The 144,179-nt window shown below is 38.2% G+C and overlaps 2 protein-coding genes and 1 pseudogene across 3 annotated transcripts; all 3 read right to left on the bottom strand.

Moving 5' to 3' along the window:
• Positions 1-57,217: 57,217 nt before the first annotated feature.
• On the bottom strand, positions 57,218-90,417 carry LOC131961865 (enhancer of polycomb homolog 1-like). 2 transcript variants are annotated; one of them, XM_059326779.1, is made up of 15 exons: positions 90,117-90,417; positions 89,223-89,343; positions 76,274-76,433; positions 74,461-74,606; positions 73,766-73,972; positions 73,354-73,502; positions 71,860-72,013; positions 70,210-70,368; positions 69,825-69,914; positions 69,476-69,624; positions 67,510-67,931; positions 61,710-61,831; positions 61,138-61,279; positions 59,527-59,938; positions 57,218-58,882 (listed from the first exon to the last, which is right to left on the bottom strand). In XM_059326779.1, the coding sequence occupies exons 3-15, from the start codon at positions 76,371-76,373 to the stop codon at positions 58,810-58,812; spliced, it is 2,325 nt and encodes a 774-aa protein (XP_059182762.1). In that variant the 5' UTR covers positions 76,374-76,433; positions 89,223-89,343; positions 90,117-90,417; the 3' UTR covers positions 57,218-58,809. The 2 variants fall into 2 exon arrangements, with proteins under 2 accessions (XP_059182762.1, XP_059182761.1); XM_059326778.1 differs by lacking the exons at positions 89,223-89,343; positions 90,117-90,417 and adding an exon at positions 84,696-85,133.
• LOC131962424 (integrin beta-1-A-like) lies at positions 85,145-111,312 on the bottom strand (annotated as a pseudogene).
• A 2,369-nt stretch (positions 111,313-113,681) lies between these two features.
• Positions 113,682-135,430, bottom strand: LOC131962423 (serine/threonine-protein kinase H1-like). The gene is made up of 4 exons (XM_059327425.1): positions 135,156-135,430; positions 131,657-132,347; positions 117,050-117,275; positions 113,682-113,716 (listed from the first exon to the last, which is right to left on the bottom strand). Exons 1-4 carry the CDS (start codon positions 135,428-135,430, stop codon positions 113,682-113,684), a joined length of 1,227 nt encoding a protein of 408 aa, XP_059183408.1.
• Between the last annotated feature and the right edge of the window lie 8,749 nt (positions 135,431-144,179).

Genomic DNA, 144,179 nt, shown 5'->3' with positions numbered 1-144,179 from the left:
TTTAAGAAGTGCCAAAGATGTCAACAAAGATGTCACTGAAAGTTTTAATATCATTGCTTTGTTGCACAAAATCTGAGTAACTAACAAACAGGAACTCTCATTAACTCTGCTAACAATATGAAGTGTTTCCAATGAACTTTAGAGACTTTAATGGTGTGATCACACACAAGAACATTTAAAAGACGACAATATAAAAAATACAGTCAGTCAGGTCAACAGTTCACCATCTGGTGGGATGAGACTCTCAGGAATTGTGAAATTGTTCTGAGTTAAAGCCAAGACTTAATTTGCAACATGAGGGCGTCCTCCACTGATTAGGAAAAGAGAGCAAACAAATAATAATGAGAATAATTAGTTCTTTTTTGATGCTCCTCATGGTGTACACTCCCTCTGTACACCTCATTACTATAAAAGTCACAGAATCTACTTTTTCTTTCTTAGACACTCTTTCATTCAAATGCAAAATAATCCCTTTTATGTTTTGTGTTTTCAATTATTTATTTCCCTGCACGTCTTTTTTGCATGGTCATTTCTCCAGGATCAAAGGAATATTTTGAGGGATCAAAAGAATATTGTGTTTTTATACAGTATGGCTCCTTGATGAGAGAAGCTCAAATGAAAAATGCATTATTTCACTCTTGCCTCATCCAGCAAAAAAATGAAAAAAAAAAATGGTATGTGGTAGAGGTGTAACAGGACACATAACTTATGGTTCGGTTGAAGAGCCTCGGTTTCTTTTCTTTTACAGTATGCAGCTTCATACACTGCACCGTGACCCCTGTACTAGGGCGATGGGTGATTTTCAATGGAATTAACAATTGACAATGGTTTAAATCAATTGGCAGTGTCTATCTAGCTGTTGATGCTTTGACAATTTTTTTCTTGCCAGAAACATTGCCATGGTGAATTTTAAGGTGCACAAATAGGGCTAAAAATGGCAAAAATAATGATCACGATTTTGATTATCATCACGATTTTTTATATTGTTTAGTGGCAACATCTTCAGAGAGAGGTTGAAGTCCGGCATTGTTGTTGTTATTATGCTTGAAGTTGGTGCTAGGGTTTCTGGGAAAGTGGAGACATACACAGTGACAATTTAATTGATGATGCTAAGCGGGGTTTTGCACAATGACCCTACTCTACACAGTCCGCTATGAATACACAAACTATTCCAACTCTTTTTTAGTTTCTCATCTTCTTTTCTTCTTAATCTTATTCCGTCTATTGCTGTATTCAGTTTTCAAAAGATTGTAGGATTAATAGTAGCAGTATTTTATGCTGAAAAAAGTCAAACAGATCTCAATAGATTATCACAAGTATTTTTATATGTTACAAAACAGTCAAATAATTTTAAGTTTAGCATGCAAATAAAAGTTGAGAAAAAAAGGTATTGAATATTATAACATTTTTAAAGTCAGTGTATTATGCCATTATATGTCACAATGTAGGTGTGTAAATGTCATGGTATACCATAAAAGTTTAAAATACATTTTCATAAAAATTCATAGTAAACCATAAAAACACTCACATTAAAGTAAAAAAAAAAAAAAAATATCATAGGATATATATGGTGCTTACGGGATTAATAAAGAAAAAAAATCTATCTATCTATCTATCTATCTATCTATCTATCTATCTAGCATGTACTGAGATTTCCACAACATTGACGATTCTAACCTTTGGGGATAATAATAAATTAAGAATCTTCATAAATGTCTTTAAATTTGAGCCCAACATCCCTCTGAGCTCTCAAACATCACACACAGTACAATGTTAAAGAAGGTAAAGAGACTGTCAGTCACCCTGAAAGCTTCGATAAACCCCTCTTTCTTCCCCCTGTCTCTCTCTCTCTTGCATACACACACACAGACACAAATGCTGGCAAACACACACTCCCAGTCACACCGGAATGCAAGCTTTACAGGCATAATAAATTCCTGCTCATGCAATCATATGTAGGACATCACTGGTGCCAACTGTCATCTGAAAACCTTCAGCTTTTCCACATTGAAAGCATTCCTCTGGACCAAAGACAGTTAGAGCCTCCCTCTTTGCTATCAAATTGTTATAAATAAATATCATTGTGTTTACAGCTATGAGAGCTGTGTGTGTGTGTATGTGTGTGTGTGTGTTCTTGTACTTCCTACATAGTGAGGACCAGAACACGTTTTAACCAACAAAGTGAGGACATTTCAGCCGGTCCTCACTTCTTTAAAAGCTTTTTTGAGAGTTCAGACTTTGTTTTAAGGGTTAAAGGTTACATGATAATGATAATTAACTGAAACTGTATTGTGTGGTTACAAAACTCACTGAAATTATAGTGAAAATGTCCTTCGTTTTCGTCTTTGTCAACTTTTTTCATACATAGTGGAGATGGATAGGGCAAAGGAAATAAAGGCAAAATTTACTGTGACCTCTTTTAATCTCCCACCCAACAAATACCCCATTACAAAAAACTAAAACTAACACTAAAACTAATAAAAAACTAAACTAAAACTAAAGCATTTCAAAAAAATAAATACTAAACTAAAACTAGCAAACTCACTCGAAAAACTCATTAAAACTAACTGAATTTGAAAACAAAAATTCACAACAAAATTAAAACTAAAACTAATGAAAAATCCAAAACTATTATAACCTTGCACACAAAGATAGATGTACAGAAAGAGTGAGAGAAAAGAGCAAATATCCATAGATCGAAGTGGCCTGGGTCTCCTCAGTGGGGGTGTTAAGGATTTTAGGAAACTGCTACCATGAACAAACACACTCCCCACTGTCGGGAACACCAGGGACTCACACACACAGACACACAGACACACAGACACACACACACACACACACACACACACACACACACACCTTTGTGTAAGGCCAGCACTGGTAGTGGCACACAGATGTAAAGCAGACCTCAGCTGGGTGGCAGGGGGAGGGACACTCTTCCGGCAGGAGCAAACTGTGTGTGTGTGTGTGTGTGTGTGTGTGTGTGTGTGTGTGTGTGTGTGTGTACTCTGCTTTGATGTTGAATGTTAATAAGGAAAAGAAAAGAGGAAATTCGGCAGCTGGTTGAGAAAGTTCCAGGCTAATAGTTGTGTTCCCTTCTGTGCCCTGTTGTTCATATTACACTCATATTTCCATTCATCATGTCATTAAAATCTCAGAATGAAAAACATTTCATTTAACATCACAACTGAATTATACAGCAATCACATGAAGTTGACATGTGCAAAATATGTAGAATTAATTTCAGTCTTTTTCTGTCTGTGTTCTCTCTGTGTAAGTTCTACAACTTTATGGACATACAGCAATAAATTACTGGCAGACTGGTAATCTACTGATTATCTTTTCAACTAATCAATTAATTGTTTGGTTTAAAAAGATTAAGATTTCCATCATTAGTCCCACAACGGGGAAATTTCACTGTTACAGCAGCAAAGTGGATAGCAATAAACAAATAGTAAACAGCAGTATAAACTAGAAATATAAGGTATAAGCAAATAAACAAGTAAAAACTATAATAAAGTATTAACAATTTAATTAGTATTAACAAACAAGTAGAATTATAAAAAAAGTATTAGAATTAAAACAAAAATAAAAACAGTCAGCAATTATAGAAATATTGTCCAGTGTTAATAGTGCGGAATGTCAGATAGTATAAAAGAAATTCCCATCACAATTTCAAAGACCAAGCTGACTTATTTATCTTGCTACTTTTGACTGACAAACAGTTAAAATATTGCATTCACTGCCATAGAAACCGAAAGAAAACCAGCAAATATTCACATCCGAGAAGTTGAAAGCAGTGATTTGATGGGATTTTTTTCAAAAAAATTATAATTTATTCATTATCCAAATTGTTGCAGTCTTGCAGATTCATTGTCTGTTATTTTATGTGTGCTATTTTTATAAAATAATAAATCATTTTAGTATATCTGAAAGAGGTGTGAATCTACTATACGATTTTATCCTGATACTTGAGTCATTTCCACCCCCATCTCTAATATTTGAGGTGTTCTGCCACTTGTGTGTAGTTTTCACACACAAAAAGTAATTAGAAAAATGACTGTAAATCTGCATCAATAGAAGAACATGTAAGGCAAAAATGTTCCCCATGTTGAAAGTATGTGTTGCAGTGCAGCATATAATATAAATTATGCAGCAATATAACTGAGCTGTTTATTTAGTTTATCTGCACTGCCACTGAGGCAGGTGAGACCAAAAAGCTATGAAAGTCAGATTTACTTTTTCTGTTTTGGTTTAAATAAATGCAAAAAAAAGAAAGAAAGAAAGAAAAGAAAATCAGTTCCAAAGTAAATTTAAGTAGCATATTTGTGCCCAGTACCATTTTCTCCAAACATTTTCTGTGGACTTTAACAGATAAAAAGGGGAGTATAATTGGGACCAGAGCAGAGCACACTGCAGCTACCCTGTCTTCTGTCCCAGAAGAATGACAGTGAAACTAAACCACAATGTCCAGACGGAGCTGTCAAGTCCAAGAATTGAAAAGAAAAAAAACAATCAGTGGAAATAATGTGTGCCAGCTGAAGACGAATGTTTTAAGAGGGATATTGTTTTTTAAAGAAGGAGGTCTGGGATAGGTTACTAAGTAGAAAATCCTGACTCTGAAAGTCACAAAGACACTGATAATTGATTGGCAGTAATAATAATGAAAGTGTCAAAACACTGTCGCTTCTATTTGGCTCAGTGTGAAACGAATATGTCGCGTTCTGTGTGGATCAAACTGTGACACAAAGCCACAAACTGGCCTCAGGACAGTTCTGACTGGGTCAAAAGCAGTAATGTACTTGTGGGAAAACTTTGACCTGAGAAACAACCCATACTGTGATTTCTAAGCAATGGCTGTAAATTAAAGCCATGCATGTTCAGAGCAGTAAAACTGATGGTATACTCCACTCTGTGCACCTAAAATAGAAACCGTTGCAGCTGGTTTTACTTGGAATAAAAGGCTCTAAAAAAAGAGAGTAATCTGCTCTAATAGGAAACTGTTACCCTGATGACCGCCTCGTTATCTGCCTGCCTGACTCCCTGTTTTCCTGCTGGATTTTTCCAGTCCACGTCTGATAGGAAACAGGAGCGGGGAGAGCCGGCGCTGCGGCTGATAGGGAACAAGTGGGACGACACAGGTGGCCTTTCCATCTGATCGTGGGTGGAAACACAGCGTACAAAAGCACATGTAGAGTAAATGCTTTTTTTGTAATGTTGACTTAAGTCAATCCCTAACCTCTGAACTGAATCTTTGACCTAGCCTAACCTCAAAACCCTAAATTATTCATCAATTTTGGTCCACAGCCCCTTTAGGTGCCCACAAAAATATGCTGCAAAAGTGCCTTCCTTAATGCCCCCCATGCAACATGATTAAGTGCCCTCTAGGTTGCCCTTAAATGAAGAAAACACGATAAAAGTGCAATCAAGAGTGCACTCCCAATAGACAAAAACGTAATGAAGTCCCCTGAAGAGTACCTTTACATAAGGAAAGAACATGATAAAGTGCCCTAAGTGGAGAAAAACCTGATAAAGTGCTGTCTAAAGGAGACCTTAACTGCAGAAAACATAACAAAGAGCATCCAATAGAGCCCTTCTAGTAGAGAAAATATGATGAAGTCTCCTCTAAGGTGCGTTTAAATGAAGAAAAACAAGATAAATTGCCACCCATGGTTCCCAGAAATGGAGAAAACATGACAAATTGCAATCTAAAGTGCCCTTCTAGTAGAGAAAATGTTAAGAAGTCCCCTCTATGGTGCCCTTCCGGTAGAAAAAAGGTGATGAAGTCCACTCATGGGTACCTTTACATAAGGGGAAAACATGACAAAGTGCCCAAAATGGAGAAAAACCTGATAAAGTGTTGTCTAAAGGAGACCTTAACTGCAGAAAACATAACAAAGTGCAACCAATAGAGCCCTTCTAGTAGAGAAAATATGATGAAGTCTCTTCTAAGGTGCGTTTAAATGAAGAAAAACAAGATAAAGTGCCCTCCAGGGTTCCCAGAAATGGAGAAAACATGACAAATTGCAATCTAAAGTGCCCTTCGAGTAGAGAAAATCCAGTCCACCCACGAGTACCTTTGCATAAGGAGAAAGCATGATAAAGTGCCCTAAATGGAAAAAAACTCTGATAAATTGCCATCTAGGGAGACCTTAACTGGAGACAAACATAAAAAAGAGCATCCAATAGAGCCTTTCAAGTAGAGAAAACATGATGAAGTCCGCTCCAAGGCGCGTTTGAATGAAGAAAAACAAGATGAAGTGCCCTCCAGGGTTCCCAGAAAAGGAGAAAATATGACAAATTGTAATCTGGAGTGCCCTTCTAGTAGAGAAAATGTTAAGAAGTCCCCTCTATGGTGCCCTACCAGTAGAAAAAAGGTGATGAAGTGCCTTTGGGTGCCTTAAAATGAATAAAGCATAATGCAGTGCCCTGTAGGGTGGCCTTAAAATTAATAAGATGGATTCCAATTTCATTGAAGCTGATACCTTTTTATGTTTTTCGCCTCGTTCTCAGACAGCCTGAGACTGGTGCTGTTAATACTATAATATAAAATGTATTAGACTAGCAATGGCTGCTCTGGCAGGGTACAGTTGCATGGTTGTGGAACACAAAAAGCCACAAATATTCAAAAGCAAACCTCAGGATAACATTTAGACAGATTTGAAGAGAAACTATACTTAGTAAGCCAATAAACATGTCAGAAAATAGTGAAAAATCATCTCAGGTTTCGTCTTCCACTTCCTTTTATCTGACCAACAGTCAAAAGCTTAAACATATTCACTTATAATGAAATAAAACAGAGAGAATAAACAAATCCTTTCATTTGAGGTCTAACCTAGCAAATGTTTGGATTTTTTCTTAAATAAATGACTTCAGCTATTTACTATTTATCAAACAAAGTTCCAGTAGTGAAAGACAAATTATAAACATGACAAACCCATCCTCTATCTGTCTTCATAACATACAAATATTGTAAAAACAGCATTGCAAATATTTGCAGCAGGCATTCATTCACATCAAAATGCACGTTTTGTTACACAGTAAAACAAACTAGCAGATCTTCTGCACAGCAAATTGGCTGCTAACAAATGCAGAAAAAACTTGGGGAGATTTCAAATTAATTGCGTTTGTGTTGAGAGCAAACAACACACAGCTTCAGACCCAGATAAACAGTAAACAGTGTAGTAATCTCCATGATAATAACAACTGCGCAGCAAGAAAAATAAAGCCAGGAGGGTTATTTATGCAAGAAATGACACAAAAGAGACAGAAAGAGACAGGGACACAAATATGAAGACAAACTCACCATATTCAAAGACTTTCTTCTGTCCTTCATGCAAGAAAAGTGTTTAATATCCATAATGTTAAGTCATGTCACGCTTGCTAGCTTATTATTTGTACACAGGAGCTAAAACATTAGCAGGGTTATAAAACTAGCGCGCTCTTGTTTGATTTAAATGACTTTACTAACCGTTAATAATTAGTTTGTCACGAGGCCGCAGTGCGACAGGTTTTACATCAGTTTGTCCCGCTTGACGGTGTCAACATGTGATTGGCTGATAATAACATTGATAAAATGACGTCAGCTTCACCTGTGTGATCCTTCTAAATCACTTGCTAATTGACATGTAGTACCTGTTGGGAACCAGAGGGGCGCTGTTTCATCCATTTAAATTAAGGGCAAGCCAAGAAAACATAATACACTGTTACTTTTTTTTAAATTAAAATTGCGATGTTTGGTTTAATAATTGATATCATCTGTTGTATAAAAAAAGCATCTGCATTTATATATATATATATATATATATATATTACTTGGACTATTTTTATATTTTATTACATGTGGCTTCTTTTATTTACCTAATATTTAGCTTACAGTTTTTCTTTAATTAATTTTTTTAATGCGTCTTATATTTTATTGATTTATTTTGCAATGTATTAAATATTTTTGTTACTTGGTGTATATTTTTTAATTGATTTTATTTGATTATATGTGGCTTCTTTTATTTACCTAATATTTAGCCTATAGTTTTTCTTTAATTAATTGTTTTAATGCATCTTGTATTTTATTGACTTTTTTTGCAATGTAATAGAATTTTTTTTGTTACTTGGTATATTTTTTGTTTATTTTATTTTTTATATATAGCTTCTTTTGTCTACTTAATATTTAGTGTATAGTTTTTCTTTAATTAATTTTTTTAATGCATCGTATATTTTTTATTTATCTTATTTTATTTTATTTTATTTTTTATATGTGGCTTCTTTTATTTACTTAATATTTAGCCTACAGTTTTTCTTACATGGATTTTTTTTAATGCATCTTATATTTCATTATTACATTATATTTGATATATCTTTATATTTGTAATTCACTGTGTTTTTTTATTTGAATGAAAACATTTTTTTTAAGTATTTAGTTGTCTTATTTAGCGGGGGACTTACTATTTATTGTATTTTTTTAACAGCAAATCAAAGTGAAAAAAATTTGACTGATTTTATATATTTATTTTTCAAGAAAAGATGCCAACAAGCACATTTGTTGTGTAAGTATTTTTCAAGATTGTACTTGTATACCAAAACAATAAATAATAAATGACATCTTGAATCTTGAAATACAATTTAATATATAAGATAGAAAAATGTAATATGTAAAATAATAATAGTGAAAGTACAAAAAATATAATTATGAATAAAAAATAATTAAAAGCAACAACAACAACAATAATAATAATAATAATAATGAAAGTAGTTTTTGTTCTGAGCTTTTTTTTTCAGCAGCTGCAAAACTTTAGGATGCAGAGTGCAACTTCTCTCTGACATTTTTTCAAAAATTATCCTTACTATATACCAGATTCACAGTGGTATAAACGTTTCTATCTGCTTTTTACATTTATAGTTATTCACATGCACATTGGTCAGCTGGCCAAGAGGACATTCATCAACATTGCATCTGTGTTGCGTAAGGGTCCTTACATTTTATAAATATTCTCTAGAAAAGTCCGTGTGTGCAGGCTGTGTGCCTAAGAGGATATTTGAAAGCATGGAATTGATTGTTTCTGCATGCAGTAGGAAATGTGTGTGTGTGTTTGTGTGTGTGTGTGTGTGTGTGTGTGTGTGTGTGTGTGTGTGTGTCTGTGTCTGTGTCTGTTAGTGTGTCTGCCTTTCATTCATTCATTTTGTTTGTTCCTGTTTACTCTCCGAGCAGCTCCAAAGTGCGGACCATTTATGGCAGGAAGGACCGTTACAAACACTGTTACTGAACTCAGGAAAACAGATAAAACCACCATCTTCCTGTCCAAAATCAGAAAGCACTTTTCCTATTAAGAAAAATCGGGTTTCCAAAATGCATCGCAGTGCTTTGATACCTTTTAAGGAGGCAGCAGCAGCATTATGAAGCAACTCTGGTCTGAGACAAGACTTGACCAGCACTTTACTCACCCGCAGCACAACAGACTGAGGGCAGTAGAAGTTGGAAAGACAGCATTAGAAGAAGGTGTTGCTGGATATAGCGTATATGGGAGTAGCAGTGATATATGAAGTGTGATATGCACTTTGCTACTCTGGAAAAACTTAATGAGGGCTGTTTTTCATGCCAACAAATTAATTGATGTGAGATTTCGTCAACTGCTGTTTCCAAAATGAAGAATTACTATTTTTTTTCATGTTTTCTGAAAGACCAATGAAAGAAACCCTTACTGAGAGATCAAATTTGAAACATGAAGCTTGTTAGTCCACATGTAACTTCAGGGCTTTGGCAATAGTCAAAAAACAGCCATTTTATTCTGTCAAGCACAACCATCTCTAGGGTTTACAGATAATTGTCTCAGAAAAGAGAAAATGTCCAGTGAGCAGCAGTTTTCTGAGTGAAAATGCCTTGTTGATGCCAGAAGTCATAGGAGAATGGCCAGACTGGTTCAAGATGATAGAAAGGCAACAGTAACTCAAATACAACTAAGGTCTGCAGAATAGCATCTTTGAGATGGGCCAGAGCAACTGAAGACTACACTGGGAACAGGAAACTGAGGACACAGTTGGCACGGGCTGTCCAAAATTGGAAAAATGTTACCTGGTAAACAATTTGAGACTTTCTTGGCACACTTTGGGACCCTTGGAATCATTTGGGCATCTTTTAAACACCACAGCATACCTGAATATTGTTGCTGGTCATGGCCATCCCTTTATGATGATATATATATATATATATATATATATATATATGTATGTTTAGAACGAATAAACAAAGTTGCAGTAACATACTTTGGTCAGAAGATGGCAGTGTAATGTATTGCTGTGGGCTGATCCGTCAGTAAACAGTAGAAGAAGAAGAGATTGCAACAAAATAAAAAAACAACAACAACAAAAGAAGAGGTTGCTAATCGGACAACTTTGGTGAACCACGAGAGAAATTCTGGCAAGATGCCAACAGCGGAAACATCTTCTTCTTTCCGGCAGAGCGGAACCAGCTGATCAGTCATGTGAGTTAAATATTCGTTACGTCAGAATTTATTCAGAAAAAACATTAAAAACCGCCTCAAGCAAGCGTAAAAGCTTTTATTGAGAGCAAGCTTTGGTGTTTCTACCCAAAAAATGTTCATGCAAATCTTCATAATGCACATAAAAAACAATCATGTTATTATTGTATTAATGGAAACACGACTAATGAGTTCAATGCATTCAAACGGCTTCCACCAAGACCTGATGTCAATCCAATAGAGCACCTTTGGGATGCGGTGGAAGATGGAGATTTGCATCGTGGATGTGCAGCCGACAAATCTGCACTGGTCCTTTCATGTCAATAAGAACCAAAATCTCTAATGAATGTATATATGTCACAAATAATTATGGCAGTTGTGAGGCTAAAATGATACCAGGTATTACCAAAGTTTTATGCATTGGAAGAAACTTGAGCTATTCTTCTCTGCACTTTTCTAAAAGCCTGCGTGTAAAACCCCCTTCAGCCACTGGCATGCATTTAAAAAAAAAAAAAAAAGATTGCACAAGGGAGTGAAAGCAATCACAATTAAATATTCTGTGAACTCTAATGAATGGAATCAGGAAACCCATTTGTGGTTGTTTTACTCAGACAGTGACAGATCAGGAAAAAGTCCGGAAATGTCGCGTCTCGAGAGTGTTGGAACCATTTACATCCTGCTGGTCCTCATATCAGTTGACCCACTTCCTTTTGTTAACACTTAACTCTTTCAAAAAGGGCATTGGCTCAGACCATTTCCATTCATTAAACCTCTGAAGTCCAGGAGATTTTGGTTCGAATTTGTCAACTTCCTATGCAATAATTTCTGTCTCTGCTTAGCATCTTTCAGTCTGTCCTTACATCACATGCATGGCTCCTTTTTCTCTACACAAACTTGGCTATCAGTCAGATTTTTCATTTTTTTCAAATTATAGTGCAGTATAGAGCTGACAGGAATCCAAAATACAAACAAAAGACACAGGTTTCTATGGAAATTTACATTTTTTTATTAATTTTTTTTTTTACTATTTATACACACAAAAACAGCAGAAATAATAATAGATAAATAAAACTATGAAACAGTCTATTTGCATGTAAATTAAAAATAGTAATAGTTTTCATTGCAGAAAGAATTCACATTTTAAAAATGGTCTAGAAACAGGCACTTTCAACTGGCTTTCTCAGCTTGTCTGTTATATAAATAAAGTTATTACTGTAAATAAAACATGCTCAGTATATTTTCAATTAATCGATGGACTCCAGAAAGTTAAAGTAAAACTTTCCTGTAAGAAAGAGAAAGTTTTATGTTTTATGTTTTAATAAAGGATCCCCATTAGCTTGTGCCGTGGCATTTCGCTAGTCTTCCTGGGGTCCACATTCAATCAAGTAATACTAACAGTCCTACAACAACTTTAACAGTAAAAATACATTCCAAAATACATTAGAAAAGTGCAGCACAAAAGTTCATTACAAAATGCAGCACAAATTAAAAAGACAGTTTGTAGAATCAAACCATTAAATTATAGCCATTTGGATTAAATGTTTAGGAATAATTGGTCAAATGCATTTGATCAGAAAACAAATAAAATACAAAAAAAACAAAAAAACAATACAGCTTTAACCAGTATCATTGATTGTAATCCTGGACATCATGAATCCAGGCAAACATCGCTTCTATAAAGAGTAGCGTCCTTTCAACCAAAATAAACGAAAAAAAATTAAATAAACCCCCCCAAAAATATAATAAGCCCAACACCTAACATTAACCACTGACAAAGTACATCTTTAATTTCTTTTTGAAGGATATTTTGCTTTTTTCTTGACGGATATCAAGTGGTAAATCATTCCATATTTTACTCGCTCTATAAAGCTGTTGATGGCGTTTTTACTTTTTCTTTCAGACCGTCTATCTCTCTTCTTCTACGCTGATATCATGCAGCAGTGTTGTCAGTGAGTCATCTGGACAGGCTGCCCCGTTCACCTCGTCGAAACGCTTGCCAAGCTCAGAGCGCACTTACATAAGTTCCCACTTCAAATGAATCAAGTTGAAAGCGTGCAAGGAGCACAAGCCTTTAAGGCAAGGAATCCTTCACGAGAAACAGTTTCAAGAGCTGGCAGAGGGTCTAATGAAGCAGCTGGCTGTGATCCAGAGAGTTGTTAAAACTTTGGAAAGCACGAGGTAATGGTGACTCCTCGTCCTTTTCTCTTATCGTATATATCTTTATGACATTGCATACGATATTTAAGAACAAGATTTTTCCTTTTATGAACAGATTGTTTAAAACTAAAGATTTAGTAGATGTTATCGCCACTTTTAAAAATGTATTAATCAAACTGTGGATGAGCAGTTTGTTTGGCTTCTAGTATCTTTATTAAAATCTCATTTCTCATTCTGAGATGATGCACAGTTACCAGCAGACTTTACTGAAGCGCTGTGACCCGTGTGGCTGCCGGGCTCAGGTTCTGGGGGTATCGCTTACAGGTAATGAATGCCCCCCCTATCTTCCTAAACCTCCACATAAACCTCTGCCGCCTTTCCCACAGGGATTACTGTGTCTGTGTGTGTCCATGTTTGTGTGTATTTTTGCCTGTGTGTATGCTGGGGTGTGACTAGATCCATGTGTCTATCTGTTGGCAATATATGGATAAAAAGAACCACTAAGGCATCTCCAAGGTCTTCTAAAAACGATGCTAATTGGGAGGTGAATGATGTGACAGATGCAATGTTCTTTCACATTCATCTTGAGAGAAAAGACGATGTTAATCACTGGAACATCAGCAGTATGATACATGAGATATACAGTAAGTTTCAAACAAAAAACTGCTGTATCATCAGTACTCATATTTCATTTTTATGGGACAAGCTTTACACCGGAAAATCGTTTCGTGGCGGTAACCTCCCTTTTCCTTCTCAAATAATCTTTGGGAGACGACAGACACAAAGCACAGACAACAACCGAGGTTTATTTTACAGAATAAATGCTAATTAGTGTTTCCACTGAGTACTTTTTGTAAAGTGTTTGTAATGTGTAGAGTGTTTTGCCTCCGCCCACTAGTTAGTTCCCCTCGGCCTCTGTTCCCATACAGGTACATATGTAGCGGCTAACCAACAGAGTTCAAATGTGACAACAGTCCGACGCGGCAAGCAGGGTTGCAAGTTTAGTGACTTTATATTTAGCGACTATTCAGACCATTCTAGCAACTATTTTTCAAAAAAACAACTAGTGACAAATCGAGTGACTTTTTCTGGTGTTATTGGAGATTTTGGAGACTCGTTACTCTTCTTAATGAGTAGCGCTGTCCCAAAGCACTCACAAGCGGCCCAGTCCTCCTGCAGCAGTCTCTCCCAGCTGCAGTCAGAGCAGGAGATGTTAACCCCTCAGCGTCCAGTTTGCAAATGAATCACGCATGCGCGAAATTGCCGCCCCAACAGTATCCAATCAGCATCGACTAGTCAGTAGCAACATTTCCCAAACAACAACAATAGGCTTCACAAATCAAAAAAAAATATTTTGCTAACTGAATCAAAACCTTATCCAAAATGAAACTGGCTTTTATAAACTTCAATATCTAACCTTAAACTAGCAAATTCATTCAATTCAATTTGTTCGATTATCAAAATTAGGTAATTTACAAAACATGCTGTTGTGAAATGGAACTACTTGGCTAGGTTTTGAAAAAAAATCAGTGTTTGGGTTAAAATAACTTGTTAACTAACTGGTTGGTGACATAGAATGCAACATATTTACATACAGAAGATAAATTTAAAAAATCAACGTTAGCTTTTGGTTTCCCTGGGGACACAAACAGCAGTCTGCTGGGTTATTAAGATTTCCTTTATTAGTCCCACAGCGGGGAAATTTAAAGTAGTTATAGTTATAGTCATAGTTATAGTCCTATATCTGTTTGATACCTCTCGCACCCCTCATATTTAGCCTGAACGGACTTGTTCTGTCTTTACACTAAGCCTTCTCACTTCCTCCTTTTCTCGCGTTATAGTAGCTATGGCCACCAGAGGTCGCTGCCAAAGGGGCATAATGAGCTGCACCTTCTGGCTCATGTGGGTATTCTGCAAATAATGGTGCAATACTTTTTACTTTTTGTATAACTACAAACAATGAATGATAACAGCCTTAAAAATGGTAAGACAACTGATTAAACCACAACAAAACATAATTTTATTGTTCCATTTTTGTCTGGATTAAACAACCAAGATTTAAAATTGTATTTTAGTGAGCTTTGGACAGAGCCAGGCTTGCTGTTTCCCATTTGTCATCTTTATGCTAGGCTAAGCTAACTAACTGCAGGCAGAAGCTTCATATTAGGTGTACAGACACGAGAGTGGTATTGATCTTCTCATATAACTCTCGGTAAGGAAGCAAATGTCTGTTCTTTCTCTTCTCCTGTTGATCGTGCCATGGTGAAAATGTGGTTTCCCTGTGAAGTGAGATGCACTTCTAAAACGTCTATTTTGTGGAGGTGAGCAGCCACAGTCTGTCTTTGTCTCTTCTCTCACATGTGTTCTCTCCATCAGATAAACTTTGGCAACCGAGCATGCACACATACAGAGTATCGCTCTGTGAATGAGATCAACGTGGACGCACCCACACTGAGAGAGCACAACCGTCACCTCCGCTCACTGTGATCCAGAGAAAGTGAACACACAAACACTGTCATTCACATTTTAAATTCAAATCAACTGTGTCAAGAGGCCCGCGGGGGCTCACTCCCGGTTCAGATGTTCTCCAGTTACACGGCCGCGTGGGTGCTCGCACTCCATCGCACGTAAGCGGACGTCCTCTCTCCAGCGGCTGATGACATCAGCAGAGAGTCGCCCACTGGTGTCACTCTACTCAAGTTCCATCGTCTGGATTTCGATGTTTGATTGACAAAACATCCCACTGATGAGGGGGATTAAAAACCTCAAATCTGCAGAAGAAATCTGTGTTTTCTAGGCCGTGACCAACAACAAATGATGACTGTTTAACCATGCAACGTTATGCACATCATTTGTGCAAGAAATCTAAAAAATAAATTAATGAAAACGTAAAACACCTGTCCTCTAAATTAATCACTTTTCTGTTGCATTGAATTCTGAGAACAAATCTTTGCAGGAAGCCTTTGAGCTTCCAATAACTGCACAAGCAAATTGAATTTCATGGGAATGGTTGTGAGAAGCAGAATAATTGATTCAACACTTATTGCTTACAGGTATGTTTGAAGATTGTTTTGAGGATTCATTACAAACAGATGGCATGTGTGTAATTTTGCAATATGTTTGATTTTTAAGGTGGCTCAAAAAAAACAACAAGGGCTGAAAATGTTTGGCCTGCAACTGAGTGAGAAATTGAAAAAAAAAGGTTTGTGTAGGAATATACATCTTTTTTATTTGAATTCATTTATATTTTTTTAGTTAAACATAAATAAATAAATATTTTTGTCATTTTTTATTGATTTATTTAATTAATATGACTTATTATTGCTTGATGAATGTTGTTTAACTTGTTTAAATATATTTATTTGTTTAATTTTGCGGATTACATTAGTTTTGTATTTGCATATTTTGTATTTGTTGTATTTTTTATTTTAATTAATTTGTAATTTTATAGTTATACATAAAAGTTAATATTTTTTGTCAATTTTTTATTGATTATTTAATTAAAAATAATTATTAGTGTTTGATTAATGTTGTTTAACTTGTGTTTTATTTATTTATTTATTTATTTATTTCGTTTTGCGGATTACATGACTTTTGTATTTGCATGTCTGTTTCTAGTCCTTTTTTTATTGTGCAAATAAAGAACAACAAATGGTTACAGATTGCCACCCAAAACAAAAATCGTATCTATATGAATATAGAGGTGATACATAATTTAAACTGAACTCTTTCATAGCTTCTAAACGTATATTTTCTTTAGGAAAATCGCCAAAATAACACTGTTTATCATAGAAGGAAACTATAATAACAGGCATTATCAGCAAAATTTGAACTTTCAGACAGTCCTTAAATGGATCATAGTTTATAAAAGTTTCCATTAGAAAAAGTAAACAAAACAAAGCTTAAAATTTTGATATTTCTGTCAAAATCACTTTCTTCTACATTTTGTTTAAAATATTGCCAAAAATTAACCATTTTGATGAACTAGATCCTGTTAAAAACATTACGCTCTGCTCCTTAGCGACACTGTGATGCCATGATTGATTCTGCTGAGACGAACAACCACGTAACAAATATTCACTGATAATCAGACAAAACTGCAGGCTGTTTACACAGAGCAGAGAGGAGAGGTCAGGAGAAGTTTTAGAAATGCAAATAGTTATAAAATAAAATAAAAGTATAGCACGTGAAGACATAATTTTTTCCCCCCAATATTCATTTCGCTTGTGGTCAATTGGAAAAGTGTTTTATGTACTGTAACTGTAACTGTGTTATTTTGCACCAAAAATGATTTGAGTTGTTTACATTTCCAGTCACAATAGTGCTGATTCCATAGAGCTGCAGGACTTTTCAGAAGCTCATGAACCGTACCTGAGCTCTGATATGTGATGCATTGCAGTGGATGTGTGGTAGCTGCTCCCTGACAGCTGCTTCCTTGCAGAGGCCGGCTCTGCAGAAACACCAGAGAAGACAAACCTCCCATTTAAAAGAGAGAGAGAGAGAGAGAGAGAGAGAGAGAGAGAGAGAGAGAGAGAGAGAGAGAGAGAGAGAGAGGAACATCCTCCCTGCCCTCCAGGCCAATATCCTGATGTACTAGTGTTTCCTCTGAATGTTGCTCTTCGGGACCTGGGGAGGCCTCTGTAATAGCATTTGGAGCCATATGATAAAGAAACCCTGCACTAAAAAACAAATAAAAAATAACTGATGCAATTTATGGGATATTTTCATGTGGTGTGGCTCAGCAGCGAATCTGTGCAACGTAAGGAACAGTACTATAATAATATAATATGATATACACTGAGGCCCAAAAAGATGATTCAATCACTATGAAGGGGACTATTTTTGCTTTATGGTATGTCTTTTATCACTCAGGCAGTCATTTATCATAACATATACTGTATATTCTCACTTATATACTGTAAATGGGGTGGACAAAATAATGGAAACACATCTAAGTATAGCAATAAAATTCAACAACAACACAAAAATGACCATAGATATAAATCACCACCTCTCTATGACAGTTTTAACAGATGCTGATTGGTTTAAAGAGAGGGATCGTCTCACTGGTTCCTCCTACACTCACCCCTCAGCACAGTGACCTTCCTGGCAGCCGCAGCAGCCTTGAAGCTCAGCGGTTTCAAAGCCAAACGCATACCAGCCTTGAATCTTTTGCATTCCAGAGGAACAATATTGTTTAGAGATGACCATCAAACACAGGTTCAAAGTCACTTCTGCTTGTTATAGAATCTAGTTTCCTCACATAAATGCAGTTTGTTTTAATCACAGAACAGTTCATTGCTAATAAAAATGTAATGTTACATGTGATGAAGTGAAAACATGCTGTTAAAGGGTTAAAAAAGGGTTAAAGTTAAAAGACGAAAAAATACAGTGCACTGTGTTGGTGAGCTGTCAATCATAAGGTAGCCACGCCCTAAATCGTTTTATTATCATCTATTTTTTCTCTAAATGGGTCTGAAATTGACAAAATAAAGATCATGCTGTGTTGAAGAAGACTTCTACCTAACGATTGAGACCACAAACTTATCTAATGAATTTTTACCAAGGTAATACATTTATTATACTACATGCAAACTGACTTCTTTTTGCAACTGTCATTGTCGCCCTCTGCTGGCCGTTCGAAAGAATGCAGGTTTAAGCTTTTTTGCATTGGTGGCAGGTTGGACCGTATACATTACAAGTTTAAAGTTAGAGTGTGAAACGTAAACACTGTTAATGTGTGCTTATGACTGCAGTTGAGCTTGTTGCATTTACCCCAAATAGCACCTTTTTTAAAATTACTTTAATCCTTCCTCTGAACATCATGTTTCTTTATATCTGGAGCTCCCGCTTCAGAAACTTTTATAAAAGAAATACAGCTTTCCCTGGCGGCAATAGGCTCAATGAGCATTGTTTGAACTTGTTCAGAAGGCACTTGAATGTATTAGATGTTCATTTGACTGTAAAAGTTCCCCATTACAGCTTAAAATTGCATGTCGGCTATTTTGTGTGCTTCCTACTTTATTCACAAACTGTTTCAGAAATCCATCTGATTGTCAACTGCTTATGCAATTTGCCAAAATGAGGTGGTTGCTATTAAAAGGCAAACATAAAAGAACAGTCTGACATTTTGGGATTTTAAATTATTCACTTTCTTTCTGAGATATTTATAGTCAAATGTGAATTTTATTAAACAAAATGTGTGATTTAGACAATGAAAAACCAACAGATTCAGATCAGATGATGACTGATGCATGTTAATATCACCTTTTTAACAATGAATGAAGTATATTTCACTAGCCCACCAGCATGCTGCAATAACCTAAGTCTTTCTTCTAGCTGCTTAATCTCAGTGACAGACTGAGTGTGTTAAATAGAAAGTATTTTGTCGGTATTTTGTAACTGTAAATGTGTGCTGCGGTTTTATAATTGCACTCTTAGAGCAGTGGATGATGCAAACGGTGAACATCACAAGGCTGAACCGTTCCAATGTGCAGTCTGAGCTTAATTAAAGAAAGTTGCATCAAACAAGCTGCTCTGTGCTTCATCCTTCCTCTTTTCCTCTGCATGTCCTTCTCCTTCTCGCCTCTCCTTCTAGCCATCTTTTCTCCCTCCCTGCATCCTCCCTCAGGGGAAACAACCTCAACAAGCCAACTCAGATACAAAGCTTTTCATTACATATCATCCTGTGCTCCAGCATGAATTTCCAAAAGGCCTCAGGGTTGAATTTAGTTATTATCACCTCATGTGGCCTTCTGGGCAAAACTATTTTGACCGAAAATGGTATTTTCAGCCCCTGACACGGTCGTCTATGACCATATGACTTAAAAAAAAAAACCAAAAAACAGGGCATTTCCCAGCACCGGGCAGTCTTTCACATATGACTCACCCTGTTTTCACCCTCCTTGATATCATTAAGTTGTCTGGACCGTGCTGCAGGGGGGAGCTAGTGTAAGAACAATGGAATTTCAAGTTCAAGTGACACAATCCTCCCATGGACTGTACAATGAGAAGGGTGCTTCCTGTGGAGCGCTGCCATGGCAATACAAGCAACATAAACTCATGTCAGTAAGAGTAGGGGTCGGGTTGAGCAATAGCAATTATTAACTAACCCTCTGAACCCCACCACTGATTGAAACGTATGTTTTCTTTAGGAGATCGCCAAAATTACACCGTTTATCATAGATGGAAACTATAAAAACAGGCATTATCAGCAAAATTTGAACTTTTAGACAGTCCTTAGATTTCAAAAGTTATGAAAGTTTCCGTTAGAAAAAGTAAACAGCACAAAGCTTCAAATTTAGATATTTCTGTCAAGAACTTTGTTTTACATGTGTCATTTAAAATATTTCCATAAATAAACAGTTTGGACGAATTAGATCCTGTTAAAAACATTAAATTCTGCACTCATCAGTGACACTATGAAGCTGTGATTGATTCTGCATTGATTCTGAATATTCACTGAAAATCTGTTTACACAGAGCAGAGGGGAGAGGACAGGAGAAATTGCAGGTTAGAGGTTGTAAAAATGCAAATAGCTCAATAAGCATAGCATGTGGAGACACATTTTTTCTCTCAAACATTCATGACAGTTGTGGTACTTAGAAAAGTGTTTTATAAATCATTTCTATTTTATTACAATTTTTAAAAATAATTTATCAGAGAAATTTTACTTGCATTTTTTTTCATTTTTTATGATTTATGGCATTATAACTGTGTTTTTCTGCACCAAATTTTTTTTTAAATTGTTTACACTTCTAGCTGTGATTGTGTTGATTCCATAGAGCTGCAGGACTTATATAATGCATTGAAATACAAGGCCATATAGAGTAAAAAGTGAAAAGAGAAAAAAAACCGCCCAGTTCAACTACAAGAAAGTTTGTACAAAAAGCAAAAAATCATGAAAGTTTATATTCTTTAATTACTGCAAGATTCTTTCCATGCATATATATATAAAGTAAATGGATAAATTGGACTGTATATATGTGCATGTGAAAGTTTTCCAGAAACTAGCTCATAGCTGGCAGCAGGTTCGCAGCCTTATCAAAGTGTGAGGTTTTATTCTGTAGCTGTAACGCACTGAGCACGAGGCACATGGTACACTTGAAATGAACCCAAGCACTTCTTGGATTAGTCATTTAATGGCGCAGTAATATACAGTAGGTTGGCAGCCAAATCCACATTACAGAGGGTCTTAAATGTCTTATTAGTCAAAAACAAACTCCAGATAATACAGGAGAATGGAGTAGCTGCGCTGTAACACTTAAACTTTTTTTTACTAGCAATTTTATTGACTGTTTCTGTTCAAACTTATTATGTTTTAAAGATTTTTGGGACTTGCAGTCATGAAAAGGGTCATCATTCGCCCATTTTAATGAGCAACAAGCTGAAATAATTGCTTGCTGTGGTTTTGTCAGCTGGCTTGAACTGGTTGTGACTAACAGGGCAGCAGAAAGGGCAAGCTGAGGTTCAGTTTGCTTATTTTTAAGACAAAAATGGTTTCTGCAGAAGAAATTATGCAGCATCATGGATTTTGCATGAGTAATATTGTTTTTAATTGAAAGGGTGGACTTTTATTTCTCCTTAGTCCACCATCCCTGCAGGGATTTGGTATTTTCAACATTTTCCTATAATTTTCAACTTTTTTCTATTTTTGCTCGAATAATGGTTCTGCATTTCCCCCCCGCCCTGCATCCTCCTAAAAACCATTAGAAATTCCTTTTAATTGGGCTGGAAAACATTACAATTGTGGTAAATTCATAGCACAGCATAAGTATAATTGAATGTTTCTCAATAAACATAAAACACTTTGAAAAACCTTAATTTCTCTATATTTCTTTTATTTTACAGTGAATACGTTTGGCACTTTTGAACATCTATAACATTCTAACGTCAGTTTCTTTTCAGGGTGGAGCGTTAAAACATTCACTGAGCATGAAAAAACAGCCTCTCTGATGGCTAATTATGTGTCAGATAAGGTCAGTGGAAGATAACGGTCAACATGTAGCTGGAAACGTTTTTTTTTTTTATCTCACTTTCTCATACAGGTTGCCAGAGGAGACTGAAGCAGAACCCCTCACAGGAAACCTTTGGTACGGGGGGTTTCCAGTGTTGCTATGACATTAATGACCACAAATACACTTTGACCCCAGAGAAGTGACTGTGTGTGTCTGTGTGTGTGGCGGGGGAAATTACTCATTAAACATGAGTGGTGTCCAAAAGTGCTGACTGGCCAAAAAAGATCTTTGGGAATACCGAGTTTTAGCCACAGCTTGTATAATCTGTGCATGTGTGTATGTGTGTGTGTGTGTGTGTGTGTGCGTGTGTGTGTGCTGTGTTTGTCGCAGGTTTGCGTGTGCAGCTTTGTCCTCCACACCCAGCTGAATCAGTGTTTATCCCCTGACCGGGTGTGAAGTGAAGCAACAATTTGGGGGTCTGCCCGTGTGAATTTCTGATTTTTTTCCAATCCTGGTCCACAGAGAAGAAGTTAATGAGTTTTCAGGGTGACTAACCAGCACACAATCAAAACATTTTGTCCCTGCTCCAAGTCAATTAAAGATGAAAGGTTTGCTCATCTGAAACTTCATGGGAACATTTTGAAGATTTAGATACTGTACGGGCAGAGCAAAGAAAAACATCATGTACAAAAGATAAAGGGAGTTTTTCTTAGTTACACAGAGCATAAAAAGTCTTGGGAACGCTTTTTAAAGGTTTAAACACAAATAAATCCAAAGAAAACATATGATAACAAATCCACAATCACACAAAACTTTTTGCAAGTTATAATTATCTAATTGTTTCTAGTTACCGCAGTGCTTTGAGCTAAATGTTTAGCAGGTATTGTATTTACTATATTCACCATCTCAGCTTAGCGCGTTAGCAGTTTAACATGTGCAAATTAGCACTAAACACATCTTATTGGACAGTATTTTCAACCAGATGATGTGCTGGAGGAAAAGTTAAGGGATTACCAAAGTTATTACAATTCATCCTCAGGGGAACATGAGTATCTGTACAAAATGTCAAAGCCATCATTCCTATAGTTGTTGAGACATCTCACTCCAAACCATAAATGTTAGTCTCACAATGATGCAAAACGGAAAGTCAGGGTATCAAGAAAATCATATGGATACATCTTCTGGGGACCATGAATATCATATGCACAAACATTCTTGCAAATCCATTCAAGAGATGTTGCAATATTTCACAGGGTAAGGAAACATTTTGTGGAGAAACAAGAAAGCCATTGGTTCATCCTCTGGATACCATGAAAATGAATATGTACCAAATTCAATAACAGATCATTTAGTAGCTTTTGAGACGTTTAACTGAAAACCAAAACATGTCAAGTGGCTTGTGCAGCTAGTTAATAGTTTTTGAGACATCTCACTCAAAACCACAAATGTTAGTCTCACGATGGTGCAAAACAAAAAGTCAGGGGATCAAGAAAATCACAAGAATACATCTTCTAGGGACCATGAATATCATATGCACAAACGTTTCTGCAAATCCATCCAGGATGGAGATGTTGTAATATTTCAAAAGGTGAGGAAACCTTTTGTGGAGAAACAAGAAAAGCCAGGGGATCACCAAAGACGGCGGCTATGGGAAACATCAGGGGCTCTCCAAAGTTATTAGGATTTGTCCTCTGGGGACCACAAATGTATGTTTAAAACCACAAATATTAGTCTCACGATGGTGTAAAACAAAAAGCCAGGGGATCAAGAAAATCATACGGATACATCTTTTAGGGACCATGCATATCATATGTTGCAATATTTCACAGGGTAAGGAAACATTTTGTGGAGAAACAAGAAAGCCAGGTGACCAATAAAGACATTGGTTCATCCTCTGGATACCATGAATATGAATTTGTACCAAATTCAATAACAGATCATTTAGTAGCTGTTAAGACGCTTAACTTAAATCCAAAAAATATCAAGTAACTTGTGCACCTATGGGAAACATCAGGGGCTCTCCAAAGTTATTAGGACTTGTCCTCTGGGGACCACAAATGTATATACAAGTAGATACTGTTATATTTCAGCCTGGATCCAGTTGGAGGCCTGACTGACCATTACAACATTACAATGACTAGAACCAGGCTGTTATTTTGGCTAAAAAGCAAGAAAAACTGAAAAGCTACAGGACCAGAAAGTGCAAAGACAGCTTTTATCGGGACCATATGAATCCACTTATTAATCCTTATGTCATTCGGAGCCAATGACTTGTTGCACATGTTTTAGTAACTACGCAAGGGACTTTGGCTTCCAGTGGGTTCAATTGCAACCGAAGCACGCCAAGCATGACGATCATCTGCTCAGAAATATGTCGGGTGAGAAATGAGATAACAAGATAAGATGAAAATGAAATCACAGGATAAAAACATGCTCAAAATTTACTGTCACACTCGTCGAGAGACTTCTATCTCCACATCGAGGACCTCACAACATGTTGTCACGACACCGTCAGCCCTCGCCTGGATCATGTATTTGTGGAAACTGTGAGCCGCAGCAGCAGCTCGCCAAGCCACATGATAAGAGCCTCCCGCCAGAGGAGCATGTAGGGAGTCACAGCTGGCCGTGCTGCACGGTGCACAGCAAGTTCTTATTGTGCTCTGCTTTTTCCCTGCATTATTATTCAAATAATGGTTTATTAAATATGTGTTCTTCTCACTTTAGTGCCTCTGCTGCTGTTGCATCCTGTCATTCAAAACGTTTAACCAGGACAAAAAAAGTTTCTGCCTCAGATTTTCTGTTTTTTAAAATCTGAGCAGCGGGTCTTTTTTTTTTGTTCCTGGTGCTATCTCTGTTCACGCTGCTCTACATGAGCTGCTGCGTGTGCTGTTTGAAATGTAAAGTGCGATATTTCCTGTGCACAAGAAGATTTTTCTTCCCTGAAAAAAACAACCTATCCAGCATTGAGTGTTTACAACAGCACGTTCAAGAGCTTTCCAGGAAACTGGTTTGGGTTGCATCTTTATTCTGTTAAATCTCTGGCACAGAGATGCCAATCATACATCACATTTCTTCTTGGACATTAAGTAACTGAGCCATAAAACAGTTCATTATCTTACTCTTTAGTGTAATTGTGGACAAGTGTCTTTCCAAAAGTCCACATTTTTTGTCACATAAAGTTCAACATGAGCTGGCAGTTTAAATGAAACCAGGCAAAGAGTTTGCTGGCAGAGTGGAAGGGGGTTTTCTATAGTCTTGGGTGGCATTCAATGCTCTGTGAACACTTAGAGATAAACTGAATACAGTGACAGTCTGCAGACAACATATTAAGCCAAAACCCTTCCAAATGGAGCGGCTAGGAGAGAGAAAGAGAGAGAGCTGTAAACAGAAACTGGTTAGATTAAAATAGAAACGAAGACAATAAGCAGAAATATAACACCGATTGTGCCATCTCCATTTCTTCCATTCTAGCATGATCCAAAAGTCAAATTCAGGAAATCAAACACCACTTAATGGTTGCAGTTAACATGGAGCTATAATTGCATTTTCTTGTTGAAAGTGCTTTGCTGCCTGAGAGACTTAACTTAGGGCTAAAACATTTCAAAAACATTACTATATCAGCCACCATATCAGTTATTGGTGAATTTCCTCACTAAAATTAGTATTGGCATTGGTCTCAAATATCCCATATCGGTCAGGCTCTAGTGCTTTTACTTAAATAAAAGGATGTAGATATTTCATCCCCTGTGTCATATTATAATTTAATTCATGTTAGAATTATTACACCACGGCAAAATCTATTGTTCAAATGCATTGTTTGGCACCGCTGCAGGACATATAAAATGTACCCTCACATCCATAGAGCCTCAACATCCTGTAGATCAGATGGAGTAGTGTCCCTTTGGCACCACCAGAGGGAGCCACATTCCAGGATAAAGGCTCCTAAATTGGTAGTTTTAACCCATAACAACCCACAGTGACACAGTTGTAACACACACTTTAAATCTTCTGTCATCTCCTATATTCAGCTTTATGCTTCACATTAACTCATTAAATCCCTAATCGACACATACTCAACACCCTGGAGTGGTGGTCATGTGACTGTGACAAGAAGTGACTTCTCCAAAATATGGCTGTGACTGGAAACAGAAATGTGAAAAAGTAGCTAATTACAAAAAGTTATTTTTTGTTACTAGGCTAAGTTTAAACTCATTTAACAATTCTAATCTGTTAATAGGTTTTCCTTTATTGCATTTAACCCTATTAGAGTTTGTTATTTGTTTTTATTTATTATTGATGTATTATTATTTTGTTACTTAAAAACAAATCTGAAAAATAATTTGTTGTTCAACAGCACTATTAATGTCACAATTGTAATATGTGTTGTGGAGAAGCAAAGAAAAAGGCAAATTTGTGTTTCAGAAAATGTGTCGAGTTTATTTATATTAAAATAAGAAATATCATAATATCTATGTCATATCTATATGACACATCACAGATCTTTGACATTTAGGGGTAGTATTTTGAAAAAAACATCATAAATGTGTTCTATGTGGTCCACTAAATGGGTCTGGGTTCTTATGGGTTAAAGTTCTGTTTTAAAGAAAGATGCACTTTTATGATTTAATGCCAGAAGCAGCATTGAGGGTTCAAATAAAACACACACACAGAGTATATCTTGCATCCCAAATAGATATATTTAGTTCATTTGCACCAGCTTGCAGTGATGTTCAATCTGAAATGGCTTATGTTTTTAAATTTTACAGTGTACTGGCTCTTAATCCTTAACCATCTGTACATGTTGTGATTTTCTGGTCACTTCTGTTCACATGGCAGCGAGATGACTCATCTGGATGATCTGCACAATATCAGCTATTCCCATGTCCTGCACATGTGCTAATAAATCCCCCCCCCTCCCCTCCCGAACACTACTGCTGCTGCACGACGAGGGAAAATAACACAGGAGATTTGAGGATGAGTCACAGGCTGGACACAATGAAGGGAAGATGAGGAGGGGAGAGGAAAAGCTTCAGTAGCATTTGGAAGAGGTATAACAAACAAGGAGAGGGATAAAAGGAGGAAAAAGTGGGGGGGAGATGGAGGAGGAGAGATGGAGCTGATGGAGAGCACTTGCGTCGATGAGTCAGATTCATTATCTGATGGAAAAGGGAGGAAGGGAGGAGGGGAGGGGAGAGGAAGATGAGTCTGAGAGTAGGGGGGAAAGAAACGAGGATGATGAGTCAGACGACCAGAGGGAAAGAAAGGGTGGAAAGGAAGGGATCGAACGAGGTCAAGAGGTGATTTTATAAAAGGAATATGACTAAAAACAAGACTTTGCTTCAAAAAAACCTCCTTCTTTTTCTTTCAAACTTGAGAAAAGTGAGATAAAAAGACATTATTAGCGAGTCAGATCATGCAAATAAAAAACCTGGAAGTTATTGAAGAAAAAGAAAGAATGTTTGAGCAGGAAAGGAGAGCAATAAAAGCATGAGACAGAGCAGTGATGATGAGTTAAAGGACTTTAAATTACAGCAACATGTCCAAATGCATGATTTAAATAGCACAGGAAAGTAGTGCATGTCAGTAAGGGCGACTATAGATCATCTATATTAGCTTCTCTAACTTGCAGCAATGTGAGAATCTCATCTAAAATTAAAATGTCTTGCAGAGAAGGCTGAATGTTAAACAGCGAGCCTCGTGGACGGAACGGAGAGGATGAAAACAGGGAAACATCTGTCCTGTCGCAGATGTTTGGGTTCACAGGAGATGACCTGTATGTTCATTTATCCTTTATACTGAGAAGAGAATCCTAATTTATCATGTAAATATATACAAGAATTAATGTAAACTGTATCTGCACTTTAAGAACAATGGTGGGAAATAAAAGAATTCCTTTAAACAAGTTGTTTGGGTATTTAAATGTGAAACAGCATCCCCCTCTACTGGCTGTAAACACACCTTCTCCTGCCCTCTCTGACTGTGTGAGATACCGTTATACCAACAGGAATATGTAGAGTAAACATGAGATTCATAAAAGTTGAGTCAAGTCAGCATAAAATCTAGTAAAAATGCACAAAAAGAAAAAGTGGAAATACAAGTTAGCCTAAAAATAGCTTAACAAAACAAACTGAAAATGACAACAAAGACATGTAAAATTACCAAAAAATGCACAGTATAACTACAGAGAGACAGAAAATAACCACAAGGATGCACAACGCAACTACGAAAAGATAGAAAATGATTACAAGGAGACCCAAAATGACTACAAAGAGACACAAACCACTCACACAAAAAACACAACTTGACTACTAAATGACAAAAAAATGACCACAAGGAGACACTAAATCACCATAAGGAGAGACAAAATGACTAAAAAGAGACAGAGAATGACTACAAGAGACACAAAATGACAACAGATGCACACAAAATTACCCCAGGAGACACAACAGGACTACGAAGAGACAGAAAATTATTACAAGGAGACACAAAATGACTACAAAGAGACAAATAATGACTACAAGAGACACAACATGACAACAAAGAGGCACAAAACGGCTACAAAGAGACACAAAATAACAAAAACGACACAACATCACCCTAAGAGACACTAAATCACCACAAGGAGACACAAAATGACTAAAAAGAGACAGAATGATTACAAGAGACACAAAACAACTACAAGGAGACAGAAAATGAAAGAGAGACAAAGAGACAAAAATGGCTACAAGGAGATACAACACAGCTACAAAGAGACACAAAATGACAACAAAGACACATAAAATGACCCCAGGAGACACAACATGACTACGAAGAGACAGAAAATTATTACTAGGAGACCCAAAATAACCACAAAGAGACACAAACTGACCACACAAAAGCCACATCTTGACTACTAAATGACAAAAAATGACGCAAAAGACCCAAAATTACTAAAAAAAGAGACACAGAATGACTAAAAAGAGACAGAGAATTACTACAAGAGACACAAAAAAACACAACAAAGAGGCACAAAACAACTATAAGGAGATACAACACAGCTGACGCACACAAAATTACCCAAGGAGACACAAAAGGACTACGAAGAGACAGAAAATTATTACAAGGAGACACAAAGTGACCACAAAGAGACAGAAAATGACACAAAAAGAGTCACAAATTTAACTAAAAAGACATAAAAAACAACTTCAAGGCAACACAAAGTTAACACAAGGAGACGGCAAACCATGAAAAGGTGCAAGAGACACAAACTAACAACACAAAAAGAGATTTAAATGCCACAAAATGTGTGTTTCGCTCATATGTGGGAGAGTTGGTGTGGTCTTTTATATGTCTCTATCCAGGGACTGATTGTCTCATAAATCAACAGTGCCAACAAACCGAGAAAAAGTGCATGGGCACAAAATGTACATGATTTTCTTTTAAATAACATGTTTATTTTCAAGCCTTGTCCCGTGTATGATCATGTTGATGATAAGGTTTTAATACGCTCAAACACATGAACAGGAAACTCAGTAAAAGCCATAATAAATGGGTTATTCATCTCCATGCAAACGCTGTCAGTGTCAGTTAAACAGCAACTTCTGTGGAACTGTGCCGGCAGCAGTGTTGCTACTAGCAACAGCACACCCAACTGAAACCACCAGACACACACACACACACACACACACACACACACACACACACACACACACACACACACACACACACACACACACACACACACACACTTCGAACTTCTGCACAGTACGTCTACAGAAGTACAGAAGTAATTTATGTGTTAAAGGGTGCAGCATTTATATATATATATATATATATATATATATATATATATATATATATAGCATAATACAGCATTTAATACAGCATATACAGCATTTATATATATATATATATAGTTTATTTGACATTTCAGTGCATAAAATCTGACTAATTATACAAAGATACAGCTAAAAGCTCATTTTCATCCCTCTTTTTGTGATGTCCCTGAACACAACCCTTAAAAATGATATTTCAAAGTGAGTTTAATTTGATTATCCGATTTAGACACTTAATTATATTAGTAGTTTAAACTACTTTTGTTGACTGACTGTGGGACTATTTGATTCTGTGCAGTAAGGCAGATGCTGTTTTTTTTTTTTTATTTGGAAAACATGTCAAAAGAGCTAAACACAGTTCAACAGAATGAATATTGTGAAATATGAAAATGTATGTGACTTACAGTATTCTGTCTTTTCACATTTAAGTTGTAATACCAGCTCTTTCCACGTGGTGGAGCTACAAATCTATAATATCATCAGCCGATACATGGTGAATGAAAATGAACACCAGGGCAAGGGAATATATGAAAAATACCCAAATCCCAGAGTTGCCAATAATTTTGGATTCGTCTCCAAAACTGAATTAAAAACATATTTATTAATGGATTCAAATCTGTTCTATTAATGTGTAGCCTTAAATTTGTTTTAAAGGACAATTATGAAAAGACCTATATCTGGAGAAGATTTTCCCTATCTCAATAATATATATCAAGGTAAAGCAGGTTATCTGCTAATTATATAAATAAAAAGTGTATAAGAAATAACCATATGGTCAAGCATATTTTTTATATATTTTATATACTAAAAGTAATGGAAAAAGAATAATCAGATTAAGACAAACTACACTGAGGTGTGTATCCATAAGCAAAATTGTTGGGTGTAGGCATGCAGGAGTTGAACAAAAAAGCTGAATGAATGGATGAATGGATGAATGAATGAATGAATGAATGAAAGAAAAAGAAATCCGGCTGTTGGAACACTACTCATAATTTACTTCAACCAACATTTTGGTTCCAAGCGGATCTTTACACACTATTTTAAAAGGACTAAATTCAAGTAAAAGGTGTAAATTCTTGTTATTCTATTAGCTCAGAAGGGACATGACAGTTCTGTGTGTGTGTGTGTGTGTGTGTGTGTGTATGTGTGTGTGTGTGTGTGTGTGTGTGTGTGTGTGTGTCAGCCCTCTCATCATGTTGTGTCAACCCCTGGCCCGTAATGACGCCCAGTAAAGCATTTATTGGGTAACCCTGGTGCAATATTAACAGGTCACCAGAGTTCATTCTCAATCTGTGTGCTGCGCTGCCATTGGTCAGTCCGGCCTGCCGTTTGTGCCAGCAAACGATTAACCTTTAGGCTGGGTCTGTCTTAGTGCGGTGGGCATAAGGTGGCCCAAGATTAGTGTTAAGTAGTTTGTTCAGATTGGAACAGATTGGAGTTTAACATATCTAAGAGGCAGAGCTGCTGCCTCTGCAGAATCAATCCCATTGGCTGATTTAAACTACAGGGGGCGGGGCTAAATTAACCTGAGGCCTAATGATAAATGCAAGGGCTAAAAGGTGCCCTATGGAGTTTTTTTTTTTTTTTTTTAAATAACCCAAATAAATAGTGTGCATCCTTAACGAAGTACAGTCCTTCCTTGGAAAACTTTTTTTTTTTTCAAAAAATATTATTTCAAATTATGCATTAACATCCTTGACTTTGTTTCTGCAGTCACTCCTGCAAACTGTGGGTCAGCTAAGTAGCATTAAAACTTTAACGTTAATGCTTATCTCCTAAATCTTTGTAAAATCAGAGTGGCTACTACTGATAAAAGAAAAATTAACACAGTTTTGCTTTGTGTTCGTAATTCCGAATAGTATATGGAGTATGCCCCCTAGTGGTCAATGCATCTTTTTATGGATGGATGCAATTGTAATATTTATCTTTGATTTAAGTGGTGTAGCCAATGCTTACCTGTACACTTTACTCAAACCAACAATGTGGTTTTAGATTATAGAATCACACATTTGACGGTCAACAAAGTTAAGCAACTAAACTGCCTTGGTTTGCCTGAAATCTGCCTCAAAAGTTCAAATATTTCAGCGTACAGATGGGGCGATTTCCGGACTGGGACAAAAAAAATCTCTTATTGGAAAGGTTAATGAGCCTCTTTTTACCTCTTATTCTTAGGATTTCATTCAACTTATTTTTAAACAAAAACAAGGAATATCTTGGATAGATAATGATGAGAATAATTATGAAACATTTTAATCTAAACTAAAAAGAACTCAGGTTTGAATTGAGATCAAACACAAAGCTTGTTTACAATATATATAGTGAATGCTGAACTATGGATGACCTATAAAAACTATTCTTGTGGAAAGAGCTTAGTGACTTCATCAACAACACCACGAAGTATTCAAAACTTTAAACTTTAAATATGACTTTAAAATGAACTGAAGAACAATATCTTCCAAACTCAATACCAGATTCACTGACTAAGCCTGACACTTTTTTTTTTTTTTTTTTGCAGTACAGGAAATGTGTTCAGCTGTATTGCATGTCACACTGACTGTGAGGCTCAAACTATTGAGACGTAGAACAAAGATGAGGAGACTCCACTGGAGAGGCTCTACAGCAGTGAATAGGAAGTTGGATGAATAGGATTTGGAGGGGTGACAAATCGAACGGGGGGATTAGGTGTGTGTGTGTGCGTGTGTGTGCGTGTTTGTGAGCTACACCAGCTGGCTGAGTCCTCCTTCCCATTAACTGAGGAGGCGTGTGTGTGTGTGTGTGTGTGTGTAATGTATGTGTTTGCGAGGCTTGCGCTTCATCCATTTATACTGAGACACGTAACCATGTATAAACCCACTTTTGATGATCCCTGAAATCATGTTTGAGGAGGTAGTCTTTAGTAGCATTGCAGCCTGCTAAAAAAACAGCATAGTAAAGTATCTGCATATTTAAAACAACAGTTATATTTTTAGTTATAGGTGTACACTGTAAAAAAAAAATGAGCTGTTGTTTTTACAGTAAAAAACAGCAGCTGTGGTTGCCAGAACTTTACCGTAATACGGTGCAACTTTTTCTAATATTACGGTAAAAGGATATTAGCACTGTTTATTTCACATTTAAGATTGCCATTTTATTCCATATTTTACCGTAAAAAAAATAAAATGTTTTTCTGCCATATAATTGAAAAGAAAATACTTTATAAATGCCGCATAAATTAAAGATTTTACCTTTAAATATTACAGTATATTTTTGTTAGAGATATGGTGTTTAGTACATTTAACAGTGAGAAAAAACATTTTAACAAAAAATAAATGCAAAAATTACAGTGATGGCTTGTATATGTAAAGCCCTGTAAAAGCCCTGTGAGGCAAATCTGTGATTTGTGATTTTGGGCTATATAAATAAAGTTGACTTGACTATATATATTTGAGTATATTTTTGTTAAGTGTAAAAAAATTTTTTTTACTGAAACTGAATTAAACCATTTATCATTTTACAGTCTTTTACTGTCATGGTTTAGCAGTTTTTCATCCTTAAAATCTACAGACATTTTTTTTACAGTGTAATAAAGCCTTTGATATTTTATATATTCTACTCATATCAGCCACTCTTATAACTTGCAAAATGTGGCTTTTATTGTTTGATTATCTCACATTACCTACAACATTACAAATGTAAATTATTTATGCAACGAAGACTAATAAAAAGCAGTAAACTGCACCATTTCATAAGTTTATTATACATATAATGATTTCACACATTATTCTTGAGTATAACTTTTATTATTAGTGTATGAAAAGGTGTTGAAGAAACTGCCAGTGGTGGCTATTTCCGAATGAATGTCTAAAATAAACAGAGTGGGAGCTGTCATGGTTGCAGGCTATATAACATGCATGTTGTTTAGGCTCCAGTGCCAATGATGTGGGCGCAAGTGAGCAAAGAGAACTTTATGTATCCACAAATAGATTTATGCCCTTTAAAAATCATGCATTTTCACATTTTTTTTAATTGAACTGTGTCTTGTCAATCCACATTTATCAGAACTTTTCCCAGCAAACATATTGATGTTACTGGAGAAAAGGCACAGATGTAATTATTAACAATAATAAATGTTGTTGTTCCGTGCTTCTGCAGGCTAATTTTAGTGTCAAACTATGGAACAGAGCTGTGATTAATATTATTAGGTCCACCTAGGAAAAAAATACTTCAAATTAGTTTGTAATAATGGGGAATTTGAAAACTTGAAGCATTCTAGGGCAGCTTCTGTCAAAAGTCTAATCATCTGTCAGCCATTCATCATCAGAAATGGATAAATAAGATAAAGATTTGATACTCATATTACAAAATTTAAGGTAGTTAATAATATTGATCCTTACGAATTAAGGACATAAATTGCTCAAAGGCCTTTGCCACCTTTTAACAAATGTAAAAATTAACATTTAAAATGTGTCCCTGGTTATCTCCTGTTACAGTTAAGGAATTTCAAAAAGTTTTTAGCTGCCTCGGTTGCGGTGTATGTGAATGACATCAACTAACAGGAAATGAACTTGGACCCAAGCTTTTTTGCTAGCTAGTCAGTTAAACAGTGTTCTACTTCCATTTAAAGTTAGTTTCTTCACTTTTCACTTTTGGCTGTGTATATATTGTTCACAATATTTATTAGTTTGAACCATAGACTGTATATAAATAATGGACGTAGTGACCGTGACATCACCCATTGGTTTGTGGACTGCCTGTTGGAAGCATCGAGTTCAGCGTTGCAATCATCGCCATCTTGTTTCCGATACGGGGAGCAGACCATATTTGGACTGTGGAGGAGTGAGAGGGATCTGACGACACTGACTACACGCCGCTACACCGGCAACCCGACTGAGCGAATCCGCTGCTAATTCATGTTAGCATTAACTGGGATGTTAATTTTGGCTAGCAAAAACACAAAACAAAATGTATGTTACTTACCTCAGAAAACTGAACAGCGACTCCTTGGAGGGTCTATTAGTCCAACCAAACGCTGAACAAGACATTTGCCAGATTTTACAGCTTAGCTAACGTTAGGTCGCTCTTTCTCTGCAAAATGAAACAAAATGAGAGAAAGCTCATGGAGGAGATATTAAAAACTAACTGATGAAAAGCAAAGAGGGACTGAGCTAAACTCCTTAGAGCTAAACACACTCCTCTTAAACCTGACGGTGCTTTTTCTTCGGTTTAATAGCCGGCTAGGCTAGCTGACTGGCTAACATATTTTAAGACACAGACGTGGCTACAATGATCAAAAATGCTTAAACAAGACAGAATGTTACTACTAAACAAACAAATACTAAAGCTTTGAAAAGTGAAGTAACTAACTTAAGGATAAAAAGCTGTAATTTGATCACGATAGGCTAAGATAACCATTAGCAAGATTGGCTAGTCACTCAGTGCAGCACCATCGTTAGCCTGATTTCAGAGCTTAGCTAACGTTAGGTTGCTCTGGCTCAGCAGCAGCTGGAAAAGAGTGAGAGCTAACAAATGAAAAGCAAGTAGAGTCCGAGCTAAAAACAATCACACAATCCTCTTAAACTTGATGGTGCTTTTCATCCATTTGTTAAGACACAGGTGGCTATAAAATGATCAAAAAATTCTAAAACCAAACCATTATACTAAACAAACAAGAAATACTATAGCTGTGAAAAGTGAAGTAAGTAATTATAAAAAGTTGTAATTTGGTCACTAGAGGCTAAGATAACATTACTGTATACTGGACAGGAAGTAAAGTGACGTGCAGTTCACATAACGGATATAGTATAAGTTAACTATGCACTGGTTGAAAATGCAGGCTGGATTTTTAATGTTTTATATGCACTTCTGCCATGACATTTTTCTTTTTCTGTCTTTCTGGTCACTTTACAATGTCACCAATGTAACCCAGGGCTGTGTTCAGTCTGAATCCATGCTAAAGCACATTCAAGGGCAAAAGTCAGCCTCTTCACCATCTGATAATCCATGAAGACTGGATAGAAATAAGCCTCAGAAGACCTATGCAGTAACATACATATGATAGGGGGAAATGTGAGAGCACACAAGTTACAAAGGTTAAAAAGTTATCCTTCTATTGTTGTTATTTTGCCTTGTCTCCAACTTCTCAGTGCCATTTTTTGACTCTGACTGGAATTCAACCAAAACTGAGAAATGTGTTCTCAGATTATATGAAATCAATTTTGTCTTGTTTTTCCTGCTGGGCTTTAATGAACCACTGCTCATGCTGAGATACAACAAAGTCTGGCCTGAACCTTCTGCTGCAAAAGGCTGCAGTCAAGATGAAAATACAGAGAATGTCACTTCTGTATTCTTGGTGCAGTTGTTTTCACTAATGCATCCGAATCAACAAGCCAATTATCTCTGCTATAATTATCTTCAACAGGCACCATGTAGAGACTTGACTCGTCATTGATTGACCATTGACTGGCACGATTCGCCCTTGTGGCAAATTGCTTTTCAAAAAATTTGTCTTCAGCCTCCTTGCATTGATTTTCAAGGGACAATGGGGAAGTCAATAACAAATCTAAGGTTTTACTAGCACTGATTTAAAGTGGGGCTGAGGCTCATAAAGACGTGTTTCGTTCAAGTGTTTCTTGCTTAAATCCTGCAAGGTCAGTTTTTGTTACAGAATATTAGTCTGCAGAACATCTGCTGAGAATCGATTCGGGCTGGCAGCTGAATGCCGGACCAATCAGCAGGCTGGTGGTTTGCAGAGTTGTATTTTCAAGACAATTGCTGAGCCTGATGTAGCTGAGATGAATGCTGAGTTGGGTTTAACAAACCTTATTTTGTTTAAAAAGTGCTTTTGTGTGCCCATTTTCAGTGTGTGAGAGTTGGTTAGTAATGCTGGGATTGATTGTTTGCAACAAACATCTCCCCGAAAAGAGTGACAACTGTATGACAAACTGTATACAAAACCAAAAGTAGCACATAGTTATTAGTTAAATACAGTTCATGTGTTCAGAAAGAATAATTTCATATCCATCCATCCATATCCGCTTATCCCGGGCCGGGTCGCGGGGGCAGCAGGTTAAATAGGGCATTCCAGGCGCCACTCTCCCCAGCCACAACGTCCAGCTCTTTTCTTATATTCCTACAATACTAATTCTAATTAGCTTTTATAAGCAATACAAGAATGCTGTTTCAGAAAACCTGCTTTAGTACAGCCTACTTCTATCTGAAATTAGGACACATTGTTTGCAGCACATTTGCTGTGATCGTTTACTTTTTTGTCTTAGACCGTATCTTTAAAAATGTCCGCGCTACAGCCTTGAGCTTTTATTTTGCGTTAAATATTTCAAATTCAATTTTTTTTGTGTTTATTTGCATTAATTATTTCAAATTAAATCAATTAAAAAAATATATGTTACAATAAATATGTTTTAATTTTGACCACTATTTTTTTTGCATTGATTTGCATTAAATATTTTAAAATACATTAATTTAAAATAATAAATAATGTTATTATAAAAATGTTTTTTACCAGCACTATTTTAAAAAATACTAAGATTTTTTTGCATTTGTTTGCATTAATTATTTCAAATTAAATTCATTTAAAAAAATAAAAACTTATAAAAGATTTTTTTTATTTTGAGCACTTTAAAAAAAAAACTACAATATTTTTGCATTGCATTGCATTAAATATTTTAAATTAAATTAATTAAAAAATTTTAAATGTTTTAATTTTGACAGGACTATTTAAAAAATATACTACGGTGTTTTTGCCTTCATTCGCATAAAATGTTCTAAATTAAATATATTTAAAAAAAATAAATAGCTTTAATAAAAATTGTTTTAATTTTTCCAGCACCATTTAAAAAAATACTAAGAATTTTGAGTATCATATCGCCCACTGTTATCACTGTTAACTGCACATGTACCATGTAAAAGAATGACAGGTGTAGCAACAGTATGGCTTAGAAAGGCTTAGAAAATGATTGATTTATCATAATTCATCTACACTGAAAAAAATTGGAGTGACATTTACTCAGGAAAAAAAAGCATAAAAAAGCTAGGCAAGTTTTTCCACACAGAAAGTGTTTGTAATCTTTACTCAGGCTGTTTCTAAGTAATATTTATTTAATAGAACCACTTTTTTCACTTTTTCATGAAAATAAATGAAAGTAAATTGCAGATTCACTGATGTCCCTCAATTACATTTTACTTAGAAATATCCACTAATTAAGCCAATGAACTGGTTTAGTGAATATAACTTGGAACGAATGATTCAATTTACATACAAAACTGAGGACACAAACAACAAACTTAAAGTAAAAGCACTGAATTCGTATTTCTTTGTAGAATTTATATAAATTATTGAAATATTAATTACAGGGCCAAAAAATATTTTTTTAAGTGTATGAATGTCAGGCAGATATCTGGATGGAGCCGTTTACAGATGAAACTAAGAGCTGGTATTTTGTGAATGAGGTTTTGCATGTTCACTGGAAGAAAAAGAGGAAGTACCTGGCAGAATTTGTGTATGTGGACAGTAAAAGACATCATTGTGATGTAACAAACACACACTTATATGGATGCACACACACACACACACACACACACCCTCTTTTGAATTCACCGTGCACCGGCCCCGAGAGGAGTCCTGTTGCCGGCTAAGAGGAGGGAGGCGGCGAGGCAGGTGCTGCTGCCGGGGAACAGTGGGCCACTTGTAGCTCTTTTGAGTGTCTCTCCACACTCGTCCATCTCTCTGCTCCCCCCCTCCCCCCCCCTCCTCCCTCCTCATTCACTTCATCTCACACGGTTTCTCCCCCACCGTCATCACAAACAGGTGTGAGTGTGATTCCCTGCCCCCTGCCTGTCAATTCTCCCACTCCACCTCGTCATTTTGCTTCTTTTTTTAACCCACAGAGTCTATCTACGGCCGAACATATCCGAATGTAATTAGTTTAATTTACATATGACGCTGCATGAGTATCCAAAGAACACACCGAGGTTTGAATTTATCCAGGTGGTCATATTTCATGTCTGCTGCAGTTTTTCTTGAAAGACGAGGAAAAGAAAGCCAAAAACTGCTAGTATAACATTTTTAATCAACATACTGATAGCTTTTTTTCATTCTTAATTAAAAAACTGGGAACAAGATAAAATTTAAGTACTGTTTTTGTTTTGTTTGACCTTAAATAACCCAACAACTTCCATCACATCTAGTTTTAAACATTGCAGAAAAGCTGATTGGTCCACAGCGATATATGACATCACCTTTTTCTAATTGAGACCCTCAACAAATAAAATTGCTAATAGAATACATTTTTTTTATTATTACTTTTTTTTTAAATTATTTTTAGATTTAATCTTATGTCTTTTGCCCTGGGTAACTAGTTTATTTTTCATTAATTCATTAAATATTATTTGTATTCATAATGATAATAATAAATATTCCTTCCTATTTGTTTATTATGTATTTATTTATGCTTGTGCGCCTTATTTGTATCTGTTACATTTTTTTCATATACTATATGTGTCAGTAAGTGTTTGTGTATATATATAAAACATGAATAAAGCTTTGTTAAAAAAAAAAGTTATTTTCTCGTTTTGTTTTTCTCATTTGAGTACTATTTCTGTACTTTTACAATATCCTCCTGCACCTTATTTGTATCTCTTCTTCTGTATACATATATATATATATATATATATATATATATATATATATATATTAAGAGAGAGAGAGAGTATATTTCAAGATATTGAGTATGAAATTGAACTTTTTTTTATGATGCATAAATTGTTGTGTTTATGTAATGTCTTTAAACTGGATTTAAGTTAAGTTTTTATCCCTAAAGGAACACCCTGATTCAGTCCAGACTATCAGATCATTCAGCATTACACAGACTCCAAACAAGACTCTTTCACAGACATTAATATTCTATTTTTTACCCTGCGTCAATGTGAACAACACCTGCTCTGCAGATGAGCCTCTCACCGCCATGACAATTCTCTCAAGGGTAATGGGCTCTGAAAAAAAGGCAATGAACTATTAAGAAGTGATCAAACTCCCATTTAGACCATCAGCACAGCTCATTTTTCTGCGCTTTGTCTCACCGCAGACGGCCCGCTCTGCCATGCAAAGCTCACATTTCAACCAGTGCATGAAGTCTGATTTTTTTCCTCTCAAAGGTGCTGTTTGACATTCACCGAATCAATATCCATTTTGCGCAGGACCGTGTGCACGGTGTGTTTATTTGAATATCATTTATATTTAATTGCCGACCTTCATACTATAATTGTAAACACACAAGGCCCAATAACAATGACTTATCCACCAATTAAACTGTATTTGCTTTTGCATAAATAATGCAAAGTTAAAGGAGTAGTTTGACATTTCCCCAAAATGTCACACTACTCCTTTAAACAATAGAGTTATATTATTTTATCTTGTATATTTACCCTCGGTGTGTATCTTTTTACCTGAGCAGTGAACTGTACAGCGTGTTAAAAGTAATTAGCTGTATCTGCTGTGTGTACCTGGTTCTCTCAAAACAACTGAATATCTTTATTTCTTTATCAGAAAACACATTTCATGGGTTGATGGTGGTTTGTGTATTTAAATGACATCAGAATCTGTGCTGACAATATCAACGAGGTGAGCCAGGAAACCTGCAGAGCAGCCTTTATATATTTATCAAGATAAAAAAAAATATTTTACCACCCACTGCTGTGCCTGTAAATATAAATATAGTATTTACTGCTAATACTATAAAACGTTTAACGACATACTGATAGCTTCTTTCATTCATAATTAAACAACTGGGAACAAGATAGAATGAAGGTACTGATTTAGTTTTGTTTGAACTTAAATAACCAAACAAATTCCATTGTATCTAGTTTTAAACATTGCAAAAAGCTGATTGGTCCACAGAGATATGTGACATCACCTTTTTTTAGCGGAGACCCTAAAACTGCACATAAATGTATACATATAGTATATACGCTATAATATTATTTTTATTTTATAATTATAAACTAAAGTTTATTTTCCTTAATTAATTATTAATATTTATTAAATGTATTTTAAATATTTATTTCTCTTTGGTTATTATTATTATAAATCTATATTCCTGCACTATTACATTATATATATATTTGTTTATACGTATACTGTATGTGCATATGCTTTTGTGAAAACATGGTTAAATAAAGCTTTATTTAAAAAAACAAGTTATTTTCTTGTTTTGTATATATATATGTATATATATATATATATATATATATGTATATCATGTATGTACACACAGTATATTTCAAGATATTGAGTAAGAAATTTAACTTTTTTAAGATGCATGAATTGTTGTGTTTATGTATAATGTCACTCTTCTTTTGTGAAAACATGTGTAAAGCTTTATTTCCATAAAATGTATTTAAAAAAATATATAAAAAAAACAACAAATATTGCTTAAACTTAAATAAACGGATGCTATGTATGATGTAAAATCATCTTACTCACATGAAAAAGATAATATATTATTGGTTGTAGGGTCTTTTTATGTCTGGAAAAAGGAAAATAAGAACCACACCTTGACTTTATCATTATTGTCCAATTCTTTACATTAAGGCCACAGCACACTCTATAGTGTTCCATCAGCCATCCAGGATGTTCAATTAAGGCTCTTCCTCTCTCCAGCCAATTCAGAGTTGTCTTGATTGTGTTTTTTTCACATGGCCGCCACTTGAGATGACTCACACTGAAGTAATTTGAAGGTCGTTTGCCATTGAGGGGATGTAACAATTACCGGCGTGACATACAGAAAGAGCACGCCCGTGACAATGCTCCCAACAGTCTCCAACCTGGAGCTCAAAGAGCGGCCTTGAATCAAATGCCCTCTCGTCTCCAGCGAAATCTTTTTCTCATTCTCTTCTCATTGTTGACACACTGTCATTGCGGGGCCCTTGCTGCCTAGCAACAAAAATCCGTGCAGACGTTTTTCCAATCTTCTGTCGGGGGGGGATGCTCCGCCCCCTCGCCGTCCCTGGAGGAATGATTGAAAGGTCACTTCACTCCTCGCCTTGTCTGACAGCACACAGATTGTCTTTTCTGAAAACACTGAAGAGGATGTGTGTATGTTGTAAGGAGGAGGAGGAGGAGGAGGGGGAGGAGGGGGAGGGGGAGGGGGGCACTTCACTGTGGGTACAAAACACGCAGTGATGAGTAGGCAGCGATGGCTCCACACAAACCTGGAAGAAGGAGGCGGTAAAGAGGGGAGGGGGCTGCTTCCAGATCGATGATGCCACACTTCACTCATCACGGTCTGGACGTGACCCCCATCTGATTCCTCCATTGTTGTTCTCCGAGAGGTCAGAGGCCCTCAGGAGTGGTATTAAAGGAGAAGTGTGTTTCTTATCGCTTTTTTTTTTTGGGCTACAAACTGGGTCATAGTATTGTATTTTTGTCTGTCTTTCATATCAGCTATGGGAGCGGTTTACTCATCACCGTCATGCTGAGAAGTGGGAACAGGCTGACTGTTGAAACTGCTTTCCAGTGGAAAACCCACATTAGAGATCAGACAGGTTTCGAGGGCAGATATAGAATCTTACGCACGGTTTTATGCTCTCAAAATAACTACCATTGTTTTTACTGGTTCTGTGTGCCATGGATAAATGGCATAATCTGTGTGTGTCTTTTTTGTTTGTAGCCATGAAAAAAAAAAAGTTTTTTCAATACAAGTTGAACCTTTAACATGATATAAGATATTTGATCACAGTGAACAAAATCTGTATGTTTCAATAATAATTAACGAAACAAAGAACATGCATGAGTTCTATCTACTGATCATTTGACCACATAATAGTGTCCCAAAAAACACATTAAGAGCATTTATGGAAACAGTACAATCATGGTAAGAAGTGGGGGGAAAAACAAGTTGAATTATCTGGTCAATTGTTTTTGAAAATTTGGAATAAAATGGAATTTATATATGCAATACTTTTCCAAGTGCCCACAGGTGTCATTAATATTGAACTATTTGCATTTTTTGCAAATTCTTGCAACCTCTCCTCTGTCCTCTCCTCTCAGCTCTGTGTAAACAGATTATCAGTGAATATTTGTTACGTGACCGTTCATCTCAGCAAAATCAATCATGGCTTCACAGTGTTGCTGAGGAGCAGAAATGTAAATGGAGAATAAAGTGACTTTGACTGAAATATCACAATTTTAAGCTTTGTTTTGGTTAATTTTTCCAATGAAAACTTTTGCAACCCATGATCCATTCAAGCACTGTCAGGAAGTTCAAATTGAGACAAAAATGCCTGTTGTTACAGTTTCTTTCTACCATAAACGGTGCATCTCTGGCAATCCATTAAAGAAAACATACTTTGGGGTTCAGAGGGTTAAAAAAGGAACGGATCGAAGATGGAAAGTAAATAACGATGCTTACCTGCAACATGACGGTGACATGTACTTCCTGATCGAGCGTAAAAGCAACATGTGTCCACTTTATGAAACCACAGGCTGCAACAAAAGGCAACCACTCGTTCATTTTCAGAACACAATGCCTGCAGCTGAAGATTTCAGCTCAGTCAGACTTTAAACCAATTATTTCAAAGACAACATGAAGGGGAATCTAAATGTTACACATGAAAGTAAAAGAGCTGCACTGGGCATAAAGCAAGAGCTGCTTTCAGCCATCAGAACTTCATGAATGAACACAATTTAAAGCAACAGCTGAACAGTTAGGGGGCTAACAATCAAGTGATTAGTCACCTGTGTTCAACATGTACTGCCCCGCCCATGTTTTCTCTCCATCCCTCTCTCTGTTCTTATGCTGGAACATTTTCTCAGCATGCATTTCGGCTTGAAAGGAAAAAGCACAGATGGAATAACTTATATTAACAATGGTTCAGTCCCGATACACTGCCTATAAAAAGTATTACCCCCTCTTGAATGTTTCACCCTTTTGTTGCTTTTATATATGGAATCATGGTCAATATAATTTGGCTTTTTTGGCAAGAATTTGCAAAAAAAAACCTTTAATATCAAAGTGAAAACAGATTTTTACAAAATAATGTATATGTTTAAAACATATAAGTTGAAGTAAATGATTGCATGAATATTCACCCTGTTTAAAGTAACTGATCAAATTCAACAGAGTTTCATCTAGTTCATGCCAGCAGTGTCATAGTTAGTGATATCAAATCAAATCAAACTTTATTTATATAGCGCTTTTCACACATAAAAATGCAACACAAAGTGCTTTACAAAAAATAAGAATAAAAACAGACAAGAAAAATGACAAAACCCACTCCTCCCTCCCCCACATACACATCTGCATGTATACATACACAAACATGCACACACACGCATTTAGTCATGCACGCACACAAACACACACTCAGACTCACACATAGCACATATTATCAATATATTGATTGATTGATTGATTGTATGAGTATGAGTGCAGTTGATGTGTGTCAAGTCATTATCAGCAAGAAGCTTCTGTGTGTGTGTGTTTGTGTGTGTGTGTGTGTGTGTGTGTGTAAGGTGTGCATCGATTTTGAAGATTTTTGAATTAATTTTTCAAAATATCATTATTTACGTAGGATGTGTTGCAGCATTGCACTGTTTCTGATCGGACGCCTTTCAGGGAAGCTCCGCCCCATTGTGTGATAGGCCTACACCTGGTCAGTAACACAATTCACTCTGGATTTCCACCCTGACTCATCTCATCTGTAAGTCTATTTAGCCTACCTATCTTTCAGAGTTTTAAAGTGCGCTACAAGGTTCAATTTTCCAATCATATTCAAATAGTTTCCAGTGAATATCAATGTTCAATGTGTATGTGCTGGATGGTGTGGTACCTTATGAAAAGTAAGTGTTTTATGGAGTTGCAGACGTTGTTGTAGCGTGATTAGCATGCTATGCTAAGTGGAGATTTAGCTTTATTAACTTCTTATGTTGCATTACTATGTAATTCAGGGATGACATTAATGTTGCTTAGTGTAATGCCCATAATAATTTGATATGAGACACTTACATGCAATATAGTATATCAGCTAATTAGGTTCATGTTAATGTACTTTTATTGCAGCATACTGCGTAATGTGCTATCTCACAATTAGCATGCTAAGCGGAGATTTAAGCCATTTTCTTCCGCATCAGTTTGATCCATTGAAAACAGTAAAAAAAAACTTTATTAACTGATAGCTGAGCATAATACGGACGGAAAGATAGTGTTTCTTTGCTATTTAAGGTTACACTAGCAAGAGGCATTACCATTACCTACAAAATACAATCTCGCACTATACCAATACATACTTCCTACGGGCACTGCACTTATATAAGTTAAAGTAAATGATTGCATAAATATTCACCTTTAAAGTAACTGATCAGTTTCATCTAGTTGATGTCATCAGCTAGTGAAATGGAGATCACCTGAGTGCAGTTCATGTGTGTCAAGTGATTATAGTATAATATAAAAAAAAACATTGCAAAGAAGCTGATTGGTCCACAGAGATATGTGACATCACCTTTTTTGTTAGCGGAGACCTTAAAACTGCACATAAATATATACATATAGTATGTACACTATACTGGAATAATTATTTTTATTTTATGATTATAATTATAGGGTTTATTTTTCCTTAATTAATTATTAATATTTATTAAATGTATTTAAAATATTTATCTTTATTATTCATTTGTGCTCCTGCACTATTACATTTTATATATATATATATGTGCATATGCTATTGTGAAAACATGGTTAAATAAAGCATTATTATTTTATAAAAACAAGTTATTTTCTTGTTTTGTTTTTATTTGTGTATATTTTTCACAACAGGCTCTTGCAATTTAGTTGTATCTCTTCTGAGTAGATATTATATATGTGAGCTCCAGTCTCTGGTTCATCACTATTCCTGCTACAATTGCAAGATGAAGACAGAAGAACACTCCAAGCAACTCAGAGAAAAGATCAGTGAAAAGACAATACAAAAAAAAGTTCAACTCATTGGACTGTGAGAGTTCAGTTTAACCATCATTAAGAAATGGAAGGAGTATGGCACTTGTTTAAATCTGCCTAGAGATGGCCGTCCTCACAAACTGAGTGACCAGTAAGGTGTCCTATGAGCCAGCATGCACAATACCAAGGCTGCCACTAAGTGGAATGCAGCCATCACTAATGTTATTGAATACAGCTGTGCTTTTCCTATAATCATGTCAGAATATCTGCTGTGAAAAAGCTCTATTGTATTCCTGTTTTCACATTAACAGCTTCCTCTTTTGACATTGAAAATAATTACAAAAGCTGTCAACATATGCTCGGTTGACCAAACCGTTTTATATTTTGCTGATGTTCACACAAAGAGAAATAATAAACCAACTACTTTTAGTCAAAATAAGGTCTGTCTTCTTTTAAAAGCAGACTAAAACATCCGTTTTCATTAGTTTTTAATTTCAAATTGAATTAAATTTTAAAAATGGATAACTTTGCAATAAGAAATGTTTCAATTTTGACAGTACCATTTAAAAAAGATTTGTTGGGGTTTATTTGAATTAATTATTTAAAATGAAATGAATTTTAAAAAATAGATAATGCTGTAATAAAAATATTTTAATTTTGACCGCTATTTTTAAAAAAGAATACAATATTTTTGCATTGATTTGCATTCAATATTTTTAATTAAATTAATAATACATTTTTTTTTATTTTGACAGCAATATTTAGATATACTAGGATGTTTTTGCATTAATTCACATTAAATATTTGAAATTAAATGAATTTAAAAAATGTTATAATATTTTTTATTTTATTTTAACAGCATTAACAGTATTTATTCAAATATACTACGGTTTCTTCGCATTAATTTGCGTTAAATATTTAAGATTAATTACATTTATAAAATTGTTAATGTTATACCTTTTTAATTTTGACGTACTAAATGCTATGATTATTTTGCTTTCATTTGCATTAATCATTTAATTGTAATTTAATTAGGTTTTTAATTTCTCTTTTATATAAATTGTATATCCTTTTAATTGTAATACATTTAAAACGTACATGCTTGATCATTTTAATGTTTTATATCCTACTTCATATTATCTAACCTTATACTGTATGTTTTTGTATTTTAGTTTCTTTTGTCATATATGATATTTGCCTATTTTCTTTAGTTTACTTTGTTTTTCATCTATTGACACACATTGAGTGTACGCCTGTATGAAATATGCTATATAAATAAACTTGACTTGATTGACTAGTCATCAACATCCTTTTCAGATGGACAATTATCTGGTATGAATGTACAAATAAATAAACCCCCAAAATACATTTTCTAACTGTTGATTTGTTTGCCCTCTGATTAAATGGTTGCGAGAGAAAAAAAAAAAATTGGTTTTCCTGTTGGACGAGGTTTTTCACATCACGACCTCAATTTCATATTTTTGGAACAAGAGTGGAATGACTCATTTGTTGTGAAAATGACGAGGCGGAAATTAAAACCAAATGAAATGCGTCCCTGTCTGTGTCGCCCTGGTTTAATCTGACCCACGCCATTAACTGCGCTGTGTTTTCTCCAAAACAGCAGTGAGGTGAATGTAGCACAGAGGGTCCTGTTGGAAGGAAGAGAGAGGCTGAGCTGCAGAAATACATGTTTATTCAGCTGATGGAGCTCTGCTGGTGTACGATAGGAGAGGTGATGTGACTGAACTTCCAAACAAGTGCTCACTGCTGGCGGGGAAAGTGTAGTGATAAGGTTTGACATTCTGCTCGGGAATCCACAATGATAAGTGTCTGTATCTTTCTCTATCACAGCCCATTATTAACCACTGACAGCTGCTTCTCTGTACTGTACATGTTGCTATGGCTCACCAGTCATCCTACAGGAAAACAGAAAACCTAAAAGGCCTCAAAACCAGTGAAACGGAGACTTTGGATTCCTTTACACTGAGTGATAAAAATGATCTTATATGTTAATTGAATGGGTCCATGAAAGTCTTCGTCACAATCTGGGTACTAACCTCTAGGGCAGGGGTCTCAAACTCAAATTACCTGGGGCAGTATCAAAATAACCAAAAAAAGACGCAAAATAACAGAAAAAAACTGAATTACTTTAAAAGACACAAAATTATTTTTAAAAAGACACAAAATGACCCAAAAAAGACACAAAATGACCAAAAGAATACACAAAATTACTAAAAAAGACAAAAATACTAAAAAAGACAGAATTACCAAAAAAGACACAAAATTATTTTAAAAAGACACAAAATGACCCCAAAAAAAGTTTTGGGGTTTTTGCATGGATAATAATCACATAATAATAATAATAATAATAATAATAATGAGAACATTCTCAAAATATTGATTTAGTTACTGAAAATAACAAGAAACTTTCTCAAAATAATGAGAAACTTTCTTAAAATAATGACAAAACTCTCAAAATACTGATTTAGTAACTCAAAATAATAAGTTAAAATCTCAAAATAATGAGAATATTAGGATAGGTAGAAATAAGCAAAAGGGTTCAGCCTATTTTGTTTTTTAATTATGGAGAAAAATTTGATTTTTAATATGCACATCATATAGCCGTAAAAAAAAGATCATTCATCCATTCATTCTTTAAAAAAACATAATTGTTTAGCAGTTTATAAAGGTGACAGACTGACTTACTATTCTTGCGTTTTCATTATAAAGATTGAATATTTGATTTGTCCGTGAAAGGATGTGATTTAAAATTGTCTAATGATACTACTTAAAGTTCTGTAGCGACTTTAGCCCCTGTTAAAGTCCTCTTGGAACATTTCTGTCATCTCAAAAGAAGCATTAGTATCATGAAAAAGACTCATTCAAAGCCACTTCTTCCAGCTTTCTCTTTCCATCTTCAGATCCTCTGCTCTGCTTTCCTGACCTGATCAATAAGGTTCCACATAATTATCAGACGAGGAACAAAACAGACACCGCTGCAGGCAACCTTCAAAGAAAGCAAAGTCCCCTGGATGCATAATGGCAGAGAGCTAAATTACCCGTCTCTCATTAACATTCCCCACACTCACCTCCAACAATACATTTGCCGTGCTGCGAGTGGCCGCACTCAGCGGGGAGATGGATTTCTCACTTTTCATGTCAGAATATTTTAATGTGTCATCAAAGTGGCAGCTCATTTCTGGCCCGGCGAAACACTAAGCCCGAGCCAAACACTGGAACAAGAAGTCTGTCTGAGGGATAATATTAGCATACTGCCTCAGCGCGGTTTGATACGAAAACCAATTCAGACAAGACTTTATTTATGGTGCAGTCATTGTGGACCTTTGTGGCGCTGGCATGAAACAGATTGCAGCACAGGCTGTGGATGCATGTAGTGTGTCTGAGAGAGAGAGAGAGAGAGAGAGAAGCAGGGTGGGTTTCTTTCTCTCATTCAAGTAAAGCACCGTGTCTCTTAAATCCGAGTTCTGTTCAAACACTGCAGCTTATCAGGCCTGTACTCCTCAGAGAATCCCAGAAACAGCCCTTTTTTCTCATATTTCAACACTGGAAACTGGAAGCTCAGAGGACGTTTAGGAGCAGCTGAAAAAGTTAAAAGGAACAATTTGACATTTTGGGAAACATGTCAGAGTGAGATGAGGAGATCGATATTCATTTAATCTTTGTGCTCCTTGTGTAGGAATCAGTCCGGGGAGATTAGCACAAAGACTGGGACCAGAGGGAAACACTTAAAAAAAGCTGATTCACCGAAAAGCAGAGAAATAAACTCTTAATTTGTCTCATACACGTATCTTTGAGAAAGGCACTCTTCTTTAAAAAGGCACTTGCTTGTGCTGTATTTCTTTTTCTGTACAGAGCAAATCAGAAGTCAAAAGTCCTCACAAAAAAGTTATCTTAGCTCCTCTAACTCTGCGATGATAAAGAAGAATATTTAACAAAATATCTCTTTTAAAAAATTCAACAGAAAAAGGATGGTATGGAAGCCCTATTTTGCCAGAAAAAGAAATAAAATGAAAACTGATGAAAATTATAATTCTGAGATATTAAGTCAATATTTTGAGAACATTTCTCATTATTTTGAGAATTTTTCTCATTATTTTGAGATTTTCTCATTATATAAGGTTTCTCATATGTCTCACATGGTCCTTTTTTCTTTATTTTTCATTTTATTTCTTTTTCTGGCAAAATAGGGCTTCCATACCATTCTTTTTCTGTGGAATTTTTTAAAAGAGACATTTTGTTAAATATTCTTGTTTATCATCTCAGAGTTAGAGGAGCTAAGATAACTTTTTGTGAGGGCTTTTGACTTCTGATTTGCTCTGTACAGAAAAAGAAATACTGCACAAGCAAGTGCCTTTTAAAAGAAAAGTGCCTTTTTCAAAGATGAAACATCATCTCAAAACGCAACGCCCTCCTGACAGGTCTGCCAGCCTGCACAGTGAAACCGCTTCAGATGACCCACAATGCGGTGGCGCGCCTGGTCTACAACCAGTCAAAAAGGTCACATGTCACACCGCTGCTCATCCAGCTCCACTGGCTACCTGTTGCGGCCGCATCAGATTCAAATCTCTCATGCTGGCCTACAAAGTTATACCTACTTAAACGCCCTGATTCAGACATACCACCCCAACTCAGGAACATTGACTCACTCCCCCATTTCAAATCACAACTCAAAACACATCTGTTTAAAACTGCTTATTCCCTCTGATGACTTTTACCCTGTCCAATATATCTATTGTATTGTATTGTTATTAATTCTGTGTATTTTATTGTATTTTATTGCTGTTTCTTTCCTATCCTTTTGTACGGTGTCCTTGAGTGCCAAGAAAGGCGCCTCCAAATAAAATGTATTATTATTATTATTATTATTATTATTATTATTATTATATGCTACCTCACCACCGTTTTGCTCTTCCAATGAACGGCGCCTGGCTCTGCCCCCCGTTGGTCCAAGGCAATCCAGACTCTTTGCACTTCTTGTTCCCCGCTGGTGGAACCACTACCAGTTCCTACCAGAGCAGGGGCGTCCCTCTCTGCCTTTAAAAACCTCCTGAAGACCTTCAGCTCTTCAGAGAGCATCTTCTCTCCTAGCACCACATGACAACTCTACTCCTAAAAGTATTGTCACTAGCACATATTGCTGCACTAACGCCTCTTATTGCACTATACTTAGATTTTTTCCCCTTTTTCCCTGTAAGTTGCTTTGGATAAAATCGTTTGCTAAACGACTAAATTAAATGTAAATGTAATAATAATGACTAAGTATGCTTGATTGGCCTAGAGGTTTAGGAATTGGGCTTGTAACTGTAGAGTCACCGGTTCGAATCCTGGTACTGACAGGTCTAGGTGCCCTTGAGCAAGGCACCTGACCCCCCTGCACAGCTCTGAGGTTGAATTTCCCCATTGTGGGATTAATAAAGTAATCTTCTTCTTCTTGATGATAAGCTGTCCATGTGAATCAGCTGTGTTAGTGGCACTATTTCAATAACTGTTGTAATTGTTGACAAGAAAGCCAATCAGCACATTACTCAAAATATCATACTACTTCTTTAACCCATGAGGCCTAAAACACCTGTAAAACCTCTGGGCGATTTTAAAATAACCCCCTAAAACCTAAAAAAGTTTTTCTGGAAATTCAACAGAAGTGTCAACGCTTCTACTAAATAATAGATTTTTCAGCCTCTGTAGCAGATAGAAATGGAATTCAAAAAGTATTTGAGAGCTTATACAAATACTACAAAACGACGTATCCGCTTTCCAGGCTTCAATGGGTTAACACGACATACATGTACAGTGAGTAGTAACAGGGCCCACAGTGGTTCATCTCTCACGTCACAGCTCTGAAGACAGAACCATCTCACCTGTGGTTAACAGCCACCACCAGCAGCTCTTCACCAGCCAGTTCCTCTGAACTGCTGCTACAGAAAAAGCACTTCTGCACCTCTCTGTCCGCAGTGACTCATTTCCTTTTGCAGTCTGAGCGCTTCAAAGACTGCAGACACTAGTAGGGCCACAACCACGGCCACTGCACCGGCTCTGGTATTTTTACTTCACAGGCGAGAGAGATCTAATTCTTGGCCGTTAAACCGACAATCTGAATTCTCTCACTCTTGTTCCGACTCGTAATTAAGCGTGCATGTCTTTCCTGTTCTTGATTACTTGGAAAGAGAGGAGTCACCTTTCACAGAAGCGGGGTGTCTGTCACCGCAGCATGAACCGCCGCCTCTGGCCTCGCACCTGCTGTCTGCAAACGCAGGGAGACTCAGAGTGTGAGGCGTGTTAACAGGCCCGGACCCCAGTCTGTCCAATCACAGCGCTCCTGGTGACATGTGATCCAGTTGTGGCTAACAGCTGCATCGTGTTTTTGGCACCGCCACGCCTGCTGTCAGAGGAATCTGTCTGCAAAATATTTTTTTTTTTGGCAAGTTTGAATCAACTTCCCTGTTGTGAATGTGGCCTGAGCAGACGAGTGACTCAACAGTTAGAAACCTGTTTTTATAACCCTCAAAAGGATGAGAAGAAGTCTCAAAATACTGACGAAATTCTGAAAACATTGACTTAGTGTCTCAACATAATGAGGAACTTTGTCAAAACAGTGACTTAGCATCTAAAAATGAGAACATTCTCAAGATATTGATTATCGCAAAATGAAAAACTTTCTAAAAAAGTATATCAATATAATAATAAATAAATAAAAAATAATGATTTAAAATCTCAAAATAATGAACAATGAATGAATTACAAAATAATGAGAAACTTTCTCAAAATAATGACTTAGTACATCAAAATAATAAGAAACTAAAAAAATGACTTAAGATCTCAAAACAATGTCAAACTTTCTCAAAATGACTTATCTCAAAAATAATGACGTCATATCTCATAGTTTCTCATTCTCTTATATAATTAGAAACGTTATGAAAAAGAATGACTTATCTGAAAAAATGAGAAACCTCAAAATAATTAACTTTCTCCAAATAATGACCTATTTCAAAATGATGAGAAAATTCTCAAAATAACGAGAAGCTTTCTCAAAATGACTCAATATCTCAAAATAATGAGAAAAATTCTTAAAATAATGAGTAAATATCTCAAAATAATGAGGAAAATTTCTTAAAACAATGACTTAGTATATCACAATAAAGAGAAACTTTCTCAAAATAATTACATAAAATCTCAAAATCATGGGAAACCTTCGTAAAACAGTGAACTTTCTCTAAATAATGACTTGGTATCTCAAAAGAATGTGAAAAATCTAAAAATAATCAGGAAATTCTCTAAATATTGATTTAGTAACTCAAAATAATGACAAACTTTCTCAAAACAATGACTTCCTCTCTCAAAATAATAGGAATCCTTCCTTAAAACAGTGAAGTTTCTCAAAATAATGCCTTAGTATCTCAAAAATAATGAGAAACTTTCTCAAAATAAACATGCTACAGAATCTGTTTGCAAAATTCAAAATACTTCCTTGTCTTTTTTTTTTTTAGTAAGTCTGAATAAACTTCTCCCTTATGAATGACTCAACAGTTAAAAAACCTGTTTGTCCTTGTGGTCTGCAGGAGTGGACATGAACTCTCACACATGCTTAGTTCCCATTACAGACTAAATTACAGCTGAGAGAAAGAAGCTGCAGACTCTGTTTGCACTCACATAAGTCATTCCAGGGAGAAGAATGTGTAGTGAATTTAATGGAAAAAATACCAGGATATGAGCTACAGTAGCAGCTTTCTCAAAATGACTTAAAACCACAAAATAATGAGAAAAATTCTCAAAATAATAACTTACTATCTCACAATAATGAGAAATGTCTGAAAATATTGATTTAGTATCTCAAAATGAGAAACTTTCTCAAAATAATTACATAAAATCTCAAAATATTAAGAAACCTTCGTAAAATAGTGAACTTTCTCAAAATAATGACTTAGTTTATCACAATAATGAGAAAATTCTCAAAAATATAGTATCTCAAAATGAGAAGCTTTCTTAAAACAATTATCATTATATGCAAGAAGATTAGGGCCAGGTAGGAGAAAAAAATCATGAGGAGGAAAAAAAATTAATTAAGCACTTCAAAAGTCGGAATGCAATGTTGAGAAGAGTCAAAATATCGAGAATAAGGTCAACTTTTTGAGTTTGGTAAAGAAGACGGCAAGCTACAACCTGATTTTCCTCAATACGTAAGATGTGTTTAAAATATTCACATAAATTACATAAAAGCAGATTTTCCCAAAACAATAGTTGTGGTAGCTACTAGCAAGAATGTCTCATTAACGTGTCGGGGGATGTTAGTTCTACTACATCCTTAAATATTGAGCTTATTGCTCATTTTATACAACGAATCTGTGAATATCTTTCCAAAAGTTTATTTTTTTCTCAAACTGCATAATGGAAAAAAATTCTCTTTTTTCCCTCCTACCTGGCCCAAATCCTCTTCTGTATGATTATTATTTCTGAAGTAAGGGATCAGCTGAGAGCCTGCTGAGCCCCTCTGGTGCGAGACTACAGGATTTAAAATTTCGAAATTTTCAAGACTTTGCACGAAACCCGTCTTTCATTTAATTCTTGGCAAAAAAATGAGTTATCAGATCTCCAACATATTTCTGTAATTACATAAAATCTCAAAATAAGAAACCTTTGTAAAATAGTGAACTGAAATAATGACAAAAGTCTCAAAATATTGATTTAGTATCGCAAAATGAGAAGCTTTCTCAAAATAATTACGTAAAAATCACAAAATAATGAGAAACCTTCGTAAAATAGTGAACTTTCTCTAAATAATGACTTGGTATCTCAAAATAATGTGAAAAATCTAAAAATAATTAGGAAATTCTCAAAATAATGAGAAACTTTCTCAAAATAAAGATGCTACAGAATCTGTTTGCAAAAGTCAAAATACTTCCTCGTCTTTTCTTTTTTAGTAAGTCTGAATAAACTTCCCTGTTGTGAATGTGGCGATTTGAAGACGAGTGACTCAACAGTTAAAAAACCTTTTGTTGTTTGTCCTTCTGGTCGGCAGGAGTGGACATGAACTCTCACACATGCTTAGTTCCCATTACAGACTAAATTACAGCTGAGAGAAAGAAGCTGCAGACTCTGTTTGTACTCACATAAGTCATTCCAGGGAGAAGAATGTGTATTGAATTTAATGGAAAAAATACCAAGATATGAGCTACAGTAGCAGCGATGGTCCCCAGAGGACATCAGTGATTTATTTATTCCCACCACAAAGCTACTGTTAACACCCAGAAAAGTTGATGAGAAAAACAGCTTTATTTCAAAATCGCTGCTCGCTGTAGTAATGAGAAAGCACGAGGCAGAGTGAACGCCCACCCTGCAGATTGTGAGGTGGGCCAGTTGTCTCGCTGCTGACTGATTCTTCTCCTCCAACATAAATAATCTGTGGCTGAATGATGCTGGCAGCGCTCCAGAAGGGCTAAATTGGAAAACTTGGAGTAATTTGGCCTCTGATGGGAAAGTGATATCCATACAGCTGAGTTGCTACAGGGAATTAGTGTCTGTGTTGTTTTTTTATTACCTCCGCCAAGCAGGTTATGTTTTCGGCTCGGCGGGATTATGGAAAAAAACGCTGGCACGATTTTCATGAAAGTTTGTGTGGAAACAAAGTGTGGAGCAGAAATGATTAAATTTTTGGATTTGATCTGAATCACAGGGCGGATACACAATTTAATTTTCACTTTTGCTGACATTGAACAATAGGGAATTCATGCTGCGCTCCCATGAAAATCCTCAAGTCTTAGAACAACCCTGAAAAAAAGGGAACATTTTGGTACAAACATCATTCCTCAGTTTACTAAATAAACAAGGCGTCTTAATTTATTTGGGGGCTGTAAAAAGTTACTTTTTAAGTAATCTGATCTTAAAACAAGGATTTTCTGCTAATTTTCTGCTTATATTAAGTACATTTCACTTATTTTGGGGCTGTAAAAAGTTACTTTTTAAGAAATCTCACCTTAAAACCAGCATTTACTGCTTATTTTCTGCTTACATTTAGTATATTTCACCTATTTTGGGGCTGTAAAAAGTTACTTTTTAAGTAATCTCATCTTGAAACGAGGATTTTCTGCTAATTTTCTACATATATTAAGCATATTTCACTTATTTTAGGGCTGTAAAAAGTGACTTTTAAGTTATCTCATCTTAAAACCAGGATTTTTGGCTTATTTTTAGTCTTCTAAATGCATCTGTAGACACGCCTATTTCTAGATTTACCAATCTTAATTAAAGAGATCTTGTCAAGTGACGTTATCTTGCTGCATGGACAGATCATTTCACTTGTTCTGAGTAAGTTTTCCCTCAGATCTAGTGTTTTTATCTTGGTTTTAGACACCCCTTTTTGCAGTGCAATTAAACCTAAGTTGCATGTCTTTGGACTGTGGGAGGAAGTTAGAGGAGAACCAAGGCTGATATGGGAGAACATGAAAACTCCACACAGAAGAGGTGCAGGATGGATTCGAACCTGTGAGCCTTTAGCTGTGTGGCTAACATACTTACTCACCCTACACCACCACTTTATCATATTTAAATGGCTATGAATGCAATTTAAAAAGAAATAAAGAATTAATTTATACCCACCGCAATCAACCCACATTGTTTTACGAGCGAGAAGTTTGATTGCACATTATGATCATTATATGCAAGATTAGAGCCAGGTAGCAGAAAAAAATTATCAGAGGAGGATAAAAAAAATTAATTAAGCACTTCAAAAGTCGGAATGCAATGTTGAGAAAAGAGTCGAAATATCGAGAATAAGGTCAACTTTTTGAGTTCGTTAAAGAAGACAGCAAGCAACTACCTGATTTTCCTCAATACGCCTAATATATGTCTAAAATATTCACATAAATTACATAAAAGCAGATTTTCCCAAAACAATAGTTGTGGTAGCTACTAGCAAGAATATCTCATTAATGTGTCGGGGGATTTTAGTTCTACTACACCCTTAAATATTGAGCTTATTGCTCATTTTATGACATTGATGAAAATAAGGTTGTAGCTTGCAGTAACTGTTCGGATAGAAAACAATGTTCCTCTGATGTCTTATTGACACAGAAACAACCAATTTCTGAATATCCTTCCAAAAGTTTACTTTTTTCTCAAACTGCTTAATGGAAAAAAAAACTTTTTTTCCCTCCTACCTGGCCCAAATCCTCTTCTGTATGATTATTATTTCTGAAGTAAGGGATCAGCTGAGAGCCTGCTGAGCCCCTCTGGTGCGAGACTACAGGATTTAAAATTTCGAAATTTTCCAGACTTTGCACGAAACCCGTCTTTCATTTAATTCTTGGCAAAAAAGTGAGTCATCAGATCTCCAACATATTTCTGTAATTGCAAACTGCATTACTAGAAGAGAGAAATCTCAAGAGATGGATACAGATTTCTACATATACAGTCATGGAAAAAAACATATTAGACCACCCTTGTTTTCTTCAATTTCTTGTTCATTTTAATGCCTGGTACAACTAAAGGTACATTTGTTTGGACAAATATAATGATAAAAATAGCCGATAAGACATTTTCCATGGTTTTGTTTTTTCCATTATTTTGGCTATTATCAAGAAAACCATGGAAATGTCTAGATATCAGCTCTTAAATTAAACTCTATTCTCACAGCTACTTTTGTTATATTTGTCCAAACAAATGTACCTTTCGTTGTGCCAGACATTAAACTGAACAAGAAATTGAAGAAAATAATGGTCTAATATTTTTTTCCATGACTGCATTTCTCTAATTGCAAACTGCAAACTGCATTGCCAGAAGAGAGAAGTCTCAAGACATGGATTCTGATTTCTACACATGTTCGGATCCTCGTGAAGACACACAGACACGTATATATAAATGACACGGAGTCCAAACGGTTCACATTTAATGCCCTGGGCTTTATTGTCTTATTTTAGTGAGAGTTCTGTCACATTTTTTTTAGTCTTTTCAGCCTCCAGGTGGGACAAGTAAACCTCAAGGATATATCCTGCCATTGGACTGGGCATTCAGATTCTGACAAAGACGAGAAGCACTACTAAGTAATGCTGCCTTTGTGCCTAACTCTTCACAGAAGAGAGTACATAAAATTCCCCAAAGGAAGGCACCCAATACTTGTGGTTTTTGGCCTTGCAGCCGTCTGGAGATTATTTTTTCAAAGAAAAAAAGAAAATAAAGAAAAAGGGGACGAGAGAGAGCGAGAGAGGAGAAAACTGCTGTTTTCCCGACCGCCCCTCCGTCCCCTCATTAGCATTTTTTGTTATTAAAAACTGGAATGATGAAACACGTACAGCGATTACTGCCCATTCACCTCCCTTATCACCTATGCATGAACAAGTAACAAATTAACAAAAGAATGAAGTCTTTCAATTAACGAAAAGCTTACAATCAAGTTTACCACAAGAACAAGAAAAAAATACAAAAATAACTGAATTTTTGTTTTACAAAAATGTTTGTGGGATAAAACAAATACAAAGGGGACTCCGCTTGCATGAAAATGAAGAACAAACCCCTTTTTAAAAAAAACAAAATACAAAAGCAGCATTAATATTTATCAAAAAATCATGAACAAAAAACATCACAAAAAAATAGTGCTTTAATCAGAAGCAGCAGAGGCTTCTGGGAAGAGACTTCATCCCTGTTTTGTTACTTGTGTTTGGGACAATGTTAATGGAAGCTCCCAGGAAGAGAGGAGCGCCTCTCTTCAAGTGAACCGCAGTCACCCGCCAACACACCGCCTCATCTTCCTCCTCCTCCTCCTCCTCCTCCTGGCTCTCCTGGCCTCCCGGTCTGTATGTATGTCACCATTGATTTTCACATGATCCACAGAGAGAAGCACAGGGACCCAAAATAAACGTGGGGGAGGGAACCTGCTTTGTGTTCACAATATACAAAAATACCCAGGAGTCCGTAGCTACCTAACATTTACTACAGCACAGGAACCAACAAAGGTACAGTGTACAAATAAAAAAACAAAACAAACCAAAAACAAAACAAAAAAACTGTAAACACAGCACAATAAATAGATAAAAACAGCAGGCTCCGCACCATGCACATGATGTGATAAAACTCTTCTCTATACAACTCCCACATCTCTCACACTCGCCACAGGTTACTTGGCTTACTTTTTTTTCCTTTAAGTTTGACTCCCAAGTGCAAAACATCACAAATGGACAGTTCTGTATTCAAGTAATATATATACAAGGGGGATATTACAAATATGTAGTTACTGTACAGATACTAATTTTGCCATATTCATAATTTACAGATGTCAATCTTTTTACTTTTTAACAGTAACAAAAAAACAAAACGAAACAAAAAAGTTTAAAAAGTATGAGAGATGAGAATTGCAAGCGAGCGGCCGCGGCCGTCCGTCGTTCTGTCAGTCTGCATCAGAGTCCTGCTGTCCCTTTTGCATTCCCGATGCTACGATGCACAGCACCTAAAGAGTGGACTCCTCGCTGCACCGCTACTACGTCACCTCCATGGCCACTGTGTTGTCTGCTATACTGTTCAGTGCTGGCTTGTCTTCTTCGTGATTATCCCTGTGGAGGAGAGGAAGGAGGAGATTAACGCTGGTTGTTTTTTTCGCGTTTTATCTCCTGTGTGCTGTGTTACTTTGTCAAAACGGTATCTTTAACTGTCCTACATCTCAGTCAACAGATCTCTCCTCTCTGTGGGAATGCTGGAGCGCTCTGACGTAACGTTGTTTCAGCTCCTCTTTCGGGCAGATTTGTGTGGATTCTCAGTTATCTCTGGCAGACACTGCGTTGGCAATATCTAGATGCCAGGTCCAACTGAATACTTAAACCAGGGATTGCATGTTAATGCAAAGGCTTTAGTCGTGCTCATCCACAAACTATCATCACATAAAGGGTAATCTGATAGTGCTACAAGAGTGACAAACTCACAATAAAGTTCTCTTTTTTCTGCACATTTAAATAAATATGCACGTCTTTATCAATGTGCATTTGCTGTCTGCAACACGGAGGCGTTGTTTGAGACAATGCCACAAGGAACTGTCGTCTGATCGCCCACTTCTGCGCGGAGGATTTAAGTCTGTGCAGCTGCAGCTCTAGTCTAAACCAGCCTGTGGCCAAACGTCTGTTTGTTCTGCATCAGAAAGAAGTCATTCAAAACTAAATCTCTTTTTTTTTTGTCATTTCTTATTGCGGTAATAAAGCCTCACCTTGAGCCCATGTCCATGGGCGATGCTCCGGAAACTTTGGGCATCTGCAGGTTGGTGGTGGCGGACAGCTTTAAGGCAGAGGGTGGCACGTTGCCGAGGGTCCGGGGAATGTGGCGTCCGGCCAGGCTGGCGGCCGACGGCACGCTCAGACAGATGTTGTTCCCGATGAGGACCTGAGTGGTGGCGGGGGTGGCGTTGGCGGCGCTGCATCCCAGGATCCCCAGCGCTGCTGCTGCGTGGGCGCTGGGGGTGGAGGTGAGGGAGGTGGGGACGGCGTTGGCGGGCGCGGGGGTGGCCGAGTTGGAGGAGGGCTGGAGGAAAGTCGGGGCCACCGAGGTGGTAGTGTGTGTCGACTGGTTGGTCTGGTGGAGGGCTGCCGTGGTGCTGGAGAGGTGCAGGCCTTTGAAAACACCTGGCGGACAGAGAAAGAGCTCGTGAATGCAAATAAAAACAAGAGTAATGAAAACAAGATTGAATGTTCGACCGAATGTTCCTATAACAGTTTTCATTAGCTAGACGTGAAGACTTTGGCACATTCAATAACAATAAACCGGTTTATGACGCACCCCTGCACAATCTAATACAACAGCCATGAAATAAATCCCATCAGTGTGAGGCTTATAATGTTGAATTTTGTTTATGCTGTCAGCGAGGTGTTGATGCAACACTAAGGCCATTTTAACACAGTTTGTGTTGTTTTGATGTTTTCCCTATCCGAAATTATAAACATGAGCTCTTCTAATGTTGGGTCCATAATTACAACAGAGTTCATACAGGTTTTTAAGATTAAAATTCAAGCACTTTCAAGGTACCTTAGCCAAAAATGTCAAGACTCTCAAAGCCTTTATCTCATCAAAAGTTTATAGAATTCTGTACCCACGGCAATGCATATGTATCACCACTTACACACTACATTTGTATTTATTTTGATCATGATTAACAAATATGATGACAGGAGTTTTGTGACGACGAAAACACCAGATTATGATGAAAACCAACTATCTTTTTCAAGGAGTATATTCAAATTCAATCATTTTCCTACCCTCTAAAATCAGGCATTTTCCAAACGTTTTGCACTTTGTAATAACCCTGTTACATATATGTAGTTGGGTGTTTATTACACAACATAAATAATTGCTTAATTTAAAGGATTTTTTGAGATCTCAATGGGCAAAAGCATCAGGTGCTTCACAAAAAAAAGGAAGGAGAGTTCATTAAGCAAAAAGGACTGGGCCGCTTGTGAGTGCTTTGGGACGGCGCCTGCTACTCGTTAAGTAGGAATGATGAACGAGTCTCCAAAAGTCTCCAATAACACCAGAAAAAGTCGCTAGATTTGTCGATTATCGCTTTTTTGAAAAAGAGTCACTAGAGGGGTCTGAATAGTTGCTAAATATTGTCTATTGTCACATTCAAACTCTGTTGGTTAGCCCCCAAAAAGTACCTGAATTGGAACCGAGGCCAAGGGGAACTAACTAGTGAGCTTAGCCAAAACACTCAGCCGCTTTCCAAAAAGTACTCAGAAAGTGCTCAGTGGAAACACGCCTTATCTTCTCCATTTAGAACTAGGACAGAAGTCAAAGCATTTTCATTGATAAAATAAGTGACACTCACCTGCACCTGCCAGGACCCCGTTGACTCCACTTGCCAGCACCAGCTCCTCTTTGGACTTGAAGGCCAGCAGCTGGTCTGTGGTGATGACGGCCGAAGCAGCAAACTGGGCGCTGGCCTGGTCCAACGTCTTGGACACGAGTGCCTGGATGGAGCCCAGACAGAAAACATGTGGGCCTGGGCCAGAGACTTGACCGCTGTGCTAAAATGTATGAAACTGCGGAGTCAGCACTCCGGCTGCCAGACAGGAACTGAGCCAGTGGCATCAATACTGCTCGTGGGAATGAGATTGTGCCCCATTTCCGAAGGATGGGTGAACTGACCTTCAACTGTAAATGCTTTCCACACTGGGAGAGCTCTGGCTCATTCAGTTCAACCAAGCTCCCATTTACCTCAAGTACTGACGTGTGTGCACAAAAAAAATGCTCAAAATGATAGAAACAGCTGACCAGGATGGAATATCAACACCTCTTCCTCTCACAATACTTTAACAGCTATAACAGCTGTGTTAAAAGCGTTTTAATGGGAGCGCAGGTGTGATAAAGGCTCTCAGCTGTGCGTCCATCCTCACTGACCTGTGTGTTGTTAGTTGTTGCAGGGTTGTTGGCTTGTTGCTGCTGTTGGCTCTGCTCCAGCTGCTGTTTCTGCATCTGGGCCAGCTGCTCCTGGTGCTGCTGGTACTGCTCTGCCGTGAACACTGGGGACAGGAAGGAGAAGGTACACCGTCAAAACCAGAATTTGGACATCGTTTACTCTGCGGTTCGGTCAGTTCACTTGACTAGGGATGGGTGTTTGGAAGAAACCTGATAACTCGCTTATCTATAACGTTAATGATCAATTAATGGCTGCATGCATACATGGGCAAAATAAAAGATATACATACAGTACAATGCAAAAGCCTGTTTTGATAACGGGCACTTTTATTTTTAAAGGACAAAAATAGATTTGATCCTGTCAATCGTAAAACTAAATCAAGTGAGATTAAACTGTAAAGATAACGTCAAGAGGTTCAATGTTCTATGTTTTAGCCCCCGAAGAGGCATGAGGTTAGTTTCTAAGGTAATCTTGCATATTTAAGTGTATTTTGTGTTTAAATAAGTTTTGGATCAAATTAAACCTAGTAATTCATGCCAGCAATGTTTGATACAGTAAGCTAGTTTTGCTCAAATTAATCCTCTTGTATTTCTGTGTGTGTTATAATTATTATTGCAACTTTCAGTTTGAAAACTGTATCTTCATCCAACTTCACTCTCAGCTCATTGGCTTATTGCTTATACACAGTCATATACACAGATAGATAAAAAGTTCCATGTGATCGACCAAATTCTTAACGACCATTAATCGGTCATTGATTCATTATTCCCATCCCTAGTCCAGACTCTTAACAGACATGACAGGTAGCACTTTTGATTAGTATGAAGCTACCAAGTTGCCAATTATTTGTACAGAAATTCAGCATTTTTTATCTCAAAAATTCTCATTTAGTCAGAAGGAAAAACCTCTGAGAAACGAAAAGTAATACAACGTAACTTTAGGGCTATTTAGCTTCATCAAACAGCATTTAATCAACATGCTCCCAGGATGCTCCTCAGCTGAAATAGCAGTCACTGACATAAACGGATTTTCTGTGTGTATAGAAAAAGCTATGCCTCAGTGGGCTTTCAGACAGAAAGAGCACTATGGCACAATAACACCGAGGTCTAGTCGGTGTGGGCGTGCTGCTACAGGGTACAGCAAATGAAACACAAGCTAGAAAGTTCAGTTTGAAGGCTTATCAAACACAAAGTTACAAACACTCAGAGGTTTACTCTCCTGAGGCGTGACTGCTCGGCTCTCGCTCAAATTTGCACAATGATGCAAGGTACACGCTGTAATGTATTCTACCTGTGTGGTCATTACAGTGTGTTGGGAGGGAAATTTGCATTGAGTCATGGAAAGAGTCAGGCAAAAACCACACAAAGAGTAAAGTAGCATATATTATAAAGGCAGTATTTCACTGTATCACAAAGGGAAAGAACTCGTCGGTGTAAGTGATAAACTAAGTGTACGACTAGAACTTGGTGTGTTTGTGAGGTTTAATCTTCAGTCCTAATGTGTAAACACTGACATTGCAAAGAAGATATGTGGCATTTTATTACTCAGAGTGTTTAAACATCAAAGAGCAAACTAAATGGTTCAGGTGAGCCGTGAAATTTGTCCCAAACTGTTCACACACTTACTGAGTGTTTTATAGTCAGACTGCTCAGCCCAATGAGCAAACAAATAGAGAAAAGTTATGCTGCTGTGTTTTGGCGTTGTTATGGGCACGCCGTCCCTGTCCTCTGCCTTCTCTGGGAGATGCTACTCGCTTACTTTTGCACCCAAAGGAACCCTACTCGATCTGCAGTGGTAGTTTTATCCACTACACTATCAGAAATAGTCTTGTAGAATTGCGGTTTGAGATTATGTTCTTTACATTGTGTGTTTTTCCCCACATAGACAGAGCGAGGGAGATAAGCAGACACATATACACACACAGGCAGACAGAGCGAGACTGACAGACGGAAGGAGACAGATGCAAAACACGGAGTAAACACAATGCAAACGCAAGGCAGCTAAATGAAACTCAGCTCTCATTAAATTTCATCATTCACGCAGGTTTTTTCCTTCTCTGTCACAAAAACTTAGCATCAGTATGAAGAAACAAACTATACTTAAATTATTTGACAAGAAAAATAAAAAAAATCTAGTTTTGTGAACAACATGAACAAGGCCAAACAAAAGCATGACGCAACAGAGATGCCTTCACTGACAGCCTTAGTGCACCTGCTCCAACTAAATGAGGAAAGGAAGAAAAATACAGAATTTGTCAGAATGTGCTGGGATTAGGGCCGAGATAAATGGGTTTCTCTGGAAAAAAAAAATAGCAAAACAAAGTGAAGCCGACTCATGATTCCATACTGTGGACATACGCTACAACAAATTATATGTATTTTTCAACCTCTTGTCACTTAAATTACTGGAATGATTTTCTAGGTGGCGACTGTTTATTATTTCACCGAACACAGGCATCCATCACAGAGATGAAAAAAACCTCAAATAAGTTTCTCTTTTCCTTACACACTTAATTTCAAATTGGATACATTCAGCAGGCCACTATCTCATAACTAGTTTGAAGAGTTCAATCAGCAATATGTCCTGACAATCACAGGTATATTTTTCTTGCAGGGAACCTATTTTACTTTGGAATAACTACTGAGAAACAAATTCCTCCAATATTCTTCAATTATCATATCGATTTCAGGGTTTTTCCAATCATAATAAGGCTTAGGCATGAACCTAAGCCATTTTGGGCACATCCTAAGCCAAATCAATGTAAAAAAAAAGCAATGTGACAAGCATCAAAACTAACCAAATGACTTACTGACCTAGAGGTTGTTGTTGGTCCCCAGTGGATTTCTTTAGCAAGTTATGTCCTTAACCCAACTGGGCCGGATGAAATGATTGCATGTATATACGGGCAGAGCTGTACGCACGCTCTGACCTTTAAGACCGGATGTGAAGTCTGCTTGTTTCGGATGACCTTGTTGTTTTAAGACACACAAACGATGAAAAGCAACGGGGTCTGCTGAAATATCATCCAGAACACGCGCGTGCACGTCTATGACATACAGTGACAGACGACCTGAGTGACATAGAGGCAGACTTAAGTGACTATAATGTGCCTACAGACCCGCTAGTCAACATCTGTAGTTACAGTAGGATGATGATGTACACAAACTGGTAGACCGTGAACAAACTGTCAAATAGTTATTGCACGACTGACAGTTTGTTTTATTGAAAATATGGCTGTCACTGTTTTCTTTACGTTTCATTATTTTGTTGTTGTTTATTGATCAGGGCTCCAATCTAACTCATTTTACTAGGAGCACTGGTGCTCCTAACTTGAAATTTTTAGGGGCACAAGCAGAAGATTAAGGGGCACACATTAATGCAATGCAATTATTCACATTTACCCCATTTTAACTATATAAGGCCTACTAATAAATGCTTCGGTAATGAATGAACAACTACTTTCAGAAAATTACAAATATTTAATTTTTTTTTTAAGGTCACAAATAAATAAAAAATCTCCATTCTTTCTCAATGAAGGGGCACAAAAAGAACTAGTGAAAGGACTTGTGAAAAAAGTCAAAAGTATAGTGGTGTTAATGATGTTTTCAAAAATGTTAATTACTTTACGGAAAAGGCAATGACTTACAGTTAAAGCCAATGGTTTAAGCTTTCAGATATCTTTTTTATGTCATGTCTCTACCTGCTTCAGAGGCTGAGAAATGTATTATTTAGGAAACACTGACATTCAGTGCAGTGTTTCAGAAAACCCTAAGGCTTTGGGAGGTTGAAACAATGTTTAGGTTTAACAGGGTCTTTTTACATGTGGATGTATTAGGTCTTCATGGGTTAAGCTCATATTATCCCTTCCAGAAAAGTTTTTCTGGAGCAGATAATACCACCATTGCAATATTTGACATTGACTAAATTAACCTTTCGTACAATCAGATTTCAAGGCAATGAATGAAACTGAAATTGGAATAAAAGTTTCCCAGAAGTAGTAAAAGTATCCAGAGATAAGGGAGTTTGGTGCAGCTGAGGTCAGGTTTCTGATAAATTCACATCTATTGTTATTTGCTTGACATTCTACTAGTTTTCTGAAGCAGTCCAAAGTGATTCAAATATTCACCAGGTTACCCTTTCTACAGGCAGCGGCCCAGACTCACTCCAGCACCTCTCATGAATGTATTTATACAAGACCATTTCTAATTGACTCCCCCAAGCCACAGGAGCAGGAATTAATGTATTATAATATGGAGAAAGGGTTGAAAGCAGAAAGTTCATGTGATTTACCAGCAGCATGGGAGCCCAGGCTGCAGCAGAGCAATCTACCTTTAAGGTGCCTCATCAAAATGTGTTACACAAGAGCAGCAGCGAGCCTCGACTAAACAACACTGAGCTGGCTTTCAAGTTTTCAAGTCAAACTTTTTCTTTTTCTAACCATTGAATATTCACATGCACGAAATCAATAAAACAACAGCACCTCACACAATTTTATGCATGAAGAAGTTTTTCAATTATACCCCATGCAAACCACAAAGGCATATTTGGGGGTGGGGGGGTGGGGGTACTTTTCTGTACTGAGAAATGAAGAGCTGAAGTCCTGCAGAGAGGATCCTCTATTGGTCAAAGCAAGCAGCCCTCCATGCAGGCATCTGGCCGAGAGCTAAACAATCTATATACTGAACACTTTATGGCTCTCATTATCTATTTATTAAGCCTCTATTAGGCATGGGTATTATGACAATATGCCCCATGAGACAATAGAGATTGTGCTATGTCATTCATAACAAGGGAGTTATACCTCGTAAAAGGTATACTGGAGTTTTTGGGTTGCCATGTGTTTACAAATTTCTAATGCACTACAAAGTGCATGCACAAAGGTATTCAAATTAAGAGCAATGTGCCGGCAAAGGCAAAGAAGATGAGGACTGCAAGCTTGCAAACATGGATGTTGACAATGCAGAGTGTCCTCTGAGGAAGGAAATACATTCACCATGTGTGTTATAACTGAAGGATACACACAATGCTTTTTGGTTGGGCCAACACTCACTCAAATATGTAAGTTAGGGTTATATCAATGTGATAAGCCAAAGAGAGATGGTTGGGTAATTGCATACATATCAAACAACCATAACTTCTAATTAAACCAGAAAAAAATCTGTTAATAGACACCACTAAAAGAGTGCAGAGAGTACAGACTACCAGAAAAAGACAGATTCAATTTAAAAACTGTGTGACAAGATGAGAATGCCATTGCAAATACAAAAAGTGCCCATAAAAATAATAAAAAGATCAGACTCTGGAAGGCAACCTAGAACTGGTCTTGAACCATCACTAAAATGAAATATTTCATGCAATAAATAGACGAGACAGAATCCAGAGGCACACAAAATTACCTAATGCGTGTTGGACCACAAGCAACAAGGAAGATGTTGACAACTGATGACAGCAGATGCTAAATTAACTGAAGACATACTGTATTTCGGAACGATGCTCAGACTCAATTTACTACTTCAATTACAGAACAGAGTGCACAAAGGACAAACAGGTTTTTTTCTAAATTTACTCCAAGAAATGCTGCCAGAATCACTATCCGTGTAGGATGACAGCTTATCCAAACTATATCAGATTTGGTCTCCAAGACACCTATGCTTACGATGCATTAAAGCAACAAAATGAACTGTTCCACCCAGTTTAGACCAAGGAAAATATTTTTAGACGTACAAAGCCAAAGAGGCGAAAGAAGAGAAACAAAAGACAACTGAGAAACAAATGACTCACCGTTGACAGGGGTGGGGGCTGGCCCGGTGCGGTTCTGGGAGCTGGCTCCTCCAGACAAGGTCCGGGTTAGTCCTGACACAGTCCGGCTAAAATCCCTAAATCCTCTGCGAGACAAGTCTCCCCCACCCAACGGGTGATGGGATAGCGTCCGTGGTCTGAAGTGCCTCCAGCGGCAAGATTTAATGTTCAAAAGAATCTGGCTGAGGTCCATAGGTGTTGGCGATGATGACGACAGGGGTGATGAAGAGGAGGGAAGGTGGGAGGAGCTGGTTGGGTCCGAGGTATTGGTTTCTGAGGTACTGGCGTTGGAGTTGCGGAGCGGAGAACTTGGAAGTGGTGAGGCGAGTGGTTCGGGCTCCGGGTCAGAGTCCAGGCTCTGACAGATGCTGTCTAGATCCGTGTGCGCTCTGTCTAACAAGATCCTGAAACAAAACCAGAAATCCCAATCAGTGAGCTGCTAGAAACCAACTGAGCCATTTGAGGTCAGATTAATTGAGAAAACATGCTGAAGTCATTATCAGTGTATTACAACATCAACATCCTTTTGGCTTTGACTGAAGAATTGCACAAGAGTGGCTTTTCCCTGCAAACCCTTCTTGTAATTACAATGCCCAGTGGGCCAGTACCAATTATAGCAGAGTATCGTACAAAAACAGTGGACAAACACATGCAGTTCTGCCATGAATAGAGAACAGAACATTCGTGTCCCAAAACAGGTCTCAAAGTTTACAGCCACAGTGCGGTAATGCTTAAAATCCAGAAAACAGAAAGAGACAACATTGCTATTTACACAAACCCTGTTTTTGCTGGGTCTGAGGTTGGTCACAAAGCAAAAGCCATGTTGTAGAGGAATGGAAATAATTATATAGAGGATGCACAGCTGAGTGTCTGCACTAACTTCTATAGAAATCCATGAGGAGATATCTAAAAGGTACAGCATTACAAAAATAAGAGAGAAAAAATGTATTTAAGTCATCAGGTAAACGTAGGAGTGTCTGAACTAAACTTCATAGAAATCTGTGTCAACATATTAAACTCTGGATGTTAGAAAGAATAAAATGGGCTGTCCAAACACTGCACTGGCACACTGCTGGTCTGGCTAAACAAACATATTTAGCCCAGTGTTTTCTAACATTATCAAGTACCGCTATCATAAGTACACATCACATTGAAGGGGACTGTTTAATACAGAGACTGACTGGTCCTTCACTCTCCCTCGGGGCATGCGATAAGGTCGAATGCAGACAGAAACAGAACATTGCTAATCTCATGTGCGTCTGTGAAACAGATACCGGCTAACCCAGTTGGTCTAACTCAACAACACCTGGCACAGCAGAAGCCGCTAGCGAACTCCTCCAGCCCGTGCACTTTATTCAATCGTCTGTGTAATTACTGGGGAGATATGAGACAAAGCTGCAGGACACGTTGCTGGTTAAGCTCAAGTTTTTCTGATTTGTCTGCAGGCTGCAGTGGCAGGTGAATCCCAAAATGGGACTGTCATGTTCATCATTTTACCAGCCAGCTTGATATTCATAATAGAATGTGCCTGCCAAATGATCGCTGGTAACCTGCCAAAGAGCTGGTATGGTAAACAACCTCAGGAGCTACAGCCAACACTTGGCTGAATTTCCCCTGCTCAGTATTGGTACTGGCAGCATTCCTACACACATTTCACTTCAAATTTCCACATTTTCGCAGACTTCATTTTCTTAACTGAATTTGTAGGTTTTTATGAATATAATGAATGCATGGTAACATATCACACTGATTATTTACATCACAAATGCCAGAAGATGAAACGGTGGATTAAAAGCGTCACGAAATATCAAGTCATGCATACATCAGAATTTTTAATTCAGCCAAATTTTCCAAGACTTGGAAACAATCCACTTCCATTAACGTCTGCGCCTGCAGAAGCATTGCTGGTCAAATCTCTGTGAGGAAACCTAAGCGAGACTGGACTCACCTGCCCCCTCTGCCCACGCGGCGCCGTGCCAAACCTACGCAGCGCCGTGGCATGTTCAGCGAGGTCAGACAGTAGCGGAAGCGTGGGTCGCCGAGCCCACCCTCTGACGGGCTTACCCAGGGCCAGTTGCCACTCTGGCCTGGACGAGACTGAAGGAAGAGGAAGAAAATGGCAATATTTAAAATTAAGAGCAAGGAAAGACATATTTTAAAAAAAAAAAAGGCAACTCTTTGTTTTTGCATTGTTGTGTCCAGCAGAGTGTGGAAGACTAACAGCCAGGGCAGTGAGACTGGCCAGCCTGCTGTTGGCACTATAAATAGAAACATGGGAGTCACAGGAGGGCACTCACAGCGTAGTACTGACAGCCGGCCTTCCTCCTGAACGCATAGCAGCCATCTGGGTCATTCTCCTCTTCTGCCTCTGAGGAACCTGAATGGATCTAAACAATAAAAACAATGTTAGTAAATTAAAAACTTGGGACATAAAACCACACCCTTTTATACAGAAACCAGCATATTACTAGCCAAGCATGATCTTTATTTTATACAGAAACCAGCATATTACTAGCCAAGCATGATCTTTATTTTATACAGAAACCAGTATATTACTAGCCAAGCATGAGCTTTATAGTTGCTTAGAAACTGTCATCAAACATTGGCTGGCTGGTAACAGCTTTTATTTCTGTTACTTGTTCATATCAACATCAACTGACAATTATTATTAAATCACATTACCTGCGAGTAGGGTTCTTCGTCCGAGCTGGGGAAATCGTACTGGTTGAGGTCCTTGGGATTGAACACAGAGGGCCCTGAATGTTGAGGCGCTGACAGAGGAGGAATCTTGGGTTTCTTTACGTATTGCCTTTTGGTTCGTACTGCCTCTGTCTTCTCCGGCTGTGAGAAAGGGAAGGGGGAGAAACAGTGCTCAATGTTTATACTACAGCCTGCGTAATCAGAATGGCATTTCAAGATGCAAAGCAATGCTCTTGGTGACAGTTTAGTGTTGGTGGTCTGTGCACAGGAGCGGAGTGTGTGTAGAAACAACAGTGAGTAAAAGAGGCATTGATATGCAGATGGCAGCGTGTGCCAGATGCCGCTGCCTAGCCAGATGGCTGCTCCTCCCCTCCTCAATCCACCCCGTGCCACCGTTCACCCCAGCTTCCCCAGTGGGACGACCCCTCCCTGTCTGAACAGACTCCAACTCTACTAGGATTAGTCCGATCCCATTCAGTCCTTAGACGTAGGGGACAAAGCAAACAGAGAGGCAGGGACTCTACAGTGAAGAACTGCTGTGTCAAATCAACAGAAGAAGTGAGGGTTAGGGTGATGAGGGAGGAGGGGGCAGAGTTAAACCAAAAATGAGCTTCTGTAAACAAAAGGGAAAAGTCAACCAGCTGGTAGAGGAAAAAGGGGAGCGGAAAAAAGGGGGAAATAGTTGCGTCCCTGCAGGGCAGGGGGAGGGTTGTTGGACACTGGAGCTAATGAAGTTATAATGAGAAGAGGTGACGCAGAGTTCACAATACTGCTGCGTAATGAAGTGCTACATTGCCAGAGCATATGGCAACTTAGCTTTACATTAAATGTTTTCGGTTTGAAGGAGTCAGCACATAAGGTATGTCCCCAACCACCCCACTGACTACCTCTACATGCACAAATAATTCGGTGTTGTCCCAATTCCAAAAAAGACAATATTTCTACAACCCTGATTCCAAAAAAAGTCATAAATGAAAAATTATCTGATAATTTGCTTATCCTTTTTTTGACACATTCAATTGAAAACTACAAAAAGACTATATATTTAATGTTCAAACTGATTTTTTTATTTTTTTTAAATATCCACTCTAAATTTGATGCATTCTGCTTTTATTTACGTTGTCTCAACTTTTTGGGAACTGGGGCTGTACTAAACTATTCACATGGCTAATAAAGAAATGAAAATTCCACTAATATTTCCATATACATGCAGCCAAGCAAAAAACCTTTTCAGTCTTCCACTGGTGAAGACCTGCTTGACTGTGCAAGCAGCCTCCCTCTTTCATTCCTTCAACCACCTTCTTAAAAAAGTTGGTGTTGGAGAGAAAAAAGGTGATATCCAAGTCTTTCATAATGTTTAAAAGTGGGTGTGTTTCTCTCCTTCCAACCCAAAATGTGAGCTTGTCTTTAGGAAATGCCCCTCCACCTCAGCCTTGCAAACTTTTCTCGTTTTAGTCAGTGTTCAGTACAGCGTACTGCATTGTAGAACTACTCGCTTCATCAATGTGTGAATTTATTGACTCAAGTGAAGGACAAATGTGAAGTCGAAGTTTTCTCTGGAAATCATTTTCCATTCTGTTTCCTGACATCATTAAGGGGAAGCCAGCGTGTTGTGAGTGAAGACGCCCTTACTTTCTTGTAGTCCTTCATATCCAAGTGGTCCTGGTGTCTGTACTGGTTGCTGCTGGATGGGGGAATGATGGGGATGGTGTAGACAGGCTTCACTAGAGCTCGCTGTGCAAGAGCCTCTGCCATCACCTCGCTGCCCAAGTCTGGCATTGCATTCCTGAAGGAAACAGAAAAGGGTAGATGAGTTGGTGAGCAGAAGAAGGCGCATATTTACAAGCCAACTGCAGGATGGATTTCGGGCTCGTTTTATGGTTGAATTGAGCAAGTTTAAATATTTATGAATTCACAGAAACAGGTCCCAGTAGCATCAGGTCAGTTATCAGTGAAAAAGGGGCCCAAACACGATGTCAGTTAACATTTACTGCAGTACGGAGGAGACCGCTCATACTGCATTATTCAGCAACATGATTGCAAATTAAAGCATAATTGTACAACCGTACAGCTGTGGCCATCATACAAAAGAAGCTCAACTTCAGTGCAAAAGAACTGCCCAAAACACACTCCTGTCAGACTACACACACTATGCAGTACACCTGGGTCACTCTACGCCGGCATTATATCATGGAGTGGGCCGGAGAAGCTATCTACCGAGAATAGAGTGGTCCAATCTGGGAGTGAACACTGGCAGTGATGCGCAGGCAGAAACCAGGCTGGGATAACAAGAGGAAATTGAAATGTCACTACAAATCAAAAGCACTTCAAGGAGAAGGGTCCAATTTAAGCTCACACTGACAGCTACTTTCAGAGCAAATTCATTCCGTTGCCATGTCATGTTTAGATGGATCTCAAAGGCTCTGCTGGGGAAACAGAGAACAATTCAAAGTGGAGCGAAAAAAATAGATTAAAAACACAAAATAATAACATATAGTCCAGTGTACTTCCTAACAAACTGCGGAAAAAGATTCAAGCTGAGAAGTCAATAAGCTAATTTGCTCCTGACACTACTGAATTAACAGGGTGAACTCTAAATTGATAATGCATGCAAAACAGTGTACATAACTGTGGCCCCAATTAACACACGCAGCGAAGCCTGACTTTACAAAAAATATGCGGTTGACTCATTTACACTATCAGTCTTGCAGACAAGCGTCCTAATGGCCTCTACTTGGGATTTCAACTCGACAAGTAAACAAACGCCTTATCAAACATGAAGGTTAACCACAGAAGCCATCAAAAAACACCACATGCAGCAAAGGTCTTACACCGTCGACTTTTCAGCTTTTCAGGAGCTGAACAATTAGTGTTTTAAAATCCTATTGGAAACAATTCCCGAAACACTGCGGAAAGAACAGCTGCAAAAGAAATGCATCTGTTCATGGATTCATCTAATCAGACAAGTGAAGCATGCCTTTATCATACTCCTGCATCATAAATCCCAGTGAAAAAGCCTCTTAATAGCAGCTACTTGCCTAATAAGGTAGTTGATGCAGTGCAGACTACTCTAACAACTACTGCCAAACTCTCTCCGGACCAATTTCCCTCGCTGGTCTTTCTTACCTCTTCTCCACAATCTCCAGTGTGAGGTGCAGCAGTTCCCTCTTGCTCTTTTCCCTCCTCTTGATCATCTCCAGGATGGTGACAGCTCGGCTCAGGTCCCTGCGCAGCTTCAGCATCTTCTCATACGATGCCTCGTCATTCTTTCGGTTCTTAAAAAAAAAAAAAAAAAAAAGAGAACAGCGATGAGACGAAAAGCCATGAAGGGTTCCCATCTATCCTGAAACTTTTCAGACACCAAGTTGCTGAGGCTCTAAAATGTTTTTAAAACTTTTATTTTGGGGCCAATGTAGACACACATCAAAGCAGGATTACCAGCTACTGCAGCAGTGCCTGTTCAAAACGTGCCTTTGTTTGGCCAATAACAAGCAAGAAGTTCAACAGCACATCTTGTTCATCTGCCTCGTTCTCCTACCTTCCTGGTCTGCATCTTCTCCGTCCGTCGGCGGAAGGCCACATAGGGGTCGCTGGTGCTAGAGCCATCCCTCTTCTCCTGCTTGACGTTGGGGATGAGGGAGCCGCCTTTGCAGGTTTTCCTTTTGCGGCTCCAGTAGTCAAACACCTCCTTGATCAGCTCGTCGTCCTCTTTCAGCAGCAGTTTGGCCTCCTGGAGACTGACGAGCTGCCGAGCAACACGGGAGAGACCGAGTCAGTGGACAGGTGAGAGCAGCAGAACGGTGACAATAAATACCACAAGTACTTATTTGTTACACGGATAATAAAGACATAATAAACACAGAGTTTAAACCAGGTGTTTCAAACAACCTGCAGACATTACAAACAGCCATAAACACAACAAAACAAAGCTTTCTGGCTTGCAGCAGTGTGTGGGAGTCTTGTTGCCTTCAGGCACATGTCATAAACTCATACTTTTAAGTTTGACAGTTGTATGAGTTTAAGAAGCCTACTTATTAGTCAGAGATTAAAAATACTTCATGCAGTAGCTGGAATGACTAAATTACAGGGTAAGAACCAGTATTCCATTCACAACAGCGTAAAGCACATCTGACTCAGTTGGCTTATTTATTCTGTGTAAAAGTAAAGCCAGAGAAGTGTTTGTGCAAACACCATGCAAACCAGTATTTTCCCCCCACACAGACTGACAAATACCTGCTGTCCGCTGCCTTTCTCCAGTCGGTCTATCATTTCCTCAAACTGCAGGGCTGTGATTTCCATTTTCTTCTTCAGCTTATTCACAAACGTCTCATCTTCTGAATCTAGGTCGTAGTCTGGCTGCTCTGTATCCAAACTGAAAGCTGTGAGATGGAGAGGAGTTAGTTACAGAAGAGACAGACACGGACACATTAATTCAAAGGCTTTGCCAGCAACAGGACTGCCTGAACAAGACACAACATCGCTACTGTAAACACTGCTAGAGTAGAGTGTACTGTGCATGAACTTGACTTATTAAATAATTAGAAGATATTCAAACATATCAAACATATTTTTAATACTTGGTGAAAAGAAAGCTACACTTTTAAGCTTTCACAGACAATTTTGGGAAGAATGTTTCAAAAGCAAATATGAGCTGCCAAAGTTAAATAATGCCATGTCATAATTCTAAATGCAGAGCCATTTGTATTTTCATTTACAGTACTTTTCATGCAAAGTCATGTACAACAAGCCACAGGGTATGAAATTCAGATACTTTTGTTCTACGACAACTACTTCCAACCATTGTTAAAAAAATTAACACTATTCTATCATGACAAAGCACAGTGCTTGTGTTTGGTTCAGTGAAGCAATGCTTCAGGACAAAGATCAGTTTCCAGGCTGGGAACTTAACCAGCCACTTGCTCATAAATATTGCCTGTGGCTAAGGATTTTTGCCCAACCAGTCAGTCTGGCCAGAATCCCCAGTCATGGCCTGGAGATTCTACAGAGAATAACACATTAGTGTGGTAAAATGCAAAAAAGTGGCTGTCTGTTGTAATACATCAACTTCTTTGAGCAGTGGAAGAAAAAACCCCAAATGTTTACAGCGGTGTCACTATCAGAGCAGCACTCATCAACACATTAACCTGTCAAAACCTGAAGCATTTGGAAAGGTATGTGGCAGTCCCTTTCACAACCCCACAATTGAACTGTTGCAGAAAAATGATAGTGAAAAGATCTGCTACAGTGGTCTCTTGGGTTTACATGAAGCCAATTTACACAAAGTACATCTAATGGCTGCAGTAAACAGCAAAACAAACTATGTTTTTTTAATGCCATTCTCTCCAGATGAGGGAACTTCTATAATCATTATAGGAAGCATAAAACAAACCACTCTTACACAGCCTGCAACCACAGCACAGAGGGATGTGTGGAATTTCAGGCAGTAACACTGGAGATAGACAGCACTTCTTTTTGGTGTGAATATGCCAGATTCAATTTTGTATTGAGCATGTCGTCAGCACGATTCTTCTTTCAACCTCTGGCAATAACCTGCTGACCCCTAATTTGTATCACCCATGGGGACTGCTCCAACACTTTCAAACATTTTCTGAAATCACACATCTGCTGTCAGACCCTCTGGGGACAACAACAGTCTCAATGTGACACACAATGCGTGTCGAGACAGACAGACGTACAGATGTCCCTTTCCCACATGAAATGTGCTGCACTGCTGTGTCTGATCATCCACATGTGGTAGTGATTTTTAGGTTCCACACAAAGGGTTTCTATATGACAAGACTTTTTTTTCTAGCAGGTGATATGACACAAATGAGGCTTGTGTATTTAATAGTGAGTTGGGCTGACCTCAAACTCAAAACTGCTTCGCAAAGCCCCAACTTAAACGCACAAATCTCTTAATCAGCAGCATAAACCCACTGAAACCATCAGACATACCCGATGCATCCAAATGGCAACATCACCACGTGCTCACAGACCACTGACACAGCTAAGAGGATAATCCTGTTGCAAGCGGGCTGCTACTCACGCTGTATGTGAATAAGCTGCTTTGGCATCTTGAACTCCCCAGGGTAGAGGGACTCGTAGTGCGTGATGTTTCGCTCTGCCTCGGGGACAGGGATGACCATGTTGTCCCGCTTCTCGCCATATACCTGCTGCGCCGAGATGGCCCGCTGGAGATGGTGCTCCTGGAAGGAAGAACGAAAGAAAACAGCTGTTTACAATATACTCTTCCATATAAGGAGCTCTGCAGAATTAGCTGTATGCTGTTCTTTTTTATGAGAGACATATCAGATTTATCAACCAGTAGACCAAAAATGTTTTCATTAAAAAACCTCTTAATTACATGGATATGCATCAGCAAATAAGTAAACTGTTGTGTAAAGGGAATAAAAAATGAGCAAGACTGATTTGGTTGGTGAAAGACAACTGCTGTTTCATCACAAGTTAATACATTTTCCATTTGTTTCCAGATACACTGAATACAGGAACCCAGTTTACTTTATAGAGGACTAACAACCAACAAATCAACCAGATATTCCTGATTATATGACTGGCTTTTAAACTTTTTTTTGGAGGTATTTGGATGAAGCTTTGAATGTCTGTCGTCATACTTTATGACATCATCAACCCAAATAGTTTTGAACAAACTCCTCAATTTGAATAAAGCGAGTCATCGGTTTAATTATTGGCAAAAAATACATTTTCATTTCATTCATGGGTAAAATTGGTTTTTCACTCAGCCCCGTTCTTGAGCCCCCTCTCCGTTTATCAGAACACAAATGAGATGAGAATAAGCAGCCCATTCCTGCTGTAGCAACTCAAATTCAGCCAGTTCAAACCCAAAACCGGGGGACACAGCAGGCTGGTGGCCTGTGGCAGCACTGGATCAAACCAACATCAGAACATTTGCTGATTCAGCATTGAGTTGATGTAGTCTGGGGTGAGACCTCAAAGTTGCTACAGCAGCTCACTGAAGTCTAAGTCTCATGAGCTGCCTGGAGAAAAGTCTCCTACTGGCATTGACGGATCAAAAGAGTCTGTAACAATCCTATGCAGCCACCAATGGAATCTAATTCAATGAATAGTATAACGCTAATATTAGTGTAGCCTAATCTTTATCTGTAACTGTCAAAAATACTGGGTTTAAATTGAATAAATAGACAAGCAAAAAAAGAAGAAGCTGCACAGCATTTGAATGTTGATTTAAAACTCAAATGTCAATGTTATGAATGAAGATTGGAACTAAAAGCACAGGAGAGTACAGGCTTGTGGGTTATTGTATTATTGTATGTAGCACAGAATCAATCCAAACTGCCTCAGCCCAATCCCAAATTACATCACACATATTAGGAGAGATTATGATCCAAAAACTGTCAGACTTGCATAATACGTTGCAGAAAATATGGAGACATAGTTGTATAATTAAGAAAAGTACATCTTAAATAAACACAAATACACCAATATTCTTTTTTGGTGTTTTTTTTAATATCTCAGTATTAGTTCTGGAGCATGTAATGGGAATACTAGCCTGCCTGTTAAAATTATTGCAATGAGTACTGGCAATTATCCCAAAACAAGGCATTTCAAAACAAGATAGGGCTTCCACACATCAACCTAAATCCTTTTAAATTCCTTTTACTGATTATCTTCCAATGCTTTTTCCTGGCATTTCTTAGCTCTTATTTTTCATCCTTATCTCCAATCATTTGTCGAGGCTTGTCTAACCGACTATTTGTCATAGTATGCTATGCTAATATATACCATCACAGATCTCAAGGCTGTGTCTCAGGAGAAATGAGTCACTGGTAGAGGAGTAATGTTGGATTTGTGGGTGTTGAAGCAAGGCCTGTCTGAGATACAAGTAGCATCAGCAAGTGCACTGGTGTGTCAATCCACTGTGAGTACAAAGAGGTGAGATTCAGTGAGCGTGGTTGTACTTCAAAAAACCTCTCTGGCTCTCTGGCAAAGACGTCATTTGCAGCCCTGCACAGGTAACCCTACTATCACAACAGTGATTCATTGTTTTCCTTTGCTACGACTTCCAGCTACTGTCAGTTACAAAGTTTGTCAGAAATCGTGCCTAGAAGTTTGCAAAAATGCTTTTGCACATTCTCAACCAGGGGATCATAGATTAAACACCTGTGAGTTTCAACAGCAGCAAATCTGGTACTTTAACTAACTCGGCAGCAAAAGCAGACTCGTTGGCAAATGAGTCACATACTTTGACTCTTGAACTCAGCAAGCACAGAATGTTTTTACATTATGTAAACTGATAGTTGCCGAAAATGTGCTGCTGAAAAGAATCCAACACCAAGATAAATTGCATACTTTTGGACTTCACAAACACACTTTGAACTGAAGGACTAGAATCTAAATGTAGACCTTTGTTAACCCTCGTAACAACATCTGCATCCAATACATTGTGCACTACAGATTGAGCAAACATTTGTATAAAGCAGTCTTTGTAGGCCTTCTTTCAGCATTTCATGCAACAGATGGCCAATCCAGTCAAACTAAGTGAGGTCCATTTGCTCTAACAAGTATTTTAACAGGGCTCCTACTCATTTTACATGTAACACACATTTTTTTCACAGCCACAGATTCTTGGGTGGATTTTGAGATATGGGTCAGTGTTCAATGACATAGAAATTCTGGCTGGCAATTATGACCATCAACTAAACCGCGTCTGTGCATGGCTAATTGTCATTATCCAAAAACCCATTAAATTTTAGACACTTCCACACTTGCGTGGGAGTTTAAAGTGGTTAGGGCCTTAAGTATAATCCAAAGCCATGAGGAGCTCTGCATGGAGTAACAGGAGAACCATATCAGAGCTGTGAGCTGGCATGAAAGGACACAGCATGTGTCCAGAGCTGAACCATCTGCCCTGGTAAGCTTCTCAACAAGCCATGCGTTGTACACTTTCTCTACAACCAATACACAAAGAAAAGTGCTTATTCTTTAAGGCAGACCATTGTAAAGTTAACCTTGAGGATCTTGGGACTAAAGTGAAAGTAACATCCATCACCCACTGCCTGCTTGTTAGTGGCTCTAAATGAGTTTGGGATGTAAACATACATGTACCACAAACACAGTGCCATCTATTCACAAATCACTAGTTATTTGTGACCAATGTAAGCTGGAGTGTGACTTTAAACGCGACTCAATTTGGCATGTTCACACACGCAAATCACAGGTTTTGGGCAAAAACAAAGTGCCGTATTTGGCTTCAATTGCTGCAGTGTGTGCAGACTGTCCAGCCAAGCTTGTTGAAACTTTTGCACAGCCTTGTTCACTGCCCACAAATACACAACCGCCTGCAATAAGCCAACAGTTTCGTGTGATCCTACATTTAACAACCCCTTGCTTAGCCAGCCTAAAAAATGTTGGTTGAAAACTGCAGATGCTGTGGTTCTTTGTCCCAAGATCTCAGCAGCTTTTTACTTTAAATGTAAATTGCAAAAGGAAAAAAAAAACTAAACTAAATTCTCAGCTGAGTTGCAATAACATTTTTTGCAATTGCCTCAGCTCTTTATTTAACAGCAGTTTGACAGCTGAGAATACAGCTAAATCAATTTAATTTGAAGCATTCTGCCTATCTTAGCTAATCATAAACAAAAGCCACTGAACATCTATGTTGAAGGGAGGTGTGACTTGACTTAAGAGAAACATTTTGATGACATGTATATACTGTTTTAAGTGTTGAGACAAAAAAAGCTGTGTCCAACTTTTCTTATAAGCGCTGATGGAAATGTTTATATCAACATTATAACTCTGGTTTAGCTTCAGCACACTGTTCAATGAGCTAAAAGTCTAAAACCTGCTGACATACACCCATTCACACTTCAGTTCACACCTATGGGCTGTCTCCAAATCACCTAATTTCAGCCTGTGGGAGGAAACCAGAGTATCCAGAGGAAACCGACCATATTTTTGAAGTCTAAATGTAAGACTTGTTTCCTCCAAACATCCATAAATATTGTATGCACCATTACTCAGCGGCAGCCACCTGGCATGACAGTAGCTCTGATGACAAACAGAGGCTGGCAAACACAAGGACAGACTACTGCTTCATTAAGGGGTTGTCAGCCGGTGTGACATGACCTTATGTAAACTCTATGAACCAATGTGTAACCGACACATCGCTGGGTTTGTTCCCTCGTGTTACTTGTCAAACATCTTCAAAAATCGCCCTGTGTGTACCCCACTGTCTGACATGCTGATGAACCCTGAGCTTTGGGGGTTAAGGAACCTGCATAAAGAGTGAGCGTACGGAACCAATTAAACCTGAGCCTGGCCCAGACTTGCCTTTGCACGCTTCTGTAGAGGATATCGGCTTGGCAGATTGCAGCATGCTACCCTGAGCTGCCTCAGACTTAAAGATATCCTGATCTTTCGCAGCTGTGATCCTCACAACCGAGGTTCACAGCCTGGGATTTCCTCTGTTGAGGAATTGGGTGAGTGGGGATAAAAGGGCTTCTGAGAATGGCACATGGGAAAGAGCAGGTTAGGCTATTCTAGGACCTCTTGCAACTGCATGTTTAAATTAAAATTGATAGGTCCCATATTGTAAAAGGTCAGGCTTCCATGTTTTTGGTGCGATTATAAAGCATGTCTAGGTGCTATATTAATACAGTGAACGCATCAAAACTCTCAATCCACAGAGACAAGGCCTGTATTCAGAAACTGCCTTTAAATGAGCTGTCAGGTAAGGTTATAATGTGTACTTTATATTGGTAGATAGTGCCACCTCAGTGCTGTTACAGTCATTCCCCAGCTGCAATGATGGTGCAGAGACACAAGCCCTTTACATACTGCTTTTCCACAAAAGTGCCATAAGGAGTTCTGCTGTCATTTCACCTTAGGACATTCATGCTGATTCTGCAACGGCGTATTATTGCCGTCCATTGACATCGCAATCCGGCATTGCGGAACGAGGTATCGTGGCTTGAAAGAACAGTTTGAAAGGGGCTACAGAGAGGGGAGATGCTAAAAACCTGGACACAATGACCAATCAGAGCAGACTGTGATTTTTTCGTTATGGGAGATTATAGAAACAAGCACTACAACTGAGCATTTGATAGTATGTTTAAAGATTATGCGTTTTTCACACACTTAAGCATGTACACAGGTTTTAGCAGAAACCGAAATTACAGATATAAGCCTAAAAATGAGCATGATATGCCCCATATAAAGCTTCCAAGACCCTACTGTATGTTTCTTTCTGTAAAAGTCTTTCTTCTGATTCTTCCCGGACAAAAAACAAGATGCACTTCCAAGAGAGAACACAGCTGAATGTAATTAATGACCATTAATGGACGCACAATGGGCAAAAAAAGACAATCCCTCAGTTACAGTGTAGTTTCTAAGTGCTTTCCCTCACAGCACAGACAACAAACTAATATCGAACCGCCAAGTCTCTTGTTCCTTCTACACAAAATGTTCTAGGACTTCACAGTGGCTGTGCCGCTCTCTGTCATGGCCACAGATGCAGATAGAGGAGAGACAAATGAAAATCTATTTTTCACAGCACCACGCGTTCCTTCCATTAAATGTTCCCAAGAAAAATAGATGACTCCAACAAAAGTTGCCATGGCAACAAAAGTGTGGCCTCCAGCAGGTGTTTTCAACTCATGCCGACCAGAGGAAGGCGAGGAAGGCAATCTGCTCAGTGAGTCAAGGCATACACCCGATCTACAAACCCACAAGGCACAGCGATGCATGCAATGAAACAAACAGGGAGCCACAACACAGGACACGCTACCACGAGATTCCTTTACATCTAACACAACTAAGAAGACTTAATTGGTGTTTTATGACATCTTTAAATCAAAAGGAGAATCAATAAACTATCAAAAAACACTGAACTGTTAATCCAATGAGCAAAACATGCAACACACAGTCGTTTGTGCACCAGCAATGTAACTGTAATAAGAGTGTGTTCCTTTAAAAGCTCATGTCATTGTGGCAAGTAGTCTTTATTTTGAGTACTGTGACAATTTTATAATTTGTCACATTAACAGATATATGCACACTTTCTCATAACCAAATAATATGGCTTCTACAAAGGGAGCATCTGAGAGAAACACTGCCATTTCTAATCCCTACTTGATTATGAACGTCAGCGATTTGTTCTGCAAAAATTTACATAATTATGATATATTGTTGCTCTCCTTGTTCCCTTCCTACACTGCACATTTTGAGACTTTACTGAGCCCAACTGACCCTTGTGATTCGTGACAAACTACACCTGCTCTTCTGAAAAGAACTTGATGAATCTCTACAAATCTTTTAGTGCAAACAATCACAGACTCCCTGATTAGGCGATAGGACAAAATGTTCCTGTTGGCCAGCATTAAGGCGACGTATGCACCAACTTTTCTGCTCCCACAAACTGCAAAACAGAACTGCATATATAATCATGTGATGTGTGTTGAAAGCCAGTTAAGCACAGCATGCAAACTGTTCTATGCTTTGTAGGACAAGCACATTATAGTGAATGAAATGCCACATTTCCTGTTCCACTGCAACTACAGATGGTGCATAAATTGTGCTTTTAGAGTTTAATTATTTCTGTCAGCTTTGACGCCATAGATGCTGAGGAGGCAGACATACAAAGGCACTTATTTTGGCGATTCAAATGAGCCAAAAGAAGAAGCCCATCAGCTATGGATTTGGCTTATCGCTGACTCCAGATGTATCCTTTTCGATCATCAAACTGTATATCCTGATACAAACAACATGCCAACAGAACCGGTGGGTCACAAAAAGATATTCCTTCCTATGTGTGCTGATGCCATCAATGCTAGAACTTCATCAACATCACCATGCATGCTCACTCGCTTCTTGAATAGACATAACTCTCAGGTCAGCATGTGGTCACTCAGTCAGCTCGGCGCAGAGAGCCTCCATTGTTGCTGGACAGGATGTGGGTCAGGGAGCTAAGCCATGCACAGCCTTGTAGTAAAACTGTCCTCTTTATCTCTTCCGTCACTCTGTTATGTAATGCCGCTGTGAGTATGTGTACAGTAGGTGGGGGAGGGCCGACAGGGGGGCAGGATTTCTGCTGACTTTGCAGGGCCCCTGTGTGTGCTTTCCTAATGTTTGTGTCTGCTGAGGCATCTCGGCGGCATAGAGGGGGCTCTCCTGCTGATGAAGCGACAGGGAAATTCAGCAGAGCGGGTCAGGAGGGGTAATAAACACCGGCTAATACACTAGCCATGGATGCTTTCTGTCTGTCTGTCTACAAGTAGCAATAAAAAACAGCTATTAACCAACAACAACATACCTATATCCAAAAATAATCTTGAGCAGGCCTGACAAAAAGTGTTAACATGGAAGTTAAGAGTTTATTCTACTGTGCAGTTGAAAGTGAATTGAAGGGAGTGACCCTATTTGACTTGTGCTGAGGGTTCAAATGGGAGCTACATCCAACCTGACAAGCTGTGGTTCAAATGGGTTGTACTCATGGCTTAGCATAATCTGTCCACAGGCATAATGTAAACCATTTCTATATTTACACCAGTTGAGCGTGTGTAACCTACTTTACTGTATGAACAAACAAGGAGGATGCACAAGCTAAAATAAGACAACCACAAAAATATAGCATCCAAAATGTAGCATAAAACCTCAGTTATAAAGAAAATTTTGCATGGCAAACATTTCAACTAAAGCCACAACTGTTTACAAACCGCACACTAAAAGCAACATGACTTAAAGTGATAATTTTTGCAATTTTGTGGGCCTTTACATGTATAAAACGCCTATATTCATGCATCCATTGACAAACACAGACGTCAAGCAGAAAATACGAATGCAGCCGCATCCTGGATAACACCGTCAAAGCCATACCATTCATGTTATAACACATCATTGTGCAATTCTGCAGGTGCATGTTATGATTAAATAGAAGGAATGCTCTGCAAGATTTTTTTTTTCTCCCCCTTTCCTGCGTCCTCCGCCAAACTGGCGACTGTAAGTGCAAGGCAGTGTGCAGCACACATGGCAGAGCTGGAGCTGTCAACACGCAACACCTAGCTGTCAAACCGGGCTGGGGGCTCGCTGTCTCCCCCTGGCATTTGTTCACGGAAAGTACAGCACGTCCAAAGGCCTATCCCGCTCGCCTTTACCAAAGAGAAAGTCAACAAAATGGTGGAGCGAGCACGGGTCACGTGACTTCTTTGTGCTTTCGGGTGCAATTTCAAGTGAAACAAATGGACACAACACGGCTCACGAATAAAATATCAAACCGTCGCAGCCTTATAATAACTCCCGTGGTGGAGCGGGCCGGTTATATTCAGTATTCGTCGAGATCCGTCGTGTGCACGAAAGAGCAGATATGGCGGCCATTTTGCACAAGCTTGCGCAGGCAACATAGTGGCGCCCCTCGATATGAAAACACTGCCAAAGTGATCCAGCACCAGTCGGGTAGCAATAAAAAAACATACCGATTCCTCCTCTTTTTCCATCCCAGTCGGCATCTGCGGCACTGCCCGGTTGATTGAGGCATACTCGTGCAGGTCAGGCAAATCCTCGCAGCGGAAGACGGGTAGAGGCTTACTAGCATCCAGCGCCCGTGCCCGAAACGACAATTTACTCATTTTTATATTAAAAGATGCAGCATAAATCTATTCGATCTGCTAGGAATAACAGCAGGTCTGCTTCGAGTTCTCATGGATGAATCTGTGACAGGAGTCGGCCGGTCGATTGAGGGTAGGCTTGGGTCCGTAGCAGCGCGAACAGAGCCGGGCAGGCCCGGGTCTCGGTCGCTCTCTGTCGGTCTCTTTTTTTCCTAGGCTCCGCTGTTCCTCCCCGGTTCAATACGCCATGGCCAACATGGCGGACATTACAAACTCATGCAGCTCTCCGCTCGCTCCAAGCGGCCCAACCCCCTCGATCACACAAACAGCCATTCCCACGCAGTTTCGCACGCGTGCGCGCTCGCGAGACCCTTGGGGTACGAGGGAGGGAGGGGTGTACCGACGGTGGGGGCGAGATGCTGGATGCTGATGAAGGGATGTGAACTTCCCAGGCTCGGGATGTTCTCATCCTGTAATACGCCAGGCTGATGCTGACGTACGAAAACATATCGTCACACTGTAAAAATAATAGCCCAAGTCATTTTTTGTAAAAAATAAATAAATAAATAAATAAAATTGTTTTGTTTTTGCCTAAATCATCTCCTCATGATGCCGGCCACCTATGGTAAAATCACCTACATCCTCAGTTGGTCAGATAATGTGATTTTACCCCTTTAAGATCATCACTTCTTTGATAAAATAAACTGATAACTAAACAATCTCCCTCTAGCTCTTCTTTGCTGGGTTCTTATCTGATGCCTATGGATGTGGTAAATTGTCGGTGTTTTATTGCTGACACTAATATTGGTAACACTTTAAGGTGTCTACATAAGAGTGACATGAGCGTTTAATATACATGACATAGGATGTGGCATGAACATTATTGACACTTTGAAGTAACATTAATGCTCATGATACTTGTCATGTCATGTTTCTGACAGGCTTGTGTGACTCTTATGTAGACACCTTCAAAAAAGTGTTAACCATATCTTGCTTAAGTCACAAAGGCATGTTCAAAAAATTGCCTAAGTCATTTATTTCTCTTAAGTTACATAATTTACACAGTGTTATTACTATGCCAATAACCATCCTTTATTACATCCTTTTTGAGTGAAATGAACATAAATGTAATATGTTACACTTTTCGTGAAGTTTTTTGTGTTTCCTGCAAAACTTGAAAAAATGAGTTAGCCATATATTTTAACAGGGTGACGATATTTACTCTTCATGAAGCAACAAAAGAAATAAAAAAGGCACACCCATCTGCACCACAGATATAAAATACATTATATTTCTCGGTAAAAACACATTAACCACAGGGGTTTTTCTCTCCAAACCATTCAAACATACAAAACTTCTGTCGTGTGTCAAATTAATGTGCAACCAAAAATAGGACATGTTCTGCATGTTAATTCAATTGTTTTGCACGTAGCGCCACCCAGTGGTACAAACACTAACATGTTCTCCACTCATAACAAATATACAGATGCATCTCAATACATTAGAATATTATGGAAAAATCCATTTCCAGTAGTTCAAGTCAAACAGCCCCAACCAAGTATTGAGTTCATATAGATGGACATACTTTTCAGAGGCCATCATTTCCATATTAAACATACTTTTCAAAAATTGCATTTTGTAAAATTCAAATTATTTTGAGATACTGAATTTTGGGTCTTCGTTAAATGTAAGCCATAATCATTATAATTAGAAGACATTAGATAAATTAAGACATGAAATGTTTCATTCTGTGTGTAATGGATCTATATAAATGTGTTATTTCCACTTTTTGAATTGAATTACTGACATAAATAAACTTTTCTATGATATTCAAATTTTTTGTGATGCACCTGTATCTGCTTAACTATTCTGTAAATGCACCAGACATGTTAACAGGCTCCAAGCTATGAAAGTGGGTAAACATTCTCAGCTCAACAAATGTACCATCAATGTTGCAATCAATTATTATTGTCTATATCTCTGGTTATATTTATTCATTGATATTCATACTACTACATGCAACAACTTATTTAACATGCTAAAATATATTTTCTACAATGTGAGATATCTGTAAAATGCAAAGTACTTTCAGAAAGATATATTAATATAAATGCCAAATAGCAGTAATGTATGTATATGTCTTTTTTTTAAATATTCTTTATTATGTCTTCTATGTCTATGTGTCTGTAACTTGAGTTGCTGTTAAAACTAAATTTCCCCATTGCTGGATAAATAAAGTCATATGTCATCTTAGTAATTATGTGTAAAAATAAAATGGAATAATAAGATTGTGCTCACTCACTATACATGCACCTGTAGAGGTTGGCCATAATAACAGAAACACGTCATAATAAAATGGTCAACCAGTGAAATTATGTTGGTTTAGGAGGACAAATGTAAAGTGTTATGTTTTGGCAACATTTGGGGGATTCTCAACAGTACGGAAGAGCAGTAGCGGTACTCCTTTGCAAAATAAAAATATAAAACACTTAACACATAACACATAAAATACGGCGATATGTCCAAAATATTCTATCCCAATATAGGCCACGTCATGATTCTAACAATATGCATTATCATGTCATGTTTTCCATTAATTAAAAAACATCAATATGAGATAACCACATGATAAAGCCTGAGTGAACACTTGACAAATAAAATACTAATTTCCTATTTAATTAAGAACATTAGTGCAAAATTAAGGTTACAGTTTCAAGTAAAATAAAATACATATAAAAAATATATTGAACTGTTATGCTACAATGCTGTTTCAAAAAAGTTGTGTAAAGCATAGTTAAAAACAAAATGCATCAAATTCAGAGTGTATATTAACAAAAAACAAAATTTGATCTGTTTAAACATGAAAAAGACTGTCTTTGTATGGTTTTCAATTGACTGTATGTCAAAAATGATGAATGAAATTATGTTTTATTTACATTTTAAGACGTGTGGTAGCACGTGCTTGTTATTACCAATGTGATCGATGAAATTGTGGATCACAATATCTCATTATATATGATTTCATCACAATAGGATTCCATTGAAAGACAATACATTATAATGTTGAATTTTCACCAAAAAGCTAGTTAGACTAAAAATACTGAAGTTGTTTAAGTTAATCAACAGCACTAAACAAAACATTAAATGAATGACAAACTAATTTTTGACAATGTGTCTTGCAATTAAACATATCATGGTGTCACAATTGTTTCTTATAGTTCCTATATGATGTTATGGCCACAACAAGGCAGGCTAGATCCATTGATTCACACCTCGTCAAGCAACAGAAATCAAGACACACTCAGACTGGTAACATTGTTTAATTTGCCACCGTCAACAAGTGTTGATTCATCCCAGTGTAGCTTCAGCTTCGTGTTCGTAACTGTCAAAGTTGAAACCAGTACGATCGTCTGCTGCTGTAGCCTAAAAGCTTCAAAGATGGCCAAACTGTGTGTGTTGACATGTACCGCTGCACATTACTGATGCACTTTAATGTTATTCACATTTGATCACCTCTGAGATGAGACATGTCTTTCCTTTCTTAGCTGACAACTTTTGAAAATATGGCACTCTCTGGATGCTTATTAATCAAAAAATCTCTGTTATCTTACACTACTCACAGGAGTCATAAAGCTCCACAAATGATCAGGCCACATGCTAAATTAACAATATTATACCTTGTCCGTTTAAACATTTAGCCCAGCAGATGCTCAACATCTTAGCACAAGGTTTGGTAAGTTTGTGTTTGATTTAAATGTATCCCTAAAGACCGGCTTGCATAATACTCAGCATATTATGCTCATCCATAACATACACTTAAGTATAATTTGGATGAGCACAGAGGTATACACACATAACTGCAATAACTGTTCCTTCAATATAACAGTTCAAAGCTCCTTACTTCGGATGTAAGTGTAAAGCCTAATTAATAGGGCTACTTATTAAGTTTATTCTGTAAGAATCAATATAGAAACTCTAAAACCTCACTCCAGACAAACTTCCTCCTTGCAGAAAAAGAGCCTCATTATAGACGTTTAAAAGTATAATATCTGCATTTTATAGGCTTTACCACAGACTCAATCTTCTTTTAACTGCTTGCACACTACGCTCGTCTACAAAAACATAATGTTTTGTACACATGATGCAAGAGAGCGCAACCACATGTCTAGACAGACATTAACTCAGATATTTCATCATTCATCAACACAAAAATTCCACATTAGATGAATTGTTGCTAATAATATGCAAATGTGCAGGCATTTTTATGGTCGGTAAACATAGCCCTAACCATGGTTATCTGATCTCTTTTGCTATGCAATAGTGAAATATATTTAAATATTATACGTTTAAAAGTCATATCTAAACTGAACGAGAACGATAAGAAATGCAAATAACCTGTAGGGGTGGGTTTGAATTCCTGTGTCCATGAGGGAATGATACAGATGTAGGAGGCTGATATGATAATCATCATCCATTTGGGAGCAATAGGCCCACAGCTGCAGACCATAATGGAGACCTGGGAAACAGAGAGTAGCAAGAAAGACAGACTAATATAAAATACATCATTTACAGAGACGTATCTGCATAAAATACATAGTTAACATGATTTATTAGCCACAGAGATGCACAATTATTGTCACATTCTTTATTTTAATCTCTACTGGGCATTCACTGTAAGCATAAACAGTAATATGTGGAATCACTGGGGAGAAAATATGGAGCAAAATTTACACACGCCCACACTAGCATTTTCAAGTTCACATTTGCTCTTTTTTAAATTCAAATGACGCTATGGATTCATTCCTGGGGGCGATTTCCTTGCCATTGTGTTGAATAATGTAGAACAAGTTTTGTTGCTACAACATCAAAGAGTGCACATTAGTGCAAACCCATATATGGAAGAGTAGAGGGGGTAAATAGAGCAGGACACGACAGAAAAACAAGAGTCAGAAAACGTCTTGGCAAATAAATGTGGACGACAACCATGCACCGCCACGAAGCCGATCACTAAGCAGCTTTTAACGGGGTTGTAATTTCGCTTGGAGCCCAAAGATCAGACACAGCTGTGTTTGCACAAGGAGCAGCGACACCGAGGCTAGCATGCTAACGCTAGCTTAGCCCAGTTACCCTGACCCTGCGCCATTTACCAGCCAGCTAACAGTTTGCGGTCAGACTGCCAACAGTTTGAATTGCACTCACAACTAACTTGCCCGCAATTAAAATGCGTCACTTTCGATTCCCGCAAAGACAACACGGGGAAAACTAGCTAGAGCCGGAGTTGCAACTTACCTGCTGCTAGCAAAGCCACAGGGGAGGATGATGATAATGATGGCAGTTCTTCTTCTGGTTGTCATGCTAGCCCGAATGCTAACGCTGGTTAGCTCCCTTCAGGACGCCTCAGAGGGAAACGGGTTTAAATGTTTTATCTGTCAAAGTGCGGTCAACTCACTGTGAGAGGTCGCCGGAAAGAAAAGCTACGGCAGATAAAACTGTTATCCAGCCGCTGACGGCAAACTTGGATAGTTTGTTAAGGTTACTTCGACAAAAAAAAAGATCCAAACTGACCACCGAGCCACTTTGCAGGCGAATTGTGATTGGAGGGTGAATGCCACCAATCACCTGTGGAGAGCTCGGGGAGGATGAGCTCACTGGTACCCCCGCCCACCCACCAATAATAACAATAATAATAATAATAATAATAATAATAATAATAATAATTTATTAAGGGTTTTTTTTAATGAGCACACTCTTCATCCTGTGTTTATTTATGTATTGCTATTGTTAGTATAATTGTTAATGTTTCTGATTCTCTGCTCTTTTGCCTCCCTTGATATTTTCATAATACTATGTATTTTATTGTATTGTATTTATTTCTCTTTTTTTTGTCTTTTTTGTGGTTCTTCGTTCTAATGTACCGTTTAAAAAAACAAAAATGTGGAAAACAGCTGTGGAATAACTTATGTCTTGTACTGATGCTTATGAATGCTAATTTCCAATAGTAAAAAAAATATTAGAAAATAATAATATATTAATAATATATTAAAACAATAATAATAATATTGCATTTTTAATTAGATTTCTTTGTTCAAATGGTGCATTCAAGTAAAGAGCAAAGGCTACACATGTAAATTTAGCCTATATTTGAATGCACAAATACCAAAAAGGCAGCTCCTGACAAAATCTTGCTAATTTATTTAAGCCTGACACAGTCCAACAAGTGATGAGACACAACAGCGACAGTGTTTTTCCAACATGGTTGCAGTATTTGTTATGTAACTGTCTCCGGGGCTGGTCACCTCCCTCCCACCGCCCCATATCTCTGCCCCTTCACATGAGTCCTGTCGCAGGGCAGGGCTGCCTCCTCTGAAGCTGTGATATTTGCACCCCACATTTTTTATGATCAGACACAGATGAAAGAGAATGCTGCATAGTGGAAGCATATGGAGTCATTTTCTCTGATGCTCCACCACCACCACCACCTCCCACTGGCTGTTAAAGCTGCATGCACGCCTGCCCAGTGACTCTGAGAGTGGAGGAGGCATCGCTATGATTAATATCGCTTTGCTCAACTCTCCCAGCAAGGTCATCAGCAGCCATCTGTAGGCAGTGGAAAAACCCTAATATCCATTTAGATTTGAACATCCCATTGTTTCTCCGCGCTTACACGATTCAGCCCAGTGCACTGGCAAAGTGGCTGGCACGTACTCTGGCTGCTCTTTTAAAGTTGTACAGTACACTGCATCACATCATGCCTGCAGTGGTCTGTTTGATGAATTCTCAGGTGTCTGTTGGAATACAAAAGCGCCAAAAGTCTGGGCTGCACGTTCGCATCCAAAATAGCATCTTCTTTGACTATGGTGAACTGTAAATGAATGTGAAGCTGCTTTTCATCGTTTCCAGCAGCATGTCAATGTCTTCTCCTCTCATCTAGAGGGCAGTGGAGACCCATGTAAGGATCCGTGTCTCCACTGGGATTACAGTGCATAATGCAGAATGCTCACCTCACTATCTCTTTGCCTTCTGAGCCCCAAGTTACACAGCTGAGCCAACCAGTCAGCATATTCCTCGCGTATGCTTTACAAAATATTACACTATATGTAATTAGCTTTTGTGGATTTAATTTAAAGAATATATTATATAATAATGTTAAAGACATTAACTTTGCATGCATCCCACAGATGAGGAAGAAGCAGTGTGTGCTGGGGATGCTGTTTGATTTTGTGTGCGTGCAGTGCATGCAGGGAAGGGAAGGGTCAGAGACTGGCACTCTGGGGTTGCATACTGAGATCAAAGAAGAGTAAGTCAGATATCAACATCCGTTTCCCCCCCTCTGCCAAACAAGTTGGACCTACTGCTGACAACAGTTCAGATGAAGGATGTTGTTTCATTGTGCTTCACAACAGGGATCCTGATTGAAAAGTAGATCTGTTTCCATGGCTGCTATTACCGTTTTTTTATGTTTCGTGTTGACAGTTGTCGTGATGGCACTCTGACTGTCCCTCTGAGTGGAATCAATATAGATATTTTATTGTCAAATTTCCTCTGAAAGTGTTATTTTCTAATGTGATTTTGCCATAATAGAGTGGTGATGACATAAATGCACTGTGCTGCATGATTGCTTTTTAAAGAATATCTGTCTATGCGGCCATTTTTAAAATATGTCTCAAGCCTTTCCGGAGCTTTTATTGTATTTTCTTGTTCCCTCTGTACAACATTTACCACTATGCTCTTGTTCTACCGTGTTAGTTGTCAAAATGTCCCTGCAGCAATGTCACCAAGACAAATTCCCACATTTATTGTACAGCCTCTGACTGACAGGCACTGACAGAAGGGTTTGTTTGGGCAGGGCTCACCCTGTTCCAGCTTCTCTGCTCCAGCTCTCTCTGGAAGCAGACAAACTCCCTCCGGTCATGGATGCTGGTGAGTAGTTTCCATAGCAGCAACAAAGCCACACCCAGCACCACAACAGAGGCTGATAGCACTGCAGTGATCAGGATCACGTTCGGACCTGATGGGCATTCTTGAGAGACGGGGAAAGCTGCAGATCTAACAGATCAACATTTGTGTGAAAATCAGAATACTAGAATACGAGAAAAGTTGGAAAAAAGTTGATGAAAATACCCAGACCATTCTGAACTGCACATGATACACTAATGACTCCCAAAGCAATTGGTCAGAAAACTGATGACAGCCAAAAAGACCAAATAACAGTTACTGTAGTCTCCGAACTGCTTTTATTCAATTTCACAATTTCTGTGGGTGCAGAAGGGCACCATAAGCAAAAAAAGGTACATTTAAAGGGTTTAATCTATAAGATAAGTTTCTCTGTTGAAGCCCCACTCTGTGATTTACTATTACATAGAAGATACATTTTTAACATTAAGGAAAAAGAGCCCCCCAGAGCTGCTTTTCTACAACTTATTCAATGTATCGGTGCAGTAAAACTATATAATAAAATAGAGAATTGCAAAAGGAAATAGAGAAATAGCAATAAAATACAGAATCTGGTACCCACTGCATTTAAGAGGTACATAAGCATGGACAGAGTATTCTTTTTGTCCAGTCCTCAGCAGGACGTGTACTCTGCAGCCCTCTGTGTTCACTTCCTTACAGCTGTGAAGGCCTGGAGACGGGGGCACTGTTGCTAAGACACTGCCATGACCCATCAGAGTGAGGTTCAGGTGGGGACACCTTGTCTCGCGCTGCTTTAGATTGAAGCCCATTAAGAAGACCTTGCACAAGATGCACTGTCTGTGGAAAAGAAGCATCAGAGTAATCAGAACTGAAACAGTGGTAAGCAGGGTAGAGAGAGATAGAGTTCTTTTATGAGTTTTTGTCTTCATCCCAACTCCCATACAATTTCCACTTCATTTGCAAGGACCAGAAGGGTTATGTTACCTGTGCCATGTGCAGATTCTGGGGCACGAAGGGCAAAGCTCTCAAGATGGGCCTTGGAAGAAGTTGTCATGGCAAATTCAAGTGCCTCAGTGGCAGCACCCTCTGCCTGCACAGATCTCTTCCTTCTAAAACAGACACGACTCCAAGCTGAGAGGGCACTACGTGCTCGACCACTAAATGCTGGGTGACCTATCGTCGAATCCGAGGGCCTGTGGTGGCAACACATGGCTGCTGCTGCCTGCTGACTGTGACAGCAGCATGGGTTGTTAGATTGAAGACAAGTTTTCTCAGTTAATTGATGACAAACACTGGCATAAAATGTAGACGTTATTGAATGCCAAATGACAGTTGTTTTTCCATGATTAAAAAAAAAATCACTCCTACTAAAGATAAGACTGCCAATGTTGAACTAATGAATCATTCAGCTGGATGTGTGTGGTAGTTGTAGTAACTTGGATAGAGTAGCTGATAAACAGAGATGAGTAACATTTATACTTTGATCTCAGTAAAACTGAAGGTTTTTACGATCACGTATTATATATATATATAATATATGATATTCTTTTGGTGTTTTCAACTATGGTTTTCAACAGCTGCCCACAGACACATTCGGCTGAGAGTCACAAGTTAAAATGGCTTGCCGAAACGCCCAACAACATTGAACATGTGCTGTTTGTGATGAATGAAAATAAGCTCTGTGGCAAACACACTTTTCTGTTTCTCACATGTTTTATTCAGTACTATGATCTCCACAAATGAACACCACTTTTATTCTGTTTGAGGCGTTAATGCAGCCGACGAAAGTAAAAAGCTAATGTTATGCTATAGCGAACTACACCACAGTTGCATGACTTAAATGTCACTACCGTTAGCTTTAAGACGCTCTCCGACAAGCTAACCAGCGCTTTTGACAAGCTAGCGAATCCGTAGCCTAATAAATTGTTTATTAACCAAATCTACAATTTACCAGAGTTTGCAAGAGCACTGAAAAGGGCGGACTAGAGAGAGAGTTGTTGACGTTTAATATCCCCAATAACCACTGTAGTCTCATGTAGCCACTTGTTAGCAACAGCCTTTTTAAGGACACATAAAAACTCCAAAATTCACAAGTGGGGGTATTTACCAATGTACTTTATGTCGTACAACAAAACACAAACATCTCTTAAGCTTGTGTTAACCACAGACCTTATTTCGGGCATCTAACCAAAAACCCATTCAGAATCCTCATTGAGTTTGAGACGGTTTGAGAGGAAAGACCCCAGGGAGCTAAAATGCTAATTACTTCCATGTTTAAGAACTTATTCCTGTGGCGCCCTATAGTTAGAGCAACTAACATTATATTTGTAATGTACTGAGTGGGTATAACCAGGGCCTAGTGCTAGCTAATGTAAGCTAGCTAAGCAGTGCTAGTAGCCTGTATTAATTGCTCATTATCTGTCAAATACTTGACTTGGGATTTGACTTGATTTCACCAAGGCAAAATGACTTGGAACATGCTTTAGACTTGGACCAAACGATTTGAGTCACATTGAGTCTGTTTCTCCACACAGCTTGCATTCATTCAGTGCTCATTGTATAAAGATGTCACGGCAGTAATGGCAACTTGATTACTTCTGCTACTTCCCTGCATTCATCTTTACGAGGGGTCTGCAACCTTTACTAACAAAAGAGCCATTGTTGTTCAAAAAAAGAGAAAAAATGTCAGAATGGAGCCACAGACGTTATTTTCAGCTATACAATGAAGATAAAACAGCCTACTAAATCGAAACGAGCCTACCAACATTACTAATAGGTCATAATGAGCATTTCTTGATATGATTTTGTCAGAATGCAGCAACTCAGAACTAGACGAAGTCGGCAAAATTTAGCGTTTAATGCTGCACATTTTAGTCAACATGTAGTTGACATTTTAGTTGAAAACATTTTTTTAATGTCAATATAAGCGACACATTTTTACAACTGAAGAATACAAATTGCTGTGGGCCTACACCAATGATAAATGAACATTAAAATGAAAAGAAATAATCTTTTCATTTCGTATCATTTTGTTGTCACAGCCTCAGGGAGCTACTGCAAATGGCCTGAAGAGCCACATGAGCCTCAGGTTGCCTACCCCTGATCTATACCCTGCAGACACACCTGCAGTGCTGTGGGATAGTAAAGCATGATGAAGGAGTTTTATTTAAAAAATGATATAGATATAATCACCTCCTGAAATATGTGACAGATATTCTAACAGCGGTTGTCCATGTGTGACACATAGCTCCTCTCTGCAGTCCTCGGTCACAGCTGAAATCACTGCATTCACAGAACTACCGGTAGTAAGCATGGTTGGGCTTTTTGCTGCTCTTATGACAAACACACTTCCCTCAAACACACTCTCCATGCCCGCTGCACACTTCCAATGCATTACCACGACAGCAAAAGTATGAGTCGGCCGCCTCGCCCGGTTCTGCTTTATCGCATTGGCACAATGATCCCAATCTGCTTTCTTTATGCCTGTAGCACAAAAACAAATATATGTTGCTCGATTCCTTCCTAAACTATAAGAAATTAAGCTTGTTAGCACTATAATAATACTATATATACTTTAATACTATTAAAAACACATCAGTGAGACACACTGTTGCACTGAGTCATATTTCACTTCATTAAAATGCATTTTAGTTTATTTTGGAGTCAATCTGCATACACTATCCTGCTGCTGTAAATGCTTAAAACAGCACCAAATGCACAGCTGCAAAAAGCCCCAGACAAAGTCACAATTTACTCCTTTTGGAAATTATTTCTAAAAAAAATAATAGTACTAACACACTGTTTGTTCTGGTCATTTTATGCAGCATATCCTCATACAGCGGTTCACATGATATCTCATGAAACATGGCAGTTCTGTTGTAATATTACGTTCATGCACTGTCACTATGTTTACAATTTTAAACACATGGTTAATGGTGTAAAACTAAACTACTTGGTTAAGTTTAGGAAAAAAACAACACTTTGTTAAGTTCAGGGGGAAAATGGCTCTTGCTAACAAATGAGACAACAGAGGTTGTTGCTGACATTGAAGGCATGAGACTATGGTGTAGTTCATTTATAGTCTAACATGTATAGCCATTTATTAATCTTTTTACTTGCAGTTATTGCATTTATCAAAAATCATAAAAGTGGTGTTCATTTGTGAAGATTATCTTGCTGAACAAAAAGTGTAAGTATTATAAACTGTAACAAAGTTTATTTTCTGCAATAGCCCAAAATCTAATGGATGAATCCCAATGGCTTTGTATCGAGGGAACCAGGTGAATCTTCCAGGTAGAAAAACACTTCATCCCTGCAACACTCTAGATAACAAAGATAGCAGAAGGGGAAGGAGAATGTTACGTGGAATATGTGATAAATGGCAGGTTGGTTAAAAAGTTCACAAAAAAATGTCACTTACTAACAAATGAGACGACAGAGGTTGTTGCAGACATGTCATGGTTGGCTTAGTGGTTTGACATTGAAAGCTGCGGAGACTGTGGTGTAGTTAATTTGTAGTCTAACATGTAACGTATAGCCATTTATTTTGCAGTTGCACAATGTTCCTTTCCTAAACAACATGAAATTAAGCTTGTTAGTGAAATTGATGCCATCAAGCTACTTCACCGACCTGCATGTGCCACACTCCAGAGTGCCGTTGCCATGGCTACGTGAAGGACTGTGAAGGATCACGTCCTTACGACATGAGCTCTCGTATACGGGGCTCAGCAGGACCTCAACCTCTTCACTATAGCCTTGGGGCTTAATAGTAACACAGGACATTCTTTGTGAAGCAGTCACGCACAGAGGTGCTGTAATGCTTACATAAAAGCTCACCTACGGGGGAGGGCAGAATTTCTTGAGCACAATTATAATGCTCCACTAATGAGGTAATCATAATTAGCATTACCGTTGCTTCGGCTGTGAATGGCCGCATGCTAACAGCAGCACTTACCACACACAGAGCCACATGACTACACACCTCGTCACCTAAGGAGGTGTTGGAGCGCTCTCTCCCCCTGCTCGCTGTGTCTCGGCTGGCGGTCCATCTGGTGTGATGTATAGGAGATGTGATATCCCAGTGGACGCTTGCTGTTCTCCATAGCAGCCTCAGAGGTCAGTGCCCGCAGTCAATAGAGCAGTTAACCTCTCACACTTGAGGAGGTGTCAGCATGCTATACACATGAGGCTAATGACCTTTGTAGGGAGGCAGTTTGTGCTTCACTTAAATCATACGCTTGGACTATTATCTGCAGGATGTTGTGGGAGTTGTTAGAAAGCGTTCCCGTTTTGGGAAGATGCTTCTGAGGCCCTGCAGCCAAGCAACAATATCTTTAACACAGATGAATGAGTATGTGCTTATTGACAGTGGGCCAGCTGATTTGTATGCTACTCTTTCTAGCAAGCCTTCAGTCATGGTGGCAAAGACGAACTGAATGTAGTGTCAAAGCATGGATGCTTGAATTGGTGACGGTTGGAAATCTCCACCTCTGAAGGAGGTAATCTGTCGGAAAGTGGTAGGATTAGAAAGAAAATATGCATTAACCACTTTTGATTGACGTCTACATGATGCATGTGGATGTCAGTTGATATTCTACGATGTTCTAAAAGTTGACAAAACCTATAAAAAAACAAAAACAACATCATCAATTGATCCGAACAAGTATTCTAGGATGCCACAGGCCTCTAGCCCTGTCCAAAAACTATTAAAAACACATCAATGAGCCACACTGTTGCACCGGGTGATATTTCTCTTCATTACAATGCGCTCTGGTGCTTTAGTTTATTTTGGAGTCAATCCTGCATACACTCTCCTGCTGCTGTAAATGCTCACAACATCACCAAATGCACAGCTGCAAACAGCCCCCGACAAAGACAGAATTTACTCCTGTTTGCTGAAAACTTCTCCTCCTACTACTAATGTGCTCTTGTATTATTTTGATTAAAGTACTGTAGTATATTGTATGCTACAAGTGCTATATTCTATGTTACTTTTAGAGTTCTGCTTTACTAAAGAAGCCACAGTCTGACCTTTTGTTCAGAACAGAACTGTAATAACTGGTTCAAACCAGAATAATGAACTGTAAAGATCTGGGGGTTGTCAGACAGTAGAGGTGTTGGAATTTGAATATAAATAAGTATAGGTTGTATCCCTTTTAAGGTTAAAAAGTAGACTTAGCAGCATGTTCGTTCCCGCTGCGTTGCGTATGGGCTGGAACATTTGAATTAAATGATCTTACACACAGACAGAAAAGCCAGAGAGAACTGAGGGCTCCATTGGACTCGGGCCACCTTTTTTTTCAGCAGCCTTGAAATTGACAAAGTTCTCCTCCGCTGTAGGCAGTGTATTCTGATGTTTGATAATAAAGAAAACTAAAAGGAACTTCGACTTCACTTTTCTCACTCAGAGAGGTAGTAAATTTCCACCACAGTACTAATGCATTGTTTGGTTTGGTCTTTTCATGCAACATATCCTCCATATGAAACGCTTCATATGATATCCCTCGAAATATGACTGTACAGTTCTAATATTATATTCTGAACTCACAATATTTCCAGTTTTACACATATGGTTAATGTTGTGAAACTGAACTACTTGCTTATTTTCAGAAAAAAACAGAGGTTATTGCGGACATTACCGTCATGGTTAGCTTAGTTGTTTTAACATTGAAGACAAGAGACTGTGATGTAGTTAATTAGGGCCACAGGGCAATCGCACCGAGCACTATTGTTATATGGATTTTTTCTTCTTCCTCTTCCGGACATAATTTCGTCCCACTAGTAGTCAAATTATATATCAAAATGTGTGGTTTGATCGGGATCGGTGTACTATTACTTTTCTCTATGAAATACGAATTTTTTGCGACATAAAAGGGGGAAAATGAACAATAATTTGAGATTTTCAAACATCTACTTCTCCGGCATAATGACCTAGAGACTCCATTTAAACTTTAAACAGTAGACACAAGTCTTGTGTATTGGTGTATTAATCCATGTTTCGATAGGTCCATGTTCGCCATCAGAATAATAATAATAATAATAATAATAGACGGACCAATTTCAATAGGGTCCTCGCACTGTTAGTGCTCGGGCAATATTTATAACAATCTGAGTGGTTCCATTCTGCATAACGAGTACTTTTACTTTTGATACTTTAAGTGCATTTTGATGCAGGACATTTAATTGGATTAAAGTAATTTTGCAGTGTGGAATTAGTACTTTCACTTTTGTTTTGTTTTTTTCAGAGCTTATTTTCTGCAATAATCCAAAATCCAGTGGACATTGTGCAATGGCTTTGTGTCGAGGGAACCAGGGGAATGCTGCCGCCGGGTACAAAAATACGTAATCCCTGCAACACTCTATAGATAGCAGAGATAGCGGAAAAAGGAGGAGAATGTTACATGAAAAATGTGACCAATGGCAGGTTGGCTGGCTGGCTTAAACCAGTCTAAACAGTCGACTGCACTGGGTGAGTCAGACTACCAAAGGATTGTCCTGACAGAGAGTCAGGGCAGATGCAAAATGTAATGCATAACACTCAGGCAAGAATATATATGTGTAATCAGTAGTTAAGCATGCTCTCCCTCTTCCCTCTATCCCCGTCCTCCCCCTTTCCCTCCCTCTAACAACTCTGTCTATCGCTCATTTCATTCACTCTCCCTGACAGACGTTCCATTTCCTCCAAATAGATAAATAAGTACCATTCACAGAGGAGCGGCACCCGCATCTCGCACATCCATTTTCAGCCTTGGGTGGCCATTTATTCAGACAGAAATAGATTAATAATGTATCTATATTCACTCCACCTGTCAACTGCCCAGACTGCAATGAGGTCAAGACACATAAGGGTCTCATGAACCCAATGAGAGCGCGGTATGGATGTTTAACACATGGGGGACAAAGACATACTGGCACAGCACGTAAATAGGCCCACGTGCACACACCCCCACCTCGCCATCTATACAGAAACACAGTGAGATTAAGAGATGAAAGCTCGGGTTTGGATTACTCCACAAACACTCCAGCTGTTTCTCATCAGGGTGTGCCTGTCAGCATCTTCTCTACCCGGGGAACTGTGCTGTTGATTCTGACCTTTAAATCACCGTCTTTGACTTCTGTCTGCAGAAGCCTGGACCTCTATTTCGCTGCTAGGATTGCTGACGGGAATCAATTTAGCACACGCTGCAATATCTGCTCCATAGGATAAACATCGTAGGCTAGCAGGGACCACAGCTAACCAATGGGTGCTATACAGACACACACATGCACACACACACACACACACACACACACACACACTCACACTGTTGTTATGTGGTGGCTTGTTCTGCTGAGCTTTGGTCTTTGTTTGTGAATATAAGCATGAGATATCAAAAGCTGCATCAAGCCTTTTCCCTCAGAGGGGAAGACTGTAAAAAAAGAACAACGTATAGAAAGACAACAGCTCCAAGCAACATTATTATCCCAATAAATCTTGTTTCTATCCACCGAACGACTGGGAGTCCATTCTATATATTCTATATACTCACTCTCCTTTTAGTTCATGTTTGCTCTCCAGTATGTTGATCTTTAGCTGCTATAGAAGTTCCTTTCAGCCAACTTTGTTTTTGTCTGTTTGGTGCCAGATAGCAAAATGTAATTGAATCAACAGTGAAATATTGTCAGGCTAAAGTATTGAATCGACACTGATGCCTGACAATGACAGCAAATTGAATCAATACTGTTTCACTCATTATCTAAGAGAATGCATCAGATTTAATTTGAATTGATTTTGCGATATTAAAACAATGTTTCACTAATTAACTACAAGAAACCAGACCTTTCCATGGCATTTCATATATTCATACAACATGTGTATTGTTCTTAAAATTCAAGATAACTTTTGCTTTAATTAATTAATTAATTTAATAAATCTACAAAAAATGAATGACTGCAGGATAAATTTGCATAATTCTTTACAAGCAAAATATGATTAAAAATGTGCCTGTGAGTATTTATGAAACTACACTTACCAAATATAAAAAATAATAATAATCACACTTGCAAATTAAACAGTGAGGGAAATACTCATACAATATTAATGAGATCACCTCAGGTGAATTACCACTTGCAGAATTTTTGTTTTACATTTTTAATCTGAAGTTTTTTTTCTTTTTGTCTCACCTGCTCTCTCCACACTCGGCACTTCTTCTCTGAGTCACTGAAGGTCAGCTGCCGTTTCTTTTTGTGCTCCAATGAAGATGCACAAAAGAAAAAAAAAAAGTGGAAAAAAGAGATAAAAAAACCCAATCAAAACAGATTTTGTGCAAGTGCAGGAAACATAAAAAATAGTAACCTTATCAAACTCAAGAAAACTCTTTTCATTGATAGTTTTCCTCTTTACTTATTGTTGTACCAAAAGTGTCTTTCAGAAGCTACACTTTCTTAATTTCAAGGGTATTTTTTTGTTTTTACATGGTTTGTATTCAAAATAAGAAATAGCAAGCAGAATTAAGTTTTTTTAATCACATCTTGAATGCAGTCATGACTCAGGTGTTAAAGTATCAGTGTATATTGCTAAAGAAAAGAAAAGAAAAATAATTATTTTCTTCATAGCAAATCTGAGACCCTATTATAACATCATACACACTAAAATTAGTCCTGAGACAAAAATATAATGGCACTTGTTTTTGCTATAAAAAACATCTACCACATCAAAATCCTGAGCTGCTTACATGTATTTTTACATTTTACTGATTAAATTATTCTATTGTTTGCTGGATCCATGTCAAATCACTATTAGTCTACATGTTACAACTATTACAATCAATAAAAGTGTAACAATTTGCCAAGACAGTTACACAGCTAAAAGTTGAGTTTGCGTTTTCCTTCATTAACCCTCTTGTTATGTTGCAGGGCAAACTGACCCATTTCAAAGTTTAAAAATAATTTTAAAAAATAGTTAAACGTGTTTTTTCACGTGTCAAATACATTTAAAAAAAATTAATTTCATGTAAAACAATTGTATTGTATACCATACGTACATTTAAAAAAGTTTTAACCTGCATTTTTTATTAAAAACAAGTGAATGATCCTCATTGAACCATGATCTGTGAGAGGTAAAGAACACTATTGCACTAAATATTGATTAAAATGGTTTGTAATGGACTTATTCATGAAATATAAACAATGTTTATTAGGATCTTTTAGCTTCTGACAAATGTCTGTCAAGTTGACCCACAGACATTATTGCTGTTCCTGTGAGAAATGAACATAAAAGGAGGGTTAAAATAATCAAACGTACCTCTTATAGCACATTTTTAATGGGGAGGTTTGACTCTCCCTTTTTTTTTTTTTTTTTTGCCATTTTCCTCCAAAAAACAACAAACAAGTTGCATGCAACACAGTGAAGAAGTACTTAAAAAAAAAAAAAAAAAAAAAGTTTTAATGTTGTTATTCCCCAGTCCTCTCTTAATTTGAAATATTTTGGTGGGGAAGCTGGCAGAGGACAAAGCAGTCAAAGCTTAATATCAAACCTGTAAATTTCCTCTGTGACTATTTTCCCATCAATTGGAAGTACGACGTCGCCCTGTTTGCCGTCTCCAGCACAGTGGAAACCAGCCTCAGAAGAAAACACCAGCAGTCGATACGCATTCGTCCCGCCGATCTGCTCCTGCAAGTGAAGAACATCAAACAGTCAATGAGCAGCCACTTGGCAGCAAATGAAGCACCGTGACTGATATAAGTGTTTCTGACAGGCTATGGGAGAAGAATTACCTTTCTGCTTTTGCATGTAATCAAATGACTGCGGATGAGTAATACGCTGAAATCTGAAACCTGTCATTATGAAATGATTGAAGTAAAATTTTCATATGTGGAAACTCATAATGACTTTTCAATCCAGACTTTAGAGAGTTTCCGAAAGGAAGCTTAGTATTCTGAAATACCGCTCTTCTTCTATTGTCTGCAGTCTTTCCACTTCCTCCACATGTCGCCCACCCAAACCAAAACAACAATCTCTGTATTGCAGTGCTGCTCCCCGCTGGGCGGCCTCACACACATTACCACACACACACACACACACACAGTGGCCGGCATCGGGGCATCCAGCCCCCCCTCCGGTAAATCCAGGTTACCGGAGATCTAGTGCCCCCCTACCAGCTCAAAGAGGCTTCTGTTGGCTGTGAGACTCAGGACGTGCTTGTAGGTGAAATAAAAGGTGGAGGGCCGGGGCTCAGCCCTCTTACAGGAGCTCCTGATATACACCGTCTTATCCACAGATGCCCTGGAGTCTTTTGGAGTGGGAATGAATGGAGGGGAGGAAAAGTTTTGAGAAGCGATTTTGGGACTGAAGGGTGGAAAGTGAATAACTAATGCTCTCCATTCTCTCAAAAGCTACCAGTTGTCCTTGAGCAAAGCACTTAATCCCCAGTCGCTACTAGCGCTGCTGCTCGGTGGCCGGTAGTCAGATTATGATTGTACCGGGCAGCTCCCAGGTGTGTGACTGTGTGAATGTTGCACAAGGGTATTCCATATAAGGGAGTATGATGGTTTAAAAAGTAAAAAAAAAAAAAAAAAAGGTTCTTGGCCTACATTTCAGGTATGAAGGGAATGCAAATTCAGACAGAAGCGTTCTGAAGTGTTGCTCATGTCTTCAGCTCACAACTTCCCAGCAGGTCGTCCTTCAGTGAGAAGGACACATCCATCAGGTTCACTGTAAAAAAATGTTTGTAGAAATTTCAATAAAACACTGTCAAATAGCATCAGAAATGGGGCGTAAAATAAAAAAATGTATATCACTCTAGTACAGTGGTCCCCAAACTTTTTCTTGAGGGACCCACATTTTTACCATCGTAAACTTTGGCGACCCCGCCATTGTCCATTGCTTCTATGAAGCCGAACTCAATGTGACTTTCATGGTATCCTCTCTTTTTTTTTTTTGAGATATTCAGCATTAACTCACACACACACACACACACACACACACACATATCACAAGACATCGACTAAGGCGGCTCTTCAACGAGATGCACAGCAAGTTTGCATTTTCCAACAGCTGACGCATTCCTACAGTATGTGAAGAGAAAGAAAACAAGACTATCACACCATTGCTGTTGCTGCTGGAAAAAAAACCTCCACTATCCCGACCTCCACCGTTCCAGTCCTAATGGCTCAAAACAAAACGTGAAAACAGTTTTAATGTCTTTTTAAAGGCCCCACTAGAGGGGTTTTCTTCATTGCTCTCCCTGTTTTGGCCTAAAATGCTGATTAGTGAGTCCAGCTTTCAAAATAAGAGCACATGGATGTGTTAGCAGAGTCCACCACATAATTTACAAGAAGACTGTCAAAATAAGATGCCTAAATAAAAAATAGAAGAACCCTTATTATCCTTTACAATAATTCCCTAAAATATGCAATGATGAAGATGGACTAGTGGCATTAGAATGTGCGAGAGGCACCAAATTTAGGCTTTTAGGGCAAAAATGTTCTCCAGGGGAGCATGCCTCCGGATCCCCCTGGGTCCCCCCATCATAGTCTCAGAAAGTCTTGTGGGAAACACTGCTTCTAAAGGCTTGACAGACTGGACAGACAAGAAATTCCCCAGCAGTATGTTCAGGGTAATGAAAGGAGGAGACATGTTTTGGGGTTCTTCATTGAGTCAGCTTCAAGTCAGTGCATTTGTTTGGCTGCACTGGGAATTTCATGTACAAACTTCCATTTATTTATGTTAATATGTTGGTTGTTGTTTACACAACAGTTTATTTAAAAATGTTTAAATAAACCTTTTTGGTTAAGGCATGGAGTGGAAAAATAACTAATTGAGTTGAAATAATTTGCTGACAGCTTTATCCCCCCCAGTTAAAAAAAGAGTGCAGAAAATTTCAGACTTGGTAGAGAAAAGAATATTTTTTCATAGAAACCAAGGGTAAGGGTGTTTGTTTGTGTGATTTGCAATGAAACGATTGCAGTGATGAAAGAGTACAATGAACGACATTATGAATCGCAACATTAGACCTTCACCTCCTCCCCTCGCACCGAGCGGGAAGAGAAGGTGAAGCAAATGACAGCTAGCCTGCTAACACAGCAACAGGTTTTTTCCCCGTATTAACAAAGCTCAAGAAAATGCCACAATAGCCAGTTATGAAGTCGTGAGTGGCCCAGTCCTTTGTATATTTTTCTGTATGTGGCCCTCAGGAAAAAAAGGTTTGGACACACCTGATTTAGACCATCATGTGGGAAGATAAAAGTAATATAAACACCAAAATTAAAATCTATCTGGAAAAATCTCAAAACAAATAACAGCTTGTTTATGCCAACGGTGTACCTTTCGATCTATACCAGTAGTGTCGCGCTTCAAACAGGACCTTTGCCTCCTGTGCCACTGCCAAAAACTCAATGCAATGTTTTTTTCTCCTGGATGAACAGTGTCCTCCACTTCACAGAGGTCTGGAGCAAAGCTCATCACAATTGCAATATCAAGACTTTGGAATTCCTGAGACAGCACGGCCTGTGAGTTTGGACTTTTGTTTCTGACTTATTTGTAGCTTCCATTTCACCAGACCTCTATGAGCAAGATGTCTACTTACATGTAGTAAAAAAAAGGCCAACTTTACTGTCATCTAGTACACAAATATAGCATAAAAAGACTAAATGACACGACATATATTGAGCTCCAGTGCAAAACAGTCATTTGCATAAAGTAATGTAGATAGTATAGAGTGATGCGAATGTGATAATGAAAACAGCTTGTGTGTGTGTCTTTTTTTGCTCACAGCACAGCTGCATCGTTCAAATTATGCAAATAAACATAATTAAAAACAGCATATACATTTAACACTTATATGGCGTGTTTCAACACTTGCTTTTATGGGAAAAAATACATCAAGCTAATATGCATGGTCGACATGTACATAGCAACGGAAGATGTGGCAATATTTATGGAAATAATTTCTAACATATGTTACTAGCACAGCAGGGGCATGTGGTTTCTACATATTATAATTAGATTGACATCAACACTGACTGTACCAGTAATTATGGGGATGTGCCTTTTTACAGGATACTTCTCAAATATTCCTCATTATTTATCCTACTAGAAAAAGCCAGTGAAAGAGCATTTTAGCATAAAAAACAACTTTTTTTTTCTGTTTGTCAAACTCTACAATCTTAACTGTCTGGGGTCTGAGCCTATTTTGGCCATTTATTTTTTATTTTGCCCTTCATGTACCACATAAAAATGTTTACTATACCCATATTTGGCCATCCATTTTTTCTTCGCCTTTATGATCTGACAATTATTTTCTCACTTTATACTACTTTATCAACATATAATAATACTTATACTATTTACGACAATAAAAACCACAAATATGCTCAATGAACTGTTTTGGAAGTTGAAAATGTAAACAAAGGATACAAATATGAACATAAGAAACAATAGGTAACATAACATAACAAAAGGTAAACATTTAAATATAATAAAACTATATAAAAAAAGGCCCATAAAAACATGTTTATTTATAGTTTTTTTTTCCTTGTTTGCTGCAACTCTTCAAAACAAACTATGTGCTCAATTACACCAACGATCAAATATTTCTATCAAATTAAAATGATCATATCTTTGGTTTTGCATGACCTAGGAATGTCAAACAAAAACTGAGAGAAAGTTTCAAGTCTGTACTTTGGAGTGAAGTTGATAGCAGCGCTCCATGTGACCTAGTTTTTTTGTTAAACATCACATGATCTGATCAGGACGGCACGATCATAGACCCCAGAGGGTTAATATCATTTATATGGTCAAATAAATGACTGATTGGGACTTAAAGTAATAATTTATGCCCAAAGAATTCGTAGCATTTCCTGATAAATCATCCTGACAAAGAAACTGCATTGTGCATTGACAAGCTTGCGGCCCAAACGGTACAAAGGGTTGTGTTAACAGCGATCCCTTCGAAGGTGGAAGACAGAGTGTGATTCTGAGGCCACTCACTTCCTCAGCACACCAAGCACAGTGTGGCCCTGCTGGCAGACACTCTCCACAGCTCCTGACCCGCTGACTTTGGCAATCGTGATCTGAATGGTCTGCAGGTGCAACAAGAAACAAGCAGAAAGTTTTAGACTCTTCCACCGCATTAATGTACCATATAATGTTTGTGCAGGTTGTGTTTAGTAATGTGAGGCTTAACTTCGGGGGCAAAGGGAAGTTACTTTTGTTTAGATCGGCTTTTATTTCACTCTTATTTTTCGCTCCTTAACTAAACAGGTGCATCTCAATAAATTAGAATACCATAGAAAGTTTATTTATGTCAGTAATTCAATTCAAAAAGTGGAAATAACACATTATATAGATCCATTACTTTTACATTTTAAAAAGTGTGTTTAATATGGAAATGTTGGCCTCTGAAAAGTATGTCCATCTGCACTCAATACTTGGTTGGGGCTATTTGACTTGAACTACTGGAAATTTACTTTTCCATCATATTCTAATGGGCTATCAGACATCTTTTGAAACATTTTGTAGAGATGGAGTTCTTTGTCAGATGGGAAAAAGGTATTCCATAATTTGATGCCCCTAAATTTAACAATAAATAAAAAACTAAGGCATGTTCAAAAAATTGCCTAAGTCACATTTTATTTTGACTTAGGCATAATAAATCCGCTTAAGTCACACATTTGACATAGGCCTTTATCTTAAAGGGGTAAAATCACATGATCTTATCAACTGAGGATGTAGGTGATTTTACCATAAGTGGCCGGCGTCATGAGGAGATGATTTAGGCAAAAAAATTGATGTCATGAAAAGTAAGAATCTGAAGTTTCTGAAAAAGAGGTACAGATGAGGCATGTTACTCAGTTCAGGTTGCCATCCTAACAAAACTAAAACTAAAAAATATAACCTTTAATATTCCATTTGAAGGTAGCCTGTGATCTGATTTCTACTGCTGGCAGTCTGGAGGCTAACCGTCCACCCTGAACATCTAAACACATCTATACCAACTGACACTCAGTAGACGCACATTTTAATGAAATACGACCACAAGAGATGCTTCCAGTCCATTTTCTAGGCCATAAAGTGATTTTAAATCATCAGGATCTCATGGAAGCTGCTAATAATATTTTGATAAGTATGTAGGTGTGAGCTCAGCATCTTGCCAGATTCATAATGTGCCAGACTATTTCTTGGCCCGGGAGCAGTGACTTCCCAGAGTCTTGTCTTCACCCCAAGGTTGCCAGGCAACCACTAAAGACTGCAGGAAGTTATTGCTCTTTGGCAAGAATTAATCTGGCAAGTAACATCCCATAAATGCAGAAGTTGTCATTTTTTAACACACTTTTTATGTACTGATTAAACAACTAAGATATGTGTTCTGGACATTGTGTTGGGTCTGGCATGTTTCATTTGTTGTGGTCACCTGGTGGCCATTATCAGTAGTGCAGCTTTCTATAGACAGAAATTAAATTTATGTCATTAGTCGTGTTTCCATCATTCTATGAGCATTTTGAAGATTTGCATGAGAAAAGCTTGATGGAAACACCAAAGTTTGATAAAACTTTAGAAAATGAGCGTTTTTTTTTTTGTATTTTTCGAAAAAATAGTTAATGCACTAAACTGGAGATGGAAACATTTTTTTCTGAATAAGTTCTGAACATTTAACTCAATTTTCTCTCGTGGGTGGCCAAAGTTGTCTGATTAGCAACATATTGTTTGTTGTTTTTTTCTATCTTGCTCAATCACTTCTTCTTCTACTGTTTCCTGACAGATTAGCCTACAGCAATACATTACATTATACTGCCATCTTCTGACCAAAGTAAATTCCTTCAGCTTTGTTTATTGTGTCTACACTAGTTGATGGAAACGTCCCTAATTCACTTTAACTTTCACACATCATTTTATTAGCAATGTAGTTCTGAAGGAAACAACATCATTTGTTTAGAAAGAATTGTTTATTATATCAGTTGATGACAGATTTCAGCTGGCCAGCAGGGGGCGACTCCACTGCAAAAAAGTCTAATTGTAAAAAAGCCTATGAGAAAATTACCCTACCACTCAGTTGATTTGTAAACTCAGTAAACATTAACTAATTAGCCTGGAAAAATAATCTTTTGTCATACAGAAGTAGAGGTAGTTTTAACAGGCGGCAATCTCCGTGTCTGAGCATGGAGGCCAACCAGGAAGTGCCTTAAGCCTGCAATCCACCGAAAATTCGAGGAGGGGGTGCTGAATTTGGCTGCGAAAAAAAATCTGCCCATTCATTTCAGTGCAAAATTTGAAAACTTCTCACTTGATTTATTACCTCAGAAATTTTTTTCAGGACAACACTATGTTCTCAATTGCTAGTTAAAAATTATCTTCAAGACAATTTGATGTCAATAGTTTGAATAGTGGCCCCATTTAGAATAAAATAGAAGATAAAGAATCGTATGATTTGGGCCATTTCTAGCTTTGATTGACAGGTCACTGACAAGGCGAGCTGTCATCAGGAGAGAAGCAGAGCAATACGTATCCATGGCAACGTGTCAACAAAGTTATATATAATGTTATATAGATAGAAAAGAGGACGTTTACCGATTTGGTTTCATAACTTTGACCCTTTCACACTGTGTTTTCACTTAATGACAGTTTATTGACACGTTGCTGTGGATACGCATTGTTTTGATTCTCTTCTGGTGATGGCTCGCCTTGTTATTGACCTGTCAATCAACGATTCTTTATCTTCTATTTTCTTCTAAATGGGGCCATTATTCACTATTAACATTAAATTTTGAAGATTTTTTACTAGCAATTGAGACCATAGTGTTGTCCTAAAAAAAATTCTGAAATAAATCACGGGAGAAGTTTTCTCATTTTGTATTGAAATGAATGGACCCAAATGCTTCTGCAGCCACTGTCAGCGCCCCCTGTTGGAATTTTCAGTCGAATGCAGCTTAAGGCACTTCCTGGTTTGATTCACTGCTCGGACCCAGAGGTTGCCGCCTGCTCCAAACAGGCAAGAAACCAAGATGGCAATGCCTGAAATGCCAAATTTGAGGCTTAAAAGTGGCACACAAACCACTGAATGATGATCATTGTGGCTCCTTCCACTTTTTATCCACAGTCTATGCTTTGGACAGAGCCAGGCTAGCTGTAAGCTAAGCTAACCAGCTGTAGCTTCAGATTTAACAGACAAAAATAAGAATGATCTTGTGTGTGGACAAGAAAGAAAATAAGAACATTTACTTAAAAGTCAAACTAATCCTTCAATGCATTATTTGAATCCAACTTGTTCCATTTTATCGACGTGGCGCCGGGCTGAAACGCCTCACAGAAGTGAATACTCGTCCACCTGCTGTCCCATCGCGTCTGACTCTACAGCGCATTTAAAACAGAGCCGCTCAGCCCCGAGGAGACGAGGAGATGACAAGTGCAAATTTTAAGTGGCAAACAACTGGCGGGATCCAGGCTACAATCTAAATGAGAATTTCTGAGTAGGAAGAATAATGAGACAGTTTACTTTTATTGCATCCTCAATGAGAAAAGTATTGACCCACCTTGTGTTCCTGTGGCGCTGTATCTGCAGCACAATAACAGGACAGCGGCAAATAGCAGGCTCATCTGGAAAAAAAAGAAAAAGCAAAGCAATTTACTGACTGAAAATGTGAACCATTCTTTCCTCTCAAATCATTAAGGTAGAGTGCAGTTGTAATTGCTGTTTAAGGAAAATAATCTCTACACCGAGCAGCGCACAAAAGACCCTAATATTTGATCTAATGGGTGTTTGGTTTACACAATAGAAAAAGGGGCACTTACCTTGAACAGTTCAACTGTGTGTAGACAAACAAGCAGGGGAGATGGGGTGTCTTCCCTGTGGGGGAGGGACCAGATGGGTCCTCACTATGTCCCATGCAGGACATGAGCAGGCAGACTCACTCCCTCAGTTATCCTCTTTTTTTATTTTTATAGCAGCCACAAGTGGATCTGCCAGCTTATGTTTCAGGGTCTTGAGCAGCAAATGATCTCTTCAAGTAAGGCCAAAGATAAAGCAAATAAGTCCTTGGTTTTCTGCTGAGAGAAGCTGAAGAAAAGAAAAAAAGACACTTTTCTGTCATACTTGTCCTCGTGTAGCACAGGGCTGGAGTTAAAGAGCAAACGATATCCGCTGCAATCTTTGCTACGCTCTGCTTTCTCAATTGTTCAGCCTTGCTGACCACTGCATGAGACTAAAGCCTATATGGAAGGATATTGACCCAACTGCACACAAGCTGAATTAGTTTTGAGGATGAGTTGTTTTTTTTCCCACCATCTCAAAATCCACCACACCTATGCAGAAACTTGAGGGTTTCCCTTTCTTGCAGGAGCAGAGCCTTTAAACCTCCGCGGTCAGATCCACTGTCCCGCTGGTGAGTCAATTAATATGAGAGCTGATCCACATCTAATAGCAGGTTTATTTGCATCTATCTAGTGGGATTTAAGTTTTATCCCACAGAGGAGTCAGTTCCAAGGGCTGTGAGGAAATAAACTGCCCAGTGATCACATAGCATCAGACTAAAATAATAGAAGGATTATCTGCACCGAATTAAAAGACTGGAAGTAAATTTGCGGTGAATTTCTTGGAGATCAAGCAGCTTTCACTGCCCACTCTAAACCCACTGTAACGGCACAAAACAATAGAATTAGTCAGTGTGCAGAAATGAGATGGACAATACATTGAAGCGACAGCTGGTTTGTTTTTCCCCTTTGAAAGATAATGGCACTGAGAATGGAGCGATAACAGTTTGGGGAAGAAAAAAAGACCACTTTCCATTATTGCTGACTTCTCTTTGGTTTAATTCAATTCAAATTTCTTTATCAGTCTGCGAGTGGAATTTTGTTTGCAGACAGAGTTTAAAATAAAAATGCATAACAAATCACCTCCTCTTCGACCATGCAGTCAAACATCATTTGATAAGGCCAGATATAGAGTCTATTGCACAATGCAGTTCAAACAAAAGTGGAAAATATAATGTTTTCTCACAGCCACATAAGGCCGGGTTTTTTCTACATGCAAAAAGTTATTGTGGCTCTCTTCAAAGCAGTATGTGTGGAACACTGTGATCTCTGATACTTTATTTTATACTTTTTTGACACGTTGCTGTGGATACGCATTGTTCTGCTTCTCTTCTGATGACAGCTCGCCTTGTTAGTGACCTGTCAATCAACGATTCTTTATCTTCTATTTTCTTCTAAATGGGGCCATTATTTACACTATTAACTTCAAATTTTGAAGAAGATTTTTTACTAGCGATTGAAACCATAGCGTTGTCCTAAAAACAACTTCTGTAATAAATCACAGAAGAAGTTTTCTCACTTTGTATTGAAATGAATGGACATAAATGCTTCTGCAGCCACCGTCAGCGCCCCCTGTTGGAATTTTCGGTAGAATGCAGCTTAAGGCACTTCCTGGTTTGACTCACTGCTCAGACCCGGAGGTTGCCGCCTGCTCCAAACAGGCAAAAAACCAAGATGGCAATGCCTGAAATGCCAAATTTGAGGCTTAAAAGTGGAATATGTGGAGCTCTCATCAGAGCACAAAGGAAGCAGACCACGCAGCGTTTACTCCAGCAGTTTAAGGAGATTTCCTCTTCGCCCACTAACATCCTACTTTCAGTTTGGTGGTTTTTCTACTTGCTGACGTGTTCCTTCCAAAATATACCAGCAGTGCTCATCTGCTTCCCAAAGGGACATCGATCTCAGGTCACTGAGTATGGGAAGCCATTGAAAGGCTCTGACAACTCTCCAATGTCCCTCGCTGGAGAAATAATGCATGAGCCTCTTCCAAATGACATCATCCATATTCGCATTTTAGTAAGGCATGAAATAGAGCCTTGTTGTTTCTGTGAGGATGAGAGGGAGTAAAGTGTTTGTTCTTAGTGGAAACTAAACAAAGTCAAATGAACACTAATTAACAAGCGAGGCATGAATAAGACAAAACAAAAACTTGCGGTTCAGACTTTTTTTCTGGTGCTTTTAGATGAGTAAACTCTGTAGCAAGCAGTGGTGGAAGAAGTATTCAGATCCCTTACTGAAGTAAAAGTACTAATACCACACTGTGAAATTACTCAACTACAAGTAAAAGTCCTGCATTCTAAACTTACTGAAGTAAAAGTACAAAAGTACCAGCAAAAAAAAGTACTTAAAGTATCAAAAGTAAAAGTTCTCATTGTACAGAATGCTTCAGATTGTTCTTAATACAGTATATTATTGGACTATTATTATTATTATTGATGCATTTATGTAAACAATGTTTTTATTTCCCCACTGTAGGACTTTTAACTAATTAATATACAGTTAGGATGTTAAAGTTTTGTCTAACTTTAATTTTATCATGTTTTTTATGTTAAATCTCCACCTGAAAAGTAACTAAAGCTGTCAGATAAATGTAGTGGAGCAAAAAGTAAAATTTTTTCCTCTTAAATGTAGTGAAGTACAAGTATAAAGTTACATAAAATGAAAATACAAGTAATCAGGTCTCTATTTAGAATGAGACCCTGTGTTTCAATGAGATTACCTGTATAAATAAAGGTTAAATTAAATAATGTTTTTTTTAAAAAGTACCGCAAAGTAAAAAAAAAAAATCAGTATTTAAGTCAATTTAGTTAGTCACATTCTACAACTGGTGGCAGGTTGTATTGGTTCCGAGTTTAAGCATGAAAAGTGCCTTTTTCCAGAAGTTTTAACGCCATTTTTCAGTCCTCCGCTAAAGCTCAAGCTAAAGCAAGTCTGTGATAAGATTTGATGTTAAGATATTTTTTCATTTGTTCCCCTCAATCCCCCACTCAAAGATGTTCTGCTTAATGTTGCTCTGGACTCAGATTTCAGATTTCACCCAAAATGAAAATCTGTTGCGAACTCCATTCTAGGTTGTGCTCCGGCATCCTTTGAATCTATTTTAACCTATTACATTTCCTTTTTTAAACATGAGGTTAACATTGTAGATTGAATCAAAATTATGCTACTTGTTTAGGGTTTTGTAAAATATAATGGTTTGGGTAAAATAAGTATGTTTGTTACATAATTGTATTTCACATTATCTAAGTTAAGTACGGGATAAACAGGATATAACTTTTGGAGGCTACAGAAGTTAACTTACAACAGAAAGACAAAATAATTAGTCAATAATTAAAAAAAAATCATATGCATCTGAAGCTAAAAAAAGAAGCCAAACATCTAATTTCCATCTCTTTGAATGACTGTTGAACAATGACACCCAAAAAGGAAAATATTCTGTTTCAACCCACGCATAAAAAAATCCTACTTTTCTAGTACTTTTCCCATGTTGTATAAATATATTTTTCTGTCCACTCTGACTACAAGTCCTTCCACAAATCTGTCTAGCATCCAGTTCTAGATCCAGCCTGTCATCAATCACAGTGTGCTTCCAATACATGACTTATCATCTGCAACCGAAAGCATTAATCTTAAATGATTAAAACATAAAATGTTTGTTTCTTACAAGTTTCGTACAAGTTTTCTAAGTGAAGTACGGGATGTACAGGATATAACTTTTGGAGGCTGCTGAAGTTAACTGACAACAGTAAGACAAAATTAATTAATTAATTAATTAAACCTTGATTTTTTTTTAGGTTTCACATGGGACACGAACAGCGGCCTCCTTGGAGAAACTTCTGTATTTGTTTAACCCGTCCCTCCTTGATCAGAAACATATTTGTGATCCATCAAAAATAAATGTAATCTGGGAGAAAATGCATAACCCTCGAAATGTAATTGACTATGCAGTTTCGTTGTATGGGAATGTAACTTTTATGCTTCTCAGCTGAAAACCATGCAAAATGATAGAAAGCTCAAGAAAAACCACGTAAGGGGATCTTAAGTTTTTGTCACGATTGTTCCCAAGGTCAAGCAGCAACATTTATACCACATTTAATCACTTATATTATGACATTTGATTGCTTAACTGCATTTATTCAATAATTTAAAAAAATACATATGCATCTGAAGCTAAAAAAAGAAGCAAAAATTCTCATTTCCATCTCAATATTCTGTTTCATCTCACACAAGCTCACAACAAAAACCTACTTTTCTTGTACTTTTCCCATGTTGCATATATATTTCCTTCAACAAATCTGTCTAGCATCCAGATATTCCCTCCTTGTATCCAGATCCAGCCTGTCATCTAACGCAGTGTGCGTCCAATACATGACTTATCATTTGCAACCAAAAGCATTAATCTTAAATGATTAAAACATAGAATGGGAAAGAATCCACAAGACATAATGTGTGATATTGCCAAACATGAATGAACTTCATCACTAATTATGTTTTGCATCCTCCTCGCAGTTTAATGCGCTCCTGTCGCATACTAATATTACCGTTTTAATTTGAAACTTGTCACTGGGAGAAAAGGGGGTTATTTTGAAAAATGCTGTTGTTTACAGCTTACATAATATCTTTGGGGGAGAGTAAAGAGCTCTTTAAACCCAGAGCTTCATTTTAACTTGACAGAGGCCTGTCACCAAATATCTGGATTGTGCTTTCAGTGGTTACGCAGGGCTGTGGGTGCTGCTATGTAGGAGTGACAACAAAAGAAAAGACTAGGGCGTATTTGCTTTTTTTTCCTGCCTCAAAATGTTAAAAAGATAAATCTTGCTGTTTGGCGGAGGGGAGTTCAAACTGGATTTTTTAAAAAAGGAAAAAGATCATAGCACAAGAAGCGAGTTTTTCTTCTTCTTTTACATCATCCTTGCTAAGATTAGCTCCCATTTCTCAAATGATGAATATCTCATTTTTAGAATGAATTTCTTCACAGGCAGGTAATGTGGTGACTCATAAGGATCTAGATGAGACCTTGGACCCATTAGTGTGAGCTGTGTGAATAACCAGGGGCGAGAGACCTTGTGGAGGTGGACAGCTCTGTCTCAGAATAAGCCTGCACCTCAAAACTGAAGGAGACTCACTAACAGCTTAACACGACCACAAGAAACTAATGGAGGATGGAACTTTGCCTTCAGGGGAAACCTGGGTTATTAGTCTAGTGGAGAAGCCTGACTGAAGTCCAGAGAAGGGAGGAAACTTTTTCCTCCCAACACCTGTCCCAGACACTTTGGCTCCCTGTTTGCATCTCTGAGGTGTGTGATTGCAATGCACGCTGAGCTTTGGGCAGCTGGTTCCATCCATTAGCCCTCTCATGAATCTGGTGCTTTAGTTGGATGGTGACGATGATGCTCCTGGAGCCCTCTGGCTGGATGTTGTATGGCTCTCTGAGGCAGAGTCGGTCCAGATGCTCTGCCCTGCTGCTGCTCTTGGTTTTCCTCCAGCGACATTAGCCGCCCCGGGCCCACGCTGTTGGAATCGCCGTTGCTGGCGGTGCTGCTGCTCGGGCAACGGGAGGAGCTGCGCGACGTCCGCTGCCTGAGGTTCTGGGAAATAGATCGATGGAGGTTCCTCATGGAGGAGCTGGCAGCCATGGAGGCCACCCAGGGGTGACGGATGGCTTGTTCTGCAGTCAGGCGGGTGTCCGGGTCCAAGGGCAGCAGGCGCTGAATGAAGTCCTTAGCCAGGTTGGACACCGAGGGCCAAGGCTGCGGAGTAGAAGAGAGGCAGTTCCTTCAGTGTGCACATAAAAACACTCACACTAGAATATGTCAACTCAGCCTACACACACAGACACTCTGGAATATCTGGACCAGGCGCCTGCACGGATTCAAAGCCTCTTCATGGCGGGATGAAAGATTTCATTCTAACAAAGAAATAAAACTATGATCCCTGTGCTCTGCAGGCCTAACAAGCAGAACTAAACTCAAAGGAAAGCTAAATGTCACTGGGCAAAGGGAAGCAGCGGTCTTGGCTGAATGAATACGGAGGCTGCGACGGAGGACAGCCCTGCCGTATGTGTGGGATTTGGGCACATGTTTATTCTAAGCCTGCATTAGATTCTCAATAAAAGCACCACACGAGGCACACTAGGATCTTGGGCTCTTTGTTAATTCAAATAGCAAATCATTCCCCTTGTCATGACCCAAGCTGACATTCAAGAATGCTTTGAAATCTGCCATGCCATCTTTCCAGTGGCAGTGTATGCATCAGAATCATTATCATAATTCAGAATCATTCAATTATTCATCACGGCCTTGGTTCTTTGTCATGAAGACAACATTGTGGAAGCCTGCCCCAGGAAATTGGTGACCTTTGTGCTTCCGTCTTACTTTAAGTGCAATCCCACTGGTGCAGACATTGAATTAGATTGACGGGGTTTCAGATTAAAGTGACGGCAGCAGAAGATTTGGCCCCAGCACAAAAACCCTTTGTGCCAAGTTGGGATTGTTTGAATTAAGTCAGGTAATAATAATTCATACACTGTGTCTTTAATCACTTCTATCTCTCTAAGATGCACAAATATTTCCACAGTCATCCTCCAATTAGCTGTAATATTCTCCACCGTGTCTGGCTGAGGAGAATAAAAGCTAAATACAGTAAAACCCGTGTGTGCAAAATTCTCTCATTCTTCGCTCAACCTCGCACCGACTAAATCTCACTCTTTAGGGAGGTCTCGCTCTCCATTTTAATCCCGAAATGCATTTCTCTCCCCGTTTTTTGTCTCTCGCCGAGTAATGACAATTAATCAAGCATGAAATTGACAATCGCGAGACTGTTGCCGGTGAGAGGAATTCAAAGAAGCAGGGACTTATTCTCACAGTGCACTGACTAGAGAGGAGTGTGTGTGCGAGCACAGCGCAGGGTGCAGAGCCGCCCCGCCAAACGAGTCATAAAAATGCCTCTCACTCAAACTTTCTTCTCATTGTGTTGTTATTTCACACCTGAGAAGCAGGCAGAGTGACACTCGGTTTCCCAGGGAAGGAGAGAAAGTGTTTGATTGAGCTCCCACGACTAACAAGTCTGACTTTCTTCCTCATCTAGTGCTGTTGGTGATTCGGTGAGACTCCTTATTACTGTACCATGAAAAATACACATTTGATGGCAGCTGTGGCTAGCAGGGGCCTTTTGTTCTCGATCTGAAATGATGGGGACATGCGAGTTTCTAGCGGGGAATGATGTGGGGGAAAGAAATCTTTAAAGAGGTAGCAAAAGTTTGCCTCCCTCCTGCTATCAACTTGCTACACTTAAAGAAGATGAGACATAACTGTGTTGTTTTCCTGGAACGAAGCCACCTGCAGGAAGTTTATCTCTCCCCCTTATTTCGAACATTTTTCACGTCAAAATACACAAAGGCTTTATTGTGTTTGGAGGAGGGGGCGAGAGCCGGTGTTATACATCACTGTTGAGCACAAAGCTAGCCGAAAGAGCGAGGAGACAAGTGGAGAGCAGATATGGCATGAGCGGCGGAGAAACCTACAGGGCTTGGCAACATCTTGTTAGAGCAGATGAGGAGCTGAGTGCGTCTGCAGCATGCTATATCTTCACCTGACACAGCCGTAATTGCAACAAATGAAGAAAACGCCACAAGGTTGGCTAATGTGATCACGAGAATAATGCACTTTTGAGTAATGAACTGAGTCCCCGCCTCACAATTTACTCACATCTGATTCACCTGGAAGCTTTTACTGAGATATAAAGCCAGCTTTAAATATGCCTCATCATAATGAGTCCAAATGGGAAAAGGTGGCCTGCTGCTAATTCAGGCGAAAGTCGCAGCTAAACCACCTTAATCAAAATATCAATACCCGGATGCAGAGAGAGATTGGGCTGTCATGTGTAATACACTGTGGCCAAGTGGAGGCTGCTGGGTTTGTTCACACGGTGCTCACTAGGGGGCAGACTGGGCTAACCGTTAGCTAGGTTGCCCTGCTGCTGCTGAGGGATGCAGATGTTTGGGTTGGGCCAGGAAAGTGTGTCTTCAATAACACAGCAGCAGAATGCAGAGGAGGTTACCAGGCTGCTGTCTAGGCTTATGCAGCTTTCAGACCTGTGCTCTACATACTAAAGGCTGCCGTGACATGAGCACACATGCATGTGAGCAGACGCACGAGAGAAATCCACTTATACACTCACACACATCGGATGAGATGTCCTGATTCTGTGCGAGGGAAACGCTCCGTCCTACGTGCGCCGAGCGGATTGAGTGATAAGGTGTGAAAAGCCCCCGAGGCTGCACCCGCACTCTCCCTCTGTCCTCTCCTTTCTCTTCCCTCCTGTCTCCTCCATCTATCCACGACTCCCCTGCACCCTCCCGCTGTTGAGTAAACACATCAGTGTGAGTCTGCACTACAGGTCTGCAGGCCAGGGGCTGTCGCACCAGTGGGGGTGTATGCACAGTGTGTATGTGTGTGTGCATGTGTGCATGTGTGTGTGTGTGTGTGTGTGTGTGTGTGTGTGTGTGTGTGTGTTGCTTGTGCAGTGGGGAAGGAGCGGGGGATGCTGGGGAGACAGAGGAACCTGGTTCGTGGGCAGGTGCCAGGGGCCGTTTGCATTTCTTAGTGAGTCTCACCTCCATCTTACTGCTTAAACCCCCAGCCCACCCACACACTCACACACACACACACACACACACACACACACACACACACACACACACTGCCGCTCCCTATTCTGCTTCAATAAACACACAAGGTTACAGATACTTTTAAAAGAATGTTTGTAATTGCAGCCCTTGAGTATTCATTTGCATACCAAAAGAGTAGAGTAACTTTCAAAAATTTCTAAAACTGTCCGTCTGGAAAAATAGTACCTGAAGTTATTCCTTATTCATTAAAGCACTTTGCTGAATTTTTATTTATGATCTTGTGGCATTGATGAATAACAAACGGAGTTTAAATTTGCAACCGATTGACTTACAGAGTGTTACATATGGTTATTCAGCTCATACTTGACCTGTTTAGAAAAAGACTTTTAGACTTTAAATAAATAACTCGCTGTGAATAAATAAACATGATTTGAATGGATTCATGATAGAACCTCCACAGGTGATCAAAAAATTAAAGGAATTTAGCAATGCTGCTTTGTACGGGGTTACTTTTGTGTCTATTATGCGATCGAACCAAATTCAACCCTGATTCCAAAAAAGTTGGGATACTATGTAAAACGTAAATAAAAGCAGAATGCATCAAAATTGTATTACGTTTTTCACAGTGTCCAGTTAAAACTGGCCGAGAGACATGTGTTTCATCTTCCAGCTAGATCCTGCATGTGGGATTCAGCTCTACAGCAAGTGAAACTCTAAACATTAAAAGCAAAATTTTAGATTTGCCATCAAAGAATTTGATCTGCATTAATATATTTTAATTACGTTTTTCTTTTTTCTTGCGAGGAACATTTTTGTAATGCAGTGTGGAGAAGTTTTGTTCCCAAACCTAAAAAAACTATATATCCATATCATGGCAATTTTTCAAAAGAAAATTAAAATTTTGGTTTTAATTTGTATTTTGATTTGCCAAATGGTTTCCCCTTTCCTATACTGCTTTTTCTTATTCATCATTTACAGGTTCTTGTTGTGTTCTGTTATTTTAGGGTGAAAAGGTCCTGGATTTGAGTAGAGCAGCTGGCTCGGCCTTTGTGTAAGTGTACAGCACTTAGCACTTTCCAGTTTCTTTTCACAATGCAAGAAGACACAGGTCAGAAGCCTGTTACAAGAAGCAGATTTACTGAGTTAACGGATAACAAAAAAAAGTATTTTTTAACATCTTGTTCCAAACTCCAGATTTGTATGTTGCTGAATTCTGCAACTTCCCGGTCTGAGCGGTGAAGCAAACCAGAACTGCCTTAAGCTGCATTCTTTTATAATTCCAGCAGGGGTCGACAACGGTCGTTGCAAAAGAACTCCGGTCCTATCTATCTCAATACGAAATGTGACGACTTCTCACTTGATTTATTACCTCAAAAAAATTCTTGTGGCAACATTATGGTCTCAATCGCTAGTTTCAAATCTTCTTCAAGACAATATGATGTTAATTGTGTGAATACTTGTCCTATTTAGAAGAAAATAGATGATAAAGAAGAGGCGTTTGCTACTAAATCGGCGTGTGTTTTCTGTGTTTTCGTCTCAGAACTTTGACCCTTTAATCGTGTGTTTTCAGTTCATGACAGTTTATTTGAACATTTTGTTCATTTAAAACTGTCTTGTTCAGTGTTCGGTTGTACTAAAAGACACTCCAAGGAGTCCGCTGTTGATTTTTCCAGTAAGAAACATGCATTTTGTCATAGAGTTTATTTTTAGATACACCCATCCTTGCACAGCCCCAATCCAAATATGGTCTCTCTCAGTTTCAATAAACAAAGATGACTACAGCTGTAACTTCAAACTCAATGCTTCAAACGGGCAGTCCACAAACCAACGATGACGTCACTGTGACTACGTCCATTATTTATATACAGTCTGTAATCTTGAAACAGCACTTCGATTAAATTTAAACTATCGTTGTAAATATAAACGTGTTTGTCTATGTGGGATTACAGCCTGTGATGCTGTATTTCAGACTCTCTTTGCACTCTGACTGCAATTTCTCATGTGATCATATCGTGTTTATTCTGGTGCAGCCCTGCTGTCAGGGGAGGTCAGAGGGTACAGACGCCCGAGGCCCGAAGCCCAGAGGGGGATCCACACAGAGGTCTGTAGCTGACCCTTAAATGGGATCAAGTGCAACAATTTAATGACTGACTTATATCACTGACAAAACAAGTTTATATGACAGAATTTAATGTAATTAAAACATATTTCAACTTGTCACCCACTAAAGATGTAAAGCAAACAGGCAAAATGTCTCATAAAAAAAGAGAAGCCAGCATACAGAGAGAACACTAAAATAAGATAGATAGATAGATAGATAGATAGATAGATAGATAGATAGATAGATAGATAGATAGGTAGATAGATGAGTACATTCATCATTCACCATTCATTCAATAAAATACTGAGGTAGAATAAATAAAAACAACAATAAAAAAAACACAGAATAGGACAAGGACACTTAAGAAGTTAAAAAAAAGATCAGTTGGTAGGTTGGCAAAATGATGGTAATTATACTGATGATATGATGGCAACAGTGCTATAGTGACTAGACAGAATATACTACTAATAATAGTACAGCATATAATATATAATATAATAAAAGGACCACAGAGGCAATGGCCACATTTCTGGCCAAAAAAACAAGTATGAGAAAGCATCAGGTATTACAGGCGAAGCTGAATGAGCTTATTTCAAATTGCCCACGTTGGTATTAGAGTGGGTGTGTATGTGACGGTAGTGCTGGAGTAGGTGTGGGTGAGGGGCCCAATTTGGAAAATGTTGTCCTTGTGTCCCTAACTCCTAATGGCTGGCCTCTTCAGGTTTTTAGGTGGCATGTCACAGTAGGAAAAAAGCACAGGTGTAATTAATCACATTAATACTGGCTGATTTCCTTTCAGTTGCCTTGGTTTCAAGGTCTTGATATTGTGTGTGTCACTCAGACATGACGAACTGGAACATTTGGATAGAATGGAGCTATTGTTAATGCTATTAGGAACACCTGTGCTTTTCTTATTATGACGAGTCAACATGTCTGACGTGCATCGTTGTAATAATGTCGAATTACACTGACAAGTATCACCTTGAATCAAAAAAACATCACTCCATTACTACTGTGGCCCTGTTCAGACTTGCCATTAGAATGACTTGCCACACGCATCTTGAATAATCGCTTATGTCAAGTTAGCATCGCACTTGATTTGACAAAAGCTTTTAAACAGCATAGAAGCACGTGTCTCTATAGTCTTGTTCATGAATTTAAAGGCAGAAATGGAGTAGCCAAACTTTTTGTGCAGTGTGTGGCAGGAAATGTAAAGTAAAGGATACAGTTTGCCCATGAATAAACACCGCAGCTCCTCAAGAACAAACAAGTTCCCGTGTCTTGCTTCCCAGCTGCCGAGCAAAAGTGAAGGGAGAGTCTGTGGGATTACAGAGCGTGCTCCTCTCTGGCTCTGTGAGGACGGCACACTCTGCTCAAGTTGCAGTATGAAGATAAACATATTTATTCTATGCCTTTTTATTGTGCATCATCCTGGTGTTTACATGCTTATTGTTGAAAAAAAAAAAAAAATAGACGTGAAGCATTAATAAATAAACACTTCAGGTTGCATTTACGTCTGTGAGACGGAGCTGAGACGTGAGTCTGCACAGAGCCGGTGCAGACAGCAGCACGGCTCAAAATGAGAGCGTATTTGTTGTGTGAGACGTGTGAAAAATGCTTGCGGTCCACATACTGGGTAAGATTACAGTAATGTCTCTGAGAAAATCCTGCATATTTGTGAATTTGGGTACATTTTATGAAAATATATTGTCTGTTGGGGCCCGTCTCTGATGCTTTTGTGGCACACAGAGCCTCAAAGAGCTGGAGAACAGAAGATCAGATCTGTGCAGAGTCCTGGAAAAAAAATGCACAATACACGATTCACTCTCAGTGGTTTCTGTGACTTCAGAAATGCAGCAGCAGCAGCAGCAGCAGCAGCAGCAATGCACTTGTTTTGGTCGTGGAGCGTTTGTTTTTCTGTCTATTTACATAAAGAGTTGTAAAACTCTGCAGATCAAGGCTGGACATCAGTTAAGTAGATGTTGTGTAATTCTTTGTAAGATATATAAAAATATCAGGCATATAGCAGTTAAAAAATGCATCACATATGATTTGACAAACACACAATTTAACCAACAGTCACAGCCTCTCTGTAGTGGAAAGCTGCTTGATTAAGATAGGAGCTGCTTTGATTTAGGAAATCCCAATGCACCAGATTGGAAGAAAACGGGAAACCCTGAGACCTTATGTACAAACATTAGGTATAATAGTACCAGGAATAGAATACTGTGCAGTTGCTGTTCAGATCAAGTACCTGTTTGTGTATCTTGAGTATTGTATCTGTTTTTTGATACTTTCATTAAATTCCACACAGGCATGTCTTTCTAAGAAACGCTTGTCGTCTGTTAAGATTTTTCACAACAAAGGCCGTCCTTAATGTGGCCCAGAATGCATTTGTGCACATTCTGCTAAAACAATGTGCCAATATGAGGCCCAGACGTCTCCAAATATGGTAAGAGTAAACATATCTGAATGCATCCTCAATGCAACTTGATTGCATTTAAGGGATGTTAAGCTAGTCATGTAAAATGCGTGTGTGTGCTAATTGAGTGCCAGTGTGAGAGTCATGCCACTTTCCCTAAGTTTTGGTGCTCAACCGCTGGTAAAAGTAGCCACCTTTGCAGGATGACATGAGCTTTCTGTGCTGCAGCATTTCTGAGTAAAACTGGAGTAAGTTGGGTTGGCTGAGTTCTTGTTGCAGCACACCTGGGTTCAAATCGGGGCCGAGGTCCCTTTGCTGCATGTCTTCTCCTTCTATTTGGTCTGTCACTATCAATAAAGAATGAAAATGCCAAAAAATAAAATAAATACATCCTGGCAGGAGACCATGGAACAAGATGGAACAACATGTGTCTTTTGGTTAATTAAAAGCATTCATTTCTAAGGATTCTGTTTTTCCAAAAAGGGCCATGTGGCTGCAGGTTTTCCTTCCAACCCATCAGAAGCAAAACATGCATGAGCCATTTAATCAACTGATCTCAGGGTTCAAACAGCTGATCAGTCGGATCAGGTGTTGATTGGTTGGAAATCTGCAGCAATAGTTTGGACATGCCTTGTAGAACCTGATAATGTAATAAATTCCCGATAATGTAATAACCCCGATAATGTAATAAAAATCTGCACTTGAGTCCATTGAAAATGTAATAAAACCTGATAATGTCATAACTTCCCGATAATGTAATAAAGTGCATTTCCCAATAATGTAATACACTTTTTTACCAATAATGTAATAAAGTATAACATTAATGGCAGGTTATTATATTATCAGGTTAGCCTTCATTTCACAAGTCCTGATAATGTAATAATTCCCCAATTTTGTAATAATTTAACAGCAGACCACCCATAACTTGGGTTCAAGTGGTGATACTGTGTAGGCAACTCTAGCTCAAGAGCTCTAGCGCCACCAACAGGTCAAAGTTGAATGTTTATTAACTTTTGACCCGTTCATCCGTTTTTCACAAACGAGGTATCCATGACAACCGAATGCATTCAACAGCTTCTTGAAATCTAAAGGTGCTTGGTGTTATATTTTATTACATTATTGGTAAAAAGTGTATTACATTATTGGGAAATGCACTTTATTACATTATCGGGAAGTTATTATATTATCAGGTTTTATTACATTTTCAATGGACTCAAGTGCAGATTTTTATGATTATCAGGGTTATTACATTATTGGGAATTTATTACATTATCAGGTTCTACATGCCTGTTCTACACTATAGAGAAAAAAACCGTTGAAAACCGTGATATTTTCTCTGACAATCATGGTGAAAACATCCCTTGTGCATTCACACCCATCCTTAGAGCTGTCCACTTGTGATGGATGCATGTTAATGCCAGGTCTTAACAGCCCCTGTGAAAGGCATCAGATGCATCATGCAGGTGTCTGTGTCAATGTTGCTCAGTGGGTGGACAGCTCATTTCAAAATGAAACTCTTCAAGTCAAGTTTAATATGAGAAGGGAATTGCTCAGGCTGTTGAAGCTGTTCTTGTCCCAAGGAGAAGCACCCTTCTGATCGACATGAAGAACCCTTGTGATGGCAGAGGTCCACATTTTGTGGACACTTGTGAACCTTCGTCACACATTACAACATTATTATCAGCGGAGCTGTGTTGTCAGTCTATCACAGAGGGTGGATACTTGCACATGAGGGGGAGAACGAGTGTCTTGTCAACATGGAAATGTGATTGATGGCTGCTCCATCAAGCCCTGGACCGCTACTCAGCCATGTATGATGTCTTCATATTATGTGAATTTATAGATTGATGTCTTCACTGGGTTGTAAGACGTGTGGGGCCCTCTCCAATGTGTTTTTGTTCCCGAGCATGTTTCTCCACCAGTGTGGCCTACATATGAGCTGTGTCGAAAGCCACCATGAAAAACGTGAAATAAGCCCTTGCATAAATGCTATAAGGATTTTGCACTATTGTTCAGTTGGTGGTCAGTGCAGCGGTAAACACAGGGATAATAGTCCAGGGCCTATGTAAGGGAGCCTCTTGTATGCCAGACTAAAATGTCACACTGCAACCCTGAGAATCGGGCCAGGCTTAAAGCCCAGTGAATAATCCAGCCTTGGGTGTAATCAGCGTGAAAGAACAAGCGCGAACTCACCACTGAGCTCCACAGAATAGGCTGTTAAAAATACCCACTTCAGTTGTATGACAGAGGGGAAAAAAACAACATGCAGGGACGTCTTTTTCCCCATTTCGAAGCATCCTCAAAGAGCAAAACCAAGCCGAAACTCGAGACACCACAACAAACTTTCGCATATCCATTCTTGTGCTTTACAAGGTGGCAGAGGAAGGGATGAAGGATGAAAACAAGGGAAAATTGTTGCCACACCTGCATTGCTACATGCTCAGTTGAAAATTCTTGCTCTGAAACAAGGCAAGGATGGAATAATGTAGCTATTTCTGGTCGTTCTAATAGCACAATGATTAAGGTGTGAATCATTCTTGTGCAGCGAGTAGATGTAACAGCCATATGTGAGCGGATGTGTTGTTTAGGTTGGATAATTTTAAAGCATGCACATCATACACAACGAGCCAGATTGTGTTGTGGGGAACAGGCAGAAAGTCAAAACGGAAATGGCAGATGGGTGATTTACTTATTTTTTATTTTATTTTTTTTAAACAGAGATAAACTAGATGCAGAAACAGTCTTATTCTTTGGGTTAAACCTCAGCCAGCCAAATATTTAAGAGCTTTTCTAGGTAAACTGTGTCTCTGAGCTTTTGTTTATCATCCACAAAACAATATAAAAAAGTTAAAAAACTAAAAGCAGAGGTCGAGTCTACATGATGTGAAAGAATCTGTAAGCATTATGAGAACGACAACCTTTTTTATGAACAAAATATTTCTCAAAAACTACTTGAACAGTGTGCATTGGCTACTTATTTTCACTTTGTAAGCACAGCCCTTTAACATAACAACAATCAAATGCATCTAAAAACACTGAAAGACACTTTTGCTGAAATGCAAAAGATATCAGACAAAACAAACAATAAAATCAAGATTTGTCTCTGAGAGAAAATGTATGTAGATGGCAGTGTTGGCGAGTAGGGATCTATATGCAGTGGTGGAAGAAAAAATTCAGATCCCTTCAGTATGCCACAGTGTGAAATGACTCCACTACAAGTAAAAGTCCTGCATTCAAAACTTACTTAAGTAAAAATACAAAAGTATCAGCATCAAAATGTACTTAAAGTATCAAAAGTAAAAGCACTTGTTATGTGAGTTGACCCACTCCCAAATATAGTTGTTCCCAAATATGTGTAAATGTGTGTAAATGAACTTTAGCAAGCTTCTTTGTGGTGTATTTATATTATATAGCTTGTTTTTCCATGTTTGTATATTTTCAAGGTGTTTTACAATGTTGTGATGCTTTTATTTTGAAAAGGTGCCATCCATTGTGAAACGGGTGCTTTTATTTTGAAAGGTAGCGACAGGAAATAAAAGGTGTAACAGTTAAATCAGAGTTATTTAACGTTAATCAACGGCTCTGGGTTAAATGAAAAACGAGTGCTTCATAATTCATATAAAGTTGACATAAAGTATTAAGAAGGACACAGAGTTTGTTAAAGTTTATTTTCTTCTGTCATATATATTAGTGGCTATTTTTGTTAACTTTTGTACAAGTGTTTATTTGCTGATTACTTTTGATGCATTTATCTCAGCAGCTTTTTACTGTCATCAAGGTAGGGTTAACTTTAACCAGTTAATATACTGTTAAGCGGTTTAATTCATAAATATTGACCTGAAAAGTAACTAAAGCTGTCGGCTAAATGTATTGGAGTAAAAAGTACAATATTTATCTCGACATGTAGTGGAGTAGAATCATAAAGTTACTTATGTGGAAATACTAAAGTACAGTACTTGAGTAAATGTACTATTGCTGGTCGTTCAGCTACATCCATGATGATTTATGTAGTTTAATTGTTCTTTTTGTGCCCTTAAAAAGGAAAGCAAGTATTTTTCTTTTTTTCTTTTACTGTTGCTTCTCTTCTATAATTGAACCAGCTTGGAGCAGCCATGTCTGTTTTTTCTTTCATTCTGACCACGGTGAAGGTCGATGAATGTTCAGGAAACATTCAGGCAGCCACCAGCACACACCTGACAACACCAGAACTGACATTTCTTTCACTTTGCCATGAATAGTGTGGTTTTTTTTTTGTTTGTTTGTTTATAAATGACTCATGAACATGGGCACTTTTTTGCAGTAAACTAAAAAAAAATGCCACATGCCATCAAGATGCCACTTAATTTTTTTTCTAATTTTTAGAATTTGGTATCACATGTACTTTGTAAATTTTTATTATCATTTTTCAGTTTGAACTGCTTTTTCTATGCAGTTTTAGTTCATCAAACCAGATTTCTTCCCAGGGCAGCTTAGCTGTTATCAACTTAACTAGTAGTTGGTGTCACAGACTTTATATTGCTATTATGTATAGAGTTAAAATTGTCACTCCTTTACAGTAAATTAGCACAATGTACAACACATGAAGGAGTAAACTCTGATGCAAAAAAAACCCCCAACAAAGTCAAGATTGCAGTATTTCCGTGAGATGCTACTTCACATTTTACATTCTTTAAATAGATTAGATTCCTTAGATTTCTTCCCATGGTAGCTTTGCTGTTGTTCAACTTGACGTTTACAATCTGAAATACTATAGTTATTTGATTATATCCATTCAATAGAATAAAATAGAATATCTGTATTGTACACATGGTCTGTAATGCAAATATCCGTATAAAGTTGCCTGTTATTATAAATGTAAAAGAGCTAGAGCAAGATATATATACTTGCCAGACATTCCCAATCACATTCTGCTGGTGTTTCATTTCAAAATCATTTTGCAGCCTTAAGTGCAGTTATGGGTAGAAACTTTCTTAAAAAATCTGTTTGTCCATGTTTGGATTGTGCTGAAACGCCTGCCTGAGGGCAGCTGTTCAAACAGAAAGTGTCCAGGGTGAGATGGATCTTTCTGAGTTGTAGCACCAGCTGGACCTGCTACATTCCCATCAACCACCACAACCTCTGCACTTTTAGTTTCTGACCTGCAACACTGAGGGGAAACTAAAATTGGCATTAGATAGAAAATTGTGTCTTGCAAAATCATGACTGGTCTCCGCTCAAAATCGTCAATTTAGGGCGTTTCTACATGCGGCAAAATACGACTCACATTTGGGTTTTTGACTGTCAGACCACCATCATCCTGCTGACGTAGTATTAATGGTGGACGGAGGGGAGGTGGATGGGTGGTACTTTCACCCAGGAGAAAGGGGTTCGTGAAAAATAAAAGTAAATTAATTTTTAAGTAACTTTAACACTTATCTGCTGTACTCTACTGCCCTTACTTTTTAACTACGCAATGTTTGACTTGTGCTTTTTATTATTTTATCTATTTTCTTATCCTGCTGTATCTTATTTTATCTTATTTGTATTTTTATTTCCCTGTTTTAATTGACTGTTTTTACTGTTTTCAATTGTGTCTTGCTGTTTTAATGTGTATGTAACGCACTTTGAATTACCTTGTGTTGAATTGTGCTATACAAATAAACTTGCCTTGCCTTAAGTAAGTTCTGTGGCTCACATCACCCTCGTAACTTTTTCACTTCCAGCTTTTTTATTTGTTCATTTACTGTTTAAACTTAACGCCTAACCAGGAAGTTTTTCTCCCTAAACCTAGGTCAGTGGTTTTGTATCCTTAATTCACTGAAACTGTGGCCTTTTTTACAACCACAAACTGTTTGTGTATGTATAATGATGTGGATAATCTCGCTGATATGAGTCGTTTTGGGTGGTATTAACAAATGAGATCTTATTGTGCAGAATCATGACTATGCATGTACACAGCAAAATTTAACACTTTTTCTGAGTGTATATAGTTCTCACGGATTCAGAGTTTAAATTACACTTTGAAAAGTGTTAATATTTTAACTCTTTCATATTTGACACCCTTGGTGTTGTTTTGTGACACCACATAAGTGCACTTTTAACTCGAAATTGTGTTATTCCCTTTCACTGTGAGTGTTAATTCTTAACATACATTGTGTTATGTGACACAATAAAGTGTATTTTTAACCCTAAAATCATGTTATTTCCTTTTACTAATGTGATAATTAACATTCATTGTTTTGTTTTACGATACATTAAAAGTGTATTCTGTTTTTAGCCGAACATACAAGTCACAAAATCTGAAAATCAACTCCAACTGAAGTGAATCTAACTCAGGTGTCAAGTGTTAACATGTAACAACGCTGGCAGAGCTTTTTTTATCAAGTACAACTCCAAAATCAACACTCACCAACTCAAAATTATTAACACTGAAAAAACAACACTACAGATTTTGCTGTGTATTTCCCATGGATACTGAGCTGATAATCATGGTAACACTTTACAATAACCATAATTTATAAATGGTAAACAGATAGTTTATCAATGTTTAATCATCATTTATAAACCGTATATAGGCCATTTAGAATGGTAAATACATCATTTATTAATGTTTAACAAACTAAATCATTTATAAATGGCAAATAGATGGTATATTATTGTAAGTTTATAGTTACTTTACCATTACCAAAAATTAAATTATAATTAATAGTTCATTAATAGTTTTAGTTGCACTCATTTGAACATTTGAACACCATATTAAGTATGTTAATGATTTCAAAATGATTCATATACCTTTAAGAAATTGGTTGAAAAAGATTAAACAATTAAATATGTATAGCTAACTTTGTGAATGGTTAATAAACCATCTATAAACATTATTTAGTCGGTTATTGTAAAGTGTTACCATAATCATTTGATAATTTATGCTTCAAGATCTTCCATTTGCTACAAAAACAAAAAACTCAAGTCCAATGTTCAATAAAAAGCCAAATTAACTTACATCTCCATGGAAGCTGTACTTTCCTCTCACAATGGATCTGTAGAGCCGCGTCCGACTGTCGTCCTCAAACGGCATGGATCCACTCAGCACTATATATGTGATCACTCCCAGGGCCCACATGTCCACTGCACAGGAGTAGGGTTTCCGCAGCAACACCTCAGGGGCCATATACTCAGGGGTCCCACAGGTGGTTCTGAGGGACCAAGTCCTATGATCTCCCCTTGAAATGTCACACCCTGCGCTGCCAAAAGTGGCCAGCCCAAAGTCTGTCACGAGCAGCCTGGAGTCGGCCCCGGGGTGGTAGTAGAGGAGATTCTCAGGCTTCAGGTCTCTGTGGGTGATACCCAGGTTGTGCAGATATCCCACCCCCTCCAGAACCATCCTGAGGGCCTGGGTGGCGTCCCTCTCTGTGAAGTGGCCCCTGCTGACGACACGATCCAACAGCTCGCCACCTGTTGCCAGCTCCAGCACCATGTAAACCCGCTGCGGGAACTGAAACACCTCGATCAGCTGAATCACATTAGAGTGGCTCACCCTCTGCAGCACCGCCAGCTCCGAGGCGCACACCTCACGGCCCCCCGGGGCCTCTACCTCCATCATTTTAATGGCGAAAGGCTGCCGAGTCATCCTGTGCTCCACGCGCACAACGCGGCTGAAGCTCCCCCGACCGATCAGAGCCTTGATGTCGTATCTGACAGGGCAGGAGGGAAAAGATGAGTCATTACAGCATAACTATCTCATGATACACTGTTGCAAAGCACTCAGTGTCTCTCACTGCAGCTGCAGCCGTGATGTATGGGACCATATCTGCATCATGGTGTATGGCGTACTGCGGCTAGTCAACCAGGAATATTCATGTATGGATGTATGTAGAATGATTTATATTAGCAACAAGGCAATATATATATATATATACATATATATGTAAAGAACAAATAACTTGAATATATATATATAAAGTCAAAATATAGATTTTTTAAACATATATATATATATATATGTGTGTGTAAAGAACAAATAACATGAATATATACATTAAGTCAAAATATTGATTTTTTAAAACATATATATATATATATATATATATATATATATATATAAAAAGTCAAAATATAGATTTTTTAATATATATATATATATATATATATATATATATATATATATATATATATGTGTGTGTGTAAAGAACAAATAACATGAATAAATCTGCATGGACGTAAGCAATAACATGACTTGAGTTGAATAACATTAGCTCTACTGTGAGATTTCGTTTTTGCTCAAAAGGATGGAACAAACCTTTCCAACGACATCATTAGAATATACCGTCGAAAAAGAGCGAGGAGAAAATTGCTCAACTTACCAAAATTTTTTGTGAAAAACACATTAACAGAAAAAAAGCAGATTCAAAACAGAATGGCATCCTACATTTCCAACAACACAATATTGTACAAAATAAGGCATTTCCTTGTGTGTTTACTGCAATGTCTTTTTCCATCTGCATTTAGTCTCCACTACTAGTTTTAAGTAGGATATATATATATATATATATATATATATATATATATATATATATATATATATAATCAGATCTGATTATATATATATATATATATATAATCAGATGTAGAGGGAGACATGCATGTCTCTTAAAAATATCAGTTTCATGACTTTAATTGTTTCCACGCTTTCATCTGACAACTACAGGAAGCCAGGCTTCAGGTATAACAAGACTCAGGCATCTCAAATAAGTGTCGTCTGTTACCGCTAATAAATTGTGTTGCATGAAGGTTTGTGGTGGCAGGTTGAGTGACTGAGAAAGCTGGTGACATTAACAGTCTTTCACGAGCGCAACGAATGCTTTTAATAAGTCACTTCTGCTTGTGTTGTGTGCTGCAAAGATCTATTTTTGAATGAATATTGAGAACTGGCTGCTGACAGGGTTGAGATAATATTAGTTGTTTACAAGAGCTGCTCGGTTATTGAGAATTTCTCTTTTCTATTTCCTTTCTTAACACTGTGAAATTTGACAGACAAAAGCAGGTCACTTATCAAGTATGATTAAAAAAATCTTTTGAGATTATAGTTATTTATTTGTCCACATTTTAACAAAAAAAAATATATATATTGTCAGGTTCTCTCAGATTGGAAGCCCAGGAGTAAACACACACCAGAGAAAAAGACTTGTCTCAATGCAGTCTCACAGGTATCCATGAAATAGCCACGGATTCGCTTAACTCAAAATCTGTGGAATAGCCACGGAATCACTTAAATTTCCGTAAAAACTGACACGGATTTCGCTACAATGCAAGTTAATGACAGTCATATCCCGTGGCTATTCCATGGATATTTTTTCCTATTGGTTTGTGTCCAAGTCACGTGACTTTCAAGGTCCCGGCGGTCAGAACAAAAAACATGGCGGTTAAAAAAATCAATATTTTGACTTAGTTTCTGCACAAAAATGGATTTTGATTACATTTCTAGCAAGAAATATATGTTTTACTTTCTAAATATTCACTCAGCGAATGTACATTATCACTTTGTCACGAAGATCTCGCCAGAAAAGCATGATCCGCTGTGTTTTATTTTGAAATCCCCCTGATCCTCTGTGTATTTAACGGATCAAACCTTCGCCCATTACATGCCTTGTGTCTGAGGTTGATTTGCTGATCAACATATTATTCTGTTGCAGCGGGAGACACTAATGTTGACAAAGTGACCACTTACGATCAGATTTGTCCGCTGTTTTATTTTGTAATCTACCGGATTTGTAGTGCGATCTCATGGACGTGCTGCTCTCCTGTTTTAGTTAAAATATCTTCATTAAACAAACATTGTTGTCTTTTTTTTTAGCATAGATAATATACATGGAGTGTAATTATTTATTAGACAGTGTGTGATATTTGACCATGTTGTCTAAACAGGATAACTTCTGTGAGAAAGACAAGCTACTATCTAGGATTGTCAAAAGCATCGCTACTCAAAAAAGTATCGATACTAAAACGTTGTATCCGGATACGATACTCATTTTCAAAAGTATCGATGAAAAGTGTTATTTTCTCTCTTGAAGTCCCAGAATGAAGCAGAGAAAAGTCGACTTATCAAGCTTGCCTAATATTGTGCACAGCATGCAAAATATTGTTCTAATTGTTATTGTTTATTGTAATTAATTGCACTACCTCAGACCTGAAGCTTGTTATCATAGTTGCAGTTTCTTTTTCCACAGTTTTTATCATAAATATTTAACTTGTGGTTCTGTTAATTTTTACATGTTGCATTTTTCTTGTTAATAAAAATATTTCTGTTAAATTTTGGGGTCTTTGTTTTCATCCTTGTGGTATCGAAAATGGTATTGAGTATCGAATATTTTCCTGAGTATCGGTATCGAGTTGAAAATTTTAGTATCGTGACAACCCTACTGCTATCTGCCTTCTTATAGTTATTCAAATATAACATATTCTGACAAAAATAAGCTATTTAATAATGGATTCAAAAACCTTACCTGGCAGTCACACGTGGATCAAACTTGTCTTTATATTTTGCAACTCTGTCCCGAGGTCGTCCATCTTTGAGTATCTGCTGTTGGCTGTTTGATGCTGGTGGAGGATTCTTAACGTTGGTGGAAAACCACAGACCTCTTTGCTTCCCTGCACACTTCTTCTTCTTCGGCTCATCATCATCATGATGTGCTTTACTAAAGGCCACAAGCGATTGCACTACACTCACATAGCCCTTCTTGGATGCCTCAGGCAGCACCTTACTATTCCCACAACCCATCACTCAGATGCAGCAAGCCTCCCAATGGAGGGAGCAAAAAAAAAAAACCAAACTACATCTGGTTTAAGATGAATGTAGAAGAAAAAAAAGATGGCAAAAAAAGATGCTTACATGGCAGCAGCTTTTTCCTGCTTGAGGAGACATGCATTCATACAGGTGTTGCTTGAGGTGCGAAAACAGCAACAGAAAGCTCCACCTACTCAACAGCTCGGTGGTTGGCAGGAGTGTGAACGCACCCTCTCGCTCACATATGTGGTAAAAGTTTCAGGTACACAGAAAGGACTTTGAAGCTTTTGTCACTCAGTAACAGTAAATTAGCATGATGGACAACACATGGAGGAGTAAACTGTAAAGCAAGAAACCCCCAAAAAGTCAAGATTGTAGTATTTCTGTGTGACACTTTATATTTTACTTAGCTTAATTAGTTTAAATATTTATTTTTTTGCATGTCAGTGGGAAATATTGTACCTTTTTACTTGACTACATTGATTTGGCAGCTTTAGTTAAGTGTGTGACAACAAAAGAATACATGATTCTACACTGGAGGCCCATAATGCAACTAAAAATCATCTTGATAATATGTCAGAGTTTTACTTTTTTAAAATTTTTATAAAACTTTAAAAAGTTCCTTCCCAAGGAGCAACATCCGAGTATGCAAAGTAAATCAATCAATGCTAAAATGCCTTAAACCTGCCTCCTTTTTATTGGCCAGCAGGGCAAAAACAAGATTGTATAGAAGTCTATGAGAAAATGACTCTACTTCTCCCTTGATTTATTACCTTGGTAACCATTTACGAATATGTTTAAAGTCTCAAACCCTTGCTTCAAATCTTCTTCAAGCAGCATGATGTTCATTTTTAAAAAAATATATAAAATGTGGTCCTATTTAAAACAAATTAGACGGTAAATAGGGATATGCTTTAGGGGGCGTGGCTACCTTGTGATTGACAAGTTTCTACCATGTCGCTGTCCGGTTTTAGAACTCCTTTCACCTTTCACAGGGTGGTTTTTGTTCATGAAGAAGTCACATAAAAGTATCTTGTGAAGAATTTTGTTCACCCTAAAGACAGAAGTTGGTTCATTTTGAATTACGGATACACCTTGTTAACCAATCCAGCAGCTAGTGCATTAGCTGGTAAGTTACGGTCCTCTTCCCCGAACTTTTATCCAAATATGGTCACTTCTGGCCCAAATAAAACAACAACAAGATGGCCAAATGCCAAATTTGTGGCTTAAAAACCATAGTCCACAAACCAATGGGCAACATCACAGTGACTATATCTACTTCTTTTACAGTCTAATCTCCTTCCACAGCCACAGAGGACATTATCTGACTGTTTGTCTCTGTCTCCCGATGAAGAGCAAACAAATTTTCATGTGTGAAATTGGAGCGCTCCTTTAAGTTTGCCAGTTACGCAGAAGAATGTTTAAGTTGCTTGTGTTTTGCTACTAAGTAAATTATTCTTCCATCAATGTCAATATAACAGCGTGTCACAGTGCGATAAATCAACTTAACTTTAACACCTGTTAAATTTGCGATGATGCACTTCTAGTGAGCCCGGATAACCTTGAAACTGTAGTATTTTTCTTGCCTTTGCTTTTTATTCAGAGGCACATACAGCTCATGCTGTCAAACTGCCACTGATAACACAAGGAACTCATCCTTACAAGCACAGTTCAACTTATTATAGCACACCACAAGATACATTTACTGTATAAAAGTGAAATATAGCCTTCTATATTGTGATTTTGACTTTTATCCCCGCTGCATTTCTTACTGGTTGCAGATTATGTCTTATTATGTCAGGAACTACACATACATGTTCATTGTATTGTTTGTATTGTATGTGTTGTCCCTGTCAAGCCTGTAACTAAGCTACTTTTCTATTTTCTGCATGATGTTGTGCTGCTGTCATCATGTGTCCATAATCTTCAGAGAAAGAAGCAGGGAAGGAAAAACACAACAACATGCAGCCTCCTCTGCCTGCCTGCCTGCCTCTGCCCTGTACATTGTTTAAAAGAGCTAAACCTTGCAGAAACTGAAGACGCCACGAAAACATCCACATATTTATTCATACGAGACTGCAGCGAGGGAAGCGAGGGATCAAAAAGAGGGAAGAAGCACCTTTTTACCACAAGTAGTGTGCTGTGCACAGAGTTTAAATTATTCCTTTTCACTTGAGCAGGGCAGAAATAATGTGGTTTGTATAATGAGTTCATGTTTATGAATAAATTGTGCAGCATGTTTTAAGAAGATTTGCAGAGCATGCTTCAAAAACAAGGTATACTATATTTGAAAAAGTGCTACCTATAGACTTTGATACTTTTAAAGGAGAATATTTTGTTTTCTCGACATCCGAGGTCGCCGCTGTGTTCATGCATGCCACTTCTTAATCAAAACTCTTGATTCCTTTCTGATCTTCCGTTGTTGAAGTTTAACTTCCTATAGTTTTTCTCTTCCTTTCATTGTTTTGTACTTACTAGAAGATATGTGCTGCATGAAAGGAATGCACAGTTTTCTTCTGTGCAGCAGCAGGATAATTCCTACAAAAGGCCTGCCAGGCTCAGAGTGTTTCCAAGCAGAGCATGGGAAAGCTTTCATGAAATGAGGAGAGGTTTACACGCTATTGTGTTATATCTACAAATATTTATTTGTATGAAAATGTGATAGGTGTTATTATACACTGCTGTGTCTTTTCAAAAGGTGCAAATTGCGTTGTCATTGCACAGAAAAACAGGCTGCATCATCAGTTGCTGCAGTTTTTTTTCCCTTTCTTTCAGAGGAGCCAAAGGGGATGCTGGGCCTATCAGTCTGTTCTGCTGTCACACAATGTCTATCCCTTCTCAGAGGACTTCACACACACTCACACACAAGAGAGAGAGAGAAAGAAAGAGAGAGACATAGAACCTCAACGCCCCCTCCATACACAGACACAAAGAGCCAACAGAGGATAGACATCACATCAGCACTGAGGTGGTAAATCGCCCTTCAGAAGCCTTCCTCAAGGGAGTCAGCAGTTCAGCGTTTATCGAACCACTATCTGATTACTAAAAGGCTGTCCTCGGTTATAAATGAACCCACAACATGTGTGTGGTATTGGTAACGCCGGGGCCTTGGGAGTAAAAGCCATTATGGGCGGCTGTGAATCAGTTTAGGCCAGAGGAGCAGTCAGAGCACAGCTGCCACTTGCCAGTCAGTTCATTACTGTTGTTATTGTAGTCAGAGGATGTGATACCTGTGTGTGAGAGGAGTGGACTGCATGAGCAAACTGAGAGCTGTGGACTGAAGTGGCACACCAGCACAGCCCAGTGAAAGGCTGCAGAAGAGTTCCTATAGGTCGAAAGTAGGAAGTTTGGTTTGAGAAAAGAAAGTGTTTTAATGAACAGTTAAACTTTGCACTAATGTAAGCTTTGGGTGGGGAAGACAGCATGGAGCCAATTTCTGGTGTGCGCTTAAATGTACCTCCGGGAGGTTGCATATTTCATGAAGATTTTTCTGTTTTGCCTAACCTGCACTAATATTCAGTGTTTGCTCTCAAAAGCATGTTTTGGCTGGATTTTTAAATGTGTGCTTACAACTTTGTTGCAGCACTTTGTGATACACCCTATCCTGTTTTACACACGAAAGTTCCCCTGTGCAGAGAAAGCCAGGGCCACAAAAATGTTTTTTCTATGTTGATGTGGAAGGACTTGACTGACTTGTCAAAACACAGTCAATAACAAAATATGTTGGTGTTAAAAGCAGTGGAGGCCCGCAATCAGGTGGATACTAGGGCAGGTGGAGGGATTAACCAACCCAGGACATTAAACAGGGAGACGTTGTGCTTTGAATTCATGTTTTTTAAGCCTGATGTGTTTTCTGCTGTGTAGGTCTCGAAAACAGTGCTCATCAACTGCTTTAAATGTGTTTTAAACTAGTTGTTGTCACATGTCAAAATGAGAATATGGCGCAGCGGTTCAGTAACCTTCATATTAAACATATTTGTGTTTAAAAAATATAGATTCAGTGTTGTGGTTTGCAGAAACGCACAATGCCAACACTCGTTTTGATTGTTTGATTTTTTATTGCCTTAAATTATTCAAATTTTGATGTACATAAATACACAGAACAATTTTGTTTTCAAACACAATCCTCTGCTAATTGTGGTTTAATTTTCATTGTGATATGTTTGTAAGAGATTGATTAATAATGTTTTGAGAAGATCACTTTATCTGTCAATAAATCACATTCATTCACAATCATTTCCTGGAAATATTTTATTCCAACTTTATCGGTGACTGTAGAATGAAATAGGATCTAACACAGAGCCTTGTGGTACTCCTCAAGAAAATGATCTGTCTTAATTAAAACTGATGCAATCTTTCTAAACTAACTTTAAGATAAGTGGCAAACTTATGAAGTTCAAATGATCCACATAGGCTGCAGAGAAGTCTAACAATAGTAAAATATCATGATTTACAGAATAAAATGACACCAATAAGTAATTTGTCATGGATGTTGTTTCAAGAATTACTACACAAGATCTAAAAAGTGTAAGAGATTAGTCCATTAATGTTAAAGTAATGTCCTCCTGGAAGTGCACAGGTGTTGCCCTCTATATCTTTTACTCACCTGTGTGGTTTTCTTACCAGTGATCCTGGTTTGTGCTCTGTTCCATGTCCTAAAATCCTGTCCACACCAGATAAGTACTTCCAGAGAGACCATGCGTGGGTTGATAACATAACACTGGCGCTGTTGATCAATCTCTGAGATTTGCTCTCCCATTCGTGAAGGCCCAAGCCCTCCGATGACCTCTTTCATCCGCACTGAGCCCACATGCGGCATTATCCAGCTGATTAATTAAAGCCATTCACGATTCATCAATGGAACACTGGCCTGTAATTGTTGTTTTGCTGAGAGATACAAATAAGTGGGGAGCTGGACACAAGAAGTATGTTTGCTTATTACAAGCTGTTGAGAGCCGGAGAAATCAATGCTGGAGGAGAATACTTGTTTTTTCACATCAGGACATTTAAACACACCCTACTTTAATATAACACTGTGGAATGAGCCCCGACTGCACACGGCTATGCAGCAATAAAGCAGGGCTGCTGAGCACAATGGTAGCGAAACAAAACTAATTACAGTGACAAGTGAGGCAGGCGCCAGGTCTGTCAACAGAGGGGGAGGATGCTACATCTCCCAAAGGCAGGACCCTTAGGGACGGCTGACGGATACTCTAATTTTCTTTTCTGTGAAGAGCTCGGAGGTGGCCGAGGGACGAGGCACGCCAGACAAATTGTCTGTGACGTCTTGATTGAACAAATCATGAACGTTGCGCGAGCTGGCAAAATTGGATTCAGTTGACAGATACAGTCACCTGCCCGGGCAGCACTCTGATGTCTCGCCGTGGACTCACATGTGTAATTAATGAACAGCGCCACTAATTACTCTTTTAGCAGACAGAGGGATAAAGAAAACAACCGAGGGAGGGTCAAGTGGTCTAATAACTCTGATTCTGCAGGAGAGCCAGAGCGTCAGGGTCTTGCAAAGAAGCAGAGTGAGTCATGGAGTGAGTAATCTCTGCAGAGATGCTTCATTCACTCCTTAATAAAAGCATGAATAAGTGACTTAATTAATTATGTGGGAAATCGTGCCTTAAAGCAACATTCTTGGATAATGTTTTGCTTACATTTGCCATCATCTCGAAGACGGGTTACCAACTATTTGACTTTATATCTTTTCAAATTTATATCCTGACCTCTGAGAAAAGTTTATTTCCAAAGGCTCTTAAGTGAACAGCCGGTGTTTCTCTCTCCATAGCTCAGAGACACAATTTCCAACCATCAGACATGACCTTTAAATTCACCTGGTGGCAAAGACAAATGTTAAAACTCTTCCCCAAATAAAAACTATTCCATATAATATGTGCACAGTCCCAAACTGCATCGTCCCCTTTCAAAAAAGCACACGTGAAAAAATGTTTTTACACATCAAATTGTCACCTAAAGGGGCTCTACTATGCTTTTTCTCATTTTATGTCATATATTTAACGTGACAGTGTTGAACATTAACATTAAACATAACCAAAGGATTCAAATAATGAGATAATGTATGTAAAAATAATGAGCAAAAACCGTTCTGACTGCTCCGTTTCCAACTGTATTATCTTCTCTTGGCTTGAACTGATGTAAGCTCATGACACATTTCTATATAATGGTCGCCTGCTCCAGTCATATAGTGCTGTATTTACACATGTATGCTGCTGGATGCGTACATCAGGGAAATGTCTATCTTGGTTGCGGTTGTTGCTATTTTCTCCCCATCTTTGCATCAGATTCCTACTGGAACATGTTCAATTGAGTAGTTTTTGGTTTGGAAGCTTAAATTGGTGATTTCTTTATGTGAAAAGTGTCGCTATAGCATACACTGTTGCCAGAGCTGGCCCAAGCCTTCATGGGGCCCTAAGCAGAATTTGATTTTAGGGCCCTCTATTTCTGCCAATAATATTGATTGTTGATCATTCACACACCTATAAACTCATTGCGGCTCTAGCAGTGTTGTTTACATTATCATTTGTCAGCCTGATATGTCTTTACACATTTATGGGGGTGGCCCAGCTAATAACATAAATAGTACAAATGAATGAATGATGTCCAGGGTGTCACATATGGTTTTTAAAATGTAGCACATTCAACTGGAAGAAGAGAAGAGTGAGCTAGGGTTGATTTACACATCGTTCCAAATGGTAAAACATTATATTAAAAAAACCTACATAATATTTATTTAAGTAAAAGTGGCATCTGGTTTATTATTTTTGGCTTCAAAAAACTGCAACAGCAATGTGCGAAAATAAATTGTAGTGCAAGAACAACAATAAAGTGCAACAACAAATAAAATCACTAAGAAATATCTATCTATATATGTCATATAAAATCTTCAATCAATCAATCAATCAATCAATCAATCAATCAATCAATCAATCAATCAATCAATCAATCAATCAAACTTTATTTATATAGCACTTTTCATACATATAAATGCAACTCAAAGTGCTTTACAAAAGCCATCAGCCCGTCCAAACATGTAAAACACCAACAAAAAAATGAGTCAAAAAATCTTTACCTCTTGACTAAGTCAACCAGCTCCACTTGACTTTTTCCCAATTGACTAACTGTCTATAGGTATAGTGACATGCCTTTTGGCGAATCTGAGAGGAATAATAAATATATTTTTGAATTGCTCTTGGGGCCCCCCTAGTGGCCATGGGGCCCTAAGCAGTCGCTTAGTTCGCTTATGCTTTGGGCCGGCTCTGACTGTTGCAGACAATCCGCTGGCTGCACTATCACTAAGTTCTTTCCTGTCCTTTGGAGAAAGCAGTCGAGAAAAAAGTCTCACCACAAGCTTAATTTAGTAACTGTTCAGGTTCAGGTTTGTGATAATATCACATGATCGTCATCAGCGGATGGTGTTCTTCTAGCTGAAATGGAATTGTGGACTTTATCTGATCACTGTTTGGACTTCTCTTCCATGTTGGCTTCACAGCTGAGGTTTAAAGTTTATTCCTGACCTTGGAAACAGTAGTTGAGACCACAAGGTCCATTCAATAGCCACTCTGGAGCTTTTCGTCAAATCACATGCTCTTTATCAAGCACAATATGGGAGAAAAGTCCTTAAAATGCTGAGAAAACTATAGAAATTTGAATGCCTTCAATTTTATGATAACAGTGCTAACACTATCTGCGGATGAAGACCATGTGGTGTGCTCAAAAGCTGCAGAACTGCTAATTAATGGACATTGTGCTAAGGTTGTTCATATTTAAGATGCTGTATCATGTAATAAACCAAATGTCTATTTGTGAATTTATGCAATATTCCATGCATGTTTCCATACATTTACATTTCAAATATGTGATCTGTAAATTATTTGTGCCTATATCATGTTAATATATGACATGTTTAATATTAATCAGTCATAAACTCACATGTGCTTCCTCTTGTAAGGGCTAGAAAGGCTTTAAAAAATATTATATTTTAGAATGTTATTTTTTTTAAATCATGAATATATATTTTATTAATTATTGAGGTGAAATAAAATAATGAAAAATTACAAGAGAGTGATCAAAATGAGGAGTGTGATAATAAAGATGCTGGAATGATCTTGAAATGATTTAATTATAAGAGTAAATCATGAAAATAAATATAATATTTACAGAAGTGGCAGCAGCTTCAAAGGAACTGACACATGCTTTTACAAAATAAATGCTGGAGTGAAAGTGAGTCACTTTAAGGCCTCTGATTACAGAACAGTTGTGCTGCTGGGTATAGACTCATCCTCACTTTTGAAATATTGACTGATAAATTTGAGGAAGCAACATTTTTCTCAAACAGATATATTGCGTTTTTATGGGCGAAGTCTTCAATTATTAAGTCACCCAGTGGCAGAAACTTCAGAGTTTGAAGTGATGGAAATCTAATATCTGTATCACATCCATCAAGCCTTGGGGGAAGTTATTCAAACGGAGGATTTGCTTCCAGGAGACGAGCACACACACTCCTCTCACCATGAACACCGAAATTTAATTTGAAAATGGGCAGCAGGATTATTCCCATTATCCTGCTCCCAGACACTCATTTTTAAATGACAGACAGAAATATGCAAGTGGTTGTAATTATATTGCGAGCATCGAAAGGTTTTTTTTTTTTTTTTTTTTAACCCATTTTTTGATTGTTCCGGTGGTGGTTTTTAGAAGGTGTTATTGGAAAAAG

This window comes from Centropristis striata, chromosome 23, assembly GCF_030273125.1.
Source record: "Centropristis striata isolate RG_2023a ecotype Rhode Island chromosome 23, C.striata_1.0, whole genome shotgun sequence".
Lineage (NCBI taxonomy): Eukaryota > Metazoa > Chordata > Actinopteri > Perciformes > Serranidae > Centropristis > Centropristis striata.
Note: the sequence above shows the minus strand (reverse complement) of the source record. Positions and strands in the feature narration are given on the sequence as shown.

Excerpts from the sequence above, each read along its gene's own strand:
- LOC131961865 (XM_059326778.1), bottom strand. The coding sequence starts at position 84,848 with ATGAGTAAATTGTCGTTTCGGGCACGGGCGCTGGATGCTAGTAAGCCT. Across the intron at positions 61,280-61,709 it reads CAACAACTAACAACACACAG|GCACTCGTGTCCAAGACGTT; the intron begins GTCAGTGAGGAT and ends GGCTCCATCCAG. Across the intron at positions 58,883-59,526 it reads CCCATGGACATGGGCTCAAG|GGATAATCACGAAGAAGACA; the intron begins GTGAGGCTTTAT and ends TCTCCTCCACAG.
- LOC131962423 (XM_059327425.1), bottom strand. The coding sequence starts at position 135,430 with ATGGGTTGTGGGAATAGTAAGGTGCTGCCTGAGGCATCCAAGAAGGGC. Across the intron at positions 132,348-135,155 it reads GATCCACGTGTGACTGCCAG|ATACGACATCAAGGCTCTGA; the intron begins GTAAGGTTTTTG and ends CTGCCCTGTCAG. Across the intron at positions 113,717-117,049 it reads CAGCAGCACCGCCAGCAACG|TTTACTCATCTAAAAGCACC; the intron begins GCGATTCCAACA and ends CTTGCTACAGAG.